General features: G+C 38.1%; 8 protein-coding genes across 13 annotated transcripts in view; 4 read left to right on the top strand and 4 right to left on the bottom strand.

Annotated features, from left to right (window-relative positions):
• The window catches only part of LOC145784523 (TBC1 domain family member 5-like), a 9382-nt gene extending 9189 nt beyond the window's left edge, over nucleotides 1-193 (bottom strand). The window contains exon 1 of the mRNA XM_082596359.1: nucleotides 1-193. This exon is cut by the window's left edge and continues 112 nt beyond it. Within this exon, the coding sequence (XP_082452485.1) occupies nucleotides 1-176 (176 nt within the window). The 5' untranslated portion in view covers nucleotides 177-193.
• A 12612-nt stretch (nucleotides 194-12805) lies between these two features.
• LOC145784465 (cysteine-rich venom protein VAR8-like) lies at nucleotides 12806-40885 on the top strand. 2 transcript variants are annotated; one of them, XM_082596283.1, is made up of 8 exons: nucleotides 12806-12997; nucleotides 15164-15341; nucleotides 21022-21151; nucleotides 21925-22040; nucleotides 25627-25692; nucleotides 36619-36731; nucleotides 37512-37616; nucleotides 38039-40885. In XM_082596283.1, exons 1-8 carry the CDS (start codon nucleotides 12898-12900, stop codon nucleotides 38200-38202), a joined length of 972 nt encoding a protein of 323 aa, XP_082452409.1. In that variant the 5' UTR covers nucleotides 12806-12897; the 3' UTR covers nucleotides 38203-40885. The 2 variants fall into 2 exon arrangements, with proteins under 2 accessions (XP_082452409.1, XP_082452410.1); XM_082596284.1 differs by having other exon boundaries at nucleotides 37512-37586.
• Nucleotides 40886-41500: 615 nt separating this feature from the next.
• On the bottom strand, nucleotides 41501-48394 carry LOC145784517 (trichoplein keratin filament-binding protein-like). The gene is made up of 11 exons (XM_082596351.1): nucleotides 48178-48394; nucleotides 47024-47191; nucleotides 46854-46896; nucleotides 46518-46643; nucleotides 46152-46301; nucleotides 45048-45187; nucleotides 44607-44781; nucleotides 43768-43911; nucleotides 42962-43125; nucleotides 42250-42415; nucleotides 41501-41773 (listed from the first exon to the last, which is right to left on the bottom strand). Exons 1-11 carry the CDS (start codon nucleotides 48366-48368, stop codon nucleotides 41738-41740), a joined length of 1503 nt encoding a protein of 500 aa, XP_082452477.1. The 5' UTR covers nucleotides 48369-48394; the 3' UTR covers nucleotides 41501-41737.
• An 11971-nt stretch (nucleotides 48395-60365) lies between these two features.
• LOC145784022 (uncharacterized) lies at nucleotides 60366-63387 on the top strand. The gene has a single exon (XM_082595779.1). It carries the CDS (start codon nucleotides 60366-60368, stop codon nucleotides 62046-62048), a length of 1683 nt encoding a protein of 560 aa, XP_082451905.1. The 3' UTR covers nucleotides 62049-63387.
• A 9319-nt stretch (nucleotides 63388-72706) lies between these two features.
• Nucleotides 72707-74900, top strand: LOC145783894 (hydroxymethylglutaryl-CoA synthase 1-like). The gene has a single exon (XM_082595653.1). It carries the CDS (start codon nucleotides 72707-72709, stop codon nucleotides 74162-74164), a length of 1458 nt encoding a protein of 485 aa, XP_082451779.1. The 3' UTR covers nucleotides 74165-74900.
• A 1566-nt stretch (nucleotides 74901-76466) lies between these two features.
• Nucleotides 76467-79724, top strand: LOC145783895 (transmembrane emp24 domain-containing protein 2-like). The gene is made up of 4 exons (XM_082595654.1): nucleotides 76467-76670; nucleotides 77278-77473; nucleotides 78380-78490; nucleotides 79066-79724. The coding sequence occupies exons 1-4, from the start codon at nucleotides 76491-76493 to the stop codon at nucleotides 79188-79190; spliced, it is 612 nt and encodes a 203-aa protein (XP_082451780.1). The 5' UTR covers nucleotides 76467-76490; the 3' UTR covers nucleotides 79191-79724.
• A 2201-nt stretch (nucleotides 79725-81925) lies between these two features.
• LOC145783893 (rab GTPase-binding effector protein 2-like) lies at nucleotides 81926-103372 on the bottom strand. Of its 5 annotated transcripts, XM_082595648.1 has the most exons (18): nucleotides 103189-103372; nucleotides 94039-94176; nucleotides 93603-93739; nucleotides 93150-93216; nucleotides 92753-92943; nucleotides 91893-92033; nucleotides 90933-90995; nucleotides 90317-90452; nucleotides 88977-89155; nucleotides 88110-88186; nucleotides 87450-87664; nucleotides 86772-87031; nucleotides 85892-86029; nucleotides 85509-85634; nucleotides 84827-84952; nucleotides 84205-84309; nucleotides 83982-84098; nucleotides 81926-83684 (listed from the first exon to the last, which is right to left on the bottom strand). In XM_082595648.1, the coding sequence occupies exons 1-18, from the start codon at nucleotides 103208-103210 to the stop codon at nucleotides 83553-83555; spliced, it is 2370 nt and encodes a 789-aa protein (XP_082451774.1). In that variant the 5' UTR covers nucleotides 103211-103372; the 3' UTR covers nucleotides 81926-83552. The 5 variants fall into 5 exon arrangements, with proteins under 5 accessions (XP_082451774.1, XP_082451775.1, XP_082451778.1 ...); XM_082595649.1 differs by lacking the exon at nucleotides 90933-90995; XM_082595650.1 differs by lacking the exons at nucleotides 81926-83684; nucleotides 83982-84098 and having other exon boundaries at nucleotides 84204-84309; nucleotides 84827-84989.
• Nucleotides 103373-103462: 90 nt separating this feature from the next.
• On the bottom strand, nucleotides 103463-106103 carry LOC145783896 (histone H3.3A). Its single transcript, XM_082595655.1, has one exon. The coding sequence runs from the start codon at nucleotides 106053-106055 to the stop codon at nucleotides 105645-105647; it is 411 nt and encodes a 136-aa protein (XP_082451781.1). The 5' UTR covers nucleotides 106056-106103; the 3' UTR covers nucleotides 103463-105644.
• Nucleotides 106104-136995: the final 30892 nt, after the last annotated feature.

Here is a 136995-nt window from a genome sequence, read left to right on the forward strand (position 1 = left end):
CATTTTTCAAGGTAATCTTTCATACCATGGGCAGGCTTAAAGGCATTATCATCGACTGACTTAATCTCTTCCAAATTATTTTCAATTTTTAATGTATCCTCAATTTGTTCAGCCGCAAATTCAATTTCTTTTTCTGCATGATTTTCATCTTTATTTTCTTCTGATTTGTGTTCCATAACTAAAATACTTTTACACTTCCCTATCCTAAGCAAAACCTAATTCGACATATACGGTATATAGTCTATATATATATGCGTATCAGTGACCATTTTTAAGGATCTCTGAAAATCGTATTTGTTAACTTTTAAACAATTACTCTATTTTTTATTAGAAAGATATTTTCATAATTAAGTGTGCAATAGTTTATGATGCTGTCCGGCTCAGTGACTTTGTGTTAGTGTGTCCACCTCTGAATCAGTAGGCATGGGTTCGATACCCTGTCGGGTCATACCAAATTTTTTTTTAAATGGTACTGAATCTAATTCATGCTTGGCACTGTGCAATGGAATGGATTTAGCTAATAATAATGTACTCAGTTGCGCCTCTATACAGCTGCTTTGACAAAAAAACAGACCGCCTCTGCTTGGTATAACGCTTTACGCATTCTGCGATGGATACAGCGCTATATGAAAACAAGCATTATTGTTATAATTTGAAGGTATTGTTGTATGTATATATTAAAATTACAATAGCACATTTTGTGATTGCGGTTTTAATTCCAAAATGCGTCTAAATATCACTGTCATTCTGGCACAATAATTCTGTGCGATCTGCCTAATAAAACAATCTGTAAAACAATTACGCAGTAAATAATGCATTAATGCAATGACAGGTCGATTTCATTCAGTGGCACCCAGTGAATGGAATAATTCTCTGGCAACAACGCTTCAACAATCGGACAACTTCACTCTGTCAATCTCGGTGACCGGCCCTGCGTCAAGAGCCTCTACAACAGGGCTTCCCGATTGGGGGTGCTCGCACCCCCAGAGGGTGCGAGTAGCTGTTTCTAGAGGTGTGATAATCCACCCAGGAAAAACAGCTATACCGTATATAGAGATGGATTTTTTTTAACGAGGGAGGTGGTGCTTATCTCTTAGAGCATTCTATGTTGACCTATACAGCACAATGCACAACAAGAAAATACCACCCGACAAGTAACAAAAAGGCTGTGGTCCGAACGTCACGTGATTGGTGGAGGGATAATGCGATAATATTGCGATAATAATAATAATATCGATAGTAATAATAACATTGCGATAATGCGATAATAATATCAGCAATTTGCTCATTGTTGGCAATTTCTTATCATACGCATTGGGAAAGAACGCATTTTAAGCGAGAACGAAGTTTTTCACGTTATAGACTGTGGATTGACTTACGAAAAGGAAAGTGTCAGCTACTGGTTGAACAGATAAATTCGTAAAGGCAGGAGAAAGGTCATAGATCTTGATTAACGTCATTGTGTTCTCAGTTTGTGTTATTTCATTATTTATTCGATTTTGCATTTTGTGCTGTGGCGTAGCCAAAGGGGGGGGGGGGGGGTTACAACCCCCCCTTTTGGCACGCGTGTGACGTCACGATATTGAAAATGATGCTTTCAGTCTCTTTATGCTTGAGAATGATGCTTTGAGTCTAAACAAAATTGCCTAATTTTAAACAAAACTGCATTAAAAGAGCGAGTTTTGGCAATACCAAACATTCAAACATCTCAGCCAGAAATTAACAACATGAAAACATAGAGAATTAGCTTTATTTTCGAAAAATGCCGAAGAAAACATGATCTTATCCTTTTGCTATGCCACCTGATAGCACCATTTTACAGGAATATTCATACCCACGTTTTTGTTTAAAATGCTCTCAGAATGCACCAAATTCAAAGTAACTTTTCAAAATTTTCTGGGGGAGTCCCCCAGCCCCCCGCCGCTGGGTGTAGTCTTACACAAACACGCTGTCGGATTTGCCCGCCGGTCTTCAAAAACCCCCCTCTCAAAATTCCTGGCTACGCTGCTGATTTTGTGTGATCGTGTTGTTGAAGGCTGCCCCTTTTCCTATTTATTAGCCATATAAAGGACGGTGAGCTGCTTTTCTGCGTGGTCTTCGTACATATTTTGAATTTTTTTCTCAGAAACACTCTGCTTCAAAACAGGGGGCGCGAGATTGGCTTCATCAATCCCAAGGGGTGTGGGGTGATAAACGAATCGGGAAGCCCTGCTCTACAAGTATGCAAAACTATCAGAAATAGCCTATCAAGGCTTTGTCAGTCCGAGGAAAAAGATTTAAAACCAACCAACCAAAAAACACATACCATAGTTAAGGTAAAATAATAAAACTTACACAAGTTGTGAAAACACTATTGATAAATAAACTGTTGAACTTTTTTCTTTTGAATTATTTCCAATTGCAAAATATTTACAAATTTGTGAAGTTGATGCAATTACCACGGTGATCACAAATATGCACATCAACCTTATATTGCAGATTTGAAGTAATTTCTGATGGGCACACAAGTACATAGTCAAAAGTCAAGTACAGTACGTGTCAAAAACGTTTGAGTTTACTTTAATTAAGCCTATGTTATATTTCTTTGTGAAATAAAATATGTTAAACCCATTGAAGTTACTTTGTTTTGTCTGTCTATAATTCAACAAAGCAAACTCTCTGCCAAAACTTTCACATGTATTGGTTATTCTACATAAGGTAGACATATTGCTGAGGGGTAAGCCATTACACATGACCATAGAATTAATAAGGAAGAAAGAGAAGCATGAGCTGTAACTGCTAGGACAAAATGAGGGTTTTCAAAAAATAAACTATTACACAATTAGCTACAAGGAAGAAAGAGAAGCATGTGCATTGTGCAGTAAGGAAGTAAAGTTTCATTCTTGTTTGTTCCATCATCATATCTCATCTCATCATTATGCAAGAGTTTACCTGTCAAAGGACAGCCTGTAGTTCCCAAATCACTAAAGCATGACATTATTTCAGCGTTGCCAGATGCTGGAAGCTGCTTGGCACCAAAAAGTAACTAAAATTTATCCAGATTGCATACAATTTCACCAGATATTTAACACACCCTAAATAAAGCAATTTCGCCTCAAAATACAAATAGTTATTAAGACTAAAATGAAACGAATATGCAAAACACATGTTTTGTCACACATTGCATACATGGATTATAATTGTAGCAATCATAATTATCAGTAAACATCAAAAGTTCTTAACCAAAAAAGTTGCTGTTTTTATTTTAAAAGCGACAACTTTTACTGCCAGGGTTAAAATGCACTAAAAGATGCAATAACATCCCGATGAAAAAATTTGAAAGACCTTTGAATATCCTGCTCAGGATATCCATAAATATGAAATAAGTGGCCACTGCATACATGTAGGTGTAGGCGTGTAGCCTATAGTATGCAAGGTCACTGATAAACTTTTAGTTTCTGGGCTAAAAACAACCTCCTGCACTAATTTTAAATATAAAATTAGCCATTTTTGCCAATTTTTTGGTAAAAAGAACTCTCTAAAAAACTGTGGCGCCCGAGAGCTCTGACGTAACGCACGTCACATACTGACGTCATATGGAATTCTAGCACCTTCGTTTCGAATCAACAAATAGCCTACCGCATACGTTCGGAATGCAATCCTGTAATCAATCTTTGTACCATGCCTGAATCATTGTACCACTGTATTTCATCGATAAGTGGATCCACCGTTATATAATGTTAAATAATCGCATGTAGAATTGGCAATGCCTGTAGATTGCGTCTTTCCAATTAAGCTAGAGTGCTTCTTAAGTAACGGCAACCATGATCTTTACTATTCAACTAGACCTTTACTATTCAACTACATAACCAGCTCAGTAGCCGAGTGGTTTCGCCTTCGGCTCTGGTGCTGGTAGATCTGAGATCGATTCCAGGTCGGGTCAAACCGAAGACTTTAAAAACGGTACCGATTGTGTTCTATCCTGCATAGCGCAGTGAGAATGAGTCGGGTAATAATGTGGTAACATCGTAAACCTGATATAAAATTAAAAATGAGTCCTGTCGCTAAAAGACCTTAGCTGTTGTAGAGCGACAATAAATAAAACCATAACATTATTATTATTCAACTAGACCTTTACTATTCAACTAGACTAGACTGTACTTCACTATTCAACTTTACTAGACTTTACTATACTATACTATTCGAGACGATTCAAGAAGGTTCGCTATTATTTTCTGGTTGCAACCAAGTTGGCTATTTGATTTATGCAAGTTGAAATTCTATTCTTTGAAAGTTCGGTGTTCTTAGTTCGCTATGTTTAAATCTTTGTTCTCCTGAAAATAGTGGCCCAATTAATAAACGACGGAGCCTTGAAGAATTCAGTTTCGTAGTCAAGCATTAGCTGTCAAGCCAGTTAGTAAATAGACAGTGAAGACCATCGTGTCCTATCATTCCTTGCCAGTCCCAATCTCGTTCTGCCCAGGAATGTCGCCGTCAGCACGGACGGCAGCATATGAGCGCGCGCACTAACCGACGCGTCCGCTACATATTTATGGTGACCCCGACGTGATCTTCCCGACGTGATCTTCCCGACGTGATCTTTGTTAAACTGTGAATTAATTTAACTGTGAACTGACTGACTGTGAATTGATCATTGGTTGCACTGGATTATTCTGGAGTACATCACGGATTACAACAAGCCTGCCTTTCATCGGACGCTCCTTCAACGACGATGCCGTGGAACTCAAGTTAAGTGACACTAATTAATGATGGTTGAATATGCTTTTTACATTATCGTAGTAGCCGTAAGCTTTTTTATCTCCCTCGCCGTTGTCGTCCTTGGTCGTTGCCTCACGCGTGGCTCGCGACCGGGGCGTCTTTACAGCAGCGATGACAATGTGTTTCGCCCCCGTCTGGACTGTGGTGCCTGTAGGTATTTTAGGCTTTGTTACACGTTCGCTGTTTAGTTCTCCGTCCTGGGTACGACGTAAAACTGCATCCCTCCATCCCATCTTTCATCAGCTAGGTGCCGTTCTTGCATACAGTTACGGTATCGCATTAATTACAGCAGTCTCCGTCCTGGGTACGACGTAAAACTGCATCCATCTATCCATCCATCCCGTCTTTCCGTGGTTAGCGTAGCCACCGTTTTTGCATACAGTTATCGAATCATTACAGTAGCTCTTAACCACCTCTTAGTCCTGGGTAAGACTTGAAACTGCATACATTTCCTCAGTTAATCACTCTCTCGTTTAGTAGTTCCCTGCTCTGTAGTTGTCTTTAGGAGCTGCGCTTCTCTCATCTAAGCGTGCGACGCAGCACATTTCCTGTACATAGTACTTGTTATAATCCTTGTCTGTTCACCGTTGTTTTGTTCACGTAGCGCCTCGTTGTTCACCCTTGTAGTCACTGTTGTTAGGTACTTGCTTGTTAAGGTGATATCATAGATGTAAGCCGACATGCTGCTTGCGATTAGCTTGCCCGTCGCTTTCTGCCTTTTTGGCCTTGTCCTGCCACTGCTTCCGTTACTCAGTTATCATAGATGTAAGCCGACATGTTGCTTGCGGCTAGCTTGCCCGTCGCTTTCCGCTCTTTAGGCATTGTCCTGCTTTCGTTACCCAGCTTCCATAGATATAAGCCGACATGCTGCTTGCGACTAGCTTGCCCGTCGCTTTCTGCCTTATTGGCCTTGTTTCGTCACAGCTACTCGCAATCATCTGTCCACTGCTTCCTGCCCTGTTGGACCGGTTCTCCGCGCAGTCGCTTCACATAGCTATCATGCTTTCAATGTATCTATCGTTTGGTCCCTGTACCTGCAGCACTGCATACACACGTTAAATGCTTCCACAGTGCTCACCTGCTGCAATCGTTGTGTTTAGATCGTACCCTTGTTGTAAGTTAGTTGTAGTTGTAACCTTGTTGTAGTCGTAACCTTGTAGTTGTAAATGTAACCTTGTTGTAGTCGTAACCTCATTGTCTATAATTGTAACCTTGTCGTAATTGTAGGCGTCGTAACAGTAACCTGTATGTAATTGTAATTCATGATTGTTATCGCCCTCACTAACCGCATTTTTGTTGCACAGAATAGTCTTGTCACTGGCCGGATGTCCACCGCACGAGACCTCTGCTTCAACCAATCAAGAGCCGACCAGCCGCTCCCTGGAATCAGGGGAACTGTTAGCGCTCGCGCCGTGCGGAGGGGATCCGACCCCGTTCTTGTTTTCAGTGTACAGTGTTATCGCTTTAATTTAGACGTCACCTTGTTATATACACACTATGGCTTGTACTTGCACGTTTCTTTAATTCCGCCTCACATGTTTTGCTTCACGCACCTTCATCAGAAGCCAAACGGTTCACCCCGTTTGCCTTCTTGCGGGGGTGTATGTGGCGCCCGAGAGCTCTGACGTAACGCACGTCACATACTGACGTCATATGGAATTCTAGCACCTTCGTTTCGAATCAACAAATAGCCTACCGCATACGTTCGGAATGCAATCCTGTAATCAATCTTTGTACCATGCCTGAATCATTGTACCACTGTATTTCATCGATAAGTGGATCCACCGTTATATAATGTTAAATAATCGCATGTAGAATTGGCAATGCCTGTAGATTGCGTCTTTCCAATTAAGCTAGAGTGCTTCTTAAGTAACGGCAACCATGATCTTTACTATTCAACTAGACCTTTACTATTCAACTAGACCTTTACTATTCAACTAGACTAGACTGTACTTCACTATTCAACTTTACTAGACTTTACTATACTATACTATTCGAGACGATTCAAGAAGGTTCGCTGTTATTTTCTGGTTGCAACCAAGTTGGCTATTTGATTTATGCAAGTTGAAATTCTATTCTTTGAAAGTTCGGTGTTCTTAGTTCGCTATGTTTAAATCTTTGTTCTCCTGAAAATAGTGGCCCAATTAATAAACGACGGAGCCTTGAAGAATTCAGTTTCGTAGTCAAGCATTAGCTGTCAAGCCAGTTAGTAAATAGACAGTGAAGACCATCGTGTCCTATCATTCCTTGCCAGTCCCAATCTCGTTCTGCCCAGGAATGTCGCCGTCAGCACGGACGGCAGCATATGAGCGCGCGCACTAACCGACGCGTCCGCTACAAAACAATGTCTCGCCACTGCTTGCCACCATGCCAGTGGCAAAAGCTACACAATTTTTGGTACAGTGCTGCTGTCAGATTCAAAAGATTGATTGAAGAGCGCAAATTGGCCACTCTGAACTTGCAACACAGTGCCATCACGCATGCGCAAACCTCTTGCAAAACGTTTTCTGAACGAGCTGGAATTTTTCGCTGAAAGGTTGAAAAAAATTTGGAAAAACTTTAGTAGGGAAAATTTCACCAGATTTCCCCAAAAGGTTGTTTGGTTCCAAGGTCAAAAAGCTTGACATCAAAGACCTCTAAATTTCACCAGATTTTTTTTATTTGGTATCCGATTTCCCCATCTGGCAACGCTGCATTATTTTCTTTTACCAATTCTGCGACAAGTCATGTTTGGACTTGAACATAAAAAACTCCTTGGACACTGACAAAGCCTTGCAGGTTATTCGTGGTAGTTTCACATACTTTTAGACAGTCACGTATTTACGGGGGAGGATAAAGAGCGATGGCCCCTCCTAATGATCAGTTAAAAAAAATTAATGATCAAACAAGTCTAATTTTAACCCAAGTAGAAAAAATTGAACCAATTAACAGCCATTTTCACCAAATTTGAGCTTTCTGTGTACTACCGTTGAGACTACCCCGTGTGTACTGTGTAGTACCCCCAGACCCTCATTGGCCTCCAGCCGCAGAGAGAGTTTTTGGTAAACTGTCTAAATAAATGTCTTGGCCCCCCCTAACAAACTTTCTAAATGCGCCACTGCTTGTAGAGAGATTATTAGATGTCATTTTTCCGTCACCACGATCACTATCGCCTTTCTAGTTCCCCCCACTTCATTGAATAACGCATAGGCTATAGCATTATTTTCGCATGTCCTTACACTATTTCTGTTGTAAAAAAATAGTCTGTCGTTTGTTATTGTTTATTTTGAGGTGTTTGTTTACTTACAAATTATTAATTTGCACCATTCATTATGTAGTTTGGTAATAAAATATGTCTAAATGTAAGGTCAGGCACCTGTTAAATGCATTAAAACGCCTAATTAAGTCTGAAAAATATCTGCTTTTTTGTACCCCATGCCAGTAAGAGCAGTTTCTTTGTTGGTCACAATTTTAGGTAGGGAAGACCGGGGATAGCTCGGACGATTTTTTGAAAACAGTCCATATTTTTTTTAAAATAGACAGCAAGTTCGTAAATGTTATTTTGTTGTAAACCTTAAAGCTTTGCCAAAAAAGGGTAGGAGTATCGTTTGTTTCAGAAAACCGGAAATGCTTATAAACAGCATAATTTCTACGGTCTTCAAATGTCCGAAGTCACCCCGGTACCGGGGTAATTTCGGACATGCCTGGGGTCATCTCGGACAGCAATTTTATGCAGACGTTTTGACTTGATTTGACAGTTAATACAGAATATTTGTTTTTCGTTTATATGTTTGAACCATTATGTCTTTAAAATCCAATAAATTATTCAAAAGATCTGAAAATAAGATTTTGTTTAAGTTTGATTTTTTCCACGGGGATACGTCGGCCATTATGTCCGAAGTATCCCCGACCACGTGCCTACAGGTAAATGAATAAAATATGGCTACCTGATTAACTGCTGGTCAAAATCATCACTTGCTTATCTGAGTATAGCTTTCTAACTATACAACCTCAATCAATAAACAGTTTGTTTTGGTTAACTGCAACGGAATTATGACCTTACACGTACAATTTTAAAATCTTGATATCACTGATAAAATTACTTTTTCGGCCTCAACTTTCTAAGAAAACCAGACATACTTGCAAACTTTATCCTGATTTGTAATGGAGCCACAAAGCTTTGGTAAACGTGATTTAACAATACTCTACTGTGACGTCAAATGCCTTATCCGAGGTATCCCCGCGTCCGAACTATCCCCGGTCCTATGTTTCTATCGGCCCGTTGCAAAAAGGCGTTTAAATGTGACATAGCCGGCCATATTCTACTATAGGTGGCCATGGCCACAGGTAGGCTACTAATAAAATCCTTCTACCCCAAGTCAGGCGATTTATAAGAAAAATAGGACTTTATTGAAAAAATATGTTGTGATTTCTTCATGTTTCCTGCTCCTTGAAAGGGTTCCGTGCCTCTAAAATTATCTCAGTCCCGGTTTTAAAAGTATTCCCTGGACCCCCCCTGTCAACGCTACTGCATTCTTGATGCCCCGCTTCAATAGGCCAGCCGATATTTTATTCTCATATTGTATGAATAGCCTATCACTTCAAACATGGACGTCACTATATTGTAACGACGTCCACGCTTCGCGTTCGAAAAACAGCAGTTTTGCAGTGTAGCCTAAAGAACTGTTTGCTCAGATATAAATAAACGATTAACTTTTGGTTAGCTAGCCTAATTTAAGACAAGCAAACAAAAAGAAGCAGCGCCACAGCTTTTGCAATCTCCGCCCCAATAGCTCAGTTGGTTAGCGCGCGACTTCGTGAACGGTAAACGAAGAAGCTTCAAGATCAAGCAGCGCTGGCTGGACTCTCGGGGTGTGCGCTTGAGCAACGCATTTTAAGAAATTCTCTCCATTCAGCGGCACCTAATAGTAATAGATAGAATACTTTTCCAGCAACAACACTCACACAATCGGAAAACTTCACTCTGTCAATCTCGGTAAGCGGCCCTACGTCAAAAGCCTCTATAAGTAGCCTAGGTTGTGCGAAACTACCAGAAATAACTTATCAAGACTTAGTCAGTCCGATGATAAAGATTGAAAACCAACTAACTATGAAAAAAAAACTGACGACAGAACACAAAATAAGCTAGTTTGCATGTTTGCATTGTATTGACCTTGGCGCTTAGGCCTACTTAGTTACGGTACATCTGGTTTATGTCATGCTACGTCTTGTATATGGAGCTGTATGTTTTCATGGTTGGTGTTGCTGCTCAGTCAGGCTTGTAATTATAGTCACTGGGAAATTTTATGTTTTCTCTCTTTCTCTAAAGCTGAAAGAATCATTCTTGCCGTTTCTTATCAAAATTTCTACACCGCAGTTACAGTAAGTTTGCTGGTCAGACCAGTGTCAGGCCCACTTGCTTTGTGTGAATCTAAACTTGTCCATTACAAGAAAACAGATATTAGGTGGTGGCAACAACGTATTTTACAGTTCACGATAGCGAGCAGTGTATAAAGTCAAAACGTCTGTTAGCATGTGAAGTATATGTTTTACTAGTTAAACATTTGTATTCTGGCCTCTGGGTTCGTACAATTAACACGCTTACGTAAAATCAACATTTCCTTTTATTGTTTTCTAGCTACTTAAAATAGTGTTCGTTATTCACGTAGTCGTGAAGCAACAATTCTCTGTTTCGATATTAGATCTTTTTATGCACGTCTTAAACCCAGGGCCGGATTTACCAATAGGCTAGGCAGGCTGAAGCCTAGGGCCTCAACGTCCAGGGGCCCTCGAAATTCGGTTTCGAATTTTGTATTTCTTTTAAAAACTTGACAAGTTTAAACTCTACCTAAAGTATAGATATATCAAGTTTTTCAGAGTAGAAAATTTTATACAAAACTGGTTTGACAGACTTTCTAAGCGACATTAGAGATGAGTTTGATCAGCAAGCAAAAGTAACCTTGCCGAATATTAACTACAGAGCTGTCACTTGGAGACAAAGGAATGCACCTGACGCTTTAAGTGAACCCTCTTCAAAGGAAAGGTTTAAAATAAATCCCTTTATCCCTATGCTCGACGCACTTGAAGCCAATTTAAGAAGAGCTAATGTGTACAGTGACATTGCAGAAATGTTCCTCTTTTTTGCTAATCTGAAAGCAACTAAGGCAGAAATTGTACGAGTAGAACTTTTAAAGGAAGCGTATCCGGAAGATGTTGACCTGAAACGTACTGATGAACTTCTACATTTTCATTTGTACGTGAGACAAACACAAAACCTAGGGCTTGCCGGTATAGAAGAGCAATCTATTTCCTTATCTCATGAGACCTTTATGAAATTACGTGCAAGGAAAAAATTAACACTGCCTTTCCTAATGTGGAAGCAATATTAAGACTGTTTCTACGCTTAATGGTCACTAACTGCTCAGGAGAGATCTTTCTCGGGCTCAAAAGCATAAAAAATAAACTGAGATCGACAATGTCTCAAGAAAGGTTGTCCGCACTGAGCATTGAGAGTGACAAACTTAAACAGATAAATCTTGATGAACTTTTGCTTTGATGAAAGCTACAAAAAAAAATTGGTAGCCTAGTCTTACTCTATTGGCCTATTCTATTTGATGGCTGTAACTATTTCTTATGTCCTCGTATATAAACTTTACAATTATTGTAACGGTTGTTTGATCAAAGAAATTAAAAGCAAAACTGCCTTAACTAAATTTTTATTCTTTTAATTAAAAATTTGCACCCATGAATGTGGAAAATGAAAAGAACGAAGAGTTTAATGCACTCATATTTTTAACATTAAGCAATGACACGTGATGTTGTTTAAAGAGAAATTCTGAGCTCAAAAATAGGGAGGGGCCTCACAAATGGGATAGCCTAGGGCCTCTCGTGGTCTAAATCCGGCCCTGCTTAAACCATTAAGGTTTTGCCACCTTTTCCTTTTGTTGGTTTTGTTACTGTATTTCTTTTTTACAATATCATTTCTTTTTGCGTTCTGACAAAGAAAAATAAATTGAATTGAATTGAATTGAATAATGTTGTCTTCATTAGCCCTATATGAACTGAACATTACGTCACATAGGCTATCAACTTTTGTTGTAGGTGAAAGTTGCCTAATATATTTTGAGTAGATCCTATATCGTTGAGTTTGAGCTAGTCAGAAGTACTGTGCAGTTTTTGTTTTTTTCCTGTTTATAGTTTTAATAAACCATTGCATTTTAAATTGTATGTATGTTAGTCCTGAAGAGGACATCTTGTGATGTCGAAAATTATCGATATTTAATTTGTTGCGTAGTTTTGTGTTTCTGTAAATGTAATAAACATGAATATTATGTTAAACTTGATAACGTTGCTCGGCTTCGTATGCCTATGGTTTAACAAGACAAACTCTCTACCGAAGCTCTATCACACCAATATAAATTAACAAAAAGACTAAATGTCAGTGCAGGCATTCTGATGTTGAAGAAACAGTAGAAAGAGTAACTCTGACATAAAAAGGAAAATGCATTCGCCCACATGGTTAGACCTTACATGACATAAAAGCAACGTGATTAGGTAACCTCATGCTTGAGTGGCCACTACTCACGTCACATCCGACTACGTCATGAACATGTATAAAAATGATTTCCGCATCATTGTTTCAATCATCACTTTAGAAGTATTGAAAACGATCAAGAATTGTCAAATGTACAAAATGTGCTTCTCAGCAGGCAAACGTAGGCCTATTTGTAGACATTCTGATAAGTGAAGTGTCTGGTTATCTGGACCGTTGAGACGATAATTTGGGCTTAGTAGATCCTCGAGCCCCAAATCAATAGCCTACATTTCTATATAAAAAAAAAAGCACTATATCCAACGAATATCAGGGCCCTTTGGAATAATTACGGGCCCCGAAAATCATCTCGGGCCGGGTTTAAAATTACTCCCTGTATACCCCTATCATCGCTACTGCAGTACTGCTTGTTGTTGCTTGGTTTTGTGCGTTTAGGATAAAAATATTTTAATAAAGTTTATGTGAAGATCATTGCAACAGGTAAAAGTTACTTAAATATATTTATAGACTTTGTAGACCAAACCGTAGCGTTGTTTTTTCGTATTCTGAGACCTGTCAAGTTTTAAAATAACTCACGAGCTATTGTTCCTGAACAAGGTATTTTCAAAATGCATTTTCAAGGAATTCTTCTTTTGCTGGCCCTAGGATTCCTCTGGTCAGTGGATAGTGAAGAGTTCAAGATTAAGAACAAACATCATAGCAGACGAGGTGATGAAATTTAGTCTTTACTTAAACCTTTGTAGTTTTGGTTAATTCTTGTAGCCTACCGTACCAGCATACTGTGATTAGATATATATTTGGTGGTGGCGTATTTGTATAGGCTACTGTCTGTGATATATTACACTTGCGGGCGTGTTAACCACCCCCCCGTACCTCCCGGCAACTTATTTTAATCTAATGTTTTTTTACTGTTTAAAAAAAAACTGCTACAGAAGCTAGATATTCAATAACCATGTATAAATGTAGATGCAAGGTCGTATTTAATGCTTCCCAAACCTCCGGTTGTGAGCCCACCTCTGCCTAAGGGTCCATGCATATTTAGCTCGTGCAGCGTTGTTCGGTTGTAATTTTACATGTAACATTCAATTCAATATGCAGTATAGTATAAAATTTAATGCGTAACATTTAATAAGTACAAATTTTTTTCGTTCGCTTTGCTCGCTCAACTACATTTTATTCACCTACCCAGCGATATATATCGTACATAGTTTCAGGAGTGGATCAACGGAGTAACAATTTTTTTATTTCCTCAAAAAAAAACAGGTTATGAAACTAAATGTGTCGTGAAAATGTAAGATGGTGCTCACACGGCCCTGAACTACTTTGTTGAGAAAAGCTGCTTCAAAGTTTTTAAATATACCGTAGTAGGTTTGTCGTGCAAATCAAAAATGTCACGTTTGACAATGCAACATTATCAAAACATATAATTTAATTAGGCTATCATGTTAAAGAGATTTTTGAGTCATTTTTGTCAATTTATTTAGTCATTCTTGAAGGCAGACACAAAATTGACTTTCTTTGCCATTTGGTCTATTTATTTCAAATTTTTACCAGCCGACACAAGCTAAAATACGGTGAGCTACTCAGAAAAACCGACTTTCATGTCCTACTCGTCGTTGAAAGCCAACTGTGATGAAGCTGGTTGTAGCCTAATATGAAAATATACTGTCAGAAAATTTTGAAACATTCCTCAAAATTTTTGAAAATAAACCTCAAAAACAATGCACGTTTTAAAACCTCTTTTTCTGTTGTAAAGTGTAAACTGCAACCTATTGCAAAACAAACCAGCAAAAATTGAGGGTAGGAGGTGATTGTTTATTTCAAATGAATATTAGGCAGGTTAGCGTCTGAAGTGATAGAAATCCACCCACCAAACTAGACGCAACAAGAAATGTAGGCATAAGGTTACAATGAACTCGTTTTAACGTCATAATGACCAGCAAAAATGAGTTGCTGCGAAATCTGCGCTTTTGATGGAAAGCACACGTCAGATCTTTCCAAAACCTGCTGTTGTTGTGCTAATAAAGATCGCATGAGTTGGCATATGCGACAATGTGGGTGGGCTTTATTTTCAAGGTGTAACTTAGTTGCGGACTTGTGGGAGGCATATAAACCAGTAGACTGGTGGGCGTCCAGCCTGCAGTCATCGTGTTTTAGATCTTCTAATCGACTTTATATTAAACTATCGTGTCTGGTAACTCAATCCGACATAATTATATAGATCAGGAATCTGAATCCCTTTTTGAATACTTCCGCTAAAACATAACACAAATACATACAGCCTACGATGGCCAATAAGTGACGTCACCAAGGACAGGCTACATGATAATGTACAGAAGTGATTTTCAACCTTTTTTGTGCCTCCATCAGGGCCGTTAAAAAGTTAATTTAGGGCGGGTGCTTAACCAGAGGCAATGGTGTCTCGAGCAAGACACCTCTAAAAATAAGACATCGCTAAGAATACAGGACGTTTTCTACAAGTTGTTGGTCCCGTAGAACGATTTTGAGCCGATAAAATCATCCAGAGCCAGAGTCTAAAAGAGAACTAAACTAAATTGCTATTTTAAAAACTTTTTACTTCACTGTCAATCTCGATAAAATAACAAGATTTTTATGATAGTCGAGGTCGAGGGAATTTTTAGACCCGAGCGCGGAATAACTTCAAGAGCCCGAAATCTTTCCAGGAAAGACGAAAACAAAGAAAGCATCACATATTTGCTAGAGTTCTATTGTTTTATTAAAAGTATCATTTTTGGGGGGTCCGGGGTTATTATTGAAACGGGCCCAAAGCTTTCTTTCAATGGCTCTGAGCGTCATTAACAGGTTTTCCTGATCATTCTTTTATTTTTAAGATTTTTATTTTGTGTTTTGCAGGTCGGCTTTATAGAAAACGACGCTCTTTATTTGCTCCAATAATAGTTGACGAATTGATGAGACAGAAGTTCATAGACGGTCACAATTCATACAGGAGAGAAGTTGAACCAAAAGCTTCTAATATTAGGGAGATTGAATGGGATGAGGAGCTGCAAGATCTGGCGACTAACTATTCCAGGTAAGTTGGATTGATGCGATTGGATGTGGAGGTGGCGAAATAAAACACTTAAACCATGAGTGTGAGTTAATTAATGAACGCTGTGCAACACGCCAAACTTGGTGTTTGTTTTCCACAGTAGGCCATGTTTTGTGTGGTGAAAAACTGAAACGTATAAAACTTATATTGAATCTAAGCACAAGGAGCTGCTAATTTTTGTTCTATCCAAGCTTACGTTCAATAAGTGAAAATAAGATCAGCAACCTTATTTCGAACACAAGTAACTCCACACATGGTGAAAATAACATAACTTTACAACAACTCTTTTTTATGTTTTGAACAAAATTTCCAAATAAGGTATTATTAACTGCGGACAGAGGCCAACTGTTTCTAACTTGGTTTTCTTCAGTGCAGTGGAAAAATTGATTGCTTTTATTTTTCATTCTTCGTATTGGATAGTTGTTTTCGTGACGGAAGTGATCAAAAAATAAAATGAGACGAGTTTTAGTTTTGACATTTAAACGTTAGCAAAACGTAATTTTTCACTCTAGCAAAAAGAGGATTGGATTAGTGGTCTAAGATTTAGATTAAATGGACGGAAAGACAAGTAAGCCAAGTTTCTTGTCCATGTCACCTTCAGATAAGTGTCAGCTGCATGCGTTTGAGTGGTGTTGAACTGACGCTCTCGATCGTTATTTCAGAGCTCTAACCACTCGATTATGCAGCTAACAGCTTCTGAAGTACAATATGACTCCATTTTCATTTTCTCCACATATTACGCCAATTATGACGCTTTGTCATCAACCCACAGTCCCACACAACGCAGCCTGACGGTTTTCACTCACCCCAAGGAGATCATGTGAAACTTGAATAGGCTCTCAACAATAAATGAAGAAATTATAAGTCCACTGTTTAAGTGCATATACAAAAATCTTTAAGAGCATATACAAAAAGTTTTAAGAAATATACCCGAAGTAACGTAAAGCAAACATTGCAATAAAACCACACAAACGAAACACGATGAAACAAAAAGATCAAATTCAAACAGATAGACCGAGAGCCTACGACAGAAGATTTCACCCCATAAGGTACAAAAGGTTTGACCCCTTGAAGTTACTGGGGTCAACCATGTCACTCACAAAAAGTATGGAAGATTGACCGCACCGGGTGGATCTGGACCCTAGAGCCCCCTAAAAAGCCCAAAAAGGGGGTTAATTTCACCCCATAAGGTACATGGACCAAACTTGGTGAAAACGAAGTTCTATGTCAGGACATCACAAAAATATCAAATCTAACAATATTTTCGAGTGGAAAGGTGATGTAAGACTCCCCCCAAAGTGACCCCCCAGGGGGTTAATTTCACCCCATAAGGTACATGGACCAAAGTTGGTCAAAACGAAGTCTTATGTCAGGACATCACAAAAATATCAAATCTAACAATATTTTCGGGTGGAAAGGTGATGTAAGATGCCTTCAAAGTGACTTCCCTTAATGTGACCCCCTCGGAAGGTTTATTCCACCCCATAAGGTACATGGACCAAACTTGGTCAAAATGAAGTCTTATGTCAGGACATCACAAAAATATCAAATCTAACAATATTTTCGGGTGGAAAGGTGATGTAAGATGCCTTCAAAGTGACTTCCCTTAATGTGACCCCCTCGGAAGGTTTATTCCACCCCATAAGGTACATGGACCAAACTTGGTCAAAATGAAGTCTTATGTCAGGACATCACAAAAATATCAAATCTAACAATATTTTCGGGTGGAAAGGTGGTGTAAGATGACTTCAAAGTGACTTTCCTTAATGTGACCCCCTCGGAAGGTGTATTTCACCCCGTAAAGTACATGGACCAAACTTGGTCAAAACGAAGTCTTATGTCAGGACATCACAAAAATATCAAATCTAACAATATTTTCGGGTGGAAAGGTGATGTAAGATGTCATCAAAGTGACCCCCAGAGGGTTTATTTCACCATAGAGTACATGGACCAAACGTGGTCAAAACGAAGTCTTCTAGGGCACCACAAAATATCAAATCTAACAATACTCTCAGTTGGAAAGGTGATAAAAGACCTACCCAAAAGTGAATCTCCTCCTATAGTTTAATTTACTTCATCCCTTTCTCGAACCAACCTTGGTGTAACGAAAGTGCTATGCCAGGATAGTACGAATGGATTAAATTTAAAAATATTTTTATATAGGTTTTGATGAAATACATTCACAAGCTGTCCCATGATGCATGAAATGGAACTATAGCCTACTTTACAAAAAGTTTTTGTATAAATCATATTAAGTCAATCGAAAAAAGGCAACAGGACATGACAATACATGGCTTTGTAACACCAAAAACAGAAAGTACGTAAGAAGCATATAGGCTACAGTAGCCAGAAAATTGATCCAAGATCTTGATACCACCACTAAATGTGGACTTAATCGAACAACTGACTATCCAAATCAAAACGTTTCGAAATGAATCATTTGGAACGTTAATTTAGGCAGTAATGAACATTTTCCAGCTGCTACAATAAATAACCCAATAAACCCAATGTAGTAAATTTTTGTTTAATGCCATTTGCTTCATGTCTCCAATCAGTTATTGTAACTGTTCATTCATAAACAGAGATTGTTTGTGTAAATGTAAACGGTAACTCAATTGGTTAGCGCGTCACTTCTGGAACGAAGAAGCTTCAAGATCAATAGCGGCGCTGGTTCGACTCTCGGGGTGTGCGCTTGAGCAACGCACGTTAAGGGCTGCTCTCCATTCAGCGGCATCTAATGGATGGAATAATTCCCCGACAACAAGCCTTCAACAATCGGAAACTTCACTCTGTCAATCTCGGTGACCGGGCCTGCGCCAGTGATTCAAAGCCTCTACAAGTATGCGAAACTGCCAGGATTAAGCTCTGCAAGAAGCTTTCCCAGTCCGAGGATAAAGATTCAATCAATCAATCAATCACTGGTGTCGCTTTTACTTTCTTCGTCTTATTCTTCAGATTCATACAATTCTCCTGTTATATACAGAGAAATAAAGACTGTACGAAACAATTGCTATTATGCACTACAGATATGCGTAACATACAATAGTAATTTTATTATCTTTTACAGACGTCTATTTTTCTTGGAATAATGCAACATTGCAACTTACTATTAACTGGAAAAAGTTCAACATTTATTTGTTATTTAGTGCACCCAGGCATTTTTCTCAAGATTGCAGAAACTATTGGTTATAGGTTCCTAAAACGAAACTTTACAGCCAGTTATTGGCTAATGTTTACAGTAAGAAAGTAAACGACTGATAGACCAGGAGAAAGTTTTATATTTATAAAGGGTAACCCAAGCGACATCCAATGCTGTTTACCTTCTTCTTGACTTTCCTGGATGAGATCAGATTCCACGCAGAGACATCTAAAGATGCTTTATACCTTTACCTTCAAACCACACCACTTTATAAGAACCTCCTTCTTCTTTCCAGCCATACTCTAGCAGCAACGTTGCTGCTTGTTCACTTCTAGTTGAAGATAACCACCATCTTGTGATGAGATGTGTGCGCCTTGTCTTCTGGAGAAGTACTCGTAAACAAAGTGGTAGAGTACTACTATCTACAGTAGCTTCTGGTATGCATGATATCCTTTCATTTTCTTTTTTGGGTTTGTAGCCGTCTAAAAACATTTGTAAACGGACTTCGTTGACATAATTAATTTTCTTGTTTTTGTACATGTTACACACAAAGTTCTCTATGGCGATGATAGTGTCTTCACTAATTTCTTTGTCGTGTCCGAGTTGGCTAAAAGCTGCCTGCGCTTCGTGGTTTCCTTGGAGTAATTTCAGCGGCCGCACTTTCCCTTTCCTGCTAAATGACGAGGTGTAATCAGAATCTGTAAAGGCATGATATGCAGGTAAACACTTGCAAATCGTCACTCCAAGTGCGGTAGGCCTATGCAGCTGGTTGATGTTGATGTACCGCTGCGTGTTATTGCTTTGCAAGCCAGCTTCTATCCATATCTTTAATGAAGGATCAAAAGTTCCATAGCAACCTAAGCCAATTACAAGACAGTCAGTGTCAGACGTGCGGATAACCACATTGCTTGGGGCTGGTACATCGCAGACAGCTTGCTTTATCTCTGTATATAACAGGAGAATTGTATGAATCTGAAGAATAAGATGAAGAAAGTGAAAGCGACAGCAGTGACAATGAAGAATAAAGAAACGACCGTTTACATTTACACGAACAATCTCTGTTTATGAATGAACAGTTACGATAACTGATTGGAGACATGAAGCAAATGGCATTAAATAAAAATTTACTGCATTGGGTTTATTAGGTTATTTATTGTAGCAGCTGGAAAATGTTCATTACTGCCTAAATTAACGTTCCAAATGATTCATTTCGAAACGTTTTGATTTGGATAGTCAGCTGTTCGATTAAGTCCACATTTAGTGGTGGTATCAAGATCTTGGATCAATTTTCTGGCTACTGTAGCCTATATGCTTCTTGTGTACTTTCTGTTTTTGGTGTTACAAAGCCATGTATTGTCATGTCCTGTTGCCTTTTTTCGATTGACTTAATATGATTTATACAAAAACTTTTTGTAAAGTAGGCTATAGTTCCATTTCATGCATCATGGGACAGCTTGTGAATGTATTTCATCAAAACCTATATAAAAATATTTTTAAATTTAATCCATTCGTAGCCTACTGTCCTGGCATAGCACTTTCGTTACACCAAGGTTGGTTCGAGAAAGGGATGAAGTAAATTAAACTATAGGAGGAGATTCACTTTTGGGTAGGTCTTTTATCACCTTTCCAACTGAGAGTATTGTTAGATTTGATATTTTGTGGTGCCCTAGAAGACTTCGTTTTGACCACGTTTGGTCCATGTACTCTATGGTGAAATAAACCCTCTGGGGGTCACTTTGATGACATCTTACATCACCTTTCCACCCGAAAATATTGTTAGATTTGATATTTTTGTGATGTCCTGACATAAGACTTCGTTTTGACCAAGTTTGGTCCATGTACTTTATGGGGTGAAATACACCTTCCGAGGGGGTCACATTAAGGAAAGTCACTTTGAAGTCATCTTACACCACCTTTCCACCCGAAAATATTGTTAGATTTGATATTTTTGTGATGTCCTGACATAAGACTTCATTTTGACCAAGTTTGGTCCATGTACCTTATGGGGTGGAATAAACCTTCCGAGGGGGTCACATTAAGGGAAGTCACTTTGAAGGCATCTTACATCACCTTTCCACCCGAAAATATTGTTAGATTTGATATTTTTGTGATGTCCTGACATAAGACTTCGTTTTAACCAACTTTGGTCCATGTACCTTATGGGGTGAAATTAACCCCCTGGGGGGTCACTTTGGGGGGAGTCTTACATCACCTTTCCACTCGAAAATATTGTTAGATTTGATATTTTTGTGATGTCCTGACATAGAACTTCGTTTTCACCAAGTTTGGTCCATGTACCTTATGGGGTGAAATTAACCCCCTTTTTGGGCTTTTTAGGGGGCTCTAGGGTCCAGATCCACCCGGTGCGGTCAATCTTCCATACTTTTTGTGAGTGACATGGTTGACCCCAGTAACTTCAAGGGGTCAAACCTTTTGTACCTTATGGGGTGAAATCTTCTGTCGTAGGCTCCCAGACTAAGAGGTTACAAGGCATTTTAAAAAATATGAAAATTTGTCTTTTAGACAATGCAAATATCCCAAACATCGACCTGAAGAGGAACGAACAACGTCACTTTTTACAGTTGTCGGAGAAAACATGGCCCAGTGGGGAACACTATCTGCGGAATCGGTCATGCATGAATGGTTTATAGAGGTAAAATACAATCTAAATTCCAGTACCTAGGTTTAACCCTGCTAAGTAGGCTACTTTAAAACCCAAAGGCATATAGAAGTCAATGGCACAATTAAAGGTTATTATCTTTAGGAGTAAACAATTCACGTCAAGACGACTCACTGCTCAAGGCAGTGCGATATTTTTGAAAAAGTTTTTATAGGCGAATAGACCAATCTATCTTTCCCTTATAAATCATCCCGGGCTTATAAGCAGCAAACTATCATTAAAAATTTTTGACAAAACACATGCGAAAATAAGAAACAAGGCTAGTTTTAACAATTATAACTTCTCATGCGAAAGCTTACCTTTTTACTTCTGCCGGCAATGTCCTTGATAAAGGCTAATTAGCAATTAGAGAATAAAAATTTATAATCCAATTAAATTCACTGTTCTTACTGAGCCAGAAAATTGAAGCCTTTTTCATCTCGAATAGTTGGTAGCCTATATCGAGACCTAAGTTACAAGCCAAGTGCTAAGTTGAAACCTACTGCCTTAAAGTTTCACTAAATTCAAGTTTGTAGCCTACACAAATAAAAGACAACCCAATGACCGTAGAGTCTGCATAGACAGATAACTGCAAAGTGACAAATCCAACCAAGACAAAAAAAAAAAGCTCACGAGACTTACTTACTTACCCTTACTTGAAGAATGTAAACACAGAAATTGCAAACACAGAAATTGCATGATGACCTCAAAGTTTTGTCTAAATCTATCGAATCGATGTTTCAATAGAAAACAAACATGCTTTACAGAAAGAAGACTATACTTACAAAAACGACGCATGCAAATACGGAAAGGAGTGTGGCCATTACAAGCAACTCGTTTGGTGGAAAAGCCACATGATAGGATGTGGAGTGAGCATATGCAAGTATGATGAAAAAAAATCGATAAGTAGGCTAGTTCGGTGCGATGACTATAGCATCACACGTAAAGTAACTATTGTCGAAAAATACCGTTTTAAACTATCTGTAAGATCGTATAGCGGTGCGGGTTGACTGATGTTAAAACACCCGATCTACACTGAGGTGATTCCACTCGAATTTGTCTGCTCGCATACCACCAACAAGCTGGGATGATTGTTCTATGTTGGAAAAACGCGCAATTGTCTTCGAAGTACTCAATTTGTCCTCGTCAGGTCGCGGTTTTTCTCTGGGGAAAATAACCGTGACTTTACGAATACGAAAACGTATAATAATAATAAACAGTTACAACAATATAGACATCATACGTTTGGTATGTTAAATTTCATAAGAGATGTACGTACGGCTGGTTAACAAATGAGACAAACTATGAATAAAATGAAAATCATATTTACCGGTTGTTGACAACCCTTTTTCCAGAATGCATTTACAAGGTGATACGCCTAAGCATTATATCACGACTAAATAGAATAGAATTATAGTTAACAAATACTCCAGCAAGTCTTATATAACCTTTCTTAAATTACGACCAAGAGTTTATTTCAATAGCTCAGTTAACAAATACAGTAATCTATTTCTAAACTGCTAAACAATTCTATCCATTAATACGTGTGAAATTGACGCAAAGGAATGTTCGCGTAGATGAGCTATCATTGCTAAATTTGAGAAATAACGCGAAGTTCTTCTATTTAAAGCCATGAATTAGGAAAAAGGCTATTCCTGATGCTGAATGTAAAAACGTTACAGTTGCATAAAAAGACCGTTCGTTGACGTTAATGCTGAGTATTTCACAATACAACGAATCTTTAAGAAATTGACACAAAGAAATACGTTTAGAAACAAGCGAACCCACTTAGCATAGAATCAACGTCAAACTGTGCTATGCCAATGTTTACACAGATGTAATCTCACAATAATTAATCAACTGGAAAGAATCCGACAACACAGGCTATTCTTGATGCGTTGAGAGCTAAAAATAACACAATTTCAGAAATATGGGCGCCACTATATGACTAAAGGAGGCATAGACTCCTTTTGAGTCTGAAAACTGTCAGAATCTAAGATAGTTAATAGACTTGTTTTTTCCGGACGCTACAGACAAAGGGAGAATTTAAATGTTGTTTCTGTAATCCAACAGACAACCAAATTTCCAGATAGGAAAATTTTGATTTCGCTCACACAACTTTTATATTCACAAAAGTGATGTTACATCCTCCCCCTTAAAATGCTAACGAGGGATGAGATACATTTTACAAACACACAAACATCACTACTTCTATGTTACACTACTACAAACAAGTGTCCTTTACATATACAGTACATAATTAGGCCTACGTATGTGCATGCAACTCATTTAGTGTCTCTCGTTGTAAGCGTGCTACAAAACATAATGCCGATCATTGTTCTTTTACTATTTCCGTAATGTCATCTTCTTTCGAGGCGATCCCATCTGCTTCCTGGATGAGGCACAGTTTTGCTATAGGCCGTTGAATACTTCCCGACTGCGTGAGAACTTCTACAATTCGAAAAAATCCTTTTTTGTCAGGAAAGGATCTGGTAACGCGACCCATTCTCCATCTTCCACGAAGAACATTGTTGTCAACAACAAGAACGATATCGTCTTGGTGAAGGTTACGTTTCACGTCTGGCCACTTTTGGCGTAAGGCAATGGTTGGAAGGTACTCGCGAGACCACCTTTTCCAAAATTGATCTGCCAGGTATTGGACTTGTCTCCAACGACGCCTTATGTAATTATCTTTTTGGTTAAACAAGCCTGGCGGCAAATTGCTTTCTGGTCTCAGTAATAACAAGTGATTTGGCGTAAGAATCTCGTCGGCGGTTGGATCAATAACAACGGGAACTAAAGGACGAGAATTAAGAATTTTTTCAACTTCAAGGAATAGGGTGTGCAAAACATCATCTGTAAGGGTTTGTGACTTTAACAAGGCATTAAAAATTCGGCGGATTGAACGAATCATCCTTTCCCAAGCTCCCCCCATATGGCTAGCTGTTGGTGGGTTAAAATTCCATTTTATTTGTTCTTGTTGAAAGAACGTTCCTATATTTTCTTGATTAAGAGCTTGAAGAGATTCTCGCAAAATTCTCTCGGCTCCAACAAAGTTGCTACCGTTGTCGGAAAACACTTCTTTGGGTTTACCTCTGCGGCTGACAAAACGGCGAAAAGCGTTGATGAAGGAATCGGTGGAAAGATCAGGAGCGACTTCAACATGGACGACTCTCATGGTGAGGCATGAAAAGACACACCCGTAACGCTTTTCTAAACTGCGTGCACGTTTAGTATAGAATGGACCAAAATAATCTGTTCCTACATGTGAGAAAGGAGGCTCATCCGGTTTCAGACGAGCAGGAGGAAGAGCTGACATAAGTTGCTGAGAACCAAGTGCGCTACGTTTGCGACACAGAACACACTTACTAATTTCTTATCTGACAGCAGCTCCACCCTTTATGATCCAAAAACGTTGGCGAAGCGATGTCCATGTATGGGACATACCAGAATGGCCAACCAGAACATGGTGGTTTCGAATGAACAAAGTTGTCAAATGATGTTGATAGGGCAATATTGCTGGGTGTTTGGATTCGAAAAGTATCGGTGCATTTTCTAACCGTCCACCAACTCGAAGAACACCACTCATCAGGCATGGACTCAACTTCGAAACACATCGAAGATTCGGAAGACTCTTTAATTCCCTTTTGAGTGCTTTGCTAGAAGAAGAAGAAGAATTCTTAAGAATTACAAACACAGGCGAAAAGACTTGCTTCTGTAGGCTACATAAGATATGAGACGTAACTCAGCGATGTACAGTTCATCAGCAGTAAGACGTCCTGGAGTTACAGAAGACCTGTCTTGGACAAACTTGCAAAACCGTTTTAGCCATGCTGTGGCCTTTTTTAAACGGTGCAAGGTCGAAAAATAACTAATTAGATTGTCTACGGCTACTGTCTGACTTACCTGAACTGCAGAGACAATATTAGGCTCAAGAGGCTGAAAATCTAAAGGAAGAGACTCAAAATTTACTTCTGAAGCGGGAATAGAAGGCCAGAAGTCTTCTGTTTTGTCAGAAAAACTGTCAGAATCTAAGATAGTTAATAGACTTGTTTTTTCCGGACGCTACAGACAAAGGGAGAATTTAAATGTTGTTTCTATAATCCAACAGACAACCAAATTTCCAGATAGGAAAATTTTGATTTCGCTCACACAACTTTTATATTCACAAAAGTGATGTTACACTATCTGCAAATATCTTTACACTCTTAGCATGGTTTCCATTGAAAGTTAATTCCGATATCTTCTCGAGATTTTGAATCGCTTTGGATCACGCATTGTTTATAAAGTTCATGTTTCGGCTACTAAAAATATGGCAAAAGTGTTTTCTTTCTGAAGCCATAGTTGGTGGGACATTTTGAGACTGTACAGAAAGCCTTAATATAGCCTATATTGATGCAAGTTTTTAAAGATGGATTAATGGAGTAGAAATGCATGTAGCTTTATTAAATGCAAATTATTCTGTTTAGTGGTCTTTTGAATGGAAAGAGAGGATATCTTTTCGTGTGCAATTACGGTCCTGCTGGAAACATAAAGTAGGTCTACTTATCTCTAACTATAGTAGTAGACTAATTTAGTAAGGGATTTAGGGGGCACTTGGCCATTTCTCTCCTCAAAAAAAAACTAAGAAAAAGCTTGCAATTTTTTTCTATTTACAAATTTTTTTGCCGGGTTTGCTCGCTTAATCACATTACATTAATTGAACTAGCAGCATAGTACACGTCGCCAGTAGTGGATTTACCGGCTATGTAAAGACTAAGGAAAGCCTCGTCAAAATACATATAAGGTAGGCTACTCAAAACAATGAAAACTATTAATACTACAAAAAGTGCTAAATGCCAAGCAAAAAGGCAAAGCAGAGCGAATTAAATCAAATATAGTTATTTATTCTTCTGTGACCATGAAAAAAAATATTTGAAAATGAATTTTACTTTTGAACTAAACTCAGCCAGCAATGACAATTGGGGCCCGTCTTGGTATCAAAAGAGCAATATGTTGGGTCCAACTGGGTCCCAAGTAGATTTGTCCGCGAACTCAAGTTTCTACCCAATTATACAGCCCAGTTTGAAAATGTTTTAAAAAAAAAACACTTCCGAGCGGTGTCGAACTGATGTAGCCTACTTTGTAATTCGGATCACAGACGGATGCGATGCACCACTGAACCTCACGCCTCAACAGCTGCTTTCATTAGCTGAACTCAGCCTAAATTTTGGAAAATGTTGTTGTACAAATGGGCTGCCCAGACTGAACCGACATGAGATCTCACATTAACCCTTGCAATAATTAGGCTATTGGCAGTATAAAAACAACACTTACAAAGTCGTTTTTTTATATACAGCCAACAAAAATAATTTTGTTTTGAAAAAATATTTTTTTAATATTGGTCAACTCACCTACCGCCCACGTTTGGATGATTTTAGAACCGGGCTACCCAGATTGAGCCACATTAGTGCTCATATTTTCTGTTTTTTCCAAACTAAACAAAAATAATAAAAATTTGAATTTAAGAGATGGGGCATCGTTTCGGGGTAATTAGTTAAACAAACATAAAAAATTGGACTTGTGTTAACCCTAGCATAACATTGTAAAGGAAAAACAAGTAGTTTTTTGTGTTTTCACTCTTGAGGGGGCCCATTGTTACTACTAAAATAAAAATGTAGGCCTACCAACTTTATAATAATATAAATAAATGAAACAAGTGATCTTTCATTTTCTCCTAATATAGCCTAGGCTACAGTAGACTGTACATAAATGTAAAATATTTTTAACTTACCCTATTGTAGGCTGAATAATCTAGTTGTTGCCAACAATTAGTGGAGAACGTGGTTTTAGCACACTAAAATTTGTGAAAAACTGTTTGCGCTTCACCATCAGGGCCTCCGAGAGAAATCATGACTGGTCGGGAAACAATGCTAAAAGTGGGCCCCAAAAAACATTTTTCAGCAAAAATACAAGTAACGAATTTGTATCATGCCTTGCATCATGTGTCTGAAGCCGAACTTGGCTACTTTCCTCATCGTGAAATTGAATTCCTTTAAAGTTTTGATTTTAAACAGCGTATATATTTATATAAAAAAAATTCTTTCAATATAAAAATATTGCAGTGAAGTTATATGATGTGCACATCTCATACATGGCGCCTTTGGCCACGGCCGTTGGAGAAGAATTTAGGTCCCATACCAAAACGATTTTCTGGCCCCAAATAAAGACACTTCCAAGAAAAATGCACCATATCCAAAGAATGCAGTAGTTTGTGCAAACTCTCTGGTGTTTGGGCAGTGTGGGCGTGTTTGCTCATGAATTCTTGTCTGTTTGTTGTGTGGAATCCTGGAAGAGCCGCTTTTGGGTCGGTGATAACGTCTCCTCCTTTGACAAGTCTGCGTCACTGCGTCAGCGTTGGTTCCAGTCATGTTGTGAATCGAAATTTTTATAGGTGGTGGTTATTTTAGTATAACCTACACTACAGTAGATAGAGAAAGAATTATTGTAAACACACAATGCGGGCAATGAAAATAGCTCAACAAAGCATTCCATCCACTACGGATCACAGCATCAAATAATAAAGATTTTGCAAGGTCTAATTTGATGCACAACATGCATAAACTGTTCACTCGGTTTTGAGTCGTGGTGGAGCGTTTTCAACTCGCAACCGTTGGAGGTAGCCTAGCTACTGCTTTACTTAACAAATTTTCAAAGCAACAAAAATGTTTGAAAAATTGTTTCGAAAGTTGCAATCAATGATTTCCTTGACTAGATATCACGGGGTGATGTGTTCCAGTTTGCAGATCAAGTTTGCTAGGGAGCTTTTTTTCAAAAGTAGCGCCAACTCATCCAAAATGTCATTGCCTACATTTCTTCCACATGCCCGCAACTACACATCAGACATACAATGATATTTCCATAGGACTTCAAACTTATCGATATATTTGAGTTAGTTTATTCACAAATCTCTGTGTCACAAATGTATCAACAATCAAAAGCAAGCGAATCCTTTGCAACCAGTGGTGGATTTCCAGAAGATTAGCTTCCGGAGCGCTAGTTTTTTACTTTCCAAATGCGCTAGGTGCTGTGGAAGAGATTCAGAATTATGCCCTTATAAGATTTTAAAACAAACACACTTGATGTACGTGTTTTAAAACGTTGCTGAAGTAAGTATCATAGTCCATAGATGATATAACGTTGTTCAATGGAAATATTTGTATTTTAGTGAAACCATAACACAACAAATTACAACAAGTTCCACAATTTTTCAAGACATTCAACTTTCTCAGTGGAGGACTGACCATTCATATAAAAAGTAAACTTGAAACAGTTACATAGTGCGTAGAGAAACACGGTCAGATGTCAGTATGAGGTTCATTTGTGAAAATCCGCGTTCACACTCGCTCGATTAAATTGGAATGGATTTTAGTGACGTTATCAAGTTTTGAAGACTCTGGGATCTTTTTTTCGTAGTTACATATTCACGAAGTTCCTTCACAGCTTCGCGTTCATCTAAGCGCAATCTTTTTGCCATTTCAATGATTTCGTTTTCTCCGTGTGTCATTACTGTGTCTTCTGGCCAGGTAGTTGGATCAAGTATTTTGCAGGCGTTAATAAATGACGAGTCTGTTGAATTCAACAAGCGATCTTGGATGGAATTTACTAAGTGATGATAGAAGATGCGGGGATTGATTGGCGCGCTATTTTTGTAATTGATACCACGACTGCTCAGACATACAAGCCTACTCTGAATAGGGCAAGGCATACTAAGAGTGGTGCTAAGCAGCGGGAAACAATCAGTAATAAAAGTGGAAAAATACATGAAAAAATAATTCTGACGTAATAAGGTGGCTCAATAAAATATCGAATGTAAACGTCGGGGTGTGGCGCTAGGACAGTCAAGCTGCCTCAAGGTTGCACAATGACGGATCAAATGAATGACACAAATTACAAACACCATCTTAACGCTACTCTAAACAGGACAAAGCATAATAAGAGCATAAAATATTTGAGCTTCCGGAACGCCGTTCCGGAAAAGTCAACTTTTTGATCGAGCTTCCGGAGCGGCGTTTCGGACCGTTCCGGCTGAAATCCAGCCCTGTTTGCAACATAGCGTACAGTAGAATAAATTTCGTTTGTAAGATTGAGCTGGCGAAGCGGAGTTGTTGGAGCGTTCCGTCCCCAGAAAAATAAAATATTTTTTTAAATTCATAGTTCCTATAACAACTTAAGCTTGCGAGTAGCCTACTTTCAAGCTTTCTGTAACGTTGATTACTTCTTCCATTAACTTTATTAAATTCATCAACTTATTGTGCATTCGTTGTCGTCGTGTGAGCCTCCTCTGGGGTCGAAAAACATTGCACAGCTCTTTATCGCTGCATAAATAGGTTAGTAGAGTGAATCTCGCTTAGGACTGTAGGCTAATTTACACAATGCAAAGAAGCACAGGTTTGAAACTGCTCAGGTAGGCTGCTTGGAAATGGGATAACTTTCTTTAGAATTTCCTATCTGACTTGGCTGCAATTGAAAATGACATAGCCTAAGCTTAGTCGATCAATTAGACTACGCAAAAATGATATAATATTTGGACAACACTGCATAACATGAACTCCAACTCTAGTGCATTTAAGCAATGACATCCATAAACAGAAAATAGGCAGGAAGGGTTTACTTCCTTAAATCTTGCTTGGACACTTTTCCAAATATGTTGGATCAATTATCATATGCCTGACAAACGCAGTTTTTCATGTCAAGGTGCAGTTGTTCAAGCAAACATAATATACGCTTAGCCAAAGCTGCACTAATTTTCAAGTTAAAACAAGATAAAACGTTCAGTGATACAGAGATCAGCAGGTTTAACAGGTTACAACAACAAAAATAACAAAACAAAACAAGAACAGGTTACAACAAAACAGCAAACGAGCCACAGCCACGTGTTGAAGCAGTTTAACATAGCCGGACTCAATACGAGAATGGTTTGTTCTTATGAGAAACATCTAAAGTAGCCTAGGATCTACAATGATCGAAAAATACTTGTAACCACGCATTTCATTCAAAAATTTGTTTATTTTTAAGTTGATAAATTTTTATTTTAGTAGTAAAAATGGGCCCCCCTCAAAAGTGACAAAACGAAAAACTACTCGTTTTTCCTTTACAATGTTATGCTAGGGGGGAAAGTAGCTCGACTTTCCCCCCTCTCGGAGCCCCTGTTCACCATGACTCAAAACCGATTGAACAGCATAATATCAATGTTGTGCATCAATTCAGGCGTTGCAAAATCTTTATTATTTGATGCGATGATCCAGAGAAAGCACTTGATCACGTGCCCCACCTAAAATCGAAACAAAACATGTAATTTTTAGTTACAATTTTTTTTGCTCGCTTAACCATTTAATTGACCTAACAGCAGCGTAGGAAGCGTATGTTTTCAGCAGTAGTCTAGATATAAAAGGTGTGAATTTTTGTGGCTCTCAAAAACTGAAAACGTAGGCTAATACAAAATCCAAAGTAGAACACATTACTCACCAAAATGCAGTAGTCAACAATTAAATTAACCTATTCCGGTGTTTATACCCTACTGTAGAAGTATGAAGTAAAATGCGCTATGTATAGGTCAACCTACTAGACCTATATGCAGTGGCGCGGAAACTATTTTTGTCTAGGGAGGGCTGAAGCTGCGGTAGTGTTGTCAACTTCTGGGAGGCTTCGACCCCCAAACCACCCTTATGTGGGGGAACATTTATAACTGGTAGCATGCATTCGGTCCCCTCCTGTGTAACAAACGACGTTTTCAGGCGTCTTAGAGCAGAAAAAGAATGTTCTGATGATGCAGCTGAAACCGGGCGGCAAAGGCAGAGCTCCACGAATTTTCGCGTTTCTTTGAAAAGATCTAGTGTTTGAGGGTTTAGTTGCGATAGTATCTCAGCAACCTTTTGAGGGGAGTTTGCGGTTTTTCCACTTACAACATCGCTGAGCAAGGTAAATTCCGTTTTTAGACGATCTTTTCTGATGGCATTGAGTAAGCTGATCTCAGTATCAGATCTTTCCTCACCGTTTGCACAGCTCAGAAGGGCCTTCTCTCTGTTGGCTGCTGTAAGCAGATCCGCCTAATCGAATCTTCGATCAAGCTCAGCTTGAACTAAATCAAGGGCTTCGATGTATTGCCGTTTTCACGCTCCTTCTCCGCGCAGACGACAAAGCATCTGATTCCTCTGTGTTTCGAAATCTTGCTGGAGTTTTGCTCACTTGGGGATCCTTTGGCGTCTTTAGGTTATTGGCAGACGCAAAGACGTTCGCTTCTTCCATAAGCTTGGAAACGGATTCATCTTTTCTGAGATTTTTGATCCGTTTGCGGAGAATGGTGATGGATTCCAAAGCTGAAGAAGCAGAGATCTTCTTGTTTTGGAGCTGTCTTGCGACGGCTTCTGCAGGCTGAAAAACTTCGCCGTTGCAGGTAGGCTAATTGCAAAATAAAGCCTCATCGTGCGTGCTTGTTTTACCAAGCCGCATATCTTTGCACATGCGTCTCCTCGCATTGCACTATCTTCTGTCATGTCGGTCAGACATTGCAACAGGGTAGGGTAGCAGTTAACAACACGAGCGAGGGCAGAAGCACGAACGCACCAACGAGTAGAACACAAATCCAACAAATTGCAGGCAATTCTTCATCGGAACCAAAAAGCCACATGAATAAAGATTTACATTCACGAATAATCCTCTAAAAATATGTTATGTACCTTAAATTGTCAGAATTTTCTAGAGGGGGGAGGGGGGGCTGAAGCAATTATCGAAAATTCTAGGGAGGGCTGAATTAGCTCTAGGGGGGCTGCAACCCCTTGAGCACCCCTACTTCTTGCGCCCCTGCCTATATGGTAAGGTGGTGACACCGCGAACCAATATACAAGACTTCCCACAAAGATTATTATATAAGACTACTAGACTAGGCATAACTTTCGTCAATGGTGTGCTGTTAAAATCATGTGCCATAAAAAATTGATCCAAACTTTGTGGTAGCCTATAGCTGCTGCAGAAATCTAGATTTCAGTTGGATGCATTGAGTCAAATACAGAGTGCGAGTCTTAAGCAAGAAGATAGAATATTAAAGTAGGCTACATATAGCCTACACAAAATGCAACCCAAACAAGGAAAAATTTGGATCTCTAAAATTTACATTGTTTATTTCGCTAAGAATTTTTGTGTCATTTATCGTGGTGCCCTTCATGTTTCTTTTCTGGACCCGCTATTGCGTACAAACCAGGACTTTGTATTTCAGTCTCAATAGTAGACTATTTTATGCAATATTTATAGATAGCCTACTTATACGATCTACTTTATACAAGCAACTTTAAAATAAATTTTGTCCCAGCACACATGGAATAGGCCACAGGCGAATATTTCAGTAGGCCCAGGCGCGGATTTATGGGGGGGGGGGCAGGGGGCCCAGGCCCCTCCCGAAATTGTGTGAAGAATTGTTGAAGTTGTATGTTTCCGCATCAAATGGTTTGATATGCTTCTAAACAGCTGATATTAGTTCCACGGCTGACTTAACTTATCCCGGGGGAGGGGGAGGATAATTTTTTGTTATTATTATGGTTGAAATTATCCATCGATCAGACTCGGTTATTTTCTTTCATACCTCTTCAAATACATTCTAATAGCAACATTTGTTGAAGCTGATTCAGCTGAAACCAATGCTGAACCAAAGACGTCAGTTGAAACAATCTGAAACCTTGAATGGCTGTTTTACAGTTTTTAGTCTTCAGTTTAATTTCAATGAATTACCGTATATGCCTGCAAACATACAAATGTCCAATTGGTCATGGACACTGCATACAGGGTTTTAAACCAGATTTCTAGTTTAATTTGCATGCTTAGCAATTTTTATTCAAGCAAAATTTATTTTTTAAACATTCACAATTGATGAAAATGGCTGTTTTAATGTCTATTTCAGTGGTTCCTTAACTAAAAAAAATATCATATAGGCTAAATCAGTGGTTCCCAACCTTTTTTTGGCTGTTACCCTAATCTCCACCTTGAAGTGAGCCAATTACCCCCACGATCAATTTTCAAAAACAAAAGTGTTTATTGCTATGTATTTCAAAGGGCTAACTATGACAATCAAAATGCAATACAATACTGAATACAAGATAACAATGCGTTGTAAACATTCAATGCGAAGGTTGGGCCTGGACTTCAGCCGCCAGCTTTGTGATCCTGGGCTTTGCGGTAGGCTACTGAGGATTCTTGTGTCGCTTTCGACATCCTGGCGATTGCGCTTTTTTGTTTTCATTCCCAAGACAGTTAAAAATCCTTGTTCACAGCGATACGTTGTTGAAAAAGATGTCAGGATATTTAATGCCCGTGTCGCTAATGTTGGTGCGTCCTGGAGTCTGCTAAACCAGAAGGGTTCTAAGCCTTTCCCATTGAAATCAAGTTTCAGCACTTTGTTTGTTGATTCAGAAAGTGATAAATTCTTCTTTGGCCGGAAAGTCGTCATCATCCACCTGGCTGTCATCACATGTGAAGGGCTCAGTGCACCATTGGAGACTAGCCGTGTTCAAATTCGGAAAGTAGTTGTCCATCTTCTTAGCTTGCTGGCCTAAGTGGTTAGCTATGTTCTCCTTCAACGCCTCTGTCAACTCAAGTCCATTGCCTTCGAGATACATGTCAAGCGTCTGAAACTGCGCCTCTTCCAACTCGCTTGTTCCACAATTTAACTCTTGCGATAAATGCTGCTCCGGCTACTTTGGTGTCGATCACAGTTGCATTTATGCCTTCAATTAAAACATTGCCTTTGTTCAATTCACCAAAGATATCAGCCAGGTAGCACAGCTAGGAAATCCACTGTTGGTTAGAGAAGTATTCAGCCAAGTCGGATTTCTTTTCTATCAGAAAAACATGGACAGCCTCACGAAGTTCGACCAGGCGGGTTATCACTTTGCCACGAGACAGCTATCGTACTTCTGTGTGGTACAGTAATGTTTCGTATCTTTCTCCCATCTTCTTGCACAGTTCCTTGTAAAGACGGCTGTTCAATTCCTTCACTTTTATAAAGTTGACAACCTTCACTGTTTCTAAATCGGGTCTCGTTACCCCCGGAAAATAGGCAAATTACCCCCTGAGGGTAATTTACCCCCAGGTTGGGAACCACTGGGCTAAATGAATTAATTTTGTAATAAGGCTATGTTCAACTTAATTCTTTTGAGAAAGCAGTCTATTGATCAATGCTTAACTTAGAAATGCAAACGTTACTCAGCAGTCTATCACCACTCACAGTTTTGCAATGACAAAGATTATAACGAATTAACATTGATTAAAAATGAAAAAAGGGAGAAATTGTATGTAGCGGTCGCAAAATTCTATTGATTTTGGTAAAAATTTATTGAAAAACAACAAATCAAAATGTAGATTACTGATTTTTGATGCTGTGTGCTAACATAAAGCTCATAACATAACTTCGTCAATGTCATCAGTCGTCATAAGTGCGTTGCGAGTTTAGCAATTTTTTCTCAGTGTGTCGCTTCGAAACTTATGAAACATTTGATTCCATTATAGGAGAAGCGATATACCGAAATTTTAGATAAATTTTTTTTAACGGTCTGCGACTGCTTCGAAAGTATCAAAGGGGTCCACCAAAACAAAAAGGTTGAGAACCACTGGACTCTGTTTTATAGCATAGGCCTATCGTATATATCGTAGTATCATTGTTCATATCTGTTATATCTTTTTCTTGCTTTTCAATTGATTTTCAAATTTTCTGGCCCCCCCCCCCCCCAAAAAAAAAACTCCTATAGATCCGCGCCTGAGTAGGCTTATATAGTTTTGCATAAGTTTTCTTTTTATTTCCTAGCGCACATCTCCTAAAATAAACGTGCCTTCGATACTGTGGTTGCAGGCTGGTATTTTTGTTTTGTTTTTTATTTCTACCGTCCGGTAGTGTCAAATGTTAAGAACCAATGGCCTAAGCTATTGTGTGTTTACGATTTTTCTAGGCAAAATAGTTAGCAACAATGGTATTTCTGCTGCAAGTAGGTTATCTCTATACCAAAGCTATACTAAGTAGGCTAGGTTATAATCGAGGAAATTGTGAAGACTTTCATATCGAGAGAAGTTTTTTAACCATATCAATACGTTGATCGAATGTTGAAAGGAATTCAATTTCAACCCAATAAAAGTAGGCTAAGTTTATTGAGACGAACATGCAACGCATAATAATTTTTTTGCTTCTGTTTTTGATTAAAAATATTTTGTTAGTGCCCATTTTTCGTATTGTTTCCCGACTAGTCCTGATTTTTCTCGGAGGCCCTGCCCATAAACAACTCACATGGTATGCCCACAAGCCCACCTAAATTTTTACTGGGCCCCAGTTGGGCTTGCTAGCAGGGAACATTATAGCTCTAACTTCTAAAGTAGGGATTTTCAACCATTTTTGCATCGCGACCCTTTCAAAGCAATCAGCGTAGCCTTGCGACCCCCTATAAAAATTTCAACAAAAGCCTATTTAATGCAAAATTTAACCAAATTTGATTCACGACGACATCTAGTTATGTCTCGTTTTGCTGTTCGTAAAAACTTCTGAAACCAAAAACGTCTTTTCACGATGTTATTACGACTTTTATTAGGCTACATTTCCACTAGTTATTATTTCCATTTTCTATCAAGCTTGGCTAGATTATAAGAGAAAGAATAATGAGAATAAGCTATATTTTCGCATTCTCACCGTTTGAATTTATTTGCATTTTTTTATGGATATATTTAAATGAGTTTCAGTGAGATGGTTGGTGCTGCATTTTTTTAAACAAGTTTATCAATGTGTGTAAACTTTGCTGAAAGAACTTTTGAATAAAATAGTCTATAGGCTACACTGAATTTTTTAATGCCATTGGAAACGATACTGAAAAATCCATATTTGACATACCGTTCCAAATAACCTTGTTTTTTGCCATAGCGTATTAGGCTACCGGTAAACTTTAATTTTCCCAAAGCAACGTAAGCTACAGTAAGCCTACAAGAACTAGATAAAAAATGTCGAATGCTTTTATATTATTGAAGCTTTTGCAACGTATGAAAGCTTAAACAAAGGAATAGCCTCAGGTCGAGGATTGGTCGATGGCAAAATAACACAGTTTTTTATGTTTTCTAACGAAGAATTGAAAACGATAGCCTACACTGGATTTTCAGGCGTCTCGCAACTCCCAGGTTGAAAACTGGTCTATATAGTACCTCAAAGTAGCCTGTGATTGGAGGTTGGAGCATAGCCTATGTTTAGGAAATAACCATTTAGAGTCACGAAACAGCTCAAAATAGCCTTTGAGATAACACGTATATTGTATAGCCTATAAGACTTATACGATTGGCAGCGTAACCGCAAGTCTACAGTGAGAGTCTACTGTAGTAAATAATCGCTTCACGACTCACTTTAAAGTTTAGTATAAGCCGGTATAAGCCCAATACGATGCAATCATGTGTTTATTGAACAGGTACTACAACCAAAATAGTCAACCTGTTCTGCCTTACACGGCAGGCGAACCGGCATCGGCATGCGATTCTGAGTTTCCTCATAACAACAACGGCTTGTGCTCAAAATTGGCAGGTAATTCAATAGGCCACATTGTTTCCGTCAAGTTCATTTGTGCAGATTTTGCCATGTTTTGTTTCCGATAAATTATCACTTTTTTAGGTTGATGCAATTCTAATAATTACATTCTGCAATGCGCTGGCAAGTTTATATGATAATTTTTATATCTTTTCTATGTAATTTACGACGAAATAGCTCTAACCAACATTTTTAGTTCCGTAGGTCGCATTTTTTTGTTAGTGTTTTGAGTAATGGTGGCGCAGGAATCTAGACCAGGGAGGTTATCGACAGCCTAAGGGACATCAAATTGTAGCCTAGCCTAAACTATATAATTAAGACAAACAGTTTTTTCCCATTAATTGCCGAAATGTATCCTCGGACTGAAAAAGCTTCTATGAGAGCTTGATCCTAGCAGTTTCATATAAGTTGCTTGTAGAGTCTTTGAAGCAATGACGCAAGACTGTAGTCACCGAGATTGTCAGAGTGATGTTTGTGATTTTTGAAAAGTTATTTTTTCTGTGGATTACTCCACCCACCATGAGCCGTTGAATAGAAAGCTGTCATTGAAATCCGTTGCTCAAGCGCACACCTCAAGAGGTGAACCAGCGCCGCATGATCTTGAAGTATCTTTGTTTGTAAAGTCAATTGCTTAACCAACTGAGCTATTACAGAGAAATTGTATACTATAATACATTAATGATATACAAAATGTAGCCTATAGGCTAATAGTTAGATAAACTTATAATTGATGTTTGAAATATCCAAAAAATCAAAACTAAAACCAATGTTTGACAGAGCCAACGACTTTGACAACCACAACGACTTTATCCACCACGACAGCAACTGTAGAAAATCATGCAAATGAAAATGGTAAGGAAAACAATTCCCCCCCAAATGATGGTGAGCTAAACAATGTCAGACAAAAATCAGATAAAGACGGTAATTTCGTCAATTTTTTTGAAGATAAAGCTTTGGTAGAGAGATTGCTTCGTTGAACCATAGACAAACAAAACAAAGTAACTTAAGCGGGTTTAACATGTTTTATGACGCAGAGATAGGCTAACACAATTAAAAAAAATCAACTCAAACGTTTTCAGTCTGGAGTGTCGTTACAGTCAGATTTATCTTATAATTTTCATTTTATGTATATTGCAGATTTAAGTAGTTCCTGATGAGGACACACGTAGCCTACGTGTCGAAAACGTTCAAGTTGATTTTTTAATAATGTTATATCTCTGTGTAATAAAACTTGTTAAACCCGCTAAAGTTACTTTTTTTTTTTTTGAAGATATTAAAGTCAAGCTGTTAATTTCTACCATCAGGTGTCAATTCTATTGAAAATTTTGAACAAAAAAATCCGACTGATGAAGACGGTGAAGATACTTCAAATGTTGATGGCGGGCAAGGCATTGCTTCAACAAGTCGAAAAGCTATATTGCTGTGTTTGGTTGGATTTGCGATGCATTTCTTCTGTTTATTCGTATAATATAAACTGTTGCTGTCTGCACTCTTACGTGGACAAATAAAAAGCATTATTTTCCATCAACACCATCAATATTTCTCAAAACAAATCAATTAGAGTACCCGACAACAGGATTGAATTTTAAGCCTGTCTGTTCTGTAGCTAAACTACAATTAACAAGCAGATCGATATTTTTCTTTACAATAACATGTGGGTGACAGGGGGGAGTAGAGAACGGTTTCTTTGTCGCAAACAAATCTAAAAACTGGATCTTTCATGTTGTCAACGTCATCTGTCCAAAATACAACGTTTGATTTGAAAATTATGATGGATAGTGAGCCATTTTTAAATACGCTAGCCGTACCAATAGTTGAACACTCCCTGTAATGAAGCGTGGGCAAATTCAAGAGCATCCAAATGCCGAAATCGTTTCGGGAGCTGTTCGAATGACGCCAGTACCATGATTTTCTTTACACCTAGCCTCATGACCTATGGGTGACCGTGGCCCAGGGCCGGATTTAGCTGATGGGGGCCCGGGGCACTTTTAGATCGGGGGGCCCCCGTGTAAAAACCACCTCCACGTCTACAGTAACATTAATCCAGCACTGTATCAGCATTTTGCAGAAACTTTAAAGACTGAAAGGAAAAATAACAACACAAAACCACATTTTTCCACGTAGGGGGGCCCTTCAAAAGTCGGGGGGCCCGGGGCACCTGCCCCCCCCCCCCCTAAATCCGGGCCTGCCGTGGCCCGTTATTATAGAATAAAGACTTTGATGTGTGAGAGTTTAGTGATAACTTTATAGCCCACAGATGATAATTGCATTATAATAAACATTAGCCGGTTATTCATAAAAGAAAAGTCCTCAGCAACGCAATTATTCGATTGGAAATAACCTACACCCACATACACGTCAGCGTCGCGTCAGCTCCAAAACCTAACCTATACGAAGTCTATTGTGAAATCACGAAATTGTTTTGCGTGGGGTAGGAAAAATTTATTGTGACCTAGCTAATGTAGGCATTGGAAGTTCCCAGATCCAAATCTTACACACTGCAACTTGTAGGTGTAGGCTATATATAACCAACGTATATAGCCTAGTGTATATTTTTGTAACACAGCTGCATAAAAACTAACATGTTTTGTGCTGCAAAAGTCAAGATTCTTTTCAAACGGACGATAAAAGTATTAGCCAATCCCTTGCAGCAAAGTTTGTGAAGTTGAAGTCATCTTTTTTATATTATTTGTGATAGTTTTGGAGGTAGAAAGTTTTTGATCAACCTGGCCTATATACACCATAGTAGCCTAAGTCTACAAGTATCATGATGGTTTTACACAACGATTCTGCTTATAAATTAAATTTGTTTTTCTAGGCATGCATTATATTAGGCATGCAACAGATAACTCTTAATATTTTAATCACAAGGTAAAATATGTTTAGTCTTCAAATAACCTATTGCAACTCCCGGTTGCAACTATTTCACAATTTTAATTTTTGCTTTCCTCAGCACAGCAAAAAGATTTTGTGATCGTTCCAGTAAAACTATATTATTGTATAATTATGTCCATCTGGAGTTGCGGCCTGATTTGTCACATTTTGATTACCGCTAAGCCTACTGCTGCCAGTGTCCGACTAAATTTTCTAATTTTACTTTCTGCTGACTCGTATTGATATAGAAGCTTTTTGTTGCCTTGGGGAAGTAGTAGAAAATGAGAAAAGGTAAGTTGAAAAACGCTCAAACTGTTAAAAAGCGATTAACAGTCTGACTGAACTTTTCAAAATCAAATTGCCTTTGTTTTCAACGCCTAGTGATGTTAAAATCTATTGTGTCACCCGGGAAAGACAGTAAACAAGACGTTAAAATACTATAACTTCAAAAATTTCATTCGGACAGTTACCAAAAGTTAGAAATATCTGCAGAACAGGCCCGGATTTAGGAGGGAGCAGAGGGTGCAGGTGCCCTACGTGGACAAAATGTGATTTTGTGTTATTTTTTTTTCTTTCAGCCTTTGAAAATTCTGCAAAATGCAGTGCAGGATTAATGCTACTGTAGACGTAGAGGTGTTTTTTCGCGCCGTAGGCGCAAAATATTGTTTTGCATGGGGGGCCCCTGATCTAAAAGTGCCCCTGGCCCCCCAACAGCTAAATCCGGCCCTGCTGCAGAATGTGAAAAATCAGGCCGTATCTTTAGGTAATCAGGCGTAGTGCTATAAAAATATTGAAGTTTTTACGTCTTATGACTAAAGGCATCGCAATTTCAGAACTTAACTTTGTTGATAAGTTATTTCACGCTTACATTTATTTTATTCGTCATTTACGCCATTTCTGTGCTTGCCATTGAAAATTATGTAAAATCGACAATTTTTTTCTTTTGATCGTTTTTTTATACTAGGCTATTACAAAATACTTGTGATGAAAAAACTAAAGCCTAACATCACACAAGTAAAACATCAACTGTGACAGTGTTTGACACCGTGCTTGATATGAAAGTTATCGAAATTAAAATATGTTAGTTTTATAAAATGAACTTTTCTGTATTGTGATTTTGTATTTATAGGTGTATGCAAACACCATTTCCTTATATACACATTACACATTGCTGTGCTTCAGACTGTTTCATCTGGCCTGGGTAGGCTATACAGTTAAAGCTTTGGTAAAGTTGGCTTTGTTGTACCACAGACAATGTATGCCTGTGTGTGTATACAGTTTTATCAACATCTGTGCAATACAAAGTTTGATTAGAACAAGCAACTTAAACCGTTTGGTGGAAATGACAAACGAACAAGATCTTTTATCCGAGTTAGAATCTCGCCTACAAGTTTTGATTTTTTGCACCATATCAACACTAATTAACTAACCCAGCCCTAAATGAACTTCTCTGAGGAAGTGCTGTTTAAAAAGCGGAATTTAAAAGCATTTTCCCCAACATAGTTTGACAATTGTTTTTACCTTCCTATGGAAACTAAGTCAGCCTCGATAGATCAGTTGGACAAGCCCCGACTTTGTGCTTGAAAAAACCACAGAGTCAATCAACAGTGATTAGGCTCTCGGGGTACGCGTTTGAGTAAGGACAAGTTTAAAGGACAGCCTTCCATTCAGCGATACCTAGTCGATTGTGTAATTCACAGACAACAACAATAATATTGGAAACTTTACTCTGTCAATTTCGGTAACCGGCCCGAGTCAGTGGTTCAAATCCTCTGCAAGTATGAAAAACTGCCAGGGTTTACCTCTCAAAGAAACTCTCGTGGTCCAAGAATAAAATTCTCACAATTAAATATGCATCTTGCTGACAATCTTTTGGCTAATTAATCAGAAGATACAGTAGTTGCACATTTTATTCAAGTTTAGTTAATAAAATATGCAATCACAGTAGGCCAACTGACAAGCACAATCACTACAAAATAACTAGTCTTCGTAACGCAATAGTAAAAAACAACTTTATCTTACAAATGCAAAATATCTAACGCTCCCCCAACCCTGAAAGCAGAAGAATTTGCGAAGTGAACGTTGAACGTGAATGATTGAATCTTCTAGAATCTAAATTGCTCTCGCGTCTAATCCCACGCAACTCTGCTACTCCGAGGTCGTCTCTGCAAAAACAAATAATAAAGATTTACATGATAGACAATGTATCCTATTAGCGAAATAATTTTATACACAGATTTTCATATGTGCATAAAAATGCCACAAACCGGTGATAATTGAACTGGCCCGTAGCATAACATCATGATGTCACTGATGGACTATCTAGCTCACTTTCATCAGAAGCATGGGCAACAGACTCTTTAGTCTTTATGTTTGTTTTGTTTGGCGTATCCAGGCTTTCGCCAGGTGGTTGAAGATTTAGATTAAGTGGATGGGAAGGCAAAGAAGCCAATCTTCGTGTCCACCTTCAGGCATGCCTTTAAGTGTCTTACCAAACACACAGTCGCATGTCCTTGAGCGGTGTCGAACCGGCGCCCTTTTGAGTGCTATATTAGGGTTCTCACCACTCGTCAATGCAGCCGACACTCATTTAATTATGATACATAACGCGACATCTAATGTGAATAGCTCAGATACTCACTTTGGGTATAAAGCCTTGCTCTTTCATCCTCATTGCCTCCTCTTTCACTTCTCTTTCATGCTCTTCGTTTCCTTCTCTTTCTCTTCTTCGCTGTTCCTCTTCGATTTTGCGATGTGTTTCGTTTCTCCATTTTCGCTCAGTCATCTGTCCTTCAATTTCTTCTTGTCTGTTCAAAAAAAAGCAAACAATTTATTGAAGTATCTTGGTTGGAAATACATCTCGATAAGTTCCAAACACAAGTGTTGTTGAAAAATCGCAATTTTGATGATAATAATCTGAGAGATGTGGATTGTGGACTATATGCCATTGCACAAAAAAAGATTATTATTTATCACACTCAAAATATAAAAAAATCTTGCAAACTAAATTATAATTTCTAAAATTTAGTGTTTTTCTTCTATACTGAATAACTATGACAGCGAAAGCGAATGAAGTGAGGTGGTATGGGCATGTTTTGAGAGGGATGAAGATGATGTCTTGAGAAGAGCGCTGGAGTCGCAAGTGGAGGGTTGTAGAAAACAAGGAAGACCCAAGAAAACGTGGAAAAGGCAAGGTGGGCCTGACAAGAGAGGTCTGACAAGGTGACAAGAGAGGACGCGTTAGACAGATCGATGTGGAGGCAGGGTGTGAAGGCGATTGCGGCACTTGGAGGTTCCAGCCACCCTCGGTAACGGGGACATCACTGGATTAAAACTGGACTACTACGACTAACCTCATAAGCTTTCGCTTTTCTTCTTCAGCTTTTTCTCTTCTTGACGTCCTTTGGACTTCTTCCAGATTGCTCAAAAGTTCTTCTTGTTCCTGGAGAAGCTCCTGTTGTTGGAGACGATTCTTTTCGGCTCGTTCTACAATCTGGTCTTTCCTTTCCTCCAAAACCTGATAAAACAAAGGAATATCTCATTGATGACAAATGCAAACATGTTGTATTGAGTAACGCAAAACAACGTAGCATTAATTCGCAATGAAATAGTTTACACAGAATATCGTTTCCGCAAGAAATGCATATGCAAAGTTTCAGTCACAAGAAGCAAGATGTTATTTGCAGAATAAAATTGCATTGATGCACCAATCGAATGGAATCGTCAAAAATGTGGTAACTAGGACTCTAGTATAGATAATAATGTGCATAAGACAACGTTGCCCAATAGCAACATAATCGTTTTCGTTGGTGGCATCTCATTCAACCAGTTGCAGCATCGAAGCTAATACGCACGAGCCTATTGCCACTCTATCATGGGTGGTTAAAGATTTAGATTAAGTGGACGGGAAGGCAAGAAGCCAGTCTTTGTGTCTACTTTCAGGGGTGCCTTTAAGTGCCCTGCCAAAGACACAGACATGCTCTTGAGGGGTGTCGAACCAGCGCCCTTTAGAGTATCGTTCCAGGGCTCTCAACACTCGGCTATACAGCTGGCGCATTATCTTGACGATAACTGGGTTATAGTTATTTTTATAAACAAAGGGATCTCGTGCACGAAACTTGTAGACGTGTGATTGTCTGTCGTGTTTAGAATAGCGCACCTCTTTCATAAGTTTTTCTCTCGCCATCCGCTCTTTCTTCCATTCCTCCTCTCGTTGCTCCCACACTCTTCTTGCTTCTTCGCGATACACAAGATCGAATTCTGCTTCACGTTGCTTCTCCACCTTTAGTTGATCTTCAAGAACCTGAAGGATTGACAAATGCATGAAGAGGAGTAGGATTGAACAGGCTGAGAAGTAGTAAACTGGCCATACGTTTAAGGCGTTCACTACCAACCACGAGCGTACTCATAGCATCGCAAATGCAAAATAATTTGCCATTTCATGTTTTGCTTCGTTTTTGTTCATCAAAGTGGGATATGAAAAACGAGGCAACAGTCGAAACCTGCGATACGCGACAAACTACCACCCGCAGGAACAAAGTAAATGGGAAAAATCTACAGTAGTAAGAATAAGATTATTATTATTATTATAAGATTAGAAAACTGTTTACGCCTGTTTGGATAGTGGCTGTTAGTATACTGTAGATAGTGGGTATTTGGATAGCTCAAAAAGTCTCAAAATTGAGCAAACGCAGGTGAAAACAAATAATAACGTCTGTAGCAAAACAAATCATGTAAAACACTATAGCTTTTAGTCTTCAAGCATAACACTAAAATCTAACTTAATTTCTAGCAATAACTATACCATTGTTTAACAATAACTATACCTCGTCCCATTGTCCTACTCAGTTTGTAATATAAAACGCACTAGGAAGACTAAAAGAGGTTTACAAAATTATACACTTCTTTCAATATTTAAAAAAATTCTTGCCCTGTTAAATTTTCCACGAGGCCATTTAAAAATCAGGTTACAAATTACTATCGTAAGCGATAGCTTACCTTTTTCATCCATTCAACATCGGCTTTGGCTTGCTCTCGCCTGGCGGATTGGACGGCAGCATTTTCCTCCTCTTTCTCCTGAAGACGTTTGAGAATTTGGTGGTCAAATTCCAATTCTTCCTGGATCTGTTGAGCTCTTCTGCGTAGCTGGGCTTTGTATTGATGAAATAGGAACCTGTGAGAGCAAAAATTACAATTTTGACAGCAATTTAAGTATGTTCTCTGGTAGACACATACAAATTTATATCAGGGCAATAAAAAGGGTAGACCCTCAGACCCAGAGCCTCAAACGACGACGCTCAGATGAAATAAAGTGCGTAAAATGTTTCAATAAACAATTTTAGAGACTTTACTTGCTACATTTTCTGCTGTCATGGGTGATAGAGAATCATCATAAGTGCAGAAAAATTTAAAATGATATTTGCTAAAGTGCATGCATACCTTTGCAGCTGAGTGTGCTTTCTTTGCTCCTCAACCTTTCTTCTTTGTTCTTGTATTTTATCCAACTGCCATTGTTCTTGGATTATCTCGTCTTCTTCCCTTTTTAATGCAGCTGCTGCTTCTTCACGGGCCTTCAAATCCTATTTAACAATTTACCCTTCAAAGTCTCAAGTGTAAATGATAGAGAAACAAGATTAGTGGAGACTTGTACATTATCTAGTCAACTACGTGTTGTTTTAACACGAAGTAGCACGCTCTTTTAGGTAAGAGAGTTTCTTGGGTGAAAAATGTTAGTCGATAAGTTATTGTAATGTTGTTTGTTGTAATGTTGTTTACAGTTTGTATCGTTTTCTTCAGATGTACTTGACTACATTTACTGACGAGAGCACATGGCTGGCCGAAAACGTTCAAATTTGTTCTGAACATAGTTGGTCTTGCTATGTTATTTAGCCCGATCACATTGCAGTTAATTGCTTGTCTGTGGTACCGTATAGCAAAACTACTTGTTTCCGTAAATTAGAATGACGTACAAGTTATTCTTGGCTTCATAAAACAAGCTGATTAAATATGTCTGCTAGGTTAATTTTAGCAAAACTTATGTTATGAATGAGATTCAGTCTTCGAAATTAGCCTCGGCAATTGCCGAGGTGACTGCCGACGCAGAAGCATAAATGGCGCATTAGCGTTGGCAATAAAAATTCCGAGGCCACACGAGCGGTTGCAAGGTTAGGGTTGGAAAATTAAATCGATTTGTACTGACTGACTCCCCCCCTCCCCGTGAGTTATTTAACGTGAATTGCCGTATCCGCGTGCGTATCGCGTTGCTCGCTTTATCACTACTTTTGGCATTATTACATCACAACAAATCAAACAGTGCGGCCGCGATAGACTACTCTAGTGTATTTTTCGCTTCTCGCTTTACATGTTTTGGTACAATTTTTTCGTATTAAACGTTTACAGCAATTGCCGAAGCAATTTCACCTTTTGCCGTTTGACCTCGGCAACGTTTTTGCCGAAGCAAAATATGCTAATTTCGAAGACTGGAGATTAACACTAAATGTTTATAAATTTAAAGCACAACACTTTTTTAGATCCTATCATTACCTCCATTTGCTGCTTTAAGACTTTAGCTGTTTCTTTTTCTTCTCTTATTCTTTGCTCCTCCTTTTTTCTTATATTTTCCATCGCTTTTAACCGAGCCTCTTCATATTGATTGGCAAACTTTTGATCTTCAACCCCTTCTCTTCTCTTTATCTACGATTGTAAAAATGTGCACTTAAAGTGACTATAAAAAAGTGACTCCATTTCACACATCATATCATTAAAAATCTTTGTTAAATGTTATTAATAGTAGAAAAAGCATGACCATAGCATTCATAAATATAGGCAAACAGGGTGTATATATATATAAAGAAACTAACCAAATTTATTGCATGTGGCTCGACTTATAATTTAAAATGATAAACACACCTCCTCTTTTCTGTGTGTCTGGTCTCCCCACACTTCCTTGACATGCTGCCTATGAAGATCGCTTTCTACCAAACGAAGCTCAGGGTTGTTTTCTTTCCAATGTTCGTACAATTTCTCTGCCGCCAGCTTCACATAGAAGTTTGTATGATATAAATATATAACAAAAGTTCCTTCAGATACCAATCCAAAACAATTACAAAACACAGGATTGTACAAACAAACTTAGGCTACAAACAAAATTGTTGAGCCATAGGCATACGAAGCCGATACAAAGCAGATTTCTTAAAAAGCAAACGCTAAAAAGGAATTGAGCAAGAAAAATAGTATATACCGTACCTGTTTACGCTTTTCTTCTCTTGATGATTTAAGTTCTTCTGACCTGCAGAAACAGAATTAAAAACATTTCATGATGATGATATTGCAATTATATGCTTTCATACAAAGTAATTAATGTTCACATTGAAACAAACATTAGGCTATATATAATTTATGATGCAATGAGTTACTTTTCTTTCATATCCTGAAAACGAGAATAATTTCCTATGGACAAACGTTGTAGTTCCGCTTCATATGTACATTGCTCCTGATGTAAAAGCTTTTGTAACATTTGTCTCCGTTTATGAAGAGCAGTCGATTTCTTATTTTTTTCTTGTAAAGTGGAATAAGCATCCATGCTAAAAAGTTAAACATATCTTTGTTAACATCAAAACACTATTAACCACAGATGATTAACAATGCAATAATAAAGGTTTTCTTATTAATAATAAGAATGAAACAAAAAATATTTTTATTATTATTAATCAAGATGCTTTTTTGCAATCTTGAGTTATGTAATAGTTGCCATTGCCAATGGTTTTAGAGATCACAGGCCGATCTTCAGATATTATGGCTACATAATTGACTTTGAGTTTCTGGAAATAATCTTGTATTCTTTTGATTGATTTTATATGACTGAAATAACGAGGCAGCAGTGGCCGAGTGGTTAGCGCGTTGGGCTCACAGTTGAGAGCCTGCATGTTCGACTCCAGCCACCCGCACTTGCTGTTGTTTCTCTCGGAATGGCCCGTTTCGGTGAGTCTGATCCCTATTTGGTGATTTTTTCAATTTTTTTTTTAATTATCGGGTACCGTAGCCTAATTATCATTGCCGTTTCAGGGTTAGGGGTTAGAGGTTAGGAACTCACCGAATTGGACTCACCGAATAGTAGCAAACCTTGTTTCTCTGGGCAAGAAAATTTACGATAATTGCCTCTACCCAGTGATCGATTTCGAGTTATGAGTAGTACCCAATTTAAGTCATAAGTAAAGTAGACAATCGGAAACAGACATTACAGTCGGCTGCAGCGTGGGTCAGGTGTACGTCGGAAGGCGTACACCGATGCATAGCGCTCAAGTCCGCCTTCCCGCAATGCAGGATAAAGATATGAAAAACAAACAAACAAAACGAATATAAGCTACAAATTTTAGCAAAATAGTGTGGTTACTTTTTACAAAAAAGGTTATTAACCAATTTTCTAAAACGATTCATACATTGCTTAATCTATCGGAAAAAAGTGAATATCAGTAACACATTATTTGGAACTTTTTAGGTAGGCTACTAACTTTTTAAGGCTCTTTTAAGTCAAATATTTTTCCAGTCGAAAAAACTAGGGAGAAAATACCTTTTTTTATATGAATTTTCTGACATTAAAGAGCTGCGAATATTATTCTTCACTGATTGATTTTTGAAATAAGTAGAAGCACTGTTCCATTGGTTTTGGAACCGTTGGTGTTGTTGACGCATTCTAGAAAGCTGGTCTTCAACAGGTGGTCGTCGATAACTCCAACATGACGGAATTGTGGGAAGTGCCATTATTTATTTCTTACAAGTTAGCAAATGCTTCTGAAAATAAATTAAGATGCATAAAACATTACTACAGAGCCTTTAAAATTAAACAGCATAGCATTACCACAGCTTAAAAATCACTACTTTACGTTATATTATTATACATAGAATTTATCACATACTTCCAAAACAATCACAGTTGCCCCAACTTAAATAAAAAATATATGAGGTAGATAACCATTAACCAATTTGCAGGTTATTACTTCTGTCAAGGGCGCTTTACTATCTATTTTCTAATTACCAAGAAACCTAATCATTTTCTCTCGTTTTTTCACTTTAGAAGCTTAATTTTCTCAAATTTCTTCAGATATATACAATATATGACATGTGCTAATGACTGAAGAAATGGGTTATTTTTATAATTTTGAAAGCATACACTGTATTGTATATAATATATATGCGGTAGATAAAATATCAATCCAATAACTTCAAAGATCCATAACTAAATAATGAACATTCCAATAAAAAGCCGGAAGAATTTTGAAAAAAGTTAGTTAGTAGGCTACTGGTACTGCAATGTGAATTGAAATAAGCGTAAGAAAAAGCGGTCAAAAAATCAAAATGACACTTGGAATGGTTCAATAGAATTATTGAAGCTTACAAATTCATGTTTAAATCAGTTATACCTACGCAGAATATGGAATGGAAAACATATCATATTATTGGAAGAATAAAGGCCAGAATAGAAGACATGAATGATGGGATAGAACAAAACATGCTCTTTTGCTCCAACACAAAATTTCGTTTCAGATTAAGTTCTTTGCATAAAAATTTAGTGTTCAGTTTAGATTCTTTATCTTTAGTTGAAAAATCTTTCACCCAACAACCAAAAAGAATGAACTTATTATGGTTAATGTGAATCGTCCAACTCGCATAGTATATACCAGCGCTACTCAACTAATGTTAGCAAAGGTCCATTTTGACAAGTTGAATATTTTTGCAGTCCGGTGAATATTTCATATGAGACCACGAAAATTAAAAAACCAGTAGCCTACGAGCACCGAAACACTTTTCAGGTAGTATGTAACACGACTTGGATTTTTGTCTGACACAAACAAAGAAATAAAACAGGAAAAAAATGTATTGTGTTTCTTTGTGATGTAGCTGTGTGGATCGCACATCAGAGAAGACGGCAAAGCGTTGGGGGGTCTGGATAATCATTAAAAAACTCTTTTCCCTAATGGAAATCTGTTTAAAATGGCCCTAAAATGTGGCAATGAGGTAATTCTTCCAGAAGCCCGAGTCCCGCCTTCAACACCCAGAAGGTCCGAATCTGCACCTTCTGAGTGCTGATGGTGGACCTTGAGCTTTAGGAAGAATAACCTCATTGCCATGTTTCAGGGCTTCTTTAAACAGATTTCTACTGGGAGGAAGCAATTTTTACTGTGATTATCCTATAGCCTAGTTGCTGGTAGGCTTCGACTCCCAGACTCCCCAACACTTTCTCAGAAATCCAATTCAAGTTACCGGTACATTTTACCTAAAAAAGTGGTTTGGTACAGATACTTTCACTTTCGTGGTTGCTTGTGAAATAACGTATTCACCGGACAGCTAAAAGTAATCAACTTATCAAACTGGACCTTTGTTAAGGTTAGTTGAGTACGGTAACCCTGGCCTATACCGTGATTTAGCTGGTTGCCACTAATTTCTTCATAATAAACAAGCCATTCCAGCAAAAAAAAGTTTATAAGCTGACTATAACTCCCCAGTTTTTATTGTTTCCTTACAAACTTCCTCTTTTATCAATTTTGAAGCCAAGTATCATGAAATGAGGAAATTTTTCTTCCAAAAGTGGAGATCCTTCGTCCCAGCATTCAAGTATTCAGTAACCAGCAACACAAAGCCAAGCAACTGAATTGGAGAGAGAGTCATCTGGTGGTTAGTTTAGTAGTTCAAACGACAACCGTTTCGATCAATCACAAAAACAAGTTAGCCGAGTCGGAATTTTTCGGAATGCAGTTTTTGTCACAAAACTGACTGGCAAACGTAACATAAGGTTGTAAAAGATTTTACGAGTCTGAAATTGCTGACATATTTGCATTGAAATGGCAATGGATGAAGTTTCTCAACTTTGTAATCGTAGAATTTTCGAAAGTTTGCTTAAAATTTAAAATGAAATTTACTGATTAGATGAAATATTTACGGAAATTTTAGTTGTAGTTTCTGCAACAAAAATAACTGCTAAATGTTCGATCAGGTTGCAAAATAGGAAATACATTTAAGAAAGAAAGTTATAAGCAATAGGCTAAGCAAAAAGTGTGATTTACGAAAATAGTAGAATAAAAAAAACACTTTCTTAAACGTTAGTCTCTCTTTTAATTCTCTCGTTTTCGTGAACCACACTTGTTTTTCCCTACCCGCTTATGCTTATGCTTTTCTTTCTTTAATCTCTGATCATGTTAAAGCTTTCATCATGTGCAGATTTCAAAAAGCCAAAGTGCAAAGTAGCGGGCTTGCCAATTTGGCTTTTTTGAAGCCAGGTTTTGAGAATCTGGCTGATTTTGAACTCCCTTGGCTTATTTTTTTTAAATAAAAAAAGCCAGAAAAATTAGGCTTTTTTTGGCTTTTTTTCATCTTTCCTCGATTTTTTGTCAAATTAATAAAAAGCCAACATAATTTTGGCTTTTTTTGGTTTAAGTTTATCTTTCCCCGTTTCTTTTTTGAAAAAAAAAAAAACTCTTTCAGCGTCAATCGGAGCAGTAATTTCTACCTTATATTTGTTTGTCGCGTCCAACCGAATGTCGTTTTGAAGCCGAAACTAGAAAATTTTCTAGTTGCTTGTCTTTTAATTAACTATGTTTCTGCGTTGTCGCAGAAGTCAAAGTTCGTTGAGACACTATTTGGTTGTGCACTTTTTATATGTGTATGTTTAATGAATACTAATTGGCTTTTTCTTGGCTTTTTCAGCTATTTTCTACTGGCTTTTTTAGACTTTTTTTTAGGCTTTTTTTGTGACTAGGTCTGGCTTTTTTTGGTGAAGACAGGTTGGCAGCCCTTGAAAGTAGCGCCAAACTTCAGTTTCACACTTTCACTGTAGTCGTAGTCTATGCTGGAAGGGTTGGTTAGCCGTCAGCGTAGCCGTCAGCGTCAGCGTTTAAAGAACGTCATTGCTGCTAGTCATGGAGAAAAACTGCAATTTTAAACATCGAGCTTTTGAACTACTGGCAATTGCTTTGCTGAACAGAAAAGAAGCTGGTTTGCTGACCTTGCTAGGTCTTTTGCTTCACTCTCTCATTTCAGTGTGCTAAGTACCAGTACGGTACTTTTATTGTAATATGGTACAACTCAAAGAAAATGAACCAGTGATTGATTGTTGTGATAACTTAAAATTTTGGACTTGTAGCATAGACATGTAGAAGTGGAACAAAAAGCACATCTAGGCTACCGTAGGTTTGCAAGTTGGTTATTTTGCCTTAATCATCACTCCATCAACTTAATGACTGCAAAATCATTAGGTTTAAGGACCTGAACTCTTATAACATATAGTTAGGTTACACACTTAGACACAAACTAAGGTTTTACAATCAGTTGAAAGAATTGTCAGGCATCTCATGATCTCACACTCTGTGGTAGAATGCTTTGTTGGAGATTAAAAGGAGGCTGTGGTTATATTTACACTATATAGTGTAATAATAGCCTCAATAGTGTTTCCAAATAAGGAATTCTGCCCTAATTTGAGAAAAGTTTAAAGCTGTTGAAAACAACAACTTGTATTTTGGAAAAATTTTTTAGTCCTGGGCAAAGTTCAAAACCCTAATTAAAAATCTTATTCCTAACTCTAACCCTTCCTAACTTTAATCCTAACTCTGGCAACATGTGATTGTAACCATGACATTAAGTGTGGAAAAGTTGCCACTTTCTTAAAAGGAAGGTTGTAAGGCGTGTCACGTGTAAGAAGCGTAGGCTAATGTGCTATTGTGCTATGGAGCTGAATGCTAGGTGATGAAAAAGGAACATAAAAGCTGAATATAACCAACAGAAATGAGAACTGTTCAAATAATGTGTGGCAAGACACTTTTCGACAAAATTGTAAACAATGTCTTAAGGAAAAATGAAACACATTATTTTAAAGGTTGGTCAAAGATGTGTGAGTACTGAGCAGTTAATTTCTACGTTAAATTATGGTGAAATATTGTGTGTTTCATTTTTTCTTGCCTTCAGCCGCACTGAAGTACGTATATAACTTTGTAAATTTTATTTTGTATGTTATTCGCTCTGAGGATGCGCATTGTCATGGTGCATGAAACGTCAGTGGAGCAATAAATCAACCTGTTTGTCTTTGCTTTCACTTTCGTCAAATGAACGTTGTCAACAACTAGTGCTAAACACGATAATTGTCCTGATGAACATCCAAGGTTTTCAGTAAGCTGGGCTAGTATATAGGTTCAATGTGCCCATTTGCAATTAACAAAATAATTGCATCCACTTCACAAATTTACAATTATCTTGCAATTAAGAATAATTTGACAGAAAATCATTTAACAGTGTATTTATGAATAATGTTATCACAACTTTTGTATATAAGTTTCATCTTTTTATGCTAATCATGTGACTTGTTTTTTGGTTTTCAAATTACTTTTTTAGAAATTTTTATTTTTTTTAAAATGAAAAATGGCATTCTGACTAAAAATATCGTTGAGGAGTGCTTTTATCAGGGTCCCCAGGTGTTGCTGTCATCGCATTATGTATCGCATGTTTTTTTACGGGTTGTTTTCTTAGGAGGATTGCGCAGAATCGGTGTTCGGATGCATTTTGGAATTAAAACCGTAATCACAAAATGCGCTATTGTAATTTTAACACACACAACAATACCACCAAATTATTACACGTTGAAGGGTATGAAAATATCTTTTTAATAAAAAAAGAGGAACAGTTTAAGTTAAAAAATGCAACTTTTCGAGGTCCTTGAAAAAATGGTCACAAATACACAATTGACTAATGACTATATTACTTTTATTACGGTAATATGGAAGCTACAACATTTTGGAGGCACTAAAAACACCATGCGGTTATCTAAGTCAAGATGCCCCCAAATCTACACAATCTTTTGAGTAGATTGTTACTGATAAGATAGCTTTTAAAACAATAGGTTTTATTTGTGCCCTTTGTGATGAGCAATTGAATCCATTCCATACCTAAGTTTTGATACAAAGCAATTATAAATAAATATGCAACTGTCACAATCAATGTGCAAGGCCTCGCGTTGGGCTGCTTTGCGTCTTGACAGAATGTGCTGTTTTCATTATGAAATTTTGAGCGATGTGTTATTATCGGGTATTGGCCTGAAGTAACCTTTGAATGAGAAATCTGTATTATGTAACGCATTTCCAGAATCGTCTATAAGCAAGCAATTCAAATCTATTAAAATTGTAATTGAAGAGAACTTATAACTATAAAACTAGCTTCTACGTATTATAGCTCCTATCATTTGTCTGACTTGCCTGACTTCTAACGATGACATAGCCTACACTATTTATTATTGTGATAGTAAGGAATAAAAACAAACTGAACCGCTAATTCAAACAGAACTAAATTCAAAGAATGTTGAGATGCAAACAAACTGAACCGCTAATTTAAACAGAACTAAATTCTAAGAATGTTGAGATGCAATGACATTGGCATAGCAACGATAGGTTAAAAGTAAAAATGTATTTCAATAATGATGTCATAATGAAAATTATATATTAGAAATGAATTAAAAATGAACAAGGGAGTAGTAAAGAAAAAAACGTATTGAAATGTTTAAATCGATTAGTGAAAGAAAAGAACATCTAAAAAGAGAGAATTAGGAAAATAGACAAAACAAGAAGGTCTAAAAAGTATATAGTTAGTAAATCAGGGGTCGATCTTAACTTTTTTTTTCACTAAATTTTTCACAATTTTTCACTAGTCCGACCAGTTTACTGACTTTTCACTTGTCTGATGACGTATTAACAATAAGTGTTTTGGCTTAGACTGAAACTAACTAAAGGCTTTCAGATTTCAGTACGCACAAGAGAGCAACAATACGCACAAAAACACCTTCTAGGTCACGGAGGCACACGAGCTCTTCAACTACGACAAGGTAGCAATCCAAAGAAGCCTCAATAGCGATAACTACCCAGCTAACACTAAGCGTTAGACACTTTGTAGTAACGTTGAATCAGCATTTGATCACGATATATCAACAAAAAAACGTTAATTTTGCTAACTGCTGCTTGCTGGGATGCAGACTTCTCCGTGCTGACCAGGGTTGCCAACCTGTCTTCACCAAAAAAAGCCAGACCTAGTCACAAAAAAAGCCAGCAAAAAAACAGCTGAAAAAGCCAATTAATATTCATTAAACATACACTTATAAAAAGTGCACAACCAAATAGTGTCCCACCGAACTTTGACTTCAGCGACAACGCTGAAACATAGTTAATGAAAAGACAAGCAACTAGAAAAATTTCTAGTTTCGGCTTCAAAACGAAATTCGGTCGGACACTACAACCAAATATAAGGTAGAAATTACTGCTCGAATTGACGCAGACCGAATTTTTTCCTAAAAAAAATCGCGAAAGATAAAATTAAGCCAAAAAAAGCCAAAATTATGTTGGCTTTTTATTAATTTGACAAAAAATCGATGAAACATGAAAAAAGCCAGAAAAAGCCTAATTTTTCTGGCTTTTTTTGTTTAAAAAAATTAAGCCAAGCGAGTTGAAAAACAGCCAGATTCTCAAAATCTGGCTTCAAAAAAGCCAAATTGGCAACTCTGTGCTGACTACCACCACGCGTCGTGTCTAGCGAAAATGCGAGAAAAAAGTAGTCACGTGCTCAGTCGACCGACTTTGCCGCCTTCTTCGTTTGCAGTATTTCAGAGTGACGTCGCCGATTGCCATTTTGTAAACCAAAACTTTTCACCGGCGAATATTTTCACTAGCCAATCGGACTAGTACTGCAAAATTTCTACTAGTCCGCGCAAATTTTCACTAGCCATTGGCTAGCGGACTACCGCTAAGATCGAACCCTGTAAATAGATCGTCAGTAAAAGAGTGAAAAGATTGTTTATTCTCTAATGTGTATTCTAGTAGGTTCTTGTGAGTGAAGTGTTTTAATCCAAAATTGTTCTTTAGTTTTTCTATATTCACACGTTTTGTTAAGTTTGTCAATGGCAATGGCATGAAAATCAACAGTGGTATGATTTTGTTTGTTGAAATGTAAAGCTACAGCTGTGTTTTTATTGTTCTTGATGTCTCGTAAGTGTTCACTAATTCTGATTTTAAATTTGCGTCCAGTTTCTCCAACGTATTGTTGGAAACATTTTTGGCAAGTATATAATTAAATAAATGATGTTAGAAGAATCACAATTAACTGACTGAAAAATATTAAACTGTTTATTTGTTACACTACTGGAAAAGTTTTCGCAAGGATTAGAATGAGCACAAGTGGAACAACTTTTTCTGTTACAATGGGTGAAACCAGGTGGGGTCAAGGTGGAATGTAAGGGTTTAAGGTTAGTTTTGACTAGAAGATCACGAAGAGTAGGGCATCTTTTGTAAGCAGGAAGTGGAGGATCTGGAAATAAAGTTTTCAAATTTTCATCAATTTTTAAAATGTAATCAAATTTATTAAATACTTTTTTAATGTTAGGAAGTGAGGGATGATATGTGGTGACGAATGGTATACGTTTAGAGTTAGTGGTTTTTATTAGACTTTGTTGGTCAAGAAGACTTTCACGATTCATTGCTTTAGCTTTATTAATGGTATCAGTTATGATTTTAGTTTTGTAATTTTGTGTTTTAAGATGAATGCTTAAAATTTGGGTGTGTTGATCAAAAAATTGAGTTGTCGAGCATATTCTGCGAAGGCGTAGTGCTAAACTGTATGGAATATTTTTAGTGACGTGAGATGGATGGCATGAGGTGGGTAAAAGGTAGTGCATCTGTAGGTTTACAATAAAGTTCTGTTTCAATTTTGTTATTAATAATGTGTACAGTTGTGTCTAGAAAGTTTATTTCGTTTGAAGAGTAGTTTAATGTGAAGCGAATAGTGGGGTGAAGTGAATTGGCAAAATTAAAGAAGTCTAAAAGTGATTGTTCTCTCGTTGTCCAAATGATAAAGATGTCATCAATGTATCTTAAGTAACAGAGTGGCTTTTGTTTTGTAGATTGAAAACTACTTATTTGCGTTGGAAATTTAGTGTGTAGTTATTCCATCAGACATTTTCTGGACTACTTATTTTGAAAAACTATACTACCACAAAAATTGGGAAAAACAATAATGCAGTGACCATAGGCGCCGACTTTTATTTTTGCACGGGGTGGCGGATAGCACAATATGGCAACCTAAAAACTTTCAAACTGCATGTTTTTGTTTGATTTTTACTAAGCGTGTTTCGTCGATGCAATTGTCTTTTCATACCTGATTTGTAGCTCGATAATTTACAAAGCAACTTTAAAACAAAGCACAGGAGGTATGTCATGACTTTTATTGTTACGTTGCTGCTCTGATACTTAACATTTGGCAAAAGTATGTATATTTTTGCGAACAACAGCTCTCAATCCAACTGTTAATCAACTGGTCAAGTTGTAGCCGTAAAGCTTCAGCTTGATAAACATTTAAAATTAGGACGTGGTTCAACCGCTGTTGCGTCGTGGTAGATCTCAAGTAGGTTTTTATGCGCCTGAGTGCACTAAACGATCGTTCCGCCTCGCAGGTGGTGGAAGGCAACGATAAGTATATTTTCACAATGCAGACCACGTTTGGAAGCATTAATGAAATTGTTTCATTGCTTGCAAATAGATCAAGCAGTTGCGACATAGTTGCAAATCGGACAGAATGCTCTATCTTTGCGATTGCATCTAACGTATTCTAGCCACGGAAATTCGCTCTCCCACTACTTTTGATAGCTTCTTCCTTCAACAGCGATTATCCTGCTCGTGCTGGGTTTTTCCACCTCCCTGATCGTGCTTAACGTCTTTTGGCAGTGGCACACTTTCGTTTCATTCAGGCGTTTGGTCACTTTCATGCTGGCTGAAATCCTGACTAGACGCAACAAAAAATGACTCAATGGAAGGCTGCAATTCTGAACGCTTTTTCGGTGGCATCTTTAACCCTTTGAAGGTTGGGGGGGGCTGTCAATTCAACTTTTTGTATCAACAAGTGTATCTCTAAAACTACTGAGGCTGCGGCTACAAGATTTCTTGACTTTTCCTAGCTTTTATTCACCTCTATTGAGCTGAAATTTTGAACGATTAAAAGTTATAAATTGAGAGATATAATGCATTTCTCAGCACATCCTCTGAAATATTTCATATTCTGTTATTCAAAATTTTCCCACCAGCTGGATGAAAGTAATTAATTTGGCCCATGTCTTGTTAATCCTAACTGTTTGTGTAAAATTATGTAAAAAAAATTTAATCACAACATTGCAATGCATTTGCTTCATTACTCTACCAAAAAATGATGTGTAAACTCACGCTACAATCACAGTCATAAGTCACCTCAACATTTCAACGTATATGAGCAGTTCTAAAATTCACATAGTTTTAATTTTTGAATATGCTCAGCGTGAATACTTTTAAAAAGTGAATCCAAAATTTTGAAACCGTGCCTTAAAAAATAACAGAGATATCACTCCTAAAGCATAAGAAGAATCGACAGCCCCCCCCCCCAAACTGAGCAAAGACTCCAGGAGCCCAACCTTCTAAGGGTTAAGCTGAATAAAACTGGAATGTCGGCGAAAACTTTTATTGGACAACTTTTCGTAATTTTTTCTGTGATGTAGCAAGCAACTCCTATGTCAGACCAATAAATTCCCGCCTCACAGTTTATCACGCAATATTACTGCATGAAGTAGATAACAAAGTAGAAATTAAAGCATGAAGTAGATGACAGTACACTCCAATTGAAATAGGAAAATAATTCAAAATGCAAAATCTTGAGCGATTGAAAAAGGTTGCTTTTATTATTGGGAATTGGCAGGGGGTGTAGCTTTCCTCGAATAGAATCATGTAAACGTGTAAATTTGCAGAACGTTAAAACTGCTACTTTTCTAAGTGCACTTTTTAAATAAAACTCAAAGTTTCGAAAATTGCATTTTTTTAACAAAATTTGAAAATAGATATTCATTTAGGGGTGGAGGGTGGAGCTATTGATCATCGAGATAATTGTATTTCCAAGTATTTTATAGTTGGCATAATTTATAGCGATATTATGAGCAGTTTAAAAATTTTCAAAAAAGATTTTTGAGGGAGGCAATGGAAAGATCGTATTTTATTGATTAATAAATCCCATTGTAAACCTAACAAATGTAACAATGACTTATGACAAGTAACAAATAAAACGATCGCAACAACAACAAGGAAAAAACTCGTAGCCACGTGTTGCGTAATCTTCACGTAGCTTGCTTGATGTTACGCGAGTATCATGCTTGTGACAAAAACAAGCATTTTCTTCGCAATACTGTATTGGTTCACCTCTTGCTTTACGTTGACTTGAAGCGAAAACCAATCAACAAAAAAGATTTAAACGTCCGTTCAAATTAGTTGCATTTATTTGCAGTAAGTAATGTATTCTAAACGGGGTGGCTGCCACCCCGCCACAGCGATTACGGGGTGGCTGCCACCCCGCCACAGCGATTACGGGGTGGCGTGGCCACCCCGTAAGTCGGCGCCAGTGGCAGTGACCATCAAATATAATTTCTTGGTGCAAACATAGGCAGATCCCTTTTGCCAATCATAAAGCCACTTATTACTATTACTTTGATAATAGTGATTCAATTAGCTCTGCTTAGTATTGTGCGCTTGACATTGATCACTCTTTTGTTGTATTAATCCCATTTCTTATACTATGTTGATAATGTCACAGATTTTGCTTTACTTGTTTGTTTTATGTATAATTTTTCAAATTTTCTTTTTTACATATGCTAGCTGAAGATGCTATTACTATAGCGAAATTGATTCTTAATAAATTATACTAAGAGGTTAGATTGTGAAAATGCCAGCATTTGATGAAAGCAATATAGTCAGTATCTATTTATGCACATATATTTAACACTGTTCTAGATAGGTATATATGTTGCTATGTAGAGCTCGACCGATATATCGGTCAGCCGGTATGTATCGGCCGATATCAGGTGTAGCCGATATATTGTATCGGCTATTTTTCGCCGATAAACATCGGCCAGCAAAAGCAAACTCAAAACCAGCCATAGGCTACATGCCTTTAGAAGAAACACAAGTTGCTCAAACGTGCTTCCATAGCACGAACAATTGTTGCGAGAATATAATTTCCCGCCCATTCTAGTGCGCGCATCTAGAAAATGTTAATACCGTATCCCTTAGCTTCCATTCAAGCAGGAAAACTTTCGAGTTTTACGTTGCTTCAACGATTGATGACATTGAATCATTGTAACAAAGGTGAATTTTTCGCTAAGAATCAATGGGAGTACCGGATACCGATGTACTTCCACACTAACCACGCGCAACTTATTTCAAGTCTTACGTCACAATGTCTGGCTTTGATCTCCTAGTGACATTGATAAGACAAGATTCGTTACAAAATTAGATCATACGAGTAGGCTATGACAGCAAGATGCATCAAAATTTGTCAAGTTTTGGTATTACAGTAAGAAAGAAAAGGCCCCGGGAAAATTAACGTTCGCTCACATGACATGCAAAAATAAACCCAAAGAAAAAAGCCTAGTGAAACTTTGCACAGAAGAAAATAGTAGCGTCATTGTAAAAGTTTTCCGATTCGTGCCCAGAGCATTATGACGCAAGAAGCCACACGACCTCATTTCGTGGAAGTTAATCAGTTATGCGGCATATTAAGCAGCTACACGGCTGTATATATATCGGTATCGGCCTAAAAATTTCATAAATATCGGCTATCAGCTCTATCAGGCGGTATCAGTTCTATTGCTATGCTTTAATACTTTTATCACATTTGATTTATTTTTATACTAAAGTTTCAATTGCATTACAGTAGAACACTAATATCATGGAAAATTTAAATGGTAAATTTGTGCACACTATTAATGCTTTGGAAAAGTTGGAAAATGTTTTGCGATGTGGATCATGCAAACAACTTATGAACATTCCTGTTACTCTTTGGAGTTGTGATCACGCATTCTGCAAATCATGCATAGCAAATCACACAACTTGCCCAACATGTTCCATGCCTGCGTGGGCTCAAGATCAAACTGAAAATAGACGGTTGGAGAGTATTTCTCTTCTGTGTTGTGAATTGCGGAAGCATATTAATAACGTTATAGAAGGAGAGAGTAGGGGAAATGAAGAAAAAGATGTTTCTTGTTTAAGTTCTATACAGAAAAGAAAAGCCACTGGTTTAGAAAAGGGGCTTTTGGTCAATAGCAGATTTTCAACTTTACCACGCGAAAGCAAGCAGCGGGTTTCAACTGGATTAAAGCAGTGTCCAGAAGGTGTCAAACTTGCCACTCCACTGAAAGAAAAACAAATTAAACGTGTGCACACTACTCCTTACCAAACACGAAATAAAGTTTGTAAAAAATCTCCACGGTCTAGAAACGTTTCTTTTAAGGAATGCAACTCGACCCCTAAATCAACAGGAAAAAATGCAAAGGGCGAGTCACCATTGCATGTTGCTGCAATACAAGGCAACACAGAACAAGTAGAAATGCTGCTAAAGCAAGATGTTAATTGTGTTAATCTTAAAGACAATGCCGGATGGACTCCATTACATGAGGCTTGCAATCGAGGTTATGTTAAAATTGTGGAAAAGTTGCTTGATGCTGGAGCATTTGTTGATATTCCAGGATATGAAAATGAAACTCCATTGATTGATGCTGTAGTAAACGGGAGAACTGATGTCGTGAAAGTTTTGTTGGCAAGAGGTGCTAACGCAGATTTACGAAATAGTGATGGCAAAACGGCTGTTCAACTAGCTGAAACAACAGAAATGAAGCAACTTCTTGAACAACGTTTGGTTAAATGCGTAAATGAAAACAAGCCAGTAGAACAATTTCTACATTCACAACCGAGTGATATTACTTTTGCATACTCAAAAGCCGTGTCTACGAACAAAATAAAATCACTCTGTGCAGTGCTGAATGCCAAGTCTGTTACCAGTGGTACAATTAGTTCAACGCACTACATTGTATCTGTTGATGAAAGTTTAAAAATGAAACGAACTTTAAAGTATCTTCAGGCCATGGCGACGGGTTCATGGATAGTTCATGATACGTGGATGAATAAATGTTTGGAAGGTAAAGAATGGGTCAGTGAGTTTGACTTCCTGGTAAATGGCAGCTTTGAAGATGATATAGCTGGTGGGCCATTGAGATCAGTTATGGCAAAGTTGAAATTCTTTCCTCGTTTGTTTAACAATTGCCATTTTTTCATGTACGGAAGTTTTTCTTTTCCTTCCCCCAGCAAGCAACAACTCATTGAGCTGCTGAAAGCCTCAGACGGCCTCATTTTGAGACGAGAACCTAAGCCGGACAGTGATATTGTGCAAACCTGCAGAAAGGTTCCTTATCATGCCAAGGCAAACACACCCCAGTATTTTTATACGTATTACATAGTCTATGATCCGTCGCAACCTATTCTGCCACGGTTAGTTCGCCAAGGTAAAGTGTGTACAGTCCCTGTTTCGTGGATACTCGACTGCATTTCCCAGTTTATTATTTGTGATATTGATTAAATTGAATCGATGTTAATTACATTTATCATTTGTGTTTAAACGGTTATTTTTAATGCAACCACTTACTACGCTTATCAGAGACTACTGCTGCTGTGTCTATTCTAGTGGTATTGCAATGGAATATGGTACCCATGTTTGAAATCATTTTCGTACACCCGTTCATTTTAGTTACTATCTTTGTGTTTTAGTTTTACTGATCAATGGCTTGATTTCATTTCAGTCTAAATACAGTAGAACTCGGTTAATCCGGATTCGGTTAATCCGGATCTTCGCCTAATCCGGATGAAACTGGAAGTACAAATGATTTGTAATCTTTTTCTTAAGAAACGGCTTCGGATTATCCGGATTATTTAATCCGGATCTTCGCCTATTCCGGACAAAAGTTGCGCTTTCTCTATCGCTTTATCCGGATTTTCCCGACAGTTTTGCCATTTTATGCTAAAACGTAACGTGGCTTATAGCGAGAAATTTCTTATCTATTGTTCCGTTAATGTGACGCAATAAATTATTGCGGATTTCTTCTTTTCATGAACAGTAATCCCTCCTAACGCAAAATTCGTGCGCAAATGCCCAAACTCGTACTGTCACTTGAAAAGATGTCGGTGGAATTTTCGGCGGTATGTCGGTGATGTTTTTCCAATAGAAGACTTTGTTTGATTTTTTGTAAGTTTTCCAAAGAAACTCGTCTTCCGTAACTGTTTTCAAAAGTTTTGAGTGACTAGAGATTATTTCGACACGCATGTCTAAAGGTATAACTTTTGCCAGTGTGTTCTTGCGTTAAACGCAGAGTCTACAAATACATTCGTTTTACATGCATACTGCATTTCAAAAGAATTCTATCGCTAATATGGTGATCGCGCGTCTCGGAATTGACAGATAACCACACTAATGCGTTCAATTTCGGTGATTTTTACCGATACCCTTCTATCTAGGTAACGTCAGGCTTGATAGAACCGTCATCGGTTAATCCGGATCTTCGCCTAATCCGGATGGAATCGCCGGTCAAATCGAATCTGGATTAACCGAGTTCTACTGTAGGCACAAGTGTGGTACATGTCTTTTTCTTCTACACTTTAAAACGCATTAGTTTTCATATTTTTTTCGATGCCAACTGAAAGTTACGTATTATTTACTACAGTAGTCACTTTGCGTTTTTTAGTGTTTCTTTTAGATGCTTTCATTGTAGATTTTTGGTTAAGTTGCTCTCTTTCTCAGCTATATTTGACAATAATTCAAAGCGTATCTGGAATTCATGCAATATGAAGCCAAGAAAGTCTGATTTGTATGTAGTTATTCGATATTTTGAGATTTACTCTTGAATTCACAAGTGTGAATTAAAAGGATAACCTGTTTTAGCCTGATGTTGCGTGTTTTTGTAGCTGTAGCGGTTTGTCACTTGATTTTGCAACACTATTCCCTAGTCATGTGCAATGACGATTACTTAGCCTAATCAGCTGGAAGTTTCTTATATAGAGAGGCATTAAACCTCTGACACAGACCCGGTCATCAAAATTAACCAGGTGAAGTTTTCGATTGTTGAAGCGTTGTCTGTAAATTATTCTGAGACCCATTTGGTAATCTTTCGCTGAATGGAGAAAAGCCTCTCATGTGCGTTTGCATAGCCTCCCAGTATCCTGAAGCTCAAACTGGCGATGCTTGATTTTGTCGTGTTTTTGGTGTACATTGTCGGGCGCCCTACCTACAGGTCAACGCATTTTTATATTTTAGTTTGTGAAAAAGCCGTTTAACCCTTTCTCTCTGTTAGTTAACGTTCACTTCGACTAAGCTATAACATCAATGGTTTCCAACTGGGGTGCCATTTACAATGTTATCCATTAATGCATTTTGATAAAAGCTGTCCATTGTCATCCTTCTAGTTATTTGCAAATTAATGGGATGCCTATGGGCGTAGCCAGAAAATAATTTCAAGAGAGGCAAATAAGTAGGCTACATGCGAGTGTGCCCGGCAACGAGTCGGCGAAAGCAAAGCACCCAGAGGCAGTAGCGTAGCCAGAAATTTTGAAAGGGGGGGGGGGGGGTTTTGACGACCCAGCGGCTGGGAGACCTCCCCCAGAAAATTTTGAAAAATTTCTTTGAATTTGGTGCATTCTGAGAGCATTTTCAACAAAAATGTGGTTACGAATATTCCTGTAAAATGGTGGTGTCTGGTGGCATAGCAAAAGGATAAGATCATGTTTTTTTCGGAAATAAAGCTAAGTCTCTATGTTTTCTTGTTGCTAATTCCTGGCTGAGATGTTTGGTATTGGCAAAACTTGCTCTTTTAATGCAATTTTGTTTAAAATTAGGCATTTTTTTTTAGACTGAAAGCATCATTCTCAATATCGTGACGTCACACGCGTGCCAAAGGGGGGTTGTAACCCTCAAACCCCCCCCCCCCCCCTTGGCTACGCCACTGCCCAGAGGGAAATGTGGGAGGCCTCCTCCAGAAAAATTTGAACAAAATACCTTAAAATTGTGTATTCTGAGAGAAATTTCGGACTATATCAATATTAAAACTTTTGTCAAATAATGCTGCAACAGAGGGTGAAATGTTTAGTCAAAATATTTGGAAGGGGCAATTCCCCCCCTCTGACTACGCCCCTGGGGGTATTTATAGACTACGTAGCCTAGTAGACCTACACAAAAAAGGCTCACAAGAGATTAAAATCTGTGCCACTCGGAAAGTTAGTCAGGATTGAAATTATACTACGGTTCCTGCTGTGTAGACTAGTCAAATGAAGGAAGTAGCCTAGTTTTTTTTGTAATTACCGGTATTTCATTTCCGAGCGTTCATCTTGCTAACAGGTTTTATTTGCGCCATAAATCTTGGATCTAAACTAACTTGTAGTGGCAGTACTGTATTCGAGGGTATACGCAGTAGGATATAGCCTACTCTCTGCATTTTCAAGCATCTATAGTATACCTACCCTCTGGTTTTCCAAAGAGAGTGCCTAGTAGTTTTCGACACAGATTTTCCTCGACTCGCCTAATTGTGTGACATATGACGACGAAAATGCTGCTTTGCATTATCTCTTTTAACAGTTTTAACTACTTGACTGCATATTAGACACATCATAGTATGCGCTGCCGTCTCGATCATGAAATAATAGTATAGAATAATGAAATAATTATTCTCGATCATTGAAATATTAGGCTATACCGTATAGGCCAATAATTACAAGGGCATCTAATGGTTCTAGATATCCCTGTAGCCTATAGGCCTAATATTTAAAATACATTTTTTTAATGAAATAATTTTTTCATTTCAACAATAGGGCACGGCCGCCAACACATGCTTATGAAATTACGTGTTAACGGCCGCATAATTATTCATCGACGGCCGCAGGTTGAACACCGTTGAGCTAAGGGTACTAGATACCAATTTGTAGCCTAAAGATGTAGATTCCTCTTGTCAGGCTGTTTGGAATGTATTCATAGAAAAATATACAATTTATAACTCTCGTCCAATTTTAATAATATTCATGTTATGGTAGAATAAAGAACAGTAGGCTAGGCTATTTTGCAAGTTGTCTAGCCTATTATTTATCATTTTGGCAAATGGTTGGTTGGTTTTGAGTCTTTATCCTCGGACTGACAAAGCCTTAATTGGTTATTCCTGGCAGTTTCGCATACTTGTATAGGCTCTTGACGCAGGGCCGGTTACCGAGATTGACAGAGTGAAGTTTTCCGATTGATGAAGTGTTGTTGCTGGGGAATTATTCCATTCATTAGGTGCCGCTGAATTGAGAGCAGTCCTTAATGTGCGTTGCTCAAGCGCACACCCCGAGAGTCGATCTTGAGCCGGGCGAGTAACCACTGAGCTAAGCTGACAGTAGGCTATACTCTGTGCTTTTTCTACGAATACAGCGCTGTGTAGTAGGCTACTGGGCATGAAATGTTGTAAATTCGAGCCGCTTATATAGCCTATAGCTGTCAGTGCGACGATGACGTCTCTGGGCACAGCAATGTCGAGAAGTTGGAGCCCAAAGTCTTCCAGTTTTCATGCAAGAGTTTATTATTATAACTTCACCATTGGAGATTTAATACGGCCTGCACCGGTTCAGATCGATTCAAGGTTTTAGGTTTTCTACTTTGCCCAGGGTGCGTTTCCTCCCGGGAGCGGTTAAATGAAGTCCTTTGCTTAATAACTTAATATGAAACAAAGAGCTCTTGTCTTGAAGCAGTAACTATAAACTTAGCTTCCTCATTTGGCATTTATTGCCGGGTTTTTACAGAACTTTTGGCAATTTATAAATTTTTACCTGGCAACTTTGTTACGTACTCAATGATGAATAAATGAAATAATGATTTTATTTTCAACCCAAGCAAGTTCTGGGGTTTCTTTCCATCATAAACACTTCACAAAACAGAAATTTTATGTTTTACAAATAGGTAGTTTTTTCCTGCTTTTGTATTTGTTAATAGTGAAGACAAGTAGCCTATAATGAGTAATACACTAGGCCTAGTAAATTCTAAATGATATCTAGATTACTATTACTAGATTACTACTAAAATGCAAAACTTAAGCTTGCATATTGAATATGATCAAGTCAAGGCTTCACAGGAAACAAATTCACACGCAACCCAGCGCTAAGAGTTTTCAGACTGTTCCTAGCCTTTAATTTAGTTACAGCTACATTTGAGAAGTCGAACATTATATAGGTAGTATGTTATTGGCATGGCAATTTACATACATGGTAATTTTCAAAGGTTGTCAGATGCAAAAGTTTTGCCTGTCAACTAGGCTAGTTTCACTTCTCAGTTACCGTACGGGACATTTTTGGCAGTTGTAGGTTTGATATTGCTGATTCCTTTGATTTTAATTTCTTATTGAACTTCGAATTGGCTTCAACAGAATATATAGTAGGGTGTGGCTGGTGCCTACCAAAAATTAATTACTTTACTAAATCAGCTCTTCTTTTGGTATACTCTGTGGATGGGTGATACAAACTCACCTGCAAAATTTCAGCTGATTTCGACAACATTTAGGTGTAGCACACGGGATTTAAAGATTGCGCAATCACATGGCACCGAAAATAGTCAAAAATCGCTTATTTTTTTAGCATTTTTCAATAATACAAGCATATTTTCAACTATAAAATGTATTATTGGCCTATGTCAAAGTAAGTATTGTTTGCATTATAATATTTGGGTATTATTGTGATAATTTATTTGCTTTTTCTCCTAATTTTCATAAATTTTTGGTATTTTTTTTTGGCGAAGCAACGAAAAACTTTGTTTTTTGAAAATTTGTCATTTCATACAGACACTACACAAACACAGTTAAAACCAATATTAATACGCATTAGCATACGCATTAACAATGTTTATGATGTATAATTGTATACAGAAACCAGGTTTTTAAACTATCCCCAGAGGAACGTTCACGCTGGTTAGGAAGAACCTTTCGATCGTTTTCAACAACTTGGAGAATCATAGAGGAATAAAACAAAGTAACTTCAGCGGGTTTAACATGATGTACCGTATTACATACACAAATATAACATAATTAAAAATAAACTCTAATGTTTTCGACACGTATGTGTGTCCGTACGTACGTGTTGAAAATGTTAGAGTTTATTTTTAATTAAGTTATATTTGTGTAATGTGTATGTAATACATCATGTTAAACTTGCTGAAGTTACTTTGTTTTATTTCTCCATGGTTCAACAAAGCAAACTCTCTACCAAAGCTTTAATTTGGAGAATGTTCTGATATTTTTCTTCAGTTTTGGAGTGATGTAAGAAGTCAGAAGCATGCTTCACCCCTTTTTCAGCAGTATCATTTGAAACATTCACTGTTGATAATACCTTTATACTTTGTTGATAAGAAGCATCAGACTCCCAACTTTTAACGGGTACGGTAATTTATTTAATTCAATAAATGCTGTATCAATTTTAAACAAATCAAAAAACATCAATGAATCAGTGCCGACAAATTGATCTAAAGAAGATGACGATGACACCTCCTTGAGAAACTGGGGTTTTCCATAACCTTTTTTAGCAGCGAAACCAATTCGGTTGATGAATTTTGTATCTTTATCAAAGCTATTCCACATATTACAAGTACTGGAGCCTAAATGCAAACCCTTCCAAAACCCAAGTGACATGCTTTCACTTGAACAATCATAAGGCTAGCCAAAAACTTATCATCAATTGGGAAAACACTGCTTTACAATATACCCCCTTTCCTGTATACCTTGGCATAACACTAGACAGGACCCTATCCTATAAGACACACCTACTGAAGCTTAAGAAAAAATTATCTGCTCGCAACAACCTTTTGCAAAAGCTGGGAAACTCAAACTGGGGAGCAGATGAGCACACACTGAAGCAAACAGCACTGGCTCTCTGTTATTCGACCGCTGAATACTGCGCTCCAGTATGGGCTAGGTCAAGCCACACAAAAGTAATTGACTCCGAATTAAACCAAGCATGTAGAATCATAACTGGCACACTCCGTCCAACACCAATCGCCGACCTCTATAACTTAGCAACTATAGCTCCACCTCATATCCGAAGAGAAGTCGCAACAAAAAAGGAAAGAGTAAAACAAATATCCGACCAACGCCACCCTCTCTATGAACACAAACTTATTCCAGCAAGACTCAAGTCACGCAAAAGCTTCATCAAAGTCGGCCCATTGGAACACACAAGCGCGACAGCTGCACGACTAGAAATGTGGACCTCTGAGCCCGATAGGACACAACATCCTGCCATCCCAAGTCCTTCCGAAAGTCTACAACAAACTCCCACCCTTGAGAGAAGAGAGTGGTGCTGCCTAAACAGAGCCCGCTGCGGAGTCGGGAGAAATAAAAGCAATCTTTTCCGATGGAAGATGACTCCTGACCCAATGTGTGATTGCGGCCTAGACAATCAGACAATGAAGCACATCCTCACCAACTGCCCCCTTAGCCCTTCATGTGATGACAACGACCTCAAAAACATCACAAACAATGCTCTTACCTGGCTCCGACACTGGCGTGACAAGCTATGAATGAATGAATCAAAGCTCTTAAAGTTTTGTTGCAATTTTTCCTTTGAAGACAAGTTAACCTTTGAACTAAACAGGGAAAATGGTATCAAATTTTCTGTAAGGTACCAGTGATGCTTTGCAAATGACGCGATTGCAATAGTGGAAATTTCTTCATCAACATCTTTATATTACATTTTTTTTTTAATTCAGTTCTAATCTTGTTTTCAATAAGAACAATCTTAATTGCATACAAAACTCGTGCCCCATCCATCGTGCCTGATGGAGTGCACCAGGCTTTAGCATCGTGTAATTACCAAGTTCCACTAATTTGAGCCAGCGTATATCAATGAAAGATGCAATGCAATGAAAGAATCTCTCTGTAGTCATCCCTGCACCGAAATCTCGTTTTCGCAGCCATCATAGAGGTAGCTGTTTCAATTGGTTGTGCTTTACAGTCGTATAAAGACTCTGCATTATTAACACCTTTCCAATTGAAAACATTCAATTCCGCAAAATCCTGATTTGCAATACTGTCCCAGTTTGTTCTAAAGCGATTAAATAAAGCGTAATTTGGTCCTCTGGATGCTTCTGATTGCTGCTTTAGCCTTTTCTGAAGCCATGGGGACTTCATCAGCTCCTGATGTTCTCTTGTTCAAGCGCTTCAAAACAAGATGGCAGTTTATTGACCAGACTGCATTTGAAGACTCGTCAACTGATGATTAATTGATTATACAGCCAATGCTGTGGTTGACATCAACAATGAGATGGTGAAGGTCTTGGAGACGGCTGTGAAAGTCACTCAGCGAAGAGATGACTACATTATAACTACTGGAGCTGGCAATTATTTATCTCTAAGCTGTCCCTCTTCAAGGCATCCACTTTGTAGCTCCCAGAGCCATGCACCAATGGATGGCAAAAGTTATCTACACTTTCAAAGTCTGGATTATTCTTTCACAGTTTAAATTGACAGCATGCCAGCGTCGAGGATTGCAGGAACTCTGCATATTCTTTTTCCACATCTACGTTGAAGCATGGGCAACAGCGAGCATTGCAGAAGTATCAAACGATTAATGCTGACATATCCCACGCTACAGTGAAAAAGATTGCAGGCCAGCTGTGGTTACTTTCTGAGCAGTTGGTTGCCTTGGCGTTGTTTGATGACGTTTTGGACAATGGCTTGGACAAGATGGTTGTGGCTAAGAAAGAGAAAGAAGCGTAAGAAGAGCCATTTAAGCATGCAGCTATCGACTTAAAGACTCATTCAAGAGAAGACTGTAATCGACGTTACGATGAGGAAGTAGAGGAACTCAACACTTCTTTTCAAGAACTTGCGTCTTTTGATTGGTTTTCTTGAATATCCGGCAGCTCACTGGAAGGATCAACCTAGCTTCATTGCTGCAAAAAGCTTCATCAGCACATTGGCTGTCACCAACGACCACGCTGAACGTGGCGTTGCCTTAGTTAAGGATTTCTCTGGCCCTCTCACGAAAGACGAGGAGCAACTGCAGTTTGCATTGAGAGTTGTTGCTGACCACCATAAAAAGTTCTCTAACATCCTGAAGCAGACCTTACTGGGCAACAACAAGTGATATTTGTCATCATGACACCCCTGCCGATGAGCATTGAGCAGCTAATATCCACTGTTAGGGAACACATGAGGGAGACCCAGGCATGCGAGCGTTGGGCAGTGAGCAACTATGGAAGTGCTTACTGCTTATGTGTTTTGCACCTCATCTGGGTGGAATTTTGAATCCATTGAGCCACCTCTAAACATTATTGAATATCAATGAAATTTTACACATGGTGTTTTTTAACCAAAAGGAACGTTTTGGCAGGGTCAGACCAACAATTTACCAAAATATTTTTTTTAGTGTACAACTAAGGATCACCCTATTTGACATAGGCCAATAATACACTTTATAGTTGAAAATATGCTTGTATTATTGAAAAATGTTTAAAAAAACAAGTGATTTTTGACTATTTTGGGTGCCGCATGATTGCGCAATCTTTAAATCCCGTGTGCTACACCTAAATGTTGTCGAAATCAGCCGAAATTTTGCAGGTGAGTTTGTATCACCCATCCACAGAGTATACCATAAGAAGAGCTGATTTGAATAACATAAGGGCACCAGCCACACCCTAATATATAGGCTGCCATTTTTAGTAAAAAACATTATTTGCAAGTTGCAACACTGTCAATGGGAATTTAGGGTACTCATATGGTTATTGGTAAATGGCAAAAGAATTATGGTGGGGCATCCCGATAATGAACAGATATATTTCTTGATTGCATGGGCTCAAAATGAAGAAAGATTTACTTCTTGATATTTAAACTTGAGATTGCTGTTAGTCAGAATGTTTAATGAGTTTATTTTCAACCCCATTTATTCCATTTATTATTCTCAACTCTAGCCAGCATTTAAAACAAAACTCATTGTTCAATATCCGTTTCCACTATCGATGGCATGACTTTAAGCGTATTGCTAAAACATACCGTAGCCACATGCTCTTGAGTGGTTTCGAACATCAAAATATAGCTCTCACCTCTGGGCTATTCATGAGCTTAACTATTATATATGATGAGTCCAAGTGCATAACGACCAAACTCCATTTGTGATTTTTAAATTTTACCATCTCCCGTTGTGTTAGCATCGAAAGTTTTATGTAGCAGCCTTTTTTTGCAGCAAAATGATCAATATCTCTCAAAATCAGGCTTTAAAAATAATAGGGTTCAGCCACAAAACAATCAATCTCAAACTTAATATTTGGTTTACGGTACTCGAAAAGTTGGTTTTGGTAGTTTGATCGTTTTGCACCTGGACTCTTCATATATGGAATAGCGTTTTTACTGCCGAGTGTTTATCTGAATTTAACAAATTTCTAATCTGCCTAGCAGTCCACTTTCACTTTGCAACATGTGGGTGTAAGAGCGTATAAAAATTGTAGGACATACCAGGACACAACAAATAAGTTTAATTGTAACATCTGTTACATAGTTGCATAAAATTAGTAGCCTATGCAATAGTAATGCTTTGATTTAAACTAACATTTAGAAACCTTCATGGCCCACGTGAAATAGCTTAGTTTGCGACCCACTGGCTGAGAAGCACTGAGCTAGAATACATCAGTAAAATTGCAGAAAAACATAAATTTGTTACTACGCAATACGCATTTTGAAACTTCTTGTTGACAAAAAAATTAAGTTTGAATATAATTTGGTACAGTATGCTGTATCTTTCGTCTTTGCTAAATTTATGAATTGATTTTAATTTCATTCTAATAAACCTTGTTAATTTTTTTTCTGGTATTTCAAAGGTTGTAGAATGCTGGCAACAATCTTCGGAACTGGTATACAAGTCCCCTCCCTTGGCAACTCATGACAAAGAGGAATTGACCAAAATATGTGGATTGAAGTGTGTGAACAGTAAAGCAAAGCTAAAGTAGTTTCACCCTATATGTATATGTTTGGTTGAGTCCTGTTTTTGTCATGAGTTACCAAGGGGGGGGGGGGGGACTTGTATGCCAGCTCCCAATCTTCCTAGCTAATTAATTATTGTCCTCAGTTAAGACATAGATTTCTAATTCTGTTTTATACCAATTGTTACCACTCATTTTTTAATGAATATTTTTCTTTTGCAGTACCGCATGTAAAATTGCTTTAATTTAAAATAAAACTAACAACTATGTCGGGCATTGAACAACTAACCAAAACTTCTTCGCGACCTGAAAATGTTGGAATATTAGCTCTTGAAGTATATTTTCCTAAATCTTTTGTAGATCAAGATCAATTAGAAACATTTGATAATGTATCGAAGGGAAAATACACTATTGGTCTTGGTCAAAAGCAGATGGGGTTTTGTTGTGATAATGAAGACATTCATTCCTTATGCTTGACAGTGGTATCAAGGTTGATAGAAAAGCATGATATTAATTACAAAGATATTGGGAGACTTGAAGTTGGCACAGAAACAATAATCGACAAATCAAAAAGTGTAAAAACAGTTTTAATGAGGCTGTTTGAGGAGAGTGGAAATTTTGATGTGGAAGGTGTGGACACAAGCAATGCTTGTTATGGTGGGACAAGTGCCTTGCTCAATGCTTTGGCTTGGGTGGAAAGTAGTTCTTGGGATGGCAGATATGCATTAGTAGTATGCGGTGACATTGCAGTTTATGCAGAAGGTAATGCTCGCTGTACTGGTGGTGCTGGTTCCGTGGCAATGTTAATCGGCCCTCATGCACCACTTGTAGTCGAACCAGGTTTGCGTGGCAGTTGTATGCGACACAGTTATGATTTTTATAAGCCAGATTTGACATCAGAATATCCTGTTGTGGATGGAAAACTTTCTGTTAAAAGTTACATTACTGCATTGGACTCATGCTATAACTTGTACTGCAAAAAAGCTGAAGAAAGATTGGGTGCTGAAGGGGTGCATTTTTCATTAGGAAATATAGACTACATGATATTTCACACCCCTTATTGTAAACTTGTGCAAAAGTCCCTGGCCCGTTTGGCACTAAATGACTACATAAAACAAAACACTTGTTATTACAGTGACACTGACAGGAAAGAGTTTTCCGGTTTAGAAGATTACAGGTCTGTTTCTTTAAGTGAGTCTGTGTTTGATCGCAAGGTTGAAAAAGCTTTTATGGCATCTAGCAAAACTATATTTGATGCCAAAACAAATCCTTCATTATTGTTGGCAAAACGGGTAGGAAATATGTACACACCATCTTTATATGGATGCTTGGCATCATTGCTTTTTAGCATTCCACAACAAAACCTTGTTGACAAGCGTATTGGATTGTTTTCTTATGGTTCTGGTTTGGCTTCCACAATGTTTTCTATATTTATACCAAAACAAAGGAGCCCTACCTCCTTGCTGACAAATGGCTCTACAAACTATTTTTCTCTCAGTTCGCTTATATCTGGTTTGAATGATATTGAATCCCGTTTAGAGAGTCGTATATGTGTTGAACCATCTATTTTTGCTAAATCGCTTTCAAGAAGAGAAAAAACACACAGACATGCTAACTACAAACCACTGGCAACCTCTAATTGCTTATTTCCTTCTACTTTTTATCTTGTCAATGTTGACGAGAATTTTAAACGTACTTACAGTCGCACTCCACATGATCATTAGTTTCAAAACTTGCCAATTTCGATTGCTGCCGTATGAAAAATTTAATTTCAGTTGGTGTGGTATTGATGTTTGAGACAACGTCATATTTATAATATGTAATATATCGGAATGGCCCGTTTCGGTGAGTCCGATCCCTTAACGGGGGATTTTTTCAATTTTTTTTTTTCAATTATTGGGTACCGTAGCCTAATTATCATTGCCGTTTTAGGGTTAGGGGTTTAGGATTAGAGGTTAGGAACTCACCGAATCAGACTCACCGAATCGGACTCACCGAATCGGACTCACCGAGTAGTAGCAGACCTAATATATATATATATAATTTTCCGTAAGATATCAAATCATGGGTATTTTGTTTAACATGTCAACTGCAAGAAAATTGTGATGCTGTATTATAACCCTAGTAGTGTGTTCTGTTGCCAAAGTTATATCCACAATGTATTGTATGAAACTTTAATTTGTTATTTTAATCATTATTTATTTTATATTTTGAAAGATTAAGTGGTTTCTAAAATGTTTTATTCTATTGCAAAAAGACGTTTGATCAAAGCAGACCTACTGTGGGTACCTGGAGTTTGACCATCTTAGCAGTGTTACTGAATACTGTAGGTAGGGCGGCAGGCCATTGCATGCATAGAGAGTTGAGCATGCTACTTCCCAAGGTTTAATTGCACCACTGACAAGTTCTGCTTGTCCCTTACATTTCAATTTCTTGTTACCAGCTGTAGCAGAATTATGTTTGGCCAATGAAACTCCAAATGACTTACTGCAGCCACTTTGCCACCAAATTAGGTGGCTTGGCACTGTTTTAGTTGGATTATAGCCTACATACAAGTACATTTGCTTAAAACTTTGTGTTGAATTACAGTATGTATACATCAACTGACAATAATGTTTGAGAGGTCCTTAGAGTTTCAAGCTGTTTGATTAAAAATTGTGGCCAAATATTTTTCTACTTGAATGTGCATGGAGTTTCTGGAGTCTTGGGCAGTGGGCACATTTTAAGTCCTCTTAGCTGCTGGGGTATGATTGGTAATAAGGTGAAACTGGTACCATTTGGCTGGAAAGTGTGACAGTCGCTACTGCTACCACACTAGCATCTCAGAGTTAGACAGTATCTGAACACAACACTGCCAGATAGATGGACTGGAAAGTCTGAGGAAGATGATTACATTCCCATGCCTTGGTCCCCCAGATCTCCCAACCTACGGTTTCTTTATGTGGGGGTCTGTGGAAGGACTGATAAACTAAGGGCCCGAATTATAAAAATTGTTGCAACCATTGACAACACGCATTCACGCAATGCTGGAATGCATTAGACAAGAATTGAATTATCCCAACTAATGGGGGTGGGCTAATATATTAAGTATGAATATCAATACCGACCAATAAACCATATCATTGTGAGAAATAATTATTGCAGTACTGTATTTAATGTTTCTTGGTCTGTTGAAGATTTAAGTCTAAACTGCTTCACACCAAAACATCCCCCGCGTGGAGCCACATATCTCATTTCTGACATGCTAATCTTAGGGATGCGTTGCTTGGCATTCAGTGGTTTATGATTTAGATAAAATGGGCTGGAATGCAATGAAACCGACCTTTTTGTCCACCTTCAAACATACCTATCCGCATAAATCGGAAATATCGTTGCAGTGTTGGCTTGGTTTCACAGCACATTAGAAGCGTTTCAATTTACATCTAAAGTAAAACTTCTTCGGTTGCGTCCGCAGCTCATTTCCGAAGCAGGAGATAAAAACGTTGTTGTAATTTGCATGCAATGTTGCAATCGTGTTTTAATCAGCTAATGTCACAGACTTGTCAGCGTTAGTGATATCAGATTTTTTGTATTTACATTTTTGTGTGTATTGAGTTATGATGGCATTGAGAACTTGAAGTGCTGATATGTGGTTATGACATATTAGTTACGATACTCCTGTGGATATGCAAGTCATTTATTATGATGTCATCATTTATTTGCAAAGTAAATTTGTTTCATATACCAACTCACATGGTAGGCAAATTGTACGTTTTTGTATCATCACATTTCTAAGATATGTTACTGCATGTTTCAGTAGTCACTTTTTAAGTCTACTCTGCAAATCAGGATTTCCTGCAGATAAGTTGTCAAATATAAGTGAAGATTTTATGTGCATTGTTGTAAAATGTTTGGTTGAATTTATTTTTTACACAATGATAGCTACGTGTTGTATATCTGTAACATTTTTCAATTTATGTATATACTAATTGTGTTTTTTTTTATTGAAAACTTCATGACTTTACTTCACATGTGTTTCTATTGAAGGTTGTAACTTAAACTATTGTAAGTATGAAGTCAAGTCTTTTCATCACTATCGTATTGGTGGCTTTCCTGAGAAGTGGGTGCGGTTATTTTATTACTGTTGATGCCCATGCGGAAGAATGCTTTTTCGACAAAGTAGAAGCTGGAACTAACCTCGGATTAACGTTTGAAGTGGCGGAAGGAGGCTTTCTGGACATCGATGTGGAAGTAAAAGAAGTTATCCGCTCGTGTTTACATCATAGATTTCATAAAAATGTTTTAAATTCAAGTTATATTGTATTATTTAGTGGTTAGTTGGTTTTGAATCTTTACCCTCGGACTGACAAACCTTCTGAAGGCCAGCATTCTTGGCTGATAAAGACTCGCAATTTCGCATACCTGTAGAAGCTTTGAACCACCGATGGTGGCCCGAAAGTGCAGTATAAGGTGATGACTGACGCGGCACCAATTTAAGAGCCAGGCAGTTTATCCTGGTCGCATGATGTTTCTGCTATAACAAGGTTGAATAAAACTGGTGGCAGATAAGGCACTGGCTTTCCAATCATGCGATCCTGGTTCGACTGCAGGCATACACCGATTTTTGAAGAAAATACCGCTCATTTCCACCCGGGTGTAATGAAGTAGTTGGGTGTAGTTGCTGAAGGAAAGACGGCCGAAAGAAAAAAAAACAAAAAAACTGGCCACTCTACTAACTATCCTCAAAAACCTAAGGTCTCTTATAAAGAAAACCGTATTTTCTCATCCTGCCAATGCTTAGGGACATTTCCCAACGATTCTTTACTTATTAAAAATTCTTTACGAAACTCACCTTCAGGTGACTGGACCAGACGGAAAGAGTGTGTACAAAGGGACAAAGGAATCGAACGGAAAATACACATTTGTTGCACACATGAAAGGACCATACAAGTTTTGCTTCAGTAATAAGTTCTCAACAAGAACGCCCAAGATCATCATGTTCACAATTGAGAGCGGGGAGCTCAAAGCCAAGCAAGAAAATGCCGGAGACGATGGTTTGTATTAAAACTTTGAAAGTGAAAATTCAACTTAAGTCGTTCGGAAAGAACAATGCGTTCTCCGAAACCCAGACAGCAAATCAAATCCGTCTGATTTGCTGTCTGGGGTTGTCACCAGTGCTGGAGAGGTCATTGAATTTTTTGCCATTACCGATCTGGTGACATTTCGTATTGACGTGTTTCGATATTCTATGTAAATATACAAAAGGCCAAGTTATGATGAATTGCTTTTGCGAATCCTCGACCTACTTTTTTTTCCCGATGCGTTGGAGATTAATTCCACACCTAAGGATATTAAAAATCGTTCTTTTACTTGTTTATGCCATTTCATACATTTCTCAAGCTACAGTAATCATTATAATGAACTCTAATGTGAATTTGAAAGTAAAATTGCAAAACCGCGGCTGCTAATTTGCCTATTTGGTTAATTTCAACTTGTATTTGTGAATTATGTGGTGTGTGTGAATTTTGTTGAAGCTAACAAAACATCTGCATTTGCGTCAACTAATAAAAGTTAACTTTTACAGACGTCTAATTTACATTAAAACTTAACAACTCTGTTTCATCATTTGAATTTTTCGAAGAATGTTAAAAAAAACTTTTTTTTGCATGTATTTTTTAATTTTTTTATCCGAAATAGCCTATGTCTCGTCTTCTTTGGTCGTGAAACAACAGAGGCCGACCTCTTAAGTTGTGGTAACTGGCCAGACAGCAAAATCTGTCATTTTTACATTGATTCAACGTCTGCAGACGATGTAGAAATGACGGATTTTGTATGGGTGACTTAATGACTTTCGTGGCTTTAAATGCTACTACTTGGCTTCGGAGATAGTGTAACCACAGGCCAGTGAGCATGAAATGTTGCATCGACGTAAGATAACGACTTTCTTGATCACATTTCAGCCGAGCATCACGATAAGCTTGAGAGCATGATCAACGAGCTCTCTATAGCGATGAGCGGTGTGAAGCACGAACAGGAATACATGGAAGTTCGTGAACGAATCCACAGAGCAAGTAAGATGCGCAAGTTCTATCAGTGGAATCAGGCGCGGATTTATGGGGGGGGCCCGGGCCCCCCCGAAATTTTGTGAAAAATTGTATGTTTCCGCATCAAATGGTTTGATAAGCTTCTAAACAGCTGATATTAGTCCCTCGGCATCACAATTGATGAAAATGGTTCTTTTATTGTCTATTTTATAGCATATCGTATATGTCGTAGTATCATTGTTCATATCTGTTTAGCCTTTTCTTTTTAATTGATTTTCAAATTTTCTGGCCCCCCCCCGAAAAAAACTCTTAGATTCGCGCCTGAGTGGAATGTGTACCTTTGACAAGTGTTTAATTTTACAAAGTTGAATGTGGATTATATATTTTTTGAAAATATGAGCCGTGGTCCTGTAAAATGCTCTTGAGCCTTTTTATTGTTATGAATTATGATTAAAACACAGTAAAGCTCGCCTATAATGACACCTAAAGGGACCTTAAAAAAAGTGTCAATATAGCCGAATTTTACTGTATTGAGTTTTTTTCCCTGAGCCCCGCTATCCAATAAAATGTTGTTAAGACTAATTGAGTTTTCTATTTTTTAGTCAATGACAACACGAATTCACGAGTGGTGCTGTGGGCATTCTTCGAGTCTCTTGTCCTGGTGGCGATGACACTGGGGCAGATTTATTACCTCAAAAGATTCTTTGAAGTCCGAAGAGTGATATAGATACTGTGTTACATGGGATTCCGTTCATCTTTGCCACTAAACGTCGTCGTAGTCATTGAGAGTCGCTACAAGCATTGTAGCCAATAGGACAATTATTTCTCGTGGATATGTGTTTTTAGATTATTCTCAAGATGAAGATTTTATTCGATTCGTATCATCCGTGGCAAAGAGGACGTTTGTCAATTATACAACGTCATTTCAAAGTTGTTACACTCATGGCGTCTTGTACTGGAACAGCCTTTCACCCAACATGTTTAATATTTGCGGAACGTTGTAAACTCGTAGGTTTCCCATCAGAATTATGTTTTGCTAAAAAAAATACTGCGTCGTATCGAGTGTGTGAATCCCCAGACAGCAAAATCTTCCATTTTTACATTGATTGAACGTCTACAGACGTTAAATTAATGTAAAAATAGCATATGTTGTAATGTGGGTCGGAGCTTTGTTTTAAAATGCAGTATGCCCTTGCTAGATGGTTGTATTGTAGTTTGAATGGTGAATGGAGAGTAAATGGTAATAAATCTGAAAGACAGACTTTTGTGTGAAGTATCTTGAATAGGGTGTTTCATTTTTTCACCATTTTTGAAATTCAAAATGCCTGGGGTCCCATCTGGTGGTATTTGGGGTAAAAAGTTTACACCCCAAATATTTTTCAATTATGACGTCATATTGAGGTGGTCCACGAGGTTTGAAATTTTTAGGCCTCAAAATCTCGAAATTTGGCTGTATCTCCGAAACCACTCATCATAGATCGACAAAACTAGTATCAAAATGCGCAGAAGGGTCGATTTTCTATACCTGATGTAGCGAATATTAAGGTCTATGTGCTTCAGAAAAAAAGTTAATTCAAAAAATCTGATTTTCGGTCTATTTTCTCCTGATGAACAGAGATCAGGTGATCAAGATAAGAAGTTTTGCTGTATTTTTCCACCTTAGAAGCTGCTATTGCGTAATAATAGTCCTTGTTCGTTTTGCAAGAGATGAAATGGTAATTTGAAGGTATTACTATTATAAGTTAATGTAACCGTTGAGGAAGAGGTATGCTGCTCAGTGCTCACCTGCTTTAGATTAAGTGTCATTATGGCATTAAGGTCAGGTATTAGTAAGTCGATGCCAAACTTCAAGGAATTGGAGAAATGTGCTTCCCCTTAATTCAGATATAGTCAGTCACTATTTTTACTTGAGGAAGAAAGTAGCCGAAGCTAATCCTAAGTTTTTGAAGAAAATACCCCATTTCAAAGATTTGAAAGATGAACTGCTGAAAGATGTAGCTGGCATGTGGAACAAAGCTGGTCTTCCAGTGCTTAGCAAACAGAAAAACCTAGCACTTCTGGCATACAATCTGCCAAAGCATCGGCACTACTATGTTTGAAACAGAGAAAGAGAAATGAAGTAGTTAGATGTCTACACAGTAGCGAAAGCGACTCTGATGGTGATATGAATTGGGAACATGATAAGGAATACGAGCCTCTGAAACCAGCTGTTAGGAAAAAGTGTACAAGAAAGTACATTCTTTTTCAATAAATGATAGAAGCTATGTACTTGCTGATCGTAGGATGACTTTGGTACGCCAGCAGTCAGATCTTATGAGGTCGGTTCTTGGAAAAGATCAAGTGGCTGCAATGCTGCACCACCTTCCATGCTGCAATGCTGCATCACCTAAGTATACCGCCAACGACAAAAAACGAGAGAAAAATCTCTGATAAAAAGTGAGAACCTTCTCAACTCAGCTTCTGCCATGCAGTTATGTTACGATGGGGGCGTTGTCGATAAAATAGATCGATACGTTTTCTTGAGCCAACTTGTTGATGATAATGGCATGAAGCACGAAAGTGTGCTTGCTGTTAAATCTTTTCCCAAAAGTGTGTCGGTCACTGCAGAACTGATTTTTGGCACCATCATCCACGAGGCTTGCAGAGTTCACCTATCCCAAGTATATTCAGTCATGGCTGATACGACTGCTCTCAACACAGGAAAAAAGTCCGGAGTCAATACTCGACTGGTCAATTATTTTAATGATAAAGTTGGTCATGATATTCATACCCTTTAATGCATGTTCCACATAAACGAAATATATCTTTCTCATGTCATTTCTTTTGTGGACGGCGCCAAGAAGGGTCCCGGAGCAATGCAAGACGGGGCTTTGCTTAACCAGATAGCAAGACTAGACAAGCCCAGTACTGAAACCTTAACACCAACTATTCTTACGCAATAACAGCTTCCAAGAGTAGAAAAATACAGAAAAACTTTCATCTTGATCACCTGATCTCTGTTAATCAGGAGAAAATAGACCGAAAATCAGATTTTTTGAAATAACTTTTTTTCTGAAGCAGATAGACCTTAATGTTCTCTACATCAGGTATAGGAAACCGACCCTTCTGCGCATTTTGATACTAATTTTGTCGATCTATGATGAGCGGTTCCGGAGATACGGCCAAATTTCGAGATTTTGAGGCCCAAAAATTTCAAACCTTGTGGACCACCTTAATATGACGTCATAATTGAAAAAAATTTGGAGTGTAAAATTTTTTCCCCAAATACCACCAGATAGGACCCCAGGCATTTTGAATTTCAAAAATGGTGAAAAAATGAAACACCCTAATCTTGAAGCAACAACATGTCGAGGAGTTTAACACGCAATTTTCCAGTTGTGCTACTGAGGTAAGGGAAGCAGCACCAAAGTGATAAACGTACCGATGAATTCTTCGCCGATAGTCTGAAAAACACACACAATCTAATGTGCATAATTTATTTTAGGACACAGCAAATATTTGTAAAAACGACTTGATAACGTCGAAAATATTTTAGTTTTTAAAAATGTAGATTTGCCGTTCTCCAATGAATTGAACATACTCAGTCACTACTCTACCCATAAAGCTGTTTCTGACAAAATCAAAACAAGTCGCACCCCATGCTAAAACTTATACCATTCTATAAAGCAGCTTGCAACCATTGAATCGATGTAAAAAGGGCTGGTGCCTGGAAAAGCACCAATCTACAAGAGCTACATTGATTACACACTACAAAGGCAAATAAACAAACCACTGTTTACACGTAGGTGCGGCATGTAAAGATATTTAAATTGATAAATGTATTAGTGAATGACTCAGAACGTTTAAAACCTATTGAACAAGCACTCATGGCTACATAATATACATTGTTTGTACCAAAACAGCAACAAAATTATAGTCAGCGACAATCTATTGCTGCACTTCTGTGCACACAGATTCGACGAAACGTCGCTACTAAAAAAAACACGCAAATTTATGAAACATTTTTTGTCGGTCAAACTGGTGTACACAATATGCATCACAGTGGCATGTACAATCAGCAAATAGAGTCGTATAGAATATGGGTGGGAAAACAAAACATATTCTAACACTGAATATGCAAACCTGTCCGCCTGCACTTTAGATAGCTTCGCAGCAGATGCTTTTTGATCTTCGGAGTTAGTTTAGTCGCTCAAAATGACTGACCAGCAAAACGAATACAATTTTCAACTGGACGTTTTGCAGACTGAACAAAAAGTCATTAAAATTGGCGAACAGTTATGAGAACAGGGAGTTAGCAAAGAATAGAAAAACGATAAATATTACATCTATTTTGATAAGTCAGTTCACCTGGCTTCTCCAGCAGCGTAATATTAAATTTCGTGAAACAGTGGGTCTAATGAAGGATGACAAAATATTTTGCCGCATCAACGTCTTCAGAACAAGGTTCTTGCTGTCCGGTAGTAGCCAAAATGTTGCAAGATACAACACATGTTACAAGTTCCTGCAGTCAGTGACAGAATTCATCCGGTTTGTGCGAACTCATATTTGGAAATTTAATGACCGCTAACAAGAGTGTGTATCACTTGTCCACGTGTCAGTATATAAATACCGGGTCAATATGCCACGCTGCTAGTCAGAGAACCAGTTACTGTATTTAAGGATTTGGATTCCATCACTGGCTGTAGTGCCGAGACAGTGTTTCTGAATGATGCAAATTATGACGTGAAAGAATAGAAAAGATACTTTAAGCTATGAGCGGTTAGTGACATGAGTAAAGCAAATTCTAAAACGAAGTAACACTCCAAACACAAAAACTATAAGGACAACCGACGTGACATAAAACGACATTGAATTGTGTAGAAAATGAAGCGGTACCACAGGTGAAAAGTTCAATTTGCTCAAACGGAGCAGGAAGTCATCCTTCTGCAAGAACAAGCAACGATAACTCTTCAATTTAGCAACAATAATTTGACACCTTTTGATGATAGGTCAAAAATGTGGAATTGAAACAGTGGCTCTCCTGATCATTGTTTGAGAAAAGGCGGCATTTACAACAAAATTCCAACACAATGTGCAACAGTGGGATGGACTAGCCATGATTACTGGATTGCAGAGGAGAAGAGCTTGTCCTTGAAACATCAGGACTTGGTGGAGGATTTGTTACAGAAAGTTGATCTGGGTGCTCATCACTCTCCTCCACCCGCCGTTCTTCGAGTTCCATCTACACCGTTTTTGTTTGATGAATTAGAGCTACTTTCATTCAAAGAGTGTTTGCATTATGAATCAGCATTGCAATTAATAATAAAAAAAAAGCATTTTTAAACAATTCAAAAATTATACGATTCTGTGTGAGTTGTCAGATTCATCACATTGGTGATAGTGACACACCATATAAGGAGATAGAGAAGCAAATAAATTACATCATATGCTTCTTCAGACCCTTGGCCATTCAGATATGGTGTTTACATCGAAAAACCTTCATAACAATAGGCGATTGAAACAGATAGTGAAGATTTACCTGCAAAGACTGTGATAGTCTTACAAAGTCCTGTTGGACTTGCTCGCTTGTCTTCAGCGCATCTTGCAATGAACTGATTTGATTTTTTGCTTCCAAAAGTTTATTGGCTAACTCTTCCTAAATAATAAACAAAAATATCTTAAAAATAACTAAAACGAGAATCTGTAAATCTGCACAATGCATCTTGTAACAAGAAACACATGTGAACACTTTACCGTCTTACCCTCAAGCTTGTTTCAGCTTTCAACTTTTCTTCCAACTCTTTTCTTCGTTCTTCCGATTTTATTCGATAAGATGCCATCAAAATTTTGTCCCTTTCAGCCTGTGACTGCAACATAAGCCTTTATTAGCGCGCGGTGGTTTGGGAAGAAGGAGAAATCAATACATGATGATAACCCCACTGGACACTTAGACCGCTGGAACTCGCAAGAACAACAGCCATGACAGGCCAACGTTGGTAGAAAGGCACTGACAATAACACCTTAATACTTTGTATGTTGCCAGAGAAAGTGACAGGATCGTTGTTGTGGTTATCAACTATCAACCCTGCACTGATATTCTATACAAGTCAAAAACATCAAAGTAAAACGTCTAGTCTGTTTCTGGTGATTAAACACTATAACCACGATAAGATTTTTTGTTTTGAACAACTAACCATAATTATTAAATCGTGCGGAGGTTGTACGGTGTCGTACACGTATCGCAAGCTTGCTCTGCAAAAACAACCGCCCGTTTCAATACAAAGCACCAACCAAATAGTCTGTCAGCCTACAAAAAAGGAATGCCTTTTACAACCTGGACACATATTGTCAACGCAGACGAAAAGTAACAAAATATCGTCATACCAGCAAGTCCCGTTTGGCGGACGACTCTTTATTTAACTTTGCCTCTAAATCGTGCTGGGATGACAACTTCTTCTTTGCCTCTTGCAACTCGGCCAGCAAAGTGGTTTCCAACTGTTCTTTTGCGTTCTGTCAATAAAACTCGATCACTTTCGGAACGATCAAACTGGGAATGAAAATACATGGCTTGACAGAAACAGCAGAACAAATTCTTTAGTGATACTGTACTTGAAACAAGGCTAAAGGGGTTCAAACACGTTGTTCTTTATCACTGTTTGCTTGATACTTTTACTTCAGTTATTAAAAAAAATTTCAGTTATTAAAAAAAAATTACTTATTGAATGGCTAAGTAAAAAATTGCTCTGGGTATGGGCTGTTTGATACACGAGCAATATTCGTGGCTATACTAATATTGCAAACATGTGGCAAGTAAAGTCGTCCAATCACAACAGAACACACGTTAAATAACACACTTTTTTAAATCCGTGCTCATTGCCTAAGCTGGTGCCACAACAAAGATAAAGTTTACTGCCCCCTCTTTATTGAGTGGAATCGGTGCGTAGTCAACAGCGCACTAACGAGTCTCCAGTAGAGCAACGCTCTGCTGCTGTCATTGTTCATCATTGCATACTTTTGGCATAAAAACGCTGTTACTGGACCAAGTGACCCTTGTTTGAATCCTCACCTGCTCAGCAGTCAGGCGATCTTGTAAGAAACTAAGTTGACTTTGCAATCGCGTCTGGACTACACTTTTCTCGACCCGAGCGACGAGCACCGCATCCCGGTGGATTCGAACTTGCGAACTTAGTCCCTGAAGATTTTAAATAAAAGTTGGCTTGTTATTGACAGAGAGCAAAGAATTACAAATTTAAAGCATGAGAATAGCACAGATAACCAAAAGTCGGTAAATATTCAGATAATGGTATCACAAGAGCTTTACTCCTTGTGGGTGTGGTGCTGAGGAACAGAACACAGTCCACATCATCAACGATTGTACCATTTTTGATGCATGACATTCATCATGTATCTTCAGATATTGATAGATCTAGTAATCTGTTCTAAACAAACCTCCAAGTTAGATGGCAAAACAAGCTCTTTGCTGAGGTCTATCCGGTGTTTCTCATGGAAGGACTTCAACCGATCAACCTCTTTCTTAGTTTGAAGAAAGTCAGCGTGGAATTTTTCCCGGCCTTTTTGAAGATGAGCCTGAATGTAAAATACATCGTTTTCTAACCAGTCAAATCACAAACACTAAGCCAACTCCAAAACCATGTTTACCAGTTGTAGCACACAGCAAAAACACGGCGACTACTATTTTGCAAGTGTCAGCATGCTGTGTTAAATCCTGGTTTTCAAATAAACGACGGTAAAAACCTTAATATTTTGCAAAAAATGTAATGATGGGTTTAATCAAGTTAGATTTATTCAGTTTGGCTCTACAGATTAATATTTATGATCATCATCAAATTGTCAAATTCTAGTTGCTGTTCTGCTGAACACAATGAATATAACTCCACACATCGCCTGAGCTTCTTCAAACAGGACCAATCAGTTAATTACCAAGCTGATACAGCACGTGAGAATAACTGGACAATGGAACGTTTTGAATGAATAGGATTTGTCCCAAGTTTACAACAAAAAACATTTCAAAATCCTTGTTTCTCAGCAGCCGATTGTAGCAAGAAGATTGTAGCAAGCAGCGATACACACCACCTTTCGTCCACGAGATAAGGTGTTTCACTCTTGTTTGAAACACTGCGCGGAAACTGTGATGCTGTTTTCAGTGATTGAGAAAATATCAGTTTCAGTAAAACGTGAAAAAATACTTTAAAAGATGTACTATACATGCAATTGTTTTACAAAGTGAAGAAATTCAGCGCAGCTGTTTCACAATGTGAAACCACACATTAGAAAACAATTGCATCTCAGCCTCCTGAAAGTAACGCACCAATCGCTGGTCATCCTCTATTTCTTTTTCCTTCCTCCAGGATTTATCCTCTTCCAGCCGACTTTCAAGATCAGCCAACTGTTTTTTCAAGTCGCTGATTTGCTTCTGAGCTTCCTCAGATGCATGGGCGACTGCTTCTTCAACGTCAAGTCGCATTCTCCGCTCCTTCTCCAAAGCCCTCTCCAGTTCAGTATCTGGCTCCTTAGAATTGCCAACTTGATTTTCAACAACGAGCTGGGGTAAATGCGGGGCAGAGAGAACTTGAAAAGAAATATTTTTTTCAGAAAAAAAAGCTCTTACAGCAGCAGTTGCAATGTTCATCCAATGAATAGCTTTAAAAAGTGCAAGCAGAAAACTAAATATTCTTTTTATTGCTTCACTGACATTTTGCGCATAGTTAGAGCAAATAACGTGCAATATGAAATTATGTAAGTACAGACAGTACATGGTGATTCTTGTAATCCATAACGAATGAAGTCAAAGCACATTCAAAATTGTCATGTAGAAACAGAACACAATTAGAACCACTGCTTGCCGTTGAAGCAATGAGTCAAATGTTCAAAGCTCCTGAGCGGGTGGCTACTGACAAAACCTTGCAATTTAAAACACATTTGTTTGAGATCACTTTCAGTACAGTCACAACAGCGCAATATATGTATGTATCACGTTGATACAAACCTCTTTGAGACTTGAGTCGCTCTTCAGGCACCATTTCTGTCGGAGTCGGTAACGAGGAAACAGACGAAATGGAGATTGTGTCCTGGAATTCTGTGAGGGTGGTTGATACGCTCTCTGGTGTGGGTGAAGGTTGGGCGTTGTTAGATGGGTAACTTTGAAACTGGGAGAAAGAGCCGTCATCGCTTGGAGTGCGTACAGGCGTGGTGGTGGAAAGGCTGAAAACAGCAACGTTCAATCATTTAAATAATATAATGTAGTTTTTGATTTCTGACACTTTGAGAAAACAAGTCAACAACACACGAGATACCTAAGCAAGCGCGATGCATGGACCTACGAAGATTCCAACTATAGTCATCGAAAAAATCCATTCGTGTAGAGAACACATCACTTGCTTCTGGTGCTGTCGGTATTGTTTTAATCATAAAACTAACACCAGATCCAAGTGCATACTCTTCCGCAAACTATTCCAATAGCATAGATTTCAAATGCGATGTAACCAGGAAAAACACAACTCATAGAGACATTTCATGGGATTATTAGGCTCTGTTGTTTTAGGAAACCTTAAGAAATATGCAAGAAATCCAACCAATCAATTTGTTTTAATCTAATTTTTAAACACTCTTTCACATTCATGTGACAAAATATCTCACAAGAACTCACCAACTATTACTGTTGAAATCTGTAGTTGTTTCACCTTCGGTCCTATTCGATAGCAAACTCTTCGCCTGTATGTCAATCTATATTGTAAAAGTATCGTGTGATAATACAAACAGTTCAATCTTAAATGTAATTAAGTGTTTGGTTAGAATTAAACGAATTAAATTAATAAGAATAATAGAATTAAACGACTATGATTCTATTACGCAGTCATGAGAACTGAAACCACAAGCTGTGGATCTCCTCCGTTTTGCATGAGTTTTATAGAGTGCTTAATGAAGCAACTTTAAACAAATATGACATTTCACAAACACAACTTTCTAAAATGGTTGATTTTGCATCCAATCAGTTGTACAGGTTCATATTAGTAAGCCAGGTCATAATCACAGACGTGTATGCTACAACTACTCAAAGAAATAAATCAAAACGACAAGCATGCACATAACTACAGAACTCAATGAAGATAAAGCAATCATGCAAAGATCTGCACACAAATTAAAACACGCAAATCAAACAAAAAAATTATGACGCATTCAGGGTGTGACGTAGTGCGCTGTAGTAGCGCGTGACGTAGGCGCGCCTGCGTAGAAAAAGAAAAAAAGTTACGTTGTTTCGCAGTAGTAAGGGTTATATATAACTATATTTGGAGTCTGTTAAATTTACTCTTTCAACCACGATGTCACATTGTCACTACGCCACTGTCAAACATACAGGCTTGAATTTTTGTACAAAACAAAAACTCTTGTCTAAAAAGACATCACAATACACAAAGAATCTTTACAATAAAAATTTTGCTTCCAGTTATATTATCCTTTTTATGCATTGTGTACAATACTAAGCAGATCCAGCAAAAACGTCGTGGTTGCTTGCCTCGTTTTGTAGTTGCAACATCTTTATCTGCTTCCACTGTTGCCTACTGACAACAGACTTCACAATATCCATGTCATGCTGATGTAAAGCTTGAGAACTCATAAACTCTTCATTTGCTGCTTTCCAAGTTTTACTTAAAGCAGCACGCTCGCTTATTTCATGCTCCAACATACGGCGAACTGTAATTTAGGAAGCATGTTACAAACTGCTCAATTTGTGATTTACATATTCACAAAATATTCAAAACAAAACATTGTTATTTAGAAACTAGAAGTTTAGGAAGAGCGTAGCTTACATCATAAATATGGTGCTACAAAAATCCTATTATTACTAGCTTGGTCACTGAGAATTGACTTTCAACAAATTATGTCTGCAGGTACCTAAAAAAAACTTACAATTGACGAGAAACAAAAGAAAGAAACAGATGATGCCTCACTGCCACTTCAAGCTACGTGAGGTCATGTGGCAAACTTTAAACAGTAAACACAACTCTAGTATTTGATGCAACCTCGACTCAAGACAAGCCACCGCAATTCAGACATTATCAGAGACAAGCATAATTTTATTTTATTACTTTAGCTTTATGAAAATCTGGACCAAACAACAGAAGTGCACAATAGCTATTGCAATTTATTGTTTGATACTATATACAGAAAGAAATTACCTCAAGCAATAAAAATAGTCTTTGCACACAGTGAAAAGAAAACAACAGAAAAAGGCTGAAAGTTAAAAAAATGGCTGCATTCGTGCTTAATTTTGTCTTAACCAAGTGAAGCCTCAGGGCAATAATGAAGCTATGTTGTTGTTGTTGTTGGTGGTCTGCACATATCGGGATTTTATCGATGCATTTTGGTTAAAATAGTCTGGTTGTATTATTACACCATCCAACCACAATTACATTTCTCGCTTAAAATCTACTCAATCAATTGTTGACTGCCTGGGCCTTTCCAATCAAAAGAAAAGCGTGAAACGTTTCGACAAAAACATTTATCAAATATATAAATTTAGCTTTAATTGAAACTGAATAAAAATGTTAGAGAAAAGCTTCCAGAAATAAGAAAATAACCTGTAACTATTTTCAGCTAACCAGCATTGATCGCAACTTAAAGCTAATTATGAAGCTAAAATAACAGAAGGAAAGATGTCATGACGTATGCGCGCATAACGTTGACAGCGACGTCACGACAAAGTTGTGACAAACTTGCACTGTTGCTTGTGAATGGCTACTTGTTCCCAGACAGCAAATCAGTCGTTTTTTATACTGATACAACGTACACTGATTCAATGTAAAAAAACACTGATTTGCTGTTTGGGTTATAGGTATCGTTGGCCAGCTGTACCTTCGTGCATTTCTGTTTTCAACGTATCATTTTCCTTTTGTAAAACAGCTTTTTGTTTGCTTATTACTTCAGCATAAAATTCCAGGTCAGAACGAGATGACTTCTCTGCTGAGAGCGATAAACTTAACTTACTGACCTGAAACAATTATAAATTATTAGATGAACATAGAATTGAACAATCAAGATTTTCCTGAAGCATGAATAAATAGAATTACAAAATTAAAAGTCTACCAAGTTCTAAAGTACTAGAAATCAAACAATCCCCAGGGGGTTATGAGAAATTACAATCAGCAGGAAATTTCCCAAACTTACAGAGCTTTACTGTAATTAGAAAATGTCAGCAGAAGTGTTGAGCAACGCACAATAACGTTAATGAAATTCTCAAACATAATACCTGCTGCTATGGTGTGCTGCATCTGCATATCATATATATATATTGTACAATACATGACACGTGTAGAAATAGACTGATACTGGTGTTTGAGAACAGGTGTTTCAGTATTATATTTACAATTACGTTTTGACTGCAAGTGTGGATTACGTCACTACAGACAAAAATTACAAGAATACCAACAATGAATTATACATTCACAAAACATCCTACATCACCATGTACCTCTTCCTTTGCTGCGGTTTCGCATGCTTGTTTATCGATTGCGGGACTTTCCTCTTCAGCGCCCTGGTTTTGAGATTCCGTTGTCGCGTCAGTCAATCAAATTAAAAATGAATCGCCATGCAAAGTTTTGAAATTGAAAAAAAAACACGTTTCTGTTAAGTTTACCTACAGTCTACTGTACAAACAATCTAAACTTTTAATAATCATGCAAAAACGTTTCTTGTAATACAAAAGATTAGTACTCCAACTCTGATAAAACAACAGCTGAATGACAGCAGAGACAACGGAAACGGACAGGATGAGTCAAAATTACAATACTTCCAATTGATTTACTTATATTGGAATGGCATCTTGCTCGATTGAAGGAAGTTTCTTGCCACTCAGCGCGCAGTACAAACTACACTGCGATGATTGACAGCATAATGTAGTGCGTAACCACTCACGACCACATACATGACCTATTCACACAAGCTAACGTCGACTCTATAACAGACACACCACATTCTGTGACTTCTGAGCCAATGCCTCCCGTCAGTTGTTCTAATATTGCAAACACACATGGCGCAGGTGTGTAGGTAAACGTTGGGCATAAAAGAAGTAAACCTTGGCCGTATGTGGAAAGGCATTATTGATAATGCAGTGAAATTTTGGGAGAAGTTTTGCAAAAAGTTGCAATCGCAACAATATAATATAAGTGTGGTACATATACCTACTCAGTAAAATAGACTGAACGCAAAATAAAGTTTCCTTCCCCCAAGACCATGCACACAAGTCACAACAGATCAAATAAATCACAGAGTGTCTTTGATGATCATTGTCAGAACACTATAAAAAACCAAACCATGCAACATGCGTAGAACTAAGTCAAAAGCAAATCAACTGCTTGGAGGCACAAACTATGATATGTAGATTGCATTAATACAGGAGCAACAGCTTGTGCCAGCAAGGTCAGGTACTCACCGCGTCACCAGCAACATGCTCTTGTGTTGTGTCGTTTTCCGAGAGCAGTTTTGTAGTCAATTTAACCTTTTCTTTTAATTCTTCTATTTCAGTTTCTAATGGGAGTACAACTGCTTTGAGGGTCTCGGCTTCCAGCTGTGCCTAAATAATTTAAACATATTAACAGACAGGGTAACCAACAGTGGTAAAGACAGTAAAAATGAAATAATTGCATCAATTTGAAAAGTATCTGATGTAATTTTTGTCACAATATAACACATTTAACAGCCAAATCGCATCCAAAAAATGAGAAACTGCGCAGATCGTTGAGTAGCGGTTTAAAAAACTATGCAGGTCATCTTAGGAGATAAACTCGCACTGTAATTCAGTAAACACAATTTTGCAATTGGAGAATACTAGCCAGGTATGTTTAGCACTAAAAATCCAAATTATAGCACATAGGTCCAGTGGTCCACATGTTAAGATGTTAACATGAACCCGCTGCCATTGAGTTGGTAATCTAACACAGTTGCCTGTGTAAAAGAAGATTGTCGGCAGCAGTGGCCGAGTGGTTAGCGCGTTGGGCTCGCAGTCGAGAGCCTGCGTGTTCGATTCCAACCACCCGCACTTGCTGTTGTTTCTCTGGGCAAGAAACTTTACGATAATTGCCTCTACCCAGTGATCGATTTCGAGTAATGGGTAGTACTAAATTTAAGTCATAAGTAGAGTAGACAACCGGAAACAGACATTCGGCTGAAGCGTGGGTCAGGTGTACGTCGGAAGGCGTACACCGATGTATAGCGCTCAAGTCCGCTTTCCCGCAATGTAGGATAAAGATATGAAAAACAAACATTGTATTATGTTTCTATATATCAACTTACTTTTTTCATGCTTATTTCAGAATCGTGAAGTTTCAATAAATTTTCTGCGTCTAGCCTCTCTTGTGACTTTGAACAATTTTTTTCTCTTTCTTCTTTGAGAATTAGTTCCATGTTCGCTTTCTCTGATTCCCAGCGTCGTCGTTCCCGTTCAAACTGTGCAACCAGTTCACTGCGTTGTTCTTCCATTGAATCTTGAAAAGAAAATTATTTTATTGGATGATAAATATTTACAGTAACAGAATTTAAAATTTACAAGACAGGATAAGATTAGCTCTTTGTACACCTTTTGTGTAAATACAAAATTAAACACGATATAATTTTAGTTTTATGATTATCATCCATCAAGTTCTCACTTTTAATTAAAAAATTAATTCCACAAAAAAAGCAAAAACCAAACCTCGGAGGACACATCGTAGTGACTCTATTTCTTCTTGATGGTGTTTGTCTAAGTCTTTTACCGCCTCCTGTTAACAATATTCAGCACACACACATCAAATGAAATACACACATTGTTAACAATAGAACCAACAAATCTGGGATCTTGGCATTCAATAAAACTTACAAAGAAAAAAAGTCTACATAGCTTTAAGAAATTGTATAGATGTTTGAAATTCAGAAAATATATACACTTTTTCAGGTTTGTTGTTCCTAGAAACAGACATCACTTGTGGGATAACAGTAATGAATGAATGCACTTTTTGTGTCATAGTATAGCTTTTGACGAATAGTGTGAGATGTCAATAACAAAATAAGCTTACGAAGCACATATGATCATGAAATAGGTGCATGTTTGTTATTTCATCCAAGTGCAAAAGGCTGTTTATCATTTTGTTATTGTCTATTCACCCACCTCCTTAGTATTTTCGGACACAGCTGCTATCATTTTAATATTTTCAACTTCTTCTTTTAAACTAGATATGGTGGATTCCATCGAGCTGATTTGCTGTCCAGCTTCAAGTAATCTCATATTGTGTTCCCGTAAAGCAGCTGGAAGAGCAGAAGGAGTAAAATTAATCATACAGGTGTTAAAAAAACATTGCAGACAATCAAATGGTTTTATGGTAACAAAACCAACACATGAGCATCTTCCATTTTTTGGTTGCAAAACTCCATCTATCATACTGTACTTCAAAACTTAAATATATTTATAAAACTTTACAACTACAGATAGTTTTTATCTAGTTGGCATAAAAAGTCTAATGTACTACAAAAGCAGGTTTAACACGTAAAAAATCTAATGCTTTTGCTTAGATACAATGTCAACAGAGTTAGATAAAGTTACTTGCTTTCTTTGGCAAAATATAATTCTTTAATTTTTGTTCGTTTGTGTTCAAAATCTGCTTCCATTTCCAACTTTTCTTGCTGCAGTTGAGCCACATGATTTTGTGCAGTACTAAGTTGAGCTCGCAGCTGATAAACCACATCTGTTGGACATTTGAAATTAGTTTGTATAGTTTTACAATGATCCTGTTACTGCTATTTTCTTGCAGAGACTCATTTTAGATAAAAAGAATAAGCAACTCGTGAACACTTCTTATTAGATATATTGCAGCTATTAACATGTCTGCTTTATTGGGGTTATTTTTAATACACGGTACAATATTTCATGATAACTATAAAAAAAATATTATAGTTTAATATAACTGTTATTGCCATATTTATAGTTTTCTGTGAGAGTTAAACATAAATGTGTTAATTCTGGCTTAGAGTGTTACTTGGCTTAGAGTTACTTGGCTTAGAGTGTTATTGTATCATTGTGCTATTTGTGTTTTTAAGCTCTAAGATTCCATTTCATAGCAAACATTTAATTCCTCAAAGTTGGTTCACAAAACTACAGTAGAACTTGGATAACTCGTCTTCGGAAAACTCGTCAGTTTGCCCAAGTCGTCAATGATTGCCAGGTCCCGGCAGAAAGCCTATCTTTTGTACACAATCAAGTTTGGTTAAGTGGTCATCGCATAATTCGTCAATTCGTCACTGTTTTTCTTCCCCTGGGGCATAAAATTCGTCTAAGTTGTCATCCACCCAAAAGGCATTTACAGACTCTTTCGAAAAGAAGTTACTGCGCTAATACGTTGAGAAGCTGGTAACCGGAGAATCAATCACAGAAGAAACAGTACTGCAAAAAATCCAAGGCACCTTAGGTACAGAAAATGAAGACAACAAAGAAGATGATGGTCAACAGGAAGAAGAGCCTGTGCCACCTCCATCTACAAAAGAAGCTTTGCAGATGATTGGAAAGCTCCAACACTATATGTTATGCCAAGAAGACATGGTGAATTCGCAAGCTCACTATCAAAAATTCATGACTACTTGATTGACAAGACACTTGCAAGCAAAATGCAGTCAAAAATATCTGTGTTCTTCAGTTAAGTTGAGTGCGTTATTACTGTACTTTATTGTGTACCGTAATTAAATTATTTTCTTGCTTTCCTCTTCATATCACTTTACCACTGTCGCATTTAATTAGGTCGCGGAGCACCATGAACTTAATGTGACGCAAAACAATGGCGAAATTTAGCTGTTTGCATTGGTCGTCACTTTTTCTGTTCCCCCTGGGGTGACGAGTTATCCAAGTTCTACTGTACACAGGGTTAAGAAAAACCCGGGTTTTTTTTAAAAAGCCCAACCCGCATGGTTTTTTTTTTTTAAATCTGGGTTTTTTTGGGTTTTATTTAAAAAAATGCAAAAAAGGTAGATTCATGCTTATTTCACCTCAAATACTACTTTTTACCAATGAAATGCCTCTCACTCACGGTACATGCTGGCATAACTCAATAAAATAATGCACTAGGGCTGTTTAACTATGAGGCTTTCTCCCATAAATGAGTTTGAGTGTAGTACAAAGTGGCATTACTTGATTTTTGTGTACAGAAATATCCACCGTGTTTTCAATTTATCCTTGGATATTTCCTTCACAATCACATCCTTAACTCCTAATTTAAAGTTTGTTTTAAGTACCGTACTTTGGTTCATTTTTCAATTTTCTGATAAAAATTGGACAAATATGATGCTCTGGGTTTTTTATGTTTTTTTAAGAGGGTTTTTTAAAAAAAAAACACCCGGGTTTTTTTGGGTCGGGTAAAATACCGACAACCCTGACTGTATCATATATAACATTGAGAGTGACGCTTGGCAAGGGTCTATCAATACTTTAGACACAGAACTCTCATCTCAATTGAGCATTCCACCCTTTGTTAACTCATATCATTCTACGTTAGTTAAAACTGACTACACAACTTTAAGTAGGATTTCAACCATGTGGATGCTGATAGAATAGTTTTTCAGTTTAGTGGTCTAACTTAAATGAATTCTTTATTTTAAGATTAACCCAAAAGCTACAGCTACCGCAAAATGACTTGAGACCTACCTTATTTTTAAAGAAAAACACAGGTTTATTTGTTATAAACGCTTTTATTAAAAATAGTCACTTTTGTTAATATTTTGTCATATTGCCCTTGTTTTTAATAACCATTTGCAAGCGTTTGGGCATAGAGTCGCTTAAAGTGCTAAAATAATCCGGTGTCATTTCCAGGCACCACACTTTTTTCAGCTCTTCTTTAAGAGTATCCAGGTTAGAAGTTTTTTTTTTCGGCCATTGCTCTCTTCATTTTGTGCCAGCAATTTTCGATGGGTGCACTATCTTGTTACTTTTTTGGCTTTGTGGCAGGGTGCACTATCATGCATGAACACCTCGAAGCCATGAATGTGGAAGAAATTGAGTATATGCTCCTCCAAAACTTGCATATTATAGAGATCAGCGTTCATTTTTTTGTTTTTTGGAAGAAAGTGCATGCCTCCCCTTCACTTCTCTCCAGAAAATTTTCCCCACACCATGACTGACTGTGGGTGTTTAACAGTCGGAACTGTATATCAAGGATCAAAACGATCAGATGACCTTGGACGCCGCACCGTAGTAGACCCCATCTTAAAGACCTGGAAGTTGCTCTCATCAGATAACATTACTTTTCTCCATTGTTCAGTGGTCCAATGGGCATATTTCTTGGCAAATGCTAGCCGTTGTTTTTTCATCCGCTCATTGATAAGAGGCTTTTTGGCAGCTTTACGGCTCGGAAGATCCAAGTCCTTTTGGAGGCGGTGCTGAACTGTCCGGATTTTTACATGCTGCAGCAGATCTGGATGAAGATCTTGCAGGCCTAATGCTGTTAAACGAGGTTTTTTTTGTAGTTCTCGTTTCATGATGGTGTCAGTTTGTTTAGATGTTTTTTTTTCTTTTTCCTCCACCAAACTTATGCTTGGGAATTGTTTTGCATGGAAGATTTTTGGCTACAGCCAAGAGCCTCATAATGGTTGCTTTTCCTCTTCCACTTCGTTTGCATATGACTTTTATTGGCACATTTTCCTGCCTCCATGCAAGAATACAGGGAGCAAGTCTTTTAGGCGTAGACAGTTAGGCGCTGGTCAAATGGGCGCGCACACTGTGGCGTCAAGATATTTAGGTGCGGAGCACTGTGGCGCTGGTTCATTTAGGTGCTATTCCTAGTAAAGTCTGCAGATTGTATGAGCTTGGCAGGTAGGGTAATGCTTTTCACACAAAATGTTATATTGAACAGAAAGATATATTGTTGTTTAATCCGCGTGTTCGGCAATTATTTGTTAGTCCAGGTTTGCGTCGGCGAAAGTTTTATCAGTAAATTATTCAAGTTACCGAACATTACTGAGTTCACTTTTAGTTAAGTCAAATAATAACTACACTAAACATCAGTAAAAAAATATACCGTAGCCTATATTCAAGCGGGTGGTAGGCTTGAGTAAAGAGTAACTTAGTTTTCCGTCAAAATCCGGACTAGGTTTTGCCAAAGCTGAGCTGATGCAATCTGCAAACTTTAGTAAGAATAGCACTTAAATGAACGGGCGCCACAGTGCTCCGCACCTAAATATCCTGACGCCACAGTGTGCGCGCCTATTTGACCGGCGCCTAACTGTCTGCGCCTAAAAGACGTGGACCCAGAATACAAGCCTTCTCTTCATTACTAGTGTACTTTCCAGACATGACAATTGACAAGTTTACTACAAAAATATTTACTCACCTCCGAAAACTTTTACTTTTGATTCTCTTATGCTTTCAAATTAACTATGATTCTCCAAGAACTTCCTCTGAATTCTCATCACTATTTTATTCTAATAAAATGCCCAAAGCAATTCTACAGTAACATTGTCTTGCTAATAGCCCATTGTGTACGTATTATACATCATAATTGATGAGTGAAACAATTGCCTTTTATGCAATGGTTTAATACTTATTGCAATTAAAAACGTGTGAAAATGATCGACGTCTCAAGTCATTTTGTGGTAGCTGTAACTCCCATTGGCATAGGTACGCTTAAAATCTTTCCTTTTTCACGTCAGTTTGAACTGGGGCTAGGAAGATATGGGATAAACTTGTATGTTAGGGTGGAGTGAAAACACTTTTTTCCTCATTTTGCTTAGCTTGGGGTTGGAAAACTTACCAATTACTACTAAAACCAGTTGTGCAAAATTAGAATGTAATCTGACGACATCTTGATCTGCCACCAGCCACTTGAAAATTTACTATTTCCTTCTACATTAGGGTGGATCAATTTAGGGGGGTGGTCACAGCGGTAAACCATAATCTCTTTGTGGGAAAATTGTAACGTAAGATTCCCGAATCCGTTTGTCTGCATGTAATAACCGAAAAAGAAACACTCCTTCGAAACGTCTATTCAAATTTGTATTTCTGTAAAATTAGCCACCTGGCTGTCGAAATTGGATGCAACGCCGTACACCACTAAAACTTGTCACTACAGAACAGATTACTTAGATAAAAGACAGAAAATTTGTCCAGCTAGCAAGCACCAAGCAAACAGTTAAACTTGCGACTGACTTCCAACAAACAATTTTACGAATGACTAGAATAATTTGCGATATTTCAAATGCACGTAGACAGTAACTGTGACGCAATAATGAAAGACATTGTCACGCAATTCAAACCGTTGTTCAAAGGTAGTGATGCAATATTTCATCAGGTCTTACGACCGATGATGCAATATTTGGACATTTTCTAGCAATTTCCATGACGTAAGATGCCAGCTAGGTTAAGTAGACCATAACGGTTTTTATATGACGTTTGATTTGGTGAAAATTGTCGGGAACAGGGGGTGTAAAACTTTTTTCCTCATTTTGCTTAGCTTGGGCAGCCAAAACTTGTCATTGGGCATATAAAACACTATGCTAAAAGTATATTTCGATCGAGCAAATTTTTGATCTGCAACAAGGCCATTACTTATCGACTAAAAACGCAAAAATACATGCAAATGTATTTGAATTTGACGTTAGCATAGAGATTTATTACAATGCAATGGAATTGGTAATATGTATCAAACTTCCTCACTTTCGATGAAACAGTCACGTTTCGATTCGAACTTGGGCATTTCTTGTCGTGATTCAATGCGTGAGCGTATAAATCCATCTCGCGAATTAACCCCGCACACCGCCGCTGAAGCTTCCGTCACCAACTTGACGCACCTTTCTACCACCTGTGTGTGACATGGAAATCGAGGGAATAAAAGTTTTGGAGTGTCCTTAGCTGCAATCATGTCTCGCAATTCTTTGTCCCCCATGTTTCTTGTCACAGGAGGCTCAGTGAGATTGAGAGCCTGCCATTCAACCATATCGTAGTATTCGTTGGCGCCAAACTTTAAGAGCAGAATACAGAATCGTCGCATTGTTCTCTATTTGTGATGTCTTGATCGAGCTTTTTGAATTCGCGTAAGTCCAAGCTCACGGATATCACTACCAATTGCAAATTTAAAGTGGTAAATAAGAAGCATGCCCATGCGGTGAAGCAGGAATGCAGGTGGCTCTGGAACGCCCCAAGCGTAGATAGTCATTTGTTAGCTCCCTTCAGCAACAGAGAACTTGCATTTGTCATTAAACAAATTAAAGCACAAGGGCCCGATACCCCTCCAGAATTCTTAAGGCACTGTGATCTCAAATATTCGGCATGGTTGAAAAGCTTCTATTCTGCTTGCCTGACCCTCCAGGCCATACCTAAAATCTGGCGAAAAGCAACTGTAGTAGCACTAGCCTACTTAAACCAAACAAGCCAGCTGATGATCCCAAGAGCTATCGTCCAATATCACTACTCTGCGTTCCATATAAGATCCTGGTACGGCTCCTGCTAACTAGACTCGAGTCAGTTGTTCTTCTTCTTCTTCGTTTGAACCTTGTTCTTCGCCACTTCAAGGGTCGAGGGGCTCTGCCTTTTACCACCCTTGGGCAGTGGCGGCGACGCGGTTTAAATGTTTGGGCAGGTGTCGAGCAGCCATTGAATTGATTCGTCATCCAGTTCACGCAGTCCACGCACACCATTTGGCGCATGGTAGATGGCGCAGTTACAGATGGTGTGGTCTGCGGTTTGTTCCTCCATGCCACACTCACAGATCGCGGATGGAGCCATCCCCCATTTGTGCATGTTGAAGCGAAATAGTCCGACGCCAGTACGAAGGCGGTTGAGCCGCACCCAGGCCCTCCTGGGCAAATGCATTCCGGCTGGATGGTGGCTGGTGTCGGAGATGAAACTTTGGAGTCTTGAGGAGTTCTTCTTCCACTCCGAGCTCCATTGGTGGTCCGCCCAGGTTGCCGCACTGATGGATTGGTCTTCAGCACTTTTCATCAGGAGTTGTGCGGCACGTACAAATGGGTGTCTCGATTTCAGTCGCCGAGGTTTCTCGTTCACAGACTCGTAGAGACTTGAGTAGAGTAAGTGGTTGGGGTTCGCAGTTCGCAGTCAGTTGTTGATTCCCAGCTACCAAAAGAACAAGCTGGATTTCGGCACGGACACTGTACGACTCATCAAGCAGTCATGCTGACCGAGTATATTGAGGAAAGTTTCGAGAAGGGCAACGAAGCAGGAGTTATCTTGGTAGACCTCACTGCTGCCTATGATACTGTGTGGCATCAAGGGCTAACCCTAACGCTTCTCCGCATGATACCAGACAAAAGGTAGTGCGATTTCTCGCCAACATTCTGGCAAATCGGACCTTTTTGCTGAAGACGAGTGATGGGAAGTGCAGCCGGCCCAGTCGCTTAAGAAATGGTGTTCTGCAAGGATCATGCTTATCACTTCTACTATTTAACATCTACATCAGTGACATGCCAGAGACTACATGTATGTCACGCCAGTACGGCTATGCTGATGATCTGGCACTACTCCATTCTGACAAGTATAGCCTACTGGCATGTGGTAGAGGAAGCACTCACAGATGACATGGCCCAAATCGCAGACTACCTGAAGCTTTGGATGCTAAAACTGAGCCTGGCAAAGATCACTGTCACACCTTTGCAACATTGAATCTACTCGCCAATTGTTAGTCTCTCTCAACGGAAACCCACTTCCACACAACCCATGGCACACCGACCAAGGAGTGAATCTCGACCGACAATTAATCTACAAACACGATGCTGAAGCCCTCCACGCTAAGCTATCAGCACGCAACAACTTGCTGAGATGCTTAGCTGGAACATCTTGGGGTTCTAGTAGGCTACATCTGCACTCGGTACAAGTGCTTTTGCACTTGCTTACAGCACCTCGGAATATGCTTCCTCCACTTGGTGCCGCAGTGCACACACTAGCAAAATTGACACTGCCCTCAACACCACCATGAGAATAATCCCTGGTTGCCTGCTTCTAACTCCCACCGACTTTTTGCCGGTGCTATCCGGCATCGCCCCAGGTAGACTGAGTGGGGAAAATCACGTACACAGTCTAGTTTTACAAGCTATGTCAAGGGATGACCACCTCCTCAACCAGATTATCATAAAGTCACACTCCCAAAAGCCCCAGCGCTTGAAATCTCGACGCCCTTTTTCCCGACATGCTGCAGATATCTGCAAGTCTAACTTCCACTTTACCGAAGTTTGGAACAGTAAATAGAGAGAAGTTGCGAGACCAACCCAATTCACAGGCCCTCCCCATACTAACACACTACCTGGAGCAGAACTACCTCGGAAGGAATGGGTGCAGCTCAATCGCTTGCTGACTGGGGTGGGCCGTTTCAACAGCAACATGTTTCAATGGGGCCTCACCGACTCACCATCTTGTGCATGTGCCTCAGAATCTCAGACTGCAAAACGCATTAGCTAACAATGTCCTGTATATCGACCCCAGCACAAATAACATATTATATGGAATGTGGACCTCACAACGCCCGATGAACACACAATCCATTGGCTGCTGTGCCTGGATGTAACAACGTGATCTGCGGCGGTCTCAAACGCAAGGAGAAGAATCTTCTCGAACTTTTTGGGAAGATGCTCCATACACGAAGCAAGAGATATTCCAAGAGGACCGGAAAATTCACGCGGTCCGGTTGTTAGTCCACCCAGATGTGCTAATACATGTCTCATGAGAAACGTGTTCTCCAGAGAAATGGATACTTCGCGCACTCAAAAAACATTACGTTGGCCATGATCACAGATGAGAGGCAAATAATCCGTGAGCTTGGACTTAAGTGAATTCAGAAAACCCGATCAAGACATCGCGAACAGAAAGCAATGCGACGATTCTGCCCTCCGCCCTTAAAGTTTGACGCCAACGAATACTACGATATGGTTAACTGGCAGCTTCTCAATCTCACCGAGCCTCCTGTGACAAGAAATATGAGGGACCAAAAATTACAAGACATGATTTCAGCTAAGGACACTCCAGAACTTTTATTCCCTCGATTTCCATGTCACACACAGGTGGTGGAAAGGTGCGTCAAGTTGGTGACGGAAGCTTCAGCAGCGGTGTGCGGGGTTAATTCGCGAGATGGATTTATACGCTCACGCATTGAATCACGACAAGAAATGCCCAAGTTCGAATTGAAACGTGACTGTTTCATCGAAAGTGAGGAAGTTTGATGCATATTATCATTTCCATTGCATTGCAATAAATCTCTATGCTAACGTCAAATTCAAATACATTTGCATGTATTTTTGTATTTTTGCGTTTTTAGTCGATAAGTAATGGCCTGGTTGCAGATCAAAAATTTGTTCGATCGAAATAAACTTTTATCACAGTGTTTTATATACCCTATGGTAAGTTTTGGCTGCCCAAGCTAAGCAGTTTTACACTCCCCTAAATTGATCCACCCTAATGTAGAAGGAAATAGTAAATTTTCAAGTGGCTGGTGGCAGATCAAGATGTCGTCAGATTACATTCTAATTTTGCACAACTGTTTTTAGTAGTAATTGGCAAGTTTTCCAACCCCAAGCTAAGCAAAATGAGGAAAAAAGTGTTTTACCCACTTAAATCGATCCACCCTATTGTATGTGACATTGTGACAACACTCTATCCTTGTAGGGGGACTTGCTATTGTGGACCTAAATTTTAACAACTTTGTGTTTGTAACCTTGTGACCACAATAAGTAGAACCACATTTGTAATTCTAAAAAACATATGACAATCATACCAGAAGACTGAGGATCCATCATTCAATGTATAAATTTGTCCAATGACAGGAGAAAATTGTGCAAAGGGTTTCAAGACTGCAGTAGCTTGTCTTCCATATCCACAACACACACAGTTTTGTAAAAATCAGGAATTATACAAAAACCATCTTATGTCAAGGTTTGTGCAGGCATGTGATGGCTATTTTGGAGCGACGTCTTTCAAAAAGCTCACTTCAAACAAGTTATTTGGAATATTTAAATGATATTTTAACAAATGTCAGCCTATCTCGAATCCTAATATGTACAAGAACACAAAACATAATGACAAATGAAGCATATTAGTATTACTTTATTTTCACGCAACCATCCAGGCTACTATATTATCACATCTTGGATAGAATGAATTTAAACATATTTTAATCCCTAAACACCAATTTTACCAACACTCTGCACAAGTTGATCTATAAGAAATGGTCAGGCATAACAAAATGTCTGAATCAATACAGTTTAAATCTAATCGCTTTAAGAAATATTGTATCAACAAATTTTAGCTTACATCTTTTAATTTTAGTTCCATTTCAACCTATTTTTCCAAGAGTATAAATCATGATATGTAGCCCTATTTTAGAGTATGCAAAGTGGCAAAAAACACAAATTTTGTTTCAAAATATTAACTAATTTTACAAGTTAAAAGTTACCTGATAAAGCAATTAAAAATTACATGTGACCCATCCACTGGTAATATCAAATCACTAATGTAGACTTATTCAACTTGACAAAATAGCTCTTGGACGAGACGTAAAAAAACTTGCTGATAAAAATCACAAGAAATCTTCACTATTTCCATGTTTCATTGAAATATATATCAAATTCTCATCAGACAGATTGAAGCCTAACATAATACGTTTCAAAAGTATTGGAATTATTTGGATAACTTACAAACATGACAAATCATTTAGTTTTCAACTTGAGGTGCTAGTACAAATTGACAAAACTGAAAAGACATAAGATTTGTCTCAAGAATTAACCACTGTAGTGTTTATTTTATACATTTCGACAAAGGTTGAAACAAGCAAACTGAAATACCAGAATGAAAATTACTACGAAAGTCAGTTTTCGAAAACTATAATATTACTATAGCAGTACGGTATCTAAAAAAGTTTAAATTGCCAAAGATTTGCTTTGAATAAAATTTAACCAGCTTGATAGCAAATCACAACATGTATATACACATATTTTAGTGTAAACATAACCATTTGTTTGAAATTTGTCAAATATTTTATGTCTCAGATATTCATGGTCTCTGGTGCCAGCCAATCATGTCAAATACTGTGCACAAAATAACATAATACATCAAAACAACTTAAACAGAAAACAATGAATGCAAAATCATATAAAAATCAAACTTGGTTGCAGTTATGATTGGTGCCTAGCCCTAGAGCAATGACTTGCAAGTTGCACATAAAACATTATCTTCAATTATCATCTTCATAACCAACTGCCTTCAGTTTGATGTCTACAATAGTCCAAGAGTTACTTGTCGAGACAATTTAATGGAACCACTAAATTCAAGATAGAAAACACTTCTCATTGCTTTTATGAGATTGTTTAGAAAAAATGTTTGTACTTACGCATTTCAATTCTATCTAAAGTCAGCCGATAAAACTTTAACGAAGTGACTTGCCAGTATATTTTTTCCATTAAAAAGTACAGTAATGTAAAAATAAATTTACCAAATTTAGTGTGGTTTGCATGGTTCTTATGCGATGTTGCATTGGTTTCACAAAAGAAACTAGGCTTCAAAACAAACTGTATCACTCTAACTAAAAGAAAACAAATGAGAAGTGTGCTCTTGCCTGAAAATAAGGAATTAACTGAATACTAAAAAGTTTGGATGTTCAAAATTATGACTTTTCTAGCTACGGCTGCAGTGTTCAACTGATCAATGAGAAAATTAAAGCAGAGACATAACTATACCACACAATGTGATAGTTCCACCGTCATATGTATATAAACAATCAAAACTTCATTACAATAATGCTTTCAACACCTGTTTGATTCATACTGTTTCATCACTGAGTTTGTTCATTTGTTCCGGGTAAAACTTTCTTCTTTGCTACCATGGTGTATTGGACTTCATATCAAGGGTTTCATGGTCTCACACATACTATGTCATTTGCTTCAATGATGTGCATTGGTATGACAAGTTATAATTTGTTGTGCATTTATTTTCTAGATCATTGAATAACACTGCAGCCAACACTAGAAAAGGACTTAACTGTTAATCTAAAATCAAATATGAAAAACTTTGGACCTTAAAGAGAGAAAAGCATAAGAATGAAAAAATTAAACGTCCAATAAAACAGTACAATTGACTACATAACTATCTTTAGCCAAATGTCAGTTTTTAATGTTTAAAAACAGTTGCTATGTACAAAAGGATGTCTCTTCATGACTCAACACAGCATTGATACAATTATGCTCTTTCACCACGAATTCTTCGAGCAAGTTGGATATCTTTGGGCATGATGGTAACTCTTTTTGCATGAATGGCACACAAGTTGGTGTCTTCAAATAATCCAACCAAGTACGCTTCACTGGCTTCTTGCAAAGCTCCGATTGCTGCACTTTGGAAACGAAGATCTGTCTTGAAATCTTGTGCGATTTCACGAACAAGTCGTTGAAACGGTAACTTTCGAATGAGCAATTCAGTCGACTTTTGGTAACGTCTAATCTCACGCAAAGCCACTGTACCAGGACGATATCTGTGAGGCTTTTTCACACCTCCAGTGGATGGTGCACTTTTTCTTGCTGCTTTTGTTGCAAGTTGCTTTCGTGGGGCTTTACCTCCAGTGGACTTTCTGGCTGTTTGCTTGGTTCGAGCCATGTTTTTAAGAAGTTTTCTTTGTTAACTAAATCTACAGAACTCTTACTTTAATCTAAAAACATTAATACAGAATTTTAAAAGTTAGACCATAAAAAGATGTATATAATATTCCTAAATTTTTATAGACTTTAGAGCTTATGTATGTAAAGTTAATGCACATAACATTATCAAACTAGAGGACAAAACAAATCTTTTGAATTACCGTAGTAAAACATTTTGCCAATGGAAGCAGATGTTTTATAACACTAACAGCAGTTTTTGATATGGAAACCTGCAGACATCAAGCAAAGCTTGTTCTACTTTGAAGGAGTGGGTTTGAAAACACCTTCAAGAGTAGCTCTGTTTAACAGTGACCCGTCTGGATGGAGTAATTCTGACATTTAATTGCCTAAAACTTTACTCTGCCAACGCCCAGCCTACAACAATGGATGGAAGGCTGGAAGCCTTTTCCAATTTGTGAACATGCCAGGACCACGACCATCCTTCCAAAAATGCTTTTTTGATTCAAAGACAAACAATCTGTAATCAATTTACATCGATGTTTAAGCCTATGGGGCATGCATGATGAGGATCTATTCTTTTAGTAACTTATATATATAGATTAGCAATATTTTTCTTGACAAACTCTTAAATTAAAGGCTACTGGAGAGTGGAGAGCAGCTAGATATTGAGAAATTATCATCTAAGATACGCAGACCTATTGCTCAATTTTGTTGGGCGAAACTTTACACAATCATTGATATCATCTGTGACAGTCTGTTTCTCAGTGTCACACTAGCGGAAAGATGCACCTTTCCATTAGGGCACAATGAAACAGACAAATATGTGTTCATATCATTTCGACGCACTCACGCATGTCTCAGTAGAATCAGACTGACAGCAAATTGTTAACATGGGATGAACAATCACCAAGTATCGTAGATAGGATGCAACCTATTTCGTCCCTCGAAAAGATCAAGAGAAAAATAAAACAAAGCCAAAGTTGTTGATGGGAATTTCCGCAAACATTTTAAAATTTTCTCCTTGAATTAATCCTTGAATTTTTATGGGCCACCACAAAATAAGTGTGACATTTCTTTGCAATTTTGTCAGGAAATGTTAGACCCTAACCCTAACCACTACAATTAACAGTGTTGTACGCGTCATTGAAATAAGTTGACGGCGTCAGCGCGAATTGCCTAAAACTTTACGGCGTAAAGTACTGCGTAAGCTCTTAAAGAAATTGACGGCGTCAGCGTCAGCGCTAATTTCTAGCGCTATTTTTTGCCAGCGTCTCATAAAACGGAAATATTTCAACCAAGTTTAGGCTAACAATAGCTAAAAATAAAGAGCAGATATTATGTTTTGAGACTGTATTGTAATTAGCTGCTTAGCCTATTAGTTATTTCCTTACAGAAAAAGCAAGCATTTCAAAACGTTTGTCTGACAATTTGCTGCATTTGGGACGCATAGCCTAGGCCATAGGCGCCGACTTTTATTTTTGCACGGGGTGGCGGATAGCACAATATGGCAATCTAAAAAATTTCAAACTGCATGTTTTTGTTTGATTTTTACTAAGCGTGTTTCGTAGATGCAATTGTCTTTTCACACCTGATTTGTAGCTCGATAATTTACAAAGCAACTTTAAAACAAAGCACAGGAGGTATGTCGTGAATTTTATTATTACGTTGCTGCTCTGACATTTATCATTTGACAAAAGTATTTTTGCGAACAGCAGCTCTGTCAATCCAACTGTTAATCAACTGGTCAAATTGTAACCGTGAAGCTTCAGCTTGATAAACATTTAAAATTAGGACGTGGTTCAATCGCTTTTGTGTCATGGTAGATCGCAAGTAGGTTTTTATACGCCTGAGTGCACTAAACGATCGCTCCGCCTCGCAGGTGGTGAAGGCAACGATAAGTATATTTTCACAATGCAGACCACGTTTGGAAGCATTAATGAAATTGTTTCATTGCTTGCAAATAGATCAAGCAGTTGCGACATAGTTGCAAATCGGACAGAATGCTCTATCTTTGCATCTATCGTATTCTTGCCCCGGAAATTCGCTCACCCACGATTTTTGATAGCTCCTCCCTTCAACAGCGATTATCGTGCTCGGTTCTTCCACCTCCCTGATAATGCTAACGCCTTTTGGCAGTGGCACACTTTCGTTTCGTTCAGGCGTTTGGTCACTTTCATGCTGGCTGAAATCCTGACTAGACGGTAGACGCAACAAAAAATGACTCAATGGAGGGCTGCAATTTTGAACGCTTTTTCGGTGGCATCTTTAAGCTGAATAAAAGTGGAATGTCGGCGAAAACTTTTACTGGACGACTTTTCGTAATTTTTTCTATGATGTAACAAGCAACTCCTGTGTCAAATCAATAAATTCCCGCCTCACAGTTTGTCACGCATTGACACGGTGACGCAATATTACTGCATGAAGTAGATAACAAAGTAGAAATTAAAGCATGAAGTAGATGACAGTACACTCCAATTGAAATCGGAAAATAATTCAAAATGCAAAATGCTGAGTAGGCTAATTGAAAAAGGTTGCTTTTATTATTGGGAATTGGCATGGGGTGTAGCTTTCCTCGAATAGAATCATGTAAACGTGTAAATTTGCAGAACGTTAAAACCGCTACTTTATTAAGTGCACTTTTTAAATAAAACTCAAAAAGTTTCGAAAATTGCATTTTTTTAATGAAATTTGAAAATAGATATTCATTTAGGGGGTGGAGCTATCAATCATCGAGATAATTTTATTTCCAAGTATTTTATAGCTGTCATAATTTATAGCGATATTATGAGCAGTTTAAAAAATTTCAAAAAAGATTTTTGAGGGAGGCAAGGGAAAGGTCGTATTTTATTAATTAATAAATCCCATTGTAAACCTAACAAATGTAACAATGACTTATGACAAGTAACAAATAAAACGATCGCAACAACAACAAAGAAAAAACTCGTAGCCATGTGTTGCGTAATCTTCATGTAGCTTGCTTGATGTCACGCGAGTATCATGCTTGTGACAAAAACAATCATTTTCTTCGCGATACTGTATTGGTTCACCTCTTGCTTTACGTTGACTTGAAGCGAAAACCAATGATCGAAAAAAGATTTAAACGTCCGTTCAAATTACATTTATTTGCAGTAAGTAATGCAACCTAAACGGGGTGGCTGCCACCCCGCCACAGCGGTTGCGGGGTGGCGTGGCCACCCCGTAAACCCGTAAGTCGGCGCCAGTGGCCTAGGCTATTGTCCTTTCCAAGTTAAAACATGCGTTCCACAGCAGCGCTGGTTGGTATTGGTGTGTTGTATTTCAAAAATAAATCGAAAACGTTTACTCGGAAAGGTATCATTGTTCCTAACGTGCTGTGATAGTTTAGCATGTATAAATCTTTTAACCAGGTTCACTGCACCAACATCGCTCTTTTCAGAGGCATAAAGCTCTTGAAATAAAGTATCTTCAACGTTCCGCGAAGCCGATCATGGATTTTTCGCTTTCTGTCTCTGATCTCTCGTTCTCAATACATGGGTGATCACTAGGGCCCGCAAAAGTCAATAAAGTCAAAAATTTTTAAGGACCTCGTCTATCCACGAATCCAAGAATAAAGTTATTTTTAGCATCTAGGGGACTGTTTCTAAGAAGTTTATAGGTCAAAATAAAGTCAAAATTGACAATAAAGTCGAAATTTGTCAAATTATGGCTTTTGACAAACTTTTTGTGTTTCTTGAAAGTAATTTTTGTCAAAATCCTCGTGGAAACATTGTAAATCAGAAACTGCGACACAATTAAACCATATTAACCCATAAAAGCAGGAAATATGTCACAATGCTGACGGATCAGCAGTACCTTTTATCGCAAATTGCCCATTGTTTATTCATTGTTACGTATTTAAATATTTTTTATAAAAAGCTCCATCTTCACAAACGTAGTCTTTTCGAAAATCAACAGTTTGGATTTTAGGAATAGCCAAGCTAAATTGTCTTCAGCAAAAGTTAGACAGATTTGTGGAGATTTTCCTATCGCCGAAAAACACGACGCACTTTTTATAATCCAAAAAAACCTTGACTTTTCGACAAAATATTACGTTTGGGTCTGAAATCGACAAAACATTATGTTTGGATAACTAGTATCAATTCAAGGAAGAAATGTGACCTTTACAAATAAGCAATTTCGTTAGGTCAAAATAAAGTCAAAATTTGATAAAAATAAAGTCAAAAATTTTTTTTTTTAGGTCAAAATAAAAATGGCCCTAGACTGATCACCATTTGGCGAAGTTCTTCCGCGTGTATTCCAGGGAGCCATTCCAACCAACGCAAAAGCCGGTAATTCGGATGAGTTGCGCTGGCCAGGATACATTGTGAAACCATAGGTGAAACTCTAATTGTGAAACGAGATTTTTCATTTTTTTTCCATAAAAATAAAAAATGACGCATAGCGCTTGACGCTTAAAATCGGCAAAATAGTTGACGGCGCTATCACTTCCGTCAACTGAAAAATAAATTGACGGCGCTAGCCTCAGCGTCAACAAAAAGTTGACGCCGTCAACGTACAACACTGACAATTAATAATTATCAAGTCTAATAATAATTAATTAGTGGTAATAATATAACTGCAGTCTAGCATTGAGAGGCTCAATCTTTTCAAAAGAAAATTTTTGAAATGTTAGCGGCAGCCGGCAACTCCGATCAGCGACTTCCGCTTTTGTATTTTTTTTCTTGATCTTTTGAAGAGACAAAAACGGGGAACGAAGTGTTCAGGGGATGAAATAAACTGCATCCTCATAGATATAACAAAGTGGTTATTTCTACGGCGTTGGTTGTCAAGATTGGGATCAAAAAGCATTGTTTTGTCACAGGTGTAGCCAAAGTAAAGGTCAGAGTTAAGTTAAGATTTTTTTCTCTGTCCAGAAGTTTAAAAATTCCCGAATTATTTTTATAGTTTGACGTTTTTACAAATTAGGGCACAATTTCTTATCTGGCCACACTAGTTCTGTAAACCTAACCAGTAGCCAGGTCTCAAATATAACAGCCAGACATAACTTTTAAATTCAGACCATTTTACATAAATATTATTTAACAGGCTACAACCAGTTTTCAAGACACAATAGGCCTACACATTATATATATTTAAAGTCTAAAGGAGAGTTTTACTAAAAACTCATTTCGGTTTGTAGTCCTACAAGTGGCATGATGCATTTGGATGCAACCTAATTCGTACCATGAACAATTTGGACCGTCAGTTCGTACCTTGAAAAGATCGAGAGAAAAAATTTAAAAAAGCCGAAGTCGCTGATCGCAATTTTCGCAAACATTTTAAAGTTTTCCGCAAACAAACAAAAACTCTTAGCAATATTACAAGAAATTTTAAAATGTTTGCAGAAACTCCGATCAACCCTAACCCTTTTAAAATGTTTGTGGAAACTACAATCAGTGACTTCGGCAAACTCTTAGGATCATTACCGGGAATTTTAAAATGTTTGCAGAAACTGCGGAAAAACGGAAACTGCGATCAGCGATGTTCTAGTTTTTTCTCTTGAACTTTTCAGTTTGTTTGTTTGCGGATACTGATACCTAACCGATACCCTAACTACTGATACCGGTACCTAACCGATACCCTAACCTTGCGGAAACTGCGATTAGCGACTTCGGTTTTTTTTTTTTTCTTTCGATCTTTTCAAGGTATGAACTGACAGTACGAATTGTTCATGGTACAAATTAGGTTGCACCCGATGCATATAACGATGAACCTAGTATTATAATGTAAATAGTAAAACTCAACACAATGCATTTACCCTAGCCTTTCTTAAAGTTTGTGTCGCATATTTTGTCGAATTGAGAAACATAGACCTAACAGCTGAAACAGTTCAGGCAAATTTGTCCTCACCAGCTGCATGTCTGCCGAATCTACTGACGAGCTACGGCTAACTTTCATAGAATTAAACGCACATATTCATATCGCTTATTTACCTTATGAATTAGAGTGATGTAAGTTACTTTTTCGAAGGACAAACGTGTCCACAAATGAACGAACCTGGTTACCTCAACTTGTCTAAAATTACGCAACTACGTGATGTCAACAGGACAATGAAATTTCGTACACCACATTATGGTTCTTCTTTTGTGCTACGGTTGACAGATATGAGAGTTGAAAGGTCATACAAGTGAATAAAGAAACAAAGAGATGGAGAGAACTTCGGGGGCAGCATTACTCAATGATGCATGAACATCTTTTTTACAATTACGTCATGCGTAGTAGTGTAGCGCGCAAATAAAATTTCCCACAATGCGGAGCGAAATATTTCAACATCAGTTAAAATATGTGCCAAAATTAAAAGGGGATTTAACTTGTTTTATTGAAGTCAGAGTGGTAGTACAGTGTAGTGAATAAAGCGTTTGTTTTATAATTTTGCAATTCTGATTTGAATCCCCATTACAATTGGTTGTTGAAAAACACCCCACCGCTCAGATGAAATGGGTGAGTTTAGTTCAGAGATTTTTAGAGGTCCGGTACTGTCAGTGGCTCCGAGAGGGGGGGGAAGTCGGGCTAGTTTCCCCCCTAGCAAAACATTGTAAAGGAAAAACAAGTAGTTTTTTGTTATTGCACTTTTGAGGGGGGCCCATTTTTAGTAGGCTACTAAAGTAAAAATGTACCAACTAAATAATCAACAAATTCTTAAATGAAGTGCGTAGTTCCAAGTATTTCTCAATCATTGTAAATGTCACTCTCGATGCTTCTCATCAAGAACAAATCATTTTCGTGTTAAGGTAGGCGATGTTGAACAGCTTTAAGACGTAAAATCTGAAGCTGAAATGATTTCTGTATCATTGAACGGTTTCGATTGTATTGATAGTGTCAACTTGAAAACTGGTGCTGTTTTAGCTAAGCGGAAACTATTTTTGCTTGACAACTGAACCTTAACTTCAAAATCTGCGTTGGCTAGGCGTAGGATATTGTATCCAAAATAAGTTATCTGGGAAAGTTAAAGGTATAAGTCCAAGCACGATTAAAGAAAGTAAATCCTGTATATTTTTTGTTTATAGATCATCATCATCAGTCATCATCTCCGCCTGCAGCAGATTGCGCATCAACATGAGTTATTTGCTTCCAAGAGTGGCGATTTTGAGCCAGCTCGCCCAGTGTCGCCAAGTTGAGTCCAGTCCATGATTGGATGTTGTCTTGCCATCGTTTTGGTTGTCTGCCACGTTTTCTTTTTCCTTCTGTGCAAACTTTGCTGATTCCGAATTGTGATCTTTTAGTGTGGCCGAACAGTTTTAAAACTTTTGATTTTATTAACTTATTGCTGCAATTGGATGTAATTTTGTCATAGTTAAAAGATCTTCTGTTTTCGTGTGGTCAAGTAGCCTTTTGTTGTTCATGCTTCTCATGGTGTGATTTTGGAAGGTAGTGAGTTTTTTCTATATTTGAGTTTTTTGTTTATGGGTGTTGCTGCTTAAATCTAGTTGGATTTCATAATGTTGCCTACAGACAGCGTTGTTGAAATGTCTTATCATTTTTGGAGTAATTGATTATCTGTAAGCTAGTGGCATCTTTAAAGTTATAGCCCAGTCAGAGGAAAAATTCTGAAAAATTTAAAGAAGCTGTCCTATCCTTTTGCAAAGAAAATTTACTTCGAGAGGGTAACCAAGGCGTGGTGCAGTCAAACCCAATGCTTTACATTACCCTTTGGCAATTGAAGATCAACAAGAGTTTGATCGGAAGCTAAGTCAATGCTAAAGTAGCCTACAACTAGCAGTTTTAAATTTGTGACTGCTTTGCATTATGTGGATTACGGTCCTAAACAAGATTCACTGATGAATTTAATTTAATGAAATTAAAGGAAGATGTAATATAAGTAAGAGAAAGCTGAGAAGAGTAGGCTACTACTCGCAAGCTAAAGTTGCAGTGGCAATTATAAATTTAAAAGAAAATGATTTTCTTTTCCTGAAGACAGAACGCTTTTATAACTCCACTTAACTAGCTGAATCATTCAAAGGAAATGTGTTCTACCGTGCATTGCAAAGCATTCGATAGTTGTTGGAATTGACAAATGTATCAACAAACTCAAACATATCGTCGATGAGTTTGAAGTTCCATGAAAATTTTATCGTATGTCTGTTGTGCAGTTGCGGGCATGTGGGACAAATTTAAACCATTTGTAGGCTACAACAATGACATTTTTCAAGACATTGTGGATGAGTTGGTACTTTTGACAAAAAGCCACACAGCAAACTTCAGCTGCAAACCAGAACGAACCACCCCATAATCTCTACACAAGAAATCATTGATTGCAACTTTCGAAAGGTTTTCCAAATAGTTTTGTTATGATTTTTTTTGTGTTCCAGTATAGCTACCTCCAACGGTTGCGCGTTGACAACGTGGTTTTAGCAATTAGCCTACTGAAATTTGTAAAGAATTGTTTGCGCTCCAGTAAGCCTATGACTCAAAACCGATTGAAAAGCCTAAGGCTACGTTTACATGATAGGTGAAATGAAAATGACCGAAATGAAATCTCAAAGCGGCGTGAAAAAGGTTTTGTTCACATGCCATCTCATAGCGGCTGCTTTTGCTTTCGGCTGAAAGGAATACATCCTCTACGCATGAGTGATTTTTGCGCCTGTAACTAGGCTACTGAGTACGCTGAAAATAAAGTTGGTTCTCCTACCAAACAAAAGCAACATAGATTCTACAATAAAACATGCAATTCCAAAGGGTACATTAACCAGTACTGAAACAGCAGAAGTGCTTTCAAAATTCATTTAGGTTAATAGACTGACATCACAAGTTCAGAGCAAATTTACTTGTGTTCTTCAAGAATGGACTAGCTTAATTTATTGGCTAATTATTTGCTCTTTACTAGTGCACCAGTCCAATGCATGTCTTAAATGATTACAGATGACATTGACAATAAGTTTTTGTGCTCAGTCTAAAAAAACAGCCAACATTCTAGACTAGTCCCAGTTGAAAATGTATATCATTATGACTTTACAAATATAAGGCTATGCTTATTGTACTGATGTAATGCTCAAGTTCTCCTTTCCTAATACACTTTGCAGCATATCTTTAAGAAAATTGGGATGATTGGTTGTAGGCTAGATAGCTGGTTCTAAAGCACAACCAACATTCTAGACCAGTGGTAAAATTCTATTATTATGACTTCAAAAACAAAACTATTTTATTTATGTTATGTTCAAGTTCTTTTAACGTGCTACACTACCAATTACTACACTACCAGTTGACTGACTATAATCAAACTACTAGGGCTAATTTCATTGCTAGGATCTCATTGCGGCGTGTTTACATAGCCGCAACCAGTTGACATCGGTTTCATTTCTGTCAAAACTACCGATGTGAAATCCAGACCGCCATGAATCTCACTTCGGTCGCCGCGTGTAAACAGATTACGCGTCCGCCAAACGAATCGAAATGGAAATCTTTCATTTCGGGCGCAATGAAACGTCATGTAAACGTAGCCTAACTATAGCCTACATGTTGTGCATCAATTCAGATGTGGCAAAATTTTATTATTTGATGCTGTGATCCGTAACTTTGCATTGCAAAAAGTCCAGAAAGGGATGAATTAAATCAGGGATGTCCAAAGTCCGGCCCGCAGGCCAACTCCGGCCCACGACACGTTTTTGTATGGCCCGCGCCTGTTGTTGTACAATGTGTTATTTTTGACCTGCAGACACACAAAAATCATATAAATTCAACTTGCAGTTTTCAGAAAAATTATTGTGGCTGTTGGCCCGCGAACACTTATTATCAAATCTGGCTCGCGTGGGAAAAAGTTTGGACACTCCTGAATTAAATGCTAGGTTGAACTATTTTCGTTGCCTGTAGGCCTATTGTGTGTTTACAAAGCTTTCTAGACAAAATAGTTAGCCTCAATGGTATTTTTGCTCCAAGTGTAATCCAGTGATTATTGATGATTTTTACATTGAACGAAGTTCTTTTCATGTTGAGGAAAGTAGGCTAATTTCAGCTTAACACGAACATGCAACGCAATATTTGCTAAAAAATATTATGGGGCCCATTTTTCGTATTGTTTCCCGACCAGTGCTGACTTCTCTCGAAGGCCCTGGGTACTGTACTTGAATTCGGCTCTCTTGAATTCCATGGCTTAGTCCAGGGGTCACCAACCTTTTTTGCATGCGGGCTACTTTGGCACTAACAAGAGCAGCTGTGGCGGGCCGCACTAGTAAAATTTTAGGTAGGTTGACTCTTATGCTTTGCTAGAAAAGAACGCATTTCGTACCCAGTATCCAGCGTTAGGCCTACATGTTGTTCATATTTATCTTACAATACCTCAGCAAAAAATGTATCGAACAACGCTACTGCCAGGCCAAGCTCCCTTTACAACACTTTTGACTTTTTTAACAATGCCTAATAAACGAGGCCACTTGTTTTGCGCACATAGGCCTATAGCGAGGCGAGCGGTTTCATCAGAATATTCATCGCCAAGCAAGAGTGGTGTTGTCACTTCGCTTCACAAAAGATATCTTGCAATTAACAGTTACAGTAAACAAGAAAATGTTTGACACATCGCAATACAGGCAACAATAGTGACCTACAAACATATCAGCGAAAAATAGGCTCCAATAACAAGGAGAAAGAAACCAGGCACCATGAAACAAACTCTTGTGGAAATCAACGAAAAAACGTTTCTGTCGTACCGTAATTCATGAAGTCTTCCCTCTAAAAAACCAATTAGTTTTAGTTTATCATCTTTTTGTGAGAATCTATAAAAACCGTGTTTCTTTGATTTAGACAACTGTCACTTGCGGATTGCGGTGCTTATCAGCATGGCAAGAATTGTTGATGAACAACATTTTGCAGTAGCCTACTAAGCTCTTCATAATACAACCAGAAAAAGTCTTTAAATTTATATATAATATTTTGCCAATTTATTATAAATTGAGTTGGCACACCGACCTATTTTACCAACAAAAACTTGCATAAAGGAACACTGCTCGTGAAACCTAGGGACGGTACATCACGGGACGCGCAACTCCATTGTTCCTTCAACAATAGAAGGGTCAATTGCCAATTTGACATTTTTTTTACGCTTCACTGCAGGCTTGCTTTCAACTAAAAACCTTAAATTACTTTAAAACCAACTTCATTCTTCTTATATAACCCATAAAAAGTAAAATATTTTGTGAATTACAAAAAACGTAACCCTTCTAGTGTTGCGGATAAGCCAAAAGCGGATGAAGTTTCACATCCCTATGATCTACAATCCCTAGTGAAACCCAATAATGGTGAAACGCACAGTAGTGTTTACATGACATTTACAAACTTAAAATAAGCAACCCTATGCTCACAGACACTTTCAAAATTCGAAAACAGACGTTTTAATCAACCACTGGGACAGTGTGGCTGGACATCGCATTAGAATAACTTTAAGCGACCCCCACTTAGAACTAACTTACAATCTGATTGGTCGGTAGGTGGAATCGTATGCAAAGCAAAAATATGCTTCCCGGAAACTATTTTTGCCTTCATGCTTTTTAACTGCTCAAGAAAAGTATTTTTGGTTATAGGCCTTCTTGTACGCTGACACCTTCCGCGGGCCGCACATAACAGCGTGGCGCGCCGCATGCGGCCCGCCAGTTGGTGACCCCTGGCTTAGTCAATCAATCAATCAAGCATTTTATTTTTCGTCATTAACGCGTCCGGGACGAAAAAGACTAACTACAAAAATCGATATAGACCTACCACCACGTTAATGAACAGGAAAAGGTGGCAAAACCTTAAAAGGTTTAAAACGTGCCTGAATGGAAAATCATGTAGGCCTATACTAGGCTATATATTAGGCTGTGCCAAAAAATGGCGAAGTGCGTGGATTTTTCCTTAACTTTCTGAAAATTTGTAGTGGACTTTTACAAACACAAACGTGAAAAAAAAAATGAAAATAATGACGCCACACGGTCGCGCTGGGCGTTTCTACGGCCCATTTTCATAAAAATTGTTATACTTCGAAAACCACTGGAGATAAAAAGATGAACGTTACACCAAAAGCTGCAGAAGTAGTTAGCACGGCCACAAAACCCAAAAAACAAATAGCAAAAAATAAAACAAAAACAGAAAGAAGCACACATGTAGTAATGAATGACAGCCTAATGAAAAGTGTTGTGGATTGAATTTGCCAGTTCCAACGGCGCTGGTTCGACTCTCGGGGTGTGCGTTTGAGCAACGCATTTCAGGACTGCTCTCCATTCAGCGGCACCTAGTGAATGGAATAATTTCTCGGCAACAAGACTTCAACAATCGGAAAACTTCACTCTGCCAATCTCGGTAACCGGCCCTGCGTCAAGTGCCTCTACAAGTATGCGAACAAGTACCAGGAATAACCTATCAAGGCTTTGTCAGTCCGAGGATGAAGATTCAAAACCAAACCAACCAACCAACCAATATTGATGTGAATGAGCAGTCATATTAATAATAATAGGATGGAGAAAGAAAACGGACATAAAAGAAACCCATCCTCAGGCAAAAGCCCGTTTCGATGTGGCCCAAGAGAGCAGGTGTTGAGCTCTTTCTATGGTGCACATCAGACTGCACATCACACAATAGCATGGGCTCCGTTAGAGGGGGGGCCGGGTGGGTGATTACCCCCCACCAATCGGAGTGGGGGGTAACTAATGCAAAATTACCCCCCCACTAATGTAGAGATAAAAATTTCATTTTTAATATATTTTTTACTTTTGTGTTTTATTTTTATTTGCACAACTTTTGAGGTTTTTGCTTGGAAACTCCGACTCGCAAGACAACGCCAAGTCATCTATGGCCAAACTATGAATCCTGTCAAAAATATACGCATCGCAATGCGCTGTGTGTGACGTCATAGTTTCTCACTGCTACAAACTGTTTAATTTCGCTTTTACCACTCACGAACGAAACCCACTGCAGTTGCACTGTTTCAATGTCTTTATACTTTTGGTTGTTGTAAAAGTTAATGCATTTTAGCTTTTTTTTTTTTTTTTTTGTGAATTGAATGTAGGCCTAGACCAGGGGTGCACAACCTTTTTGCTATTGCCGGCCGCATTCAGATTAATTCTACAAAGCACGGCCGCTAGTGAGTTTTAAATGATTTTTTTTTAATTTGCGTTATTAAAGAGAAGAATTTATTCGTTTATATCTACTAAACTTATCATACTTATACCTAATAGCGCCATAACACTTTTTGAAATGAATTTATTCCGTCTGCGACATTGCAACTAGTGACTCCCTTGATTTTGCATACGAGCAGATAAAATTGCTAAGTTGAGAACCTCTCGAGATACAGTCTTAGTTGAGACTCCAGGTTTCCGTCCAACAATCGCGTTCGGTAGGCTACTCGTTTTTCAGGTAGGCTACTTCATTTGTGAAAAGGCAGACTCGTACACGTAGCCTAAGGGCTTAATTAAATAATCAAGTGCACTTTTCCACATTTTCGACACAGATTTTCCTCGACTTGCCTAATTTTGCGTAATTGTGTGACATATGACGACGAAAATGCTGCTTTGCACTATCTCCTTTAACAGTTTTAACTACTTGACTGCATATTAGACACATCATAGTATGCGCCGCCGTCTCGATCATGAAATAATCCAACTCCCATTTGGAACTGAATACCCTTTTCTCCTCTGCTAGTGTTCTTTTTCTTTTTAAGGACATAATGCAATGTAGGCTAATGTTACAATGAAATTGGGTCGAGGAAAAAGTTTTGTCTCTAAACGATTTTAACAATACAGTCTAGCCTACAAAAACTTACGATGAAAATGTTTTTCAAGCTCTAAAATTTGAAGGTAGGCTATCCAGTGGTTCTAGATATCCTTGTAGCCTATAATATTTAAAATACATTTCATTTTTTTAATGAAATAATTTTTTCATTTCAACAATAGGACACGGTCGCCAACACATGCTTATGAAATTAGGCTACGTGTTAACGGCCGCATAATTATTCATCGACGCCGCATGCGGCCATACGGCCGCAGGTTAAACACCGTTGGCCTAGACCCTAGATGCCGAAACTTTTTCTTTCACTGTGGATGTTATGGCACAGGTTATCGTGTTGTATTCATGCAATTGTAAATTAAGTTATAGAAAGCTTGGACCTTAACGCTTTTGATCTTTTAAATCTAACCATTTAGCGTCTGAAGCGCAAAGTTTGGAAGACTTGAGCCAAGGAAGAATACAGAGAGGAATTTTTGCGTAGGCCTACGTCCCCTCTTCCAGTCAAATGCCTAAAAACCTCAAAAAATGTGGTAAATATTAAAAAACTCTTGCTCGCGATTTTAGATTCGTTGAAATAATTTTTCGACCTTAAATCGTGCTGAAAGGCAAAAATTTTGCGCCTTCGGCGCAAAATATGCCGCCTAAGACGCTGTATAAGAAACTGAAGCTTTCAGTGATGCGAAGGAGGGTCTGGGAAGCGACCTCCCAGAAGTAGCCTATATGTGATGCGATAATCCAATCCAATAAGCCCCCTGTCGATGTCAAAACATCGATCCCGCTCTGCTTAAATTGCTCGGCAGCAGTGGCCGAGTGGTTAGCGCGTTGGACTCGCAGTCGATAGCCTGCATGTTCGACTCCAGCCACCCGCACTTGCTGTTGTTTCTCTGGGCAAGAAACTTTACGATAATTGCCTCTACCCAGTGATCGATTTCGAGTAGTGGGTAGCCTAGTACCAAATTTAAGTCATAAGTAGAGCAGACAACCGGAAACAGACATTGCAGTCGGCTGCAGCGTGGGTCAGGTGTACGTCGGAAGGCGTACACCGATGCATAGCGCTCAAGTCCGCTTTCCCGCAATGCAGGATAAAGATAAACAAACAAACAAACAAACCTCCAATCTCAGGAAGTGTCCGGAGCCCCTGCACAATAGCCTGAGACAATTGAGGTTTGAGATCCAGTTTAAGTTATTGTTTCTTGTCCTGTGGGTGACGGAATGGATGAGCTGGTAGATGATGATTGCTGATGTCCTGATGGTGTTGATGAAGCTCTCATCCACTTTTTCACCACTCACTTTGGTCACCAAAGAAAAGTCTGCAAAGCGAAAAGAACTGACCACCCCACTCTTGAAGGTTTAGTATACAGAATAAGTTTTCCTTTCATCCTCCATATCAACTATGGATAGGCGAAGGAACTACTTTTATTAAGATTGGAACTTTACTGTAGAGTTAAATCCTATTCCTATCAATTGCTGTTGGTTTTAATCTATATCCTCGGATTGACAAAGCTTTTGACAGATTATTTCTGTCAATTTCGCAAACTTGTAGGCAGTGGCGTAGCCAAGGAGTGGGGATTTCAACGCCGCCTTTGGCACGCGTGTGACGTCACGATATTGAGAATGATGCTTTCAGTCTCTTCATGTCTTTAAAACAAAGTTTGCCTAATTTTAAATGAAACTGCATTAAACGAGCGAGTTCTGCCAATACCAAACATTCAAATATCTCAGCCAGGAATTAGCAACAAGAAAACATACCGGTAGAGGGCTTAGCTTTATTTCCGAAAAATGCCGAAGAAAACATGAACTTATGCTTTTGCTATGCCACCGGACAGCACCATTTTACAGGAATATTCATACCCACATTTTTGTTGAAAATGCTCTCAGAATGCACCAAATTTAAAGTAACTTTTCAAAAATTTTTGTGGAGGCCCCCCAGACCCCCGCCGCTGGGTGTCGTCTTATAGGCGATCACGCCGACGGGCTTCGCCCGCCGGCCGTTAACCCCCCTTTCAAAATTCCTGGCTAAGCCACTGCTTGTAGGGTCTGACGCAAGCCCAGGTACGGAGATGATTGACAGAGAAAAGTTTTCGCTTGTTGTTGCCTGTAGCCGTCCCAGCCCAGCCTGCAATGATAGCCTGCCTGAGGTTCATCTGGTCACCAAACGGGAAATATGTTGGGCTCCAGTTAAATCCGTTTGCGGGCTCAAGTTTTTACCCAATTGGGCAGCCCAGTTTGAAAATGTTTGAAAAAGAATGCTTATCCTTTGTAATCTGGATCACGGACGGATGCAATGCGTCACTGAACCTCACACCAAAAAACTTCGAGTTCAGAGGTACGGTAATGAAAGCAGCTTTTTTTGTGAAATATTGTTGTTTTGTAAAATAAAGTTTTTTTAATATTTGGGCAACACATGTTTGGATGATTTTACAACTGGGATATTCAGATTCAACCCACATCAGTGCTTGTATTTCTTGATTTTATTTTCAAATCAAAAGAAAACAATAAGTAGCCTAATTGAAATTAAGAGATGGGACTCATTTTGAGGCAATAAATTAAACAAACATGAAAATTTGGATTTGTGTTATAATACAGTTGTGGCTCAGAAATTACCTACACCTATGCCCACAAGCACAGGTGCCCACTTGAATTGTCATTGGGCCCCATTGGGCTTGCTGACTGGGAAGGTTCCCACCACAAAGAAGTGTGACAAAAAAGAAAAATACAGAAAGCAAATAAGAAAAGTGCCCCCAAACAAGGACGAGCTAGACAGCATTTCTTAAACTAGGGTAAATTTTCCCCTGGGGTAAATTTCCTCGTTTTGGGGAGTATATAAGCTATCAATCAAAATATCCACATCAGTTGACGAGACAGAAAAATTGTGCCAGCTGTAGGTAGGCCTATTGGTTTTGTAGATATCGTTTCACCGCTTGACGGAGATAACTGGAAATGATCTCAATAAAAACTTGAAGGATGACATCATCACCTATCTTCAAAACTTGCAAGAGGAGTTTGGACCATACTTTCCCGAGATAAATACTGGCAGCATTTTGATGAAAGTAGCGAGAAATTCTTCTCTAAGTAAAGGGAAAGATGTTCCTGAAGCAATCCAAGAAAAAATTATAGAATTAACAAACGATTCTTTTGCAAAAGATGAGTTTCACTCTTGCATGAAAAAAAAGGAGACTTTCGACACTTTAAACCCTGATTAACGTAAAATCAATAGAGGATCCGCGTAAAGCAGATACAAAAGCATCTAATTTAGTGAAAAAAATTGAATGCAGTAATATTGACGACCTTTTAAAGTACATGTAGTTCAAACAGAAATAGAAAATGCTGAAAATTGAATGAGGCTGTTCACCAGGCATTAAATTAAATGATATGAGATGTTCTACCGGTGCAAATTAAGCTAAACTATCACAAGATGTAGGCTATACGGTGACAATCTGCTTTTATTCCGACGTTTCGTCAATCAGACACGACTGACTTCTTCACGGGGATAGACCAGAAATAGAAAATGTTGGATGGAAATTCAATGTTCATGACAAAGTCCAAATTGAAATTCTTTTGTTGCAGATCGCGATTTCGGGCATTAAACCCTCTTCAGTACAACTTATTAGCTCATAAGTTAGTAGGCTATCAGTAAAATTTTCAGCAGTTCACTTTAGAAAAATGACTAAAACTGTTATTAGGTTGCTAAGGAACAAATTAGTCTGCGAGCAGTAGGATAATGACAATTTTTATGCAAATTATGAGGGTTATTAGGTCGTACAACCCGACAGATGCAACAATAAAAAGTAGGGGAGATGCAGGACCTATTATACATTTTTTTCTTTTTTGCTCTCATTTCTTCAGCTCACATCAAAATTAGACAAGTTTTTTACAGAATACGGCCAAGGTCAGTGGTTATTGACTGTATAAATATCTTGATAATCGAATTTAATTTTGTGAAGTTAGAGCTTATACAAACTTTTTTGAAGAGTGTATAATAGGTCCTGCCCCTGCAGGACCTATTATACACAAGCGAACATTGAAAAACAAAACATGTTTTTTCACTTTCATATCAAAAACAAGCACATACAAATGTGAAATAATAATACTTAGTGTTTATAAACACTTTAATTGCCAAAGTAAGATTGATTAGCATTACATCAATAGCTCTTAATTGGGGGAGAGGCGTCTTCATAAAGGGGGTGTTAAACTCTTTTCCACCACGGCCAAAATTCACTATTTTTGTTGAAACGACTTTTGGAGCTTACGTGTAATATAATGTTGCTAGAAAAGTAAGGCTTAATTTTAAAACATACAAAAGTTAATTCTTCAAGTGCCTTAACTCATTGTATAATGGGTCCTGGACGTTACTGTATAATAGGTCCTTCAAGGAATCATTTTTATTTCTTAGTTAATACAAAAGTATCTACACAAGCAATCACTCTGAAATTTTGTGACAACCTAGCTTAATCACCACACAACCGTAAATAAATGCAAACTTTTGCAAAGAGCTTTAATAACAAAATTTATTGCCTTATTGCTGAACTTCCAAAAATTTACATTTTGACCCCAAAATGGAAAATCCTATGTTTCTCTTGAACCGAAAGCTTTTATCACACGAAACTTTATACAACTTAGTTGGACTAAAATCTCGATTCAAAACCATAAAAACCGAAAACATTTATTTTGAAGTAAAGAAAATACAGCACTGTATAATAGGTCCTTCTGTATAATAGGTCCTGCATCTCCCCTACGAAAATATTAAACATTCAGGCGAAGTATTTAAATTTTAACAACAAACAAAGGGGTCAGTCAAGCTGACATACGTCTAAGCCTGGGACCAGTCAAGCCGGCCTCTTGTAGAATGATCCATATAAAAGGATGCGAGATACTTCTAAAATAAATGAAAAAAAAAGAGAATTTCGACACTTTAAACCCTGATTAATGTAAAGTCAATAGAGGATCCGCGTAAAGCAGATAAAAAGCATCTAATTTAGTGAAAAACATTGAATGCAGTAATATTGACGACCTTTTAAAGTACATGTAGTTCAAACAGAAATAGAAAATGTTGGATGGAAATTCAATGTTCATGACAAAGTCCAAATTGAAATTCTTTTGTTGCAGATCGCGATTTCGGGTATTAAACCCTCTTCAGTACAACATATTAGCTCATAAGTTAGTATCAGTAAAATTTTCAGCAGTTCACTTTAGAAAAATGACTAAAACTGTTATTAGGTTGCTAAGGAACAAATTAACTTAGTCTGCGAAATTAGTTTAAATTAATGCGATCTGCAACAAAAGAATTTCAATTTGGACTTGTTCATGAACATTGAATTTCCATCCAAACATTTTCTATTTCTGTTTGAACTACATGTACTTTAAAAGGTCGTCAATATTACTGCATTCACTTCACTCTTGCAACCTAGAAAAGTTTTGGGTTAAAATATAACATTGCTATCCAAGGATAGGTATTTAAGCTTTGAATGTTCTGGTCACGTTTTCTTCAACTTAGGCCTACCTATGCGGATCTCTGCATTGCTTGCTATCAAATCTAAAGCACGAAACCAACTTCATGTTGAATCCGATATTTGTTGTGCATTATCTCTTACTTTACCAGACATTGAACAACTCGTTGCCAAAAAGCAAGGGCAGCCATCTCATTGAATATAACTTGTGAAATTTGTTACTTTCGTTTTTTAATAAATGAGTAACATTTTATCCATTGGGGGTACATCTGATATTCATCTTTGTTAAAAGGGTAGAACATACAAAAAAAGATTAAGAATCACTGAGCTAGAGCCTATAGAAGCCTACAACAGAGTGCTTGAAAAGGATTTTTTACTTTGTTATGCAGAGCTCCAGTAATGTTGTTTGGAATATTTAAACCTGCTTGAGATAATTTTAAATTCTAGCCGTCCACCAACTCAATTGGTTAAATTTCGACTTTAATCAATCAATGGCTTATTTGCCAGAAGCAGTAGCCTACTTCAGGCACAAAAAAATATAGCAGAAAAATACTATAGGCTAAATACCATTAATAGCCTACTACAAAAAGTGCTCAATGTCAAGCAGAGCAAATTACATCAAATATAGTTAGGCCTAGACTACTCTCTAAAACCATTTACAGCCCGTTTCACCTAAAAGAGGTGCATCATAAAGTCCTGAAAATATGCTTACTCAAATAGAATTTATTTAATTAATTTAGAAATCTTATTCAATATTTAATATATATGTAGGCTAAAGCTCACTGTGTGGCGTTCCCCTTTACAATTCTGCCTGCGTCTGAATAGTTCTGTCCGCTAGAGTTCGCCAAGGCTGGAACGTGGCTCGCGCCGCGGATGAATACTAAACAGGGACTTTTGAAAACAACAACTCAGCGATCGGACGTGAAGGAAAGCGATGCACAAAAGACAATAAAGATATGACATTCGGAAATCGGAACATGGCTACAAGGTTGAACCCGGACTATTGATTAAGGACATTTATTCTATTAAGTAATATTACTGTGTGTGTAACCTGGTCTGCCCTGGTGACCTTCATTTGTATTAGCTTCTACCATTGTTAATTAATGTTATTGAGTTTACTTTGAATTATTATACTACTTCTACAATGCTTACTTTAGTGTGGTATTAATAGACAGTGCACTCTAGAAGAGATAAGGTTAGAACATCGCCCCTTCTGAGCTAGGAGTCGCATGTCGGTAGTGCTTAGCGTACACTATTCGACCACAACAACCCATACGCCAAAACTGCTTGCAGTTTGAGCACTTTGGTAAGGTTGGCGGTTAGTAGGCCTACTAACTTATTTTTGGAGCTTATAGGTTGTAGCCTACATATGGGAAAACGTCACACGGAGCTATATATGTTCGTGGCCATACCCAGTGTAGGCTAGGCTACCTACTGCATTGAGGAGGCCGGAACAAAAACAAACAAAAAAGAAAAAAAACGGAACGGTGGAATGAGACAAGGAACAAATCTATATTATATTGAAAATTGTAAACCTGCAAGATGTAGCCTATAGTGGTATCCATCTTGCACACTGAGCGTTGCGCAAAAAAAACTGGAACGGTGTGCACTGTCTGCAGTTAATATATATTCAGGGCCGGATTAACCATTAGGCTAATAAGGCTATAGCCGTAGGCCCTGGAAAAATTCGGCCCTCAATTTTTGTAAAGCTGATAGTGATACAAATCCAGTACAGTATTCGCTTAAAAACGAATGAATACATAAGAGCCCATTTCCAAAACCAGGTAGGCGTCACTTTCACCAAAATTGAGTTTAGAACAGAGCCTTTCAACCTGGGGATCGCGAGTTGTTTTCCGGAGGTTCGCGAGGCGCTTGAAATTCCAGTGTATTGTTTTCTTCTTTTTTGCTAGAAAAGATTAAAAACTGTTTTTTTTTTCGCAATCGCCCCCTCCTTTGTTGTGTTAGTCTCGAATGACCACAAAAACCTCAGTCATCGCTCACGTAGCAGTCCTTGCGTCGCCCAACGGCAGGTACGCGCACAGTGCTGCGTAATTACCATTGCGTGGCGTCTCAGGGCATAACATGTATTATGCCTTTACACTACATCTCCGCCCAAGCATCGAGGTACTGTAAAGACATCATACAGAAACAGGTGTATAACCACACATTGCAAATACAGTACAATAAACAGAATAAGTTTTCACACGGTTCATGGGAAGATAATAGGGTACGGTATTAAATAAGATCAGTTAAGCTTCTGTGAGCCAGTCTCATGTATACAAGTCAAACAATCATGAAACTTCGCGGAACGTTGTCAACTTTCCTATCGTAAGACACTTTCAAGGAAATATGGTAAATTAAAACAATATGCACTAGTAAGACACAACTATAGTCCTACATTATCTCCCTCCCAAAAAAACACAAGACGTAAGCAGTTAATATGACAAGCGTTCAGGTGGTTTTGAGATCCTGCCGGATCTCGTTCTTGTAGATTGGACGTCGCTGGTCTCCGTATTTGCTTCGTTGTTAACTAAGTGATTGTCAATGGAATGAGAGATTTCACATTTCACGCTAGGCCTACTACTTATATCAAATTCACCAGCCTGTGGTATTTTTACCAATGCTTTGCGGTTTCTGCGAACTGATGTTCCTTGATTGGTGTCTATGATGTATGACCGTTTGGCGTCATACTCGTTTCTCACGACTCCCTTCTGCGTGGCACTGCTGTCTCTAACAAACACCTCATCACCTGGATGGAGGGTGGGTAGCGGTCTCGCTCCATGGTGACGGTCAAAGTCTTTTTTTTTGTTTGATTTGATCCTCAAGGTCAAGCTTGCGGACAAGTGCAAAATCTGGCCAATTTGGCAGCAAGTTGTCGGGAAAACATGGAAGTTTTGTCCGGAGCTTGCGGCCCATCATCAACTCTGATGGAGAAAATCCATTCCTCAATGGCGTCGAACGATAAGCCAACATTGCCAAGTACGGATCTTTGCATTTGTCGAGAAAGGTCTTCATGGTTCTGACGGCTCTTTCGGCTTCGCCATTAGATTGTGGATATCTAGGACTAGACGTAACATGAGTTATGCTAAAATCTTCTACAAAGTTTGAAAAGTCTCGGCTTTTATACTGCGGGCCGTTGTCAGAAACTAGTATCTCGGGAATGCCATAACGAGAAAACATAGACTTCATGTGATTAATGATGGAAGGAGATGTTGAGATGTTTCTGGTCTCCGGATGGAGGCGTGGGTTCGAATCCCACTTCTGACACCATGTTGTGTTAGTCTCGAATGACCACAAAAACCTCAGTCATCGCTCACGTAGCAGTCCTTGCGTCGCCCAACGGCAGGTACGCGCACAGTGCTGCGTAATTACCATTGCGTGGCGTCTCAGGGCATAACATGTATTATGCCTTTACACTACATCCTCTACTTGAGGTTTTTACCCTATATCGTTCAAGCTTTCAGACGTTGCAAAGGCTTTAACTAGGCTATAAGGAAAGCATTCGATATTTTTCACCAAGTTCTTGTTTCGAACGTTGTTTTGTGCAGACTAAAGTTAACCAGTAACAAAACGCTATGGTAAAAAAAGAAAAATTATGTAGAATCGTATGCAAACTATAGATTTCTCAGTATGGTTTTCAATGGCATTGAAAAAATTAGTGTCGGCTATTTGGTTTGAAAGTTCTTTCAGCAACAGGTGCAAGCATTGACAAACTTAATAGTTAAAAATATGCAGCACCAACCACAGGGGCTCTATCCACTTTTAGAATTCGGGGGGGTGATTTTTGGACAGTGGGCTAAAATCGTTATAGTCATTTCAACTTCTGGGGGCTACGCCCCCCAGACCCCCCATTGTAGCATCAGCTTCTTTCTGATCGAAGCATAGGGTTTTCAAGTCGTTTCATAAAGTATGTTCCGGAAAGGGCATTTTTGGGTAAGCAAACTGGTAGTCACTTACCAAGAAATAATTCTGGCACTGCAAATGAAAACTCGAACCAATCATAAACTACGTTTTCCGTGACGTGAAAAAGGGCGAAAAAAAGATGATACAAAGCAAATCAAGTGCTGGATTTTCTACCAGCTGTTTGTTTGTTTGTTTATTTGTTTTTCATATTTTTACCCTGCATTGCGGGAAAGCGGACTTGAGCGCTATGCAATATGCATCGGTGTACGCCTTCTGACGTAGCCTACACCTGACCCACGCTGCAGCCGACTGCAATGTCTGTTTCCGGTTGTCTACTCTACTTATGACTTAAATTTGGTACTACCCATTACTCGAAATCGATCACTGGGTAGAGGCAATTATAGTGAAGTTTCTTCCCCAGAGAAACAACAGCAAGTGCGGGGGGGTGGAGTCGAACATGCAGGCTCTCGACTGCAAGCCCAACGCGCTAACTACTCGGCCACTGCTGCCGACTAAGTTGGTAGCTGGTCGGCTTTTTAGGGGTTAGGGTTAGAAAGTAGTCATTTCATTGGCGTGGGTTCGATTCTCACAACTGCTATTGCTCTTTTTTCTTCTGTAATTACCAAATAAAGTTCAAAACAAAGATTAACTCTCTGGCTAAGTGCGAGAAAGGTCACAATTGGACGGTAGCCTCTTATAACATGTTCTGATTGGTTGGCGGTGTCATTCTAGTCATTTGCAGTGGCAGAATTTTTTCTTGTTAAAGTGGCTACCAAGCAAACTAAGTTAAAACACAGTGTAAACGCCTGGCTCGTAGTTCAGGGTTGCCAAACCAAAAAATTATATTGAAATGAAATATATATTCATATTGATAAAAAATTTAAAATGTGCCAACAGCGAAAATATATTTTTCAAAATTTGATCAATAAAATATCACAAAACCTTTTCAAAGCCAAATGAGTGGGGGGGTGATTTTGCATTGATCACCCCCCACTCCAATTAGTGGAGGGGTGATCACCCCTCTCACCCCCCCTTGGATAGAGCCCATGCTTAAAAGCACAATGTATGGCTATTTCCAAACGTAGTACTGAACCTCATTTTGCACTTTATCAGGGAGACAGTGCAATTGAACAAGTGTCTTCGTTTCGCTTTCTTGGTTCCTTCATTGAAGTGGACGCACGATGTAAGAAACAGATATGGAGAAGTAGCCTATGGCTGTGAAACATGGAGCTTCACCGCAGAAACCTGGCGTAACACTGAAGCAGCGGAAATGTGGTTTTACAGAAAAATGCTCCGGATTTCATACACTGATCTTATTACAAACGCAGAAGCAACAAACAAGGTATATCAAAATAAGGAACTATTGAGCAGCATATCTCAAAGGCAACTCAAATTTCTCGTTAACATCATCAGAATAGAAGAATTCGAAAATCTCTGTCTAAGGGGTCGCCTTCTCGGAAGACGAGCTTGTGGCAGACAACGAACAACATTTCTATCTAATATTCAACAAAATACATCAATTAGTCAAGCAAAAACTCTTTAGAACACTGCTCGAAATAGACAAACTTGAAAAAATTTGCGCACTGAACATCTTGTTTATCAAAGGCCGCATGGGCTATTATACTGTACAGTAGCAATCACTGAACAGAGGTGCAGTAAGGTGAAAGCGTTATCTCATTTCATGGAGGATATCTGAGCAAGCTTTCTACGTTTTATCGATTTGCTACTGCAATGTGCATAAGTCTGGGTTTTTGATTCTAAAGCCAACAATTCCACAAGTAGGGGAAGGTCTAGTTAGTTGAGCCAGAAATCGATGTTTCTGCAATAAAAATTTAACGACAAACTTTACCAAAAATCCAAATCCATCATGATAAATTTCAGTCTTATGCGGTTCTTGTGAGCATATTTGTGTTTGCGACTGACCCCGATTCATCTCATTTATTATCATTTTGAAATTGAAACTCAGCCGGCTCAAATGATACCCGTAATTTCACGGTTGAGCCACCCATTGTTCACGGTTTATCCACTATTAGGCCTATTTCACTTCCAAAAAATATCCCAAAAGAGAGCTCAATTTGCATCAAACACAATAAACTCTTCTCTTAAACATCTTGCAAATAAACAATAAAAAAATGTTTAAACTGTGTATTGTGTCTTAAAATGAAATAACAGTGAATACTGAACGAACAGAAATTTATACTAGGCCTACTGAAAACATTGAGAATCATTGAATAGGAAACTTTGCACGCAGATGCTTTTACCTTTCTGAAACGATTTCGCGAGGTTTGTGAAGAAAACGAACATTAACAACCAGTGGCGTTGCTATCGACAAATATATAAGGGAGGTGTGCTAAAAAAATTACCTTCAAACTGGCGCATTACAGAAAGAATTACTTTTATGGAAGTTTAAGGGGGGCAGTGGACCACCCCCGGCTACGCCACCAGTTCTACGCATCATTTACAGTATGGTAGGCTGCAACAAAATTAGGCAGTACGTAAGGACCATCGGCTCATAAACTACAGTCCTTATGACAAAACTATGGCTCAACCGTGAACATTGCAAGTGGCTCAACTGTTGACATCGCCGCCATTTCCAAAATTCATGAAAAATTGCCAAGAACCAACTGGCTAATCAAGCAGGGGCTCTATCCACTTTTAGAATTCGGAGGGGGGGTGATTTTTGGACAGTGGGCTAAAATCGTCATAGTCATTTCAACTTCTGGGGGGCTGCGCCCCCCAGACCCCCCCATTGCAGCATCAGCTTCTTTCTGATCGAAGCATAGGGTTTCCAAGTAGTTTCACAAAGTATGTTTCGGAAAGGGCATTTGTGGGTAAGCAAACTGGTAGGCACTGCAAACGAAAACTCGAACCAATCATAAACTACGTTTTCCGTGACGTGAAAAAGGGCGAAAAGAAGATGATACAAAGCAAATCAAGTGCTGGATTTTCTATCAGCTGTTTGTTTGTTTGTTTATTTGTTTTTCATATTTTTACCCTGCATTGCGAGAAAGCGGACTTGAACGCTATGCATCGGTGTATGCCTTCTGACGTACACCTGACCCACGCTGCAGCCGACGGCAATGTCCGTTTCCGGTTGTCTACTCTACTTATGACTTAAATTTGGTACTACCCATTACTCGAAATCGATCACTGAGTAGAGGCAATTATACTCATAGTGAAGTTTCTTGCCCAGAGAAACAACAGCAAGTGCGGGAGGTTGGAGTCGAACATGCAGGCTCTCGACTGCGAGCCCAACGCGCTAACCACTCGGCCACTGCTGCCGACTAAGTTGGCAGCTGGTTGGCTTTTTAGGGGTTAGGTTTAGAAAGTAGTCATTTCATTGGCGTGAGGTCGATTCTCACAACTGCTATTGCTCTTTTTTCTTCTGTAATTACCAAATAAAGTTCAAAACAAAGATTAACTCTCTGGCTAAGTGCGAGAAAGGTCACAATTGGACGGTAGCCTTATATAACATGTCCTGATTGATTGGCGGTGTCATTCTAGTCATTTGCAGTGGCAGAATTTATTCTTGTTAAAGTGGCTACCATGCAAACTAAGTTAAAACACAGTGTAAACGCCGGTAGGCACTTTAACATTACCCACTAGTCGAAAAGGTACGCAATCATGCGTGACATGTTCATTCGCGATTCAGCTGATTTCAGTCATGTGACTCGACACGTGATATTCTGATTGAAAATTTTTGATACAAAGAAATTTAACTGAATGCTTCACCACAACCACCGTTGCCTAATGGTTAGGGCAGAGGAGTAGTAATTTCGATTTCGTAGGTTCGATTCCCACCCTCTGCTAATACTATATTTTCTTCTGCAACTGAACTGAGTGCAAGAAGGATCTTAATGACTGCAATCAATGGAGTTTATAAGGAAAATTGTGACTAAAACACAAAGCAATTTCACATTGAAAAGCAGGCACTCTTCGACGAGTGGGTGATGTAAAAGTGCCTATCGTAAACGCCTGGCTCGTAGTTCAGGGTTGCCAAACCAAAAAATCATATTGAAATGAAATGTATATTCATATTGATAAAAAATTCAAAATGTGCTAACAGCGAAAATATATTTTTCAAAATTTGATCAATAAAAAATCACAAAACCTTTTCAAAGCCAAATGAGTGGGGGGGGGTGATTTTGCATTGATTACCCCCCCACTCCAATTAGTGGGGGGGTGATCACCCCCCTCACCCCCCCTTGGATAGAGCCCATGACCAACCATCTCACTAAAGTTGATTTAAATAAATCCATAAAAGATTGCAATAAGTTCAACCGGTGAAAGTGCGAAAACGTAGATTATTCTCATTATTTCTTCTCCTATTATCAAGCTAAGCTTGATAAAAAATGGAAATAACAATCGGAGGAAATGTAATAAAAGCCCTAATAACAAAACAAAAAAACGTTTTTCGTTTCGGAAGTGTACGTTAGAACAGCAAAACTAAACATAGCCTAACTGGATGTTGGCATGAATCAAATTTTCTTAAATTTTGCATTAAATATGCTTTTGTTAATTACTTTTATGGGTGGAGGGGGCGAGACCACATTGATTGCTCTGAGGGGGTCGCGGTGGAAAAAAGGTTGAAAACCCTGATTTAGAGTGTCATTAGGCAAACTCTGGTAAAGTATTACAATAGGTACCTACTATCTATTTCTTTCTTTCCAAAATCTTTTCCATCCGCTTCAAATTTGACAATAAAAATTGTGTTTGTTTCCAAAACCAATTATGCGCTATCATTAGCCATTTTTCTGTTATGTTTATGTTATTTTGCAGTAAATAATTTCAATTTTTCATGTAGCCTACGTATTTTTATTACTTTTTGTAGCTTGGTTTGCAAAATTAGGCCCTTCTCTAGTAAACAGCCTTAGGCCTACAGTACCCTTAATCCGGCCCTGTATATATTGATATAATTAATATATCAGTTACTAACGAGCTTTCTTGAAGTCTAACTTTTGGAACAATAGGGCAGTTCATTTTTTTTTCTTTATAAACAACAATATCCTCTACATTTTTTAAATTGTGTATTCAGGCCTATGTTTTTGATTCCAGTCAAAAAACGACGGATGCGAAACAATGTCTTGAAATTGCAGTTGAACAGCATGTTGCTTTTCGTCAATCTCTTTCATGAAAACATTTAGCAAGACAATTTTCATAGCGTCTTTCCCTCTTTTATTCAACCAAGACACTTTCACTAACTGCTCTTTCAACCCACTCTGCCTTAACATAGGCCTACGTCACGTTTAGCTTATTAAAAGCTTCATTTTATACTCAGACAGGCTATGGTAGTTGGTATGATTTTTTGTAGGCTATTACCGGTACCATATAAATTTATTAGTGGGCTTAGGCGTCCATGGCTAAGGCTAACGAAAAGTGGAATAAGATGCAATGGTAGGCTACAATCAAAATTAGGGTTAAAGTATAGATCCAAACTTGTATTTTCAAACAAATGTAAACAGGCCTCTTGACCAGAAGAAACCAGAGGAATCCTGACTAATCACTACAACATCATCTATCTTACCACTGTAACTGCCTTCTCAAGCACTCTCAAAGGAGAAAAGTATGTGTATCAAAGGGTTGCAATTGAAACAAATGACTTGAATCATCCCTGAAAAAGAGTAGCCTACAAATAACCATGAAAGAACCTTCACATTGTTTAGTAGGCTATCAAGTAATCTTCTTAAAGAAAAGTTGTAAAAATATTCTTCCAACAAAAGCAAAGAGCGTGAGTTAAGCTACATTTATAATTGATTAACTGAGCTGCCGTACCACAGTGGAGCTGAAACAGCCAATTAGAATTAGCAGGAAAGCAACTAAAAAAAAAGAATAGAATTGTAAACCCAATTGCAAGTAAAACGTGAAAACTGAAACTAATTTTTAATTTGTGTCAAAATCCTGTCCAGCTAATTATTATTTTATTAGGTAGACTACACGTAGGCTACCGAATGTGAAACTGTTTATCTCTTTTACGATTTTTAATTGTATGTTTTCGCATCGCTGTCATTGAAAGCATTAGGCCTATGACTCTCAGTAATAAGTAGCTTGATTGAAAAGGAGTTGGGTGGGGCGTGCCCTGTTTTGTGTCATATCCAGGCCTACGTCCGGTGGCTCAAAATTTGCATACAGTGGACATGAAGGCAAGGAAGCCAAACTCCACGTCTACTTTCAGACATGTCTATCCTATCAAAGACACAGCCACTTGCTTTTGAGCGGTGTCGAACCAGCGCCCTTTCGAATCAGGACTTCAACACTAGGCAATACAGGTCACATGGGCGTGCCTGACCTAGAAAAATTGTGCAAGTGGTGAAAACGTAGGCTAGTTCAAATGGATACCTTATTGGTATCCATTTGAACTAGCCTACCTTGAACGAAAATGTATTTTTACAGGAAAAAGACCACAAGGTGACCACAAAACTAGATTTATCAACAGAGTTTTTGTTATAATTTTTTTAATTTATATATTTTTCTTACTTAATGTGTTTTTTTCCCCGCAATACCGTACCAAGCCTATTTATTGAAGAAACGACAGAAACAGCGCAAGTAAGCCTCAATAGAAGATCGTACAGAAAGAGTGCGATTGCTCAAAGTATAGCCTACTGCAGGGGTCACCAAACTTTTTTCTCTGAGGGCCGGATTGCTGCGAGATTAACAGCTGCGGCCGGTTGCAAATTGTGAAAAGATATACAACTATTTAGAATCTCCATTGACTTAAATAGAGCACAATAAATAACAAAGTCAGCGGTGGAATAGCAAAGTTGTGATGAAAATCGAAGGGTTGCTGGAAAAGTTATCCCCTGCTGTGATACACTGCTGGGTATCGTGCTCTTGAAAAAACATTACACTGATGAAACATTGGTGTTTCGAACAACAAAGGTTGAGATGTCATAAGAAGAAACAATATGGAAAAATTATTAGCAGGTTGAGTGTAGCTCAACAGCAACGTCAGTCTTTTACAAAAACTTTTTCCTTATCAGTTGTAGTACAGCTGTTATTTCCGCAGCACGTGGCGGGCCGGATGAAATCAGTTTGCGGGCCGGTTCTGGCCAGCGGGCCGTAGTTTGGTGACCCCTGGCCTACTGTAGTCTAAGGCTTAGCACCACAGGCTCGCGAAATCACAGGACGTTTACGTTTATTGTTTGGAACGTAACAATACATGCGCAAGGTGTTGAAACTAATTGGAACGGCTGATTGTAAGAAATTATGATTTGTGACACTCCAACGTTTTGAAGTAAGCAAAAATCCGATGATTTGAAAGAATTCAACGTTAAAGTCGGTAGGCCTAGGCTACACATGTAGGTTTTCGTAACGGTGTAGCCGTAATGTATATAACCCTAAACTAAAACAATGAAAACTATTAATAGCCTACAGGTACTACAAAAAGTGCTCAATGCTAAGCAAAAAAAGCAAAGCAGAGTGAATTAAATCAAATATAGTTATTACTATCTGAATCCTTAACAGCTTGTTTCACCCATTCAAATAGAATAGATTCAAATAGAATAGAATAGATTCAAATATGCAAATAGAATAAATTCAAATAGATTCTATTTGAATAAGAACTTCTGATGATCCGTAGGATAGGTGAAACAGGCTGTTAAGAATTCGGATAATAATAACTATATTTGATTTAACCCTAAACTAAATGCATAGGCTTATATCAGGGGTTCCCAACCTGGGGGCTATGGCTCCCTAGTGGGCCATGAGCCTTTTTCAATGGGGGCATGGAAAAAATTGAAAAAAAATATTTTTTTTAATTATCATCTCTAAGTCCACTCCAACACTATATAATAAAAGAAATAAATTCAAATTTAATAAAAATACTAGTACATTTTGCCGAAATCTTAATGAAATGGTATTTAATTTCCGGTTGAAAAAAATAGGGAG

This window comes from Aplidium turbinatum, chromosome 15, assembly GCF_918807975.1.
Source record: "Aplidium turbinatum chromosome 15, kaAplTurb1.1, whole genome shotgun sequence".
Classification (NCBI taxonomy): domain Eukaryota; kingdom Metazoa; phylum Chordata; class Ascidiacea; order Aplousobranchia; family Polyclinidae; genus Aplidium; species Aplidium turbinatum.

Coding starts and splice junctions, on each gene's coding strand:
- LOC145784465 (XM_082596283.1), top strand. CDS start 12,898: ATGCATTTTCAAGGAATTCTTCTTTTGCTGGCCCTAGGATTCCTCTGG. Junction 21,152..21,924: donor TGCATGAATGGTTTATAGAG/GTAAAATACAAT, acceptor CATGCTTTACAG/AAAGAAGACTATACTTACAA. Junction 37,617..38,038: donor CAATTCCCCCCCAAATGATG/GTGAGCTAAACA, acceptor TTCTACCATCAG/GTGTCAATTCTATTGAAAAT.
- LOC145783895 (XM_082595654.1), top strand. CDS start 76,491: ATGAAGTCAAGTCTTTTCATCACTATCGTATTGGTGGCTTTCCTGAGA. Junction 77,474..78,379: donor AGAAAATGCCGGAGACGATG/GTTTGTATTAAA, acceptor ATCACATTTCAG/CCGAGCATCACGATAAGCTT. Junction 78,491..79,065: donor TGAACGAATCCACAGAGCAA/GTAAGATGCGCA, acceptor TCTATTTTTTAG/TCAATGACAACACGAATTCA.
- LOC145783893 (XM_082595648.1), bottom strand. CDS start 103,210: ATGATGGATCCTCAGTCTTCTG. Junction 93,740..94,038: donor ATTATATTTTGCCAAAGAAA/GCAAGTAACTTT, acceptor CTGCTCTTCCAG/CTGCTTTACGGGAACACAAT. Junction 92,034..92,752: donor CTGAAATAAGCATGAAAAAA/GTAAGTTGATAT, acceptor TAAATTATTTAG/GCACAGCTGGAAGCCGAGAC.
- LOC145784022 (XM_082595779.1), top strand. CDS start 60,366: ATGGAAAATTTAAATGGTAAATTTGTGCACACTATTAATGCTTTGGAA.
- LOC145783896 (XM_082595655.1), bottom strand. CDS start 106,055: ATGGCTCGAACCAAGCAAACAGCCAGAAAGTCCACTGGAGGTAAAGCC.
- LOC145783894 (XM_082595653.1), top strand. CDS start 72,707: ATGTCGGGCATTGAACAACTAACCAAAACTTCTTCGCGACCTGAAAAT.
- LOC145784517 (XM_082596351.1), bottom strand. CDS start 48,368: ATGGCACTTCCCACAATTCCGTCATGTTGGAGTTATCGACGACCACCT. Junction 47,192..48,177: donor GAAAATTCATATAAAAAAAG/GTATTTTCTCCC, acceptor TTAACTTTTTAG/CATGGATGCTTATTCCACTT. Junction 43,126..43,767: donor GAGAAAAACTTATGAAAGAG/GTGCGCTATTCT, acceptor TTGTTTTATCAG/GTTTTGGAGGAAAGGAAAGA.